This window comes from Tauraco erythrolophus, chromosome 30 (genome assembly GCF_009769465.1).
Source record: "Tauraco erythrolophus isolate bTauEry1 chromosome 30, bTauEry1.pri, whole genome shotgun sequence".
Classification (NCBI taxonomy): domain Eukaryota; kingdom Metazoa; phylum Chordata; class Aves; order Musophagiformes; family Musophagidae; genus Tauraco; species Tauraco erythrolophus.
In genome coordinates this window covers 892002-996500 of record NC_141494.1, presented here as the reverse complement: position 1 = coordinate 996500, position 104499 = coordinate 892002, and the positions used below count along the sequence as shown (strand labels likewise).

The following is a 104499-nucleotide window of genomic DNA, read 5'->3' as shown; positions in this document are numbered from 1 at the left end:
ACCAGACTCGGCGCCTGCTCCGCTCCTCGCGCAGCCGCTCGTCTTCCAAGGAGGAGAAGGGCGAGGACACGCCGCGCACCGTGGGCCACGCGGCGCACCGCGGGTACCGGCGCGGAGGGCGAAGGGATGCGCTCCGTGCTGCGATCGCACGTTCGTTTCCGTCGGCGTTTCTCCGCCGTCCAGGCGAGACATCACTTTGTAAGCTGCTGCTTAACGGCGCGCGGTGGACACCGGCTGCCAGGGCGAGCCCGGAGCGGCGCCGGCCCGGCAGGTCCTTCCTGGAGGACAAAGCACCGAAAGCAAAATCCTCAGCTCTTGCCTGGTTCCGGGCGCTCCCAGTGCTCCCAGCAGCTCGCTTAAACCCTGCTGGGATGCTCAGCGCTTGCAACGAGGATGAGAATCGGTGGCGAGGAAGTCGCTCGGGGCAGTTCATCTCCAGAGATTACCCGGGCAGAAAGCCAGGCTGCTCGTGACGGCGTGGCACTGACCACGTTACGGCACGACCGCGCGACGGTCAGGAGCTGCAGCCGCTGAAAATTTTGCGGGAGCGACAGCGCGCACGTGCGCAAGTCCAGCGCACGCGCTACGGATGAGCCTGGAGAAGAGAAAGTCGTCCCCGTGCCGAGCAGGCGGCTAAAGCTACGGAGAAAGGAGGAGGGCTGGCCACGCTCCAACGAGGAACGGGATCGGACAGTCCTTCGCGAAGGTGGTCGGCAGTTTGGGCGGGGAGCAGCAGGAAGGACGAGTGGCAGCGCTGTGGACGGAGAAGGGAGAACCTAACGCAGACAGACGGACATCTGCGGCAGCTTCAGGAGACCAGAAGCATCCAACACCCTTCGAGAAGGGCTGTTTTGTAGGAAGATCAACTCCAACTCTTCCCAAGCGCAGCGTAAGTCCATCCACGTGCACAGACCGCGACAGCCCAACGACGCGCCGGCAGATGAGGATGGGAGAAAAGTACGGAAACATTTCCAGCACCGGGATGGGCTACGTGACACGGTCCAGGAGGGCAGAGCATCTCCTGCTTCCCACACAGGTGAGAACAGTTCTCAGTCGCCGTCGTCAACTAGAAGGACGCCGTCCCTTCAGCCACCAGTAAATCCCAACCGAGTGTTTTTTATTCTTCCAAGCCGAACGGTCGCGGAGCCGCCTTTCCACCTCCTGAGTGCCAGACCCAGCCTAAATCCACGGCTCAGCGTTGCGTCCAGCTTCAGCCTGGACTTCCAACCAGATTTTGCCCCAGCAGGAATAAGCCTCAGCGGGACAAGGGATTCGGAAGTGACACAGGTACCTCCCACCCACCCCATGAAACAAAACCCGAGGGGAACTGGGCACCCACGGGAGCAATTCGGAAACGTTCGGGGCCGCGTTAGTCCGAAAAAACCAAAGGACTGGATTACCCAAACAAACGTGTCTCCAACACACGGGGCTGCGCGGAAGAGACTCGACAACTCAGGTGCCCGCACCGGCATCCGGCAGCATCCCAACCCCAATGTTCCCGCGTTATCCGTAACGTTTGCCGGGACTGAACGCCCGCCCGACGTGTCCGTCCCCGCGTGCCACGGCCAGGTTGGAGCGAAGATGCTCCGTGCAGCTCTGCCACCATCCCGGTCCCCCTCCAAACAACAGGAATTCCATTCCTGGTGGAATAAAAGCTGCTCAGAGCCCCGTTCCGCTGAGCTCCGGGAGCGTTACGAGGAGGGAAGCTCCAACTCACCTGCACGTGCTCCGCTCCCCCCGCTCAAACGCCCCCGAATCGCACGATTCCCCTCGCACGCCCCAAAAAACCCGCCGGCGAACCGCGGGGTGTCACCCGGTTTGGCTCCTGGTCCGGAACGCGCCGGCTTTCGCCGCGGGATGAACGCGCGTGTCCGAGGGGCCGCGGCGAGCCCGGCGCGCGCAGCGCTCCGCCGTCTTCGCTTCCATCTGGGTTGAACGCAACCCAACCTCGCCGTCGGAAAGCGCGTTTCGAGGCGGCACACACAAAATGGCTGGCTCCCAAGACGAGCATTTCCATACAATACTATAAAAAGGATAATAACCTAAAAAGGTAATTATGACTTAACGGCTCGGCAGGCTGAGGAGAGATCTGCAAGAAGACGGAGGGGGGAAAAAAAAAAAAAAAAACAAACCCAACACAAACCACAAAACCAACCCGCTATCGAATAAAAACGTGCCGCTCTCCGAATCCCGATGCTACGGATCGTAAGTTGTCAAGGAATGCTACGCCGGGCTCGGCTGCTCGTGCGAGCCGCCAGGAGAAACACTACGCCACGGCGGCGGGGAGGAATTTTTCTGCAGGTAAGGAGGAAAATCCGCGGAGGTTTGATGGAGAGCAGGACGTGCGTGAGGCTTTAAAGAAACACCCAGCCCCAACAAAGGGGAAAGAGCCCAGAGAGGCTTTAAAAAAAAAAATAAAATAATTCACCGAGCGGATAAGGAGCATCATTCATAAACCGGGGGGGTGAGCGAGGCTTCTCCCCGCTCTTCGGATGCGCGAGAGAGGGGGGAAAAAAGGGAAAGAAAACACGGCGAAGCCAACGTTGGAGAAGACAAACCGTGCGGGGAGTTTTCGGCAGGACCGGGAGCTCGGTTGCAGCAGACCGTAAATTCTTACGGCCGTCTCGGCGCAAACTCCTTCCCCAGTTCTGCTCCTTCCCCTTCCCATCCCCGGCTCCGAGCGACGCCGCGGTCCCATCCGACAGCCCCCACTCCCCCCCCGGGCGGCCTTCACCTTCCCCCCAACACGCCAACCCCCCCCGGTGAGAAAGCAAATTCATAAACCATCGGATAAAATATTTCTCTACAGGTTTGAAGAGCGTCCCGGCCAGTCCTGAGACACGGCAACTTCCCAGTCGGCTCCGTCTCGCGGGGGAAAATGCTGCAGCGGGGCCGGGGGGGGCCGGCGCGGCTCATGAAACACAACCCTGACCCCCCCAGAGACCCCGAATCGCCGCTGGCCGGCTCGGAGCACCCCAAGGTTTGCAGCGCCGGGGTGAGATTTGTACGGATACACCGGGCAGGAAAAGTCCATCTTTCCCTCCCCCTTCTTCTCCCCCCCTCCAAAGTTGGCATTTTTGGCAAAGTTCATCTTTTAGGTGCCACGGACGGGACACCTTACCCCATAAAAGCATTTTCAGGTTGTGGCAGATGGGGAGAAGGAAGGGGGGGGGGTGGGGGGGAAGGAAAAAAAGCTGCTTTTTGCCCCGCAAAAGGGGGAAATAAATAAATATAGAAACGCTCGTCGTGCTGCAGGGGGAATTTGGGTGGGATCGCACGGTTTGGGGAAAAACAGCGGGCGAGCGCTCCCCACCCTGCGCGAAGCGGCCGGTTGGGCGAAACGAAAAAATACAAATAGAATAATAAAAAGATTTAACAGCGAGTAAGGGAGGAGGGGAAAGGGGGGAGCGCTCAGCCTCCATCCTCCTCCTCCTCCTCCTCTTCCTCCTCCTCCTCTCCGCGCCACGCGCCGGGCCGAGCGAGCCGGGATGACGCAGGCTCCCTTATATAACGCGCGGCGATTTCCTCGACTGCGGGCGCTGCCTTTGTGCGCGCCGCGCGCTGGCGGCGGGCCACGGGCACCCGGCGGGCTCCGCGTGTGCCAGGGTTGAGAGAAGATGGGGTGAGGGGGGGGAAAAACCATAAAAAAATTAAAATATCGTGAAGGGGCGGCGGGATGCTGTGACATCGAACCGTCGGCGCTAGGAAAAAAATGGGGGAAAAAAAAAGATGTTTATTATTTTTTAAGAGCCTTCCCCGTTCTGTCGCTGCAAGGGAGGGTTGGATTTAGTAATTCCGGCAGAATAGCGATGGTAGGAGCCTGGAGAGAGGTGGGTTTGGTTGGTTTTGGGGTTTTTTTTTTTTGGAGGTGGGGGGGGAAAGGGGGAAGGGAAGCACTCCGCCAGCGAATCCGAGCAACAGTGCTAGTTTTCTCCTTAAAATATTCTGTAAAGGCATTACCTTCAGCTGCCAAACTCATGGTAAAAAAAGAAAAAATAAATCAAAAGAGGAAAAGCAGATCTGATAATCCATAAAGAGCCTTTTGTCTGTTAAAAAAAACCAAAATTAAATCAAATGTTTAAAAAAAAAAAAAAAAAAAAAAAAAAGAAATACTTACAGGTACAATATTCCTGCTGCCTCCTCTAGTTGTCAAGAAAATTAGGGAGAAAAGAAGGGGGGGACGGGAAAGCCGGGGCCGCCGGAGCGGGAAGGGGGAGAGGAGGAAGAGGAGGGTGAGGAGAGCCAAGGATTTTTTGCGAGCGTGGGCGGCCCGCCGTGCCATCCCCCTCCAGGGACTGCAGGATCCCTGTCTCCGAGCGGGCACTTCCCTGCCAATCATGCGCCGTACTGGTATTAAACAAAAGAAAAAGGGGGGATGCTTACTTTTACCCATGATGCCTCGCGGGCAGGGAAAAAGAAGGGGAAAAAAAAAAAAAAGGAAGAAGAAAAAAAAAAAAAAAACCAGTTGCAGCCGGTTTTGTAACCTCAGGACATGGAATTATCTCTTATTTTTTTTTTTTTTTTTTTTTAAAGTGGGTTGTGGTATAGGAGTCAGTTGGCTGCTGCCCTCCCCCCCTTCCTCCCAGTTCCCCCCCCCTCCCACCAGCAGCCCCTGGCCCCCCGCCAAACTTGTCTTCATTCATGAGAGCTCCCTTCCTCTGATGGTATTTTAACCGTTTCCTCCCGAAAACGACGGGTCGGGGGCTCTCGACGCTCCGGATGCCGAAGTCGGCGCACATGGGGCTTTGCTCGACCCCCTTCCCCCCCAAAAAACAACCCACCCCCCCAGCCCAAGGTAGGGTCAAAGCATCTTCTCCATCGCCAACGGCACGTTGGTCCTGGCAAAGATGCCGAGGGATGGCGGCGGAGCCGAGCGCGGCGCGAGGGTGGATCGGTGGCACCGGGTAACCGCGTGTCTTGCCCGCTGGAGGAGGCATCTCCGCACCCTCGGGACAGCGGAGCCGGGTCCGGAGCTCCCACCGTGCTTTCAAAGACATGGATGGTCTCGAAGACGCCGGCTACGGATTTGGCATTTCGTCTTCACTTCCTTCGTCTGAGAGGAAGGAGTTGGTGGGTACCGCGGCACCAGAGACCAGACTCCAGCAGAGAACGGCTCTACCAAACCTCAAACTGAGCTGTTTTCCCCCCAAATTTCCAATTCCAGCTCCTCTCCCAGTCCCTACGGCAAAGAAAGTCCGGCGGTGGAAGCAAGCGGGTGAAGATGAAACCGGGGAGGAACCAGCAGTGAAGAGTGACGGTGACGAGCTTGAGGCCTCGTTAGGAATTAACGTGTTTTGAGTGCCCACCACACCCAGCAGCTCTTCCGAAAGCCAGGAGGACACAAACGATTCACGTTTGCCCATCAGCTTTTTATAAAACCAGAATTAGCCAATTTGGCTTCTTCGCGCTGAAAGCAGAAATAAAACCGATATTCCGTCGTCTTTGCCAGCCACGACGGAGAACTTGGGAGATGAAGAGCGTGACACGAAGCAAAGCTGGGCTAACCATCGCTCACCCGACCCAAACATCTACTGGTGTATGGCCAGAAATGGGTGAAAAAGGGCTTAGAAAAGATTTTTTTTTGAACAACTGTATCCTTTCCACGAGGGATTTTCAATATATTTTGCCGTTTCAAGTCCATTCCCAAAGGGAAAGACCCGAGCTCGCCCACCTCCCCAAACCGCAGACCTTTATTGGGACCGGTCTGGTTAACGAGTGGTCCAAGTGTTTTCCAGAGGCGGTGAAGGGCCAAGATTATCCCAAAACCCAACACAAATCCAGCTTTGCCAACCCCAGAACAGGAACCGGCGTCTCAACGGTTCGGTGAAAACGAGGCGAGACAACCGGCGAAAGGGGAACCTTCCATTTTGGTGGCCAAAAAAAGAACGATCATCACAAAACAGGCGCTGATGGAAGGTTAAACGAGCGGCCAGCGTCGATCCGGAGACACTCCCCGCGCGTAACCGGTGCCGGTGCTCCACGTCGTTTCTTTACGGAGCGAGCCGACGCGACCGACCCACCACCGCCACCTTTTCCGAGATCGCCCACGCGGGTTTCACCGCATCTCCGCGCCGAAAGCGTTACGGAATCGTCTCCTGGAAACAAAGCTCTGACGCAGCGCACGGATCACCGTGAAATCCGTTAACACCCGGTGACTACCGTGGGTCTGGGCAACCCACGGGCTGCGGAGAATCCGGTAATTAAGCGGAGTTTCGACGCCACTCCAAGCGCTGGGGACTACCCGGGTTTGCCTTTACCGAGATAAAATGGAACAATTTCGTTACAAAGGGGGGAAATAACTAATTAGGCTTTAATTACATGGTAGTTACCATAGATTTAGAGACTAATGAGGTGGTGGTTTGGGCCCCGGGAAGATTTATTTCCAGGCCTGCATCACCAAAAACGTGCAGACCGAGAGCAGGTGACGGGAGAAGGGAGAACGGCGGGATAAGAAATTGGTATTTTTTAAGAGAAAACCCAAGCGTATTACGGCTGAGAAGTCTGAAATCCCGAGGTTCTGCTTGAAGAAATGACGTGTTTTGAGGTCTTTGGGGCAAAAAAAGAAGGTGTTACGTTAGGAAATATCTTTTCCCTACGGCGTGAAGAAGCCCACAGCCTGCGACGCGCCGCGGCTAGTGGTGGTCACCGGTGGGTATGGCCCCTCCACGTGGAGATAGAATCATGGAACCATCTGGTTGGAAGAGACCCTCAGGATCATCGAGTCCAACCGTTCCCCCTGCGCTGTCAGGGTCCCTCAACCGTGTTCCTCAACTCCAAATCCACACGGTTTTTAAACACCTCCAGGGATGGGGACTCCACCACCTCCCTGGGCAGCCTGTTCCAATACTTCACAACCCTCTCTGGAAAGAAATTTTTCCTCAGATCCAACCTAAATTTCCCCTGGTGCAACTTGAGGCCGTTCCCTCTCGTCCTGTCATTCCTAACGTGGGAGAAGAGACCGACCCCCATCTCCCTACGACTTCCTTCCAGGTAATTGCAGAGAGCGAGAAGGTCCCCCGAGCCTCCTCAAGATGGGCAAGCGTGGCTTCCAGGGAGCAAGCGCTCGTCTTTCACGGTATTTGTTCAATCCCAGGAAAAAAAACCTGCATGGAAATACCTGGGAAAACGTTTCTCAAGTCCAGCCAGGGCTGGAACCAGCCGTCCCACCGCCATCCCGGCACTGGTTTTCCTTTCCCTCCGCAGGTTGCCGTTATCTTAACGTAACGCTGCTCGGGTCCGGTTACGACGTTGACCCCTCTTCACTCAAAGCCTGGAATCGCGATGTTTTTTCCGACCATCCCTCACCACTCGTGCCTAAGCAACGCGTCCGAAATTCAGTTCTCCAACGCTCGGACCACGTCCGATGCCCAGCACAGCCCCAGCCCATACACTGGTACTCACTGGTATTCACCCACCCCGGGCACCGCAGGGAGACTCTGCCCAGCCTCGCAGCTGGAATTTCTTCCCCACGTCATGGAGCAGCGAGGAGGAGACAGCGCTACCTCAAATGGCTCCTTCCAGGGAAATCTCCATCCTACATTTTTTTATCTCACCTCTTCATCGACACCAGCCCACCGCGGCAAAAGTTTTCCAGCGTTTTTCTCCATCCTCAGCCGTTCCCGTTCTCTGAGGTTTTCAGGACCATTTCATGCTTTTCCATCCTCCCCATCTTCCTCCAGACCTTTCATCCTTGTTTTAAGGCGTGCGGAGACTCGGCAGAGATGAAACCGTTTCCGACAAACGAGGGGTGGTTGAAGGTGCCTCACATCTCTCCTCCTGCCCCGTCCTTTATCCCGCCACCGCCAGGCTTCCGAAAGATCTTCACGGCCAGGATGGGGAAAGGAATTGGTAAAACATCATTTAATTGAATTTTAGGGTTTTTTCATAAGGACCCATCCTCTGGCTGCTTCTATTTCCAGTATGAAAAGGCCTTTCCAGTATGAAAAGTGCTAACAATAGCTGCTTTTATGCGGCTCCGCTTCCCGAAGCCGATTCATCCTCCGCAGGTGATCCATCGCCGAGAAATCTCTCCCCGCTCTCGGCGGCTCCGCTGGGTGATTAGCCAAGTCCTCGTCTTCTCTTCGTTTGCGCTTTCACAGCAGTTGTTATAAATCCCACACAAAGGACGGGTGGCAAGGGTCTCCGGGGTGGCAAACCTCCGAGCTTTCCCGGGGAACTAATGAGGGAGGGAAGAAAGACGGCAGCCAACCGAAAAGTGGGATGCGATCACCTAAAGTTAATTTATTGGGAGAAAATATTTGGAAAGTTTCAGTTATAAAGTCACCACTTGACGTGGTACCCGCGTCACGGCAGGGTGAGGTTTGGCCCACGAGCTGACCAGCGCGCACCGGCCCAGGAAACGCCGCCGGTGCCACAATCCCAAAATGAGCCATAAAAATCGAGTAACGCTCCCGCCACCGGGGAGAACTGGTGGATCCATCGTGCTCAACCAGGCGGGAGAAGGGTGCAAGAGATGAAGAGCAGAGGGTGGGTTTGAAGGCACAGGCTGGTCACGAGGTTGAGCCCAGAAGAATCCCAACACCTGGTGTGAAGATGGCAGGAATGCCAACTCCGTACAGAAACCCGCTCTAAGAAGTCAGGACAAGAAGAAAGTCCATGATCCAAAGAGTGGGGAACGTCACGACGGTCATCGGGAGGAGAACCAAAGATTTAATCACAACACTTCTACCAAATTTTGAAGTCAATCAGAACTAAGCATCCAACGGCAGATGGTTGGTGGTGGTGAAAACATGGGAATAGTGATAAAGTCAGCGATTCCAAGCGGTGACATCCCTGTAGCACTGAAGGATTGCTTTCCACGGTGCCGGGGAGCACCGGGAAGTCTGCGACACAGCAACGGGACAGCCTTCTGCGGCAAAGCGAGGGATGGGAACAGGGTGGGATTCACCAGGACTCATCTCTCCCCTCGTTGCTTATTTCCCACCTGCGCTGCCCTTCGCTTACACGTCCGCCATCCGAGCTGCCTCGGCTCCTCCGAAACAGAAAGTTCCTGGAGCAAATCCCCCCCTCCTCACGTTTTTGGGGCTTGCTTTCCCATCTTCTTACTTTCCTTTCCTTCTTCCCCGTTAGCTAACAGCAGGCAGGTGATCATCAGCATCATAATAGAGCTTCAGACTAACAAGCACTTTGAAAAATATTTCGGTATTACCGGAAGACGATTACACGAGGAAAGGAAGGAATTTTATTTATTTTTTTTTTAAAAAACTAGAGACCTAAATTCAATACAACTTCAAAGCTCGCTCACCTCAAGGCGAAGGAACCTTGAGGTTTCACCAGCAAACTCACGTGAAGCAGAACAACGTTCACCAGGACAGAACCTCCACGTTAATTCCCAGCGATTTCATTTTCTGCGGGTTAGTCCCAACCGGCACAACCCCGTCACGGAACCACACAATCCTGGAATGGGTTGGGTTGGAAGGGACCTCAAAGACCATCCAGTTCCAACCCCCTGCCATGGGCAGGGACACCCTCCACTACACCAGGTTGCTCCAAGCCTCATCCAACCTGGCCTGGAACACTGCCAGGGATGGGCTGAGTGCGGGTCTGGGGTCAACCTCTCCGAAACGACCGATTCTCTCTAAAACACAACACAACCAAGGCTTGGATCTGTCCTTCCGACTGATCTCCCTCGAGTTTTTCAGGACGGTGCCGAGTTCAGCTCCCCCCACTCCATTTTAACAGATTTGAACATCACCATCCACGACACCGCCGACCAGCCGCAACGCCATACCGGCCTCACGGCGCTGTCCCACCGGAAAAGCCAACGGATGGCAGTCCTGTTTCCATCCTCACCACGAAGCGTGGGAAGTGAACCATGTCCAGCAGCTGCTGCCTTCCCAGTCCAGTCCTTTTCGGCGCCGAGACGTTAAAAACCAGCGAGCGGTACTTCGGCTCCACGTGTTTCGGGCTAAACGAGAGTGAAACACGTACAACGAGCGCTAAAACGCCGGCGCAAGAGCGAAACAACCCAAAATCCGTACGGGAAAGAGAAACCAAGGAGACCAGGGGATGCTGGTGGTCCAAGCAAACCCCATTTGCAAAAGCCTTCGAGAGAACAGGCACACTGAGAGAAACACCTGACACTGCACCCTAAGACACCCTCGGCGGCTTGCGGCAAGCCTCCCGATCCGTCGTTCCTTCCATTTATCCCAGTTTCAGCCAAACACGCTGACTGGACAGAGCTGAGCCCAGAAGGGAGGTTATTCTAAAACGGTATTGCTGAAAAAATTCAGGATTTGATCTTCCATTAAAGTTGTTCCCTTAAAAACAAGTCTATGAGCATCTTTCTCCCATCCCGGCGCCGTTGTTCCGGCGCTAGGGAACACGCAGCGTTCCGTTAAACCGGTGCCTCCGCGTCGAGAGCGGAGACTCCAAAGCGCCGCGTTCCTCCGCGCGGCCGCCGGCTTGTCGGAATCATCGCAGGGACTAAAACAACGAGCTACTGAAACGCCAAAAACGGGACTCGCGCCGCACCGGTAGGTGTTTCAAATTGTCAGGTCTCCAAGATTAAATTGGAATCCGGGATTTTCGTAAGCGGCGAGTTAAGGAGTGATTCCGAGAAGAGGCAAACGCAGAAGGTTGGGACTTATTCGACAACGAGGGACTATCACCATTTTGCAACTCTGCGAGTCTGCGTCTGCCTGATCCACTTCCTTTCACTCCAAATCCCCTTTGAAAAAAACAAACCCAAAAAAATCCATCAGAGCATCATCTCCTGGTGGTGCCAGGTACGCCAGGCCGCGCGGGGCGATACCAGACGTGTTTGCGGAGCGGGCAGCTCCGTTCCAGATCCGACACCAGCCGCCCGCTCCGCGTAATCGCCCCAAACCATCGCCTAAAAGGTGGTTTTAAACTGGGAGCAGCTCAGTTGATGCTCAGATTTCCAGTTACTCCCCAGTCCAAACCTCGGTCTCAACCCCCTGAGACCACGACCCAACTTTAAGGAACGCTTTACAGCACAAATTCTAAAATTCCCTACGATTACGCAGCGAGTCCCGCAGCGTCAAGGACGAGCAGGTTTTTTTTCCGGTCACCATCCCAGTCCCTCACCAAACGCGGGCGGTCGCCGGAGCGCGGCCGGAGAAACGCCACCTGTAGCTGTCGGCGAAGCCGCCGCGAAGTTTCCATAACTTTAGGAAGTTGGTTTCCGGATACGCGCGTAGCTCTCAGCCACAGACCAGGAAAACAAGGAAAAAAATTCCATCTATAGGAAAGAAGCACTTTGAAACACAAAGTGTTTAAATTTCAAACTCCAGCTTACAAAAAATATCCCCCGAAACATGAGGATTGGCAAAGCACATGGATGGGGCCTTGGAGATCAGGTCCTGCCCCCTCCCTCCGCTCCTCCCGGCAGCGCAGAGTTCCAGCTCTTTTGTCTTTCCAGGGACTGAGTTGATTTTATTCCATTCAAACGGTGACTCTGCTGCAAACCGTTAAATCCGGAACTTGACGGCAGCAAACACTTCGTGGGCAGGAGGATTCCAGGTTTTCCATCTCCCTCCCGGCTCCTCCGCTCCCCGAAAGGGCGGATGCGACACAGAGCGCATCCCGCACCTTCGCTTTGCGAGTCTCCGTGCCGGGATGCTGCTGGGAATGCTCCCGGCACAGCCCGGAGCGCCGGAGCCGATTACACCCAAAGCACCTCGCCGGGACGGACGGTTTGGGGGAAAAGAGGGAGATTTTGTCTCCGACAAGATGCATTTCCAGAGGATGCATCCTCCTTCCTCGCGGTGAGCTTGAAGGAACGCGCTTACATCCGCTTCCTCGCTGGGAGAGACGCGAGCAAAAGGTGTTTGGGGTTGATTTTTCCTCCAAAATCCCATTTCTGCAGCTTGTTTCTTGGGATCCCTCTGCCTTGGGAAAGGAGGGATGCTCCCACGGGAAGCCCGGCCACCCGAGTCCGCAGCATCAGGCCCGGAAAGACTTGGATGGGGAAAGGCGACGCTTTGAGCCACCACACGCGGAAGGGTTTCCATCCCCAGAAAACATTTATCTTTCTGCAGTTGGGTGATAAAAATCCTGTTTCCACGTCCCAGTACGGAACCAGAGCACGAACTGGAATGAAAAGTACTGAAATGGTTTTGTCTTCACGTATCGAGGCGCACGGACGCGGGAGCCGCAGGTCCAGGAGGTGGGAAAGGGGCTGCACGCCGCGGCGGCCTCTTCCCGAGGCGACGGATGGATTTGGGGCAGGGCTAATCCCAAGGAAACGGGACTCTCGCGCTCGTTTTCCGAGATCCAAGGCAAATGAGACCTAAATCCAGGATGCTCTGGAAAAACTCGGCCGCGCAGCCGCCGCCGAGCTGCTGTTTCCACGCAAGCGCCCACACAGCACCGACGCGCCGTTCCGGCAGCCGGCGCTGTCGGCAGCAGCCGGCCCGGCACGGCGGCGGATTCGACGGCAGGCAGGTTTCGCCTTTGAGGACCAGACAGGATAAATTCACGTGGGAAAAGGACCCGAGAAAAGCCAATTGCTGCAAGGAAAACCGACAAGCAGGAGGAAACACGCGGCTTGGAGTAGATCCTCCGGTGACTCCGAGCACGATGGGACACCTTTCCGCTTTCTTGGCTACAGGACTGGAGGAAAACCAGGAATTTCAGCCCAAAATGAGAATTTCTCCGGCTTTTGCTTTCCATCACAACCTTAACTGTCCTTTAATGCCTCTCTCGTCCCTCTCGCAACTCCTTCCATCATCCAAGACGCTCCTCCGACCTCGAGGAATCAGGCCAGGCTGCCTCTAATCCACCATCAGGACTTTGAAACTGGACAATTTCAGGATTCAGCCCCAAAATACACACCCAAACCTGAGCAGCAGCATCTTCCATCCAGGGAAAGCCTGTGAAGCCATCCCGGTGCGTGCCCGGCTCCGGTACCACCTACCTGGAAACACCTCCCGCTGCTGCCGCGAAGCCGGAAGACTTTGATTAGGGATGAACAAAATGGATGCGGCTTCGTGGGACCGACGTGCAACGGTCGCGTCGAGGCTCCGCGGAAAAAAAAAAGGAAAAAAGCCCCCGAGGCTCTTTATAGACTCCTCCGCGCCGGTTTTTGGTCTAATTTTAGAGAGGAGGCTTGGAAGCGCCGCTCCTCACACCCTCCAAATTCCAAACGCTGGTGCTGGTCTTCAGAAGGATTTCGGGCATATTCTGGATACCGGTGTCACAAAGAAGCGGATAATATTCCGCGTCCGAGGGGTAGAGTCGGGAAACCAACGGCGACCCGAGGTCGAGCGTTATCCCCCTTTCCTCAACACATCCTAAAGAATCCCGTCTTCGCGGGGGCCGAGAGCGAGCGTTTACAAGGGATATCCCGAATTTCTATGGAAATCAGGGAGAATAAATAAAGAATAAATCTCAGCACTGCAGCCTCTTCCCTGACCCACTTCCCACAGATGGGAATGAGCTTCCTAAGGTCCGTGTATGCCATGAGATGCTTGATAAACCTAAAAACATCCGAGCTGGGATAATCACCCGCTCCGGTTTTGCGGGAGACGAGAGGGTACGGAGACAGGAGGGACGGGATTAGCCACAACACGGACGCCCCCGCACATGAGGGCGGCGATATCGGCCAACGGGCCAGAGCTCTGCCGGAAAACGCGGCTTTGTTTCCCTAAAAGTGGCACCTGGAGTTGTTAAAACACGCGGAGCGAGAACCTCGCTCCTGTATTCGGCTCACCGCCCCCGTTACTGTGGGTCGCAGCGGGGAAAAAAATTTAAAAAAACCCAAAACTACTTCGGTTTTCCTTGATTCCATGAAAAACAAAAACCCTAACGACGCTCTTTGGGGCATCCGAAGGGGAGAGAGCAACAGGCAAGGAATCCCTCCAGGGAAACACGTAGGAGATGGAAAAGCTGCTCGGCTCAGACGGAGCCCAGCGATGCCCAAAGGACACCCCCCCCCCCCCCCCCCGCTGCCCGGGGGTGCCCGGCTCCCGCTCCGCTCCCCGGCCCCAGGGGTTCTCTCCGGAGCCCCGCGGAAGTCGTGGCTGGACCCAGGTCCCGCTGGGACAGCCTCCATCCCCCGCCCAGCTAACCTGGGAAATAATTTCTGGGAAAATAATAACCTGGGAAATAACCTGGAAAATAATAACCTGGAAATAATAACCTGGGAAAGCAAACCATGCTCGGCGCACGATCCCAGCAGTGTCCGGAGGCAGTTTCCAGTTTAGCTGGAGCTCTGGGAAAAAGCAGGAGAGTTTGGGACGCTGCGCTCGGCCGGCGATGCTCAGGGAAGGGGGAAAGTCACCACCAGCCTCAACTGCTCCGTAGAGAACCGGAAAGCAGCCGGACAACCGCGGGGTACGGAGCTCCGTTTTAAGGTGGGCTAAACTTTACATTCACTCATTCCCAGCTTGAAGAAAACCAAAAAAAAAAAAAAAAAGCAGGAAAACGAGAGGCACTGCACATCCCCGGGCCACCGGCATCCCTCCGGCCACGAGGCTTGGATGTCATCCCGACGTGAGAGCACGGCTGAGCCTCTGGAAGCCGGATCCCGACCGTGGCACCGGGCGGGCTGACGTGGTCGCCAGCGCCCCGATTTCCACGCTCTTTACGGGGAAGGAAGAACAAATAATTACAAAAAAAAATAAAATTTCTTTTTCCAGTGACCCAGATAAGCGTTTCAACTCCAGGACGCGCCACGGCAAAACGAGCCTCTCCCTGGGCTCCCCGCTGGGAGCACGGCTCCTGGCTTCTCCGTCGCCTTCCTCGGAAAGCTCCCGAAGGATGCGCAGCCAAGGTGGAGAACAGTTGTGATTTTTGGTTTGGTTTGGTTTTAAAATTACCTGAAATAACCAAAACCGATCGAGAAAAACGACTGGAAATCCATTATCCGAAGTCACACGGGCTCGTGGCAACGTCTCACTTCCCAGGACCCGTCGCTCCGCAAAAAAGTTCCGGAGCAGCGATACATCATCCCCTGGGTTTAAAAAAACCTGCAGGATAACCTACAGCCAACGACGACCAAAAAAAATCCCGGCAAACACAACCCCAGCCATCCGCAACCGCGCTCCTCCCAACCACGGAGCCGAAATCCGGCTTTTCCGGGCGAAACCCAAACCGCCGGCATTCCATAGGGAATCGTTCGCGGCACCGCAAACAAACGCACCCCCAAACCCCGGCGAAGTTTCTTCTCCATCTTCCGGCGGTCGATCCGTCGCTGGAAAACGGCGGCGGCGCTGCCGGAGAGGCCGAATTCCTGCGCGCGGGCGGACGGCGGAACGTGGGGATCGGATTTACAGCCCATCTCTCCCTTTTTTTTTTTTTTTTTCCCTTTTTTTTAAAAAAACAGAAACATTTCGCCACCGTGGGCCTCAGCACAACTCCATGCAGGAATTTTTTAATTTTCCTTTTTTTCCACATCCCTAGTCCTTGTTATTGTCCCAACATCTCAAAACTCAGCGATTCTGACGACCAAGTGGATCAATCAGACTCATTCCGAGCCGGAATGAGCCGGGGGCCGCTCACCGAAGGCTCCCCCCAGCCAGCTCCCAAAAAAGGGGGGAGTTATCCCACATTCGGGATTCCCAGACCAGGATCCGGCGAGCGGGGAAGAACCAAGCGCAGAGAACTGCCACTGAATGGGGAAATTTATTTTTGTTTTAAATAAAAACTAAATAAAAAGCCTCAGCGATCTCCTTGGACACTGAAGGGAGCAGCGGGCGATGGAAGCGGCTCCGCCAACGGAGCCGGGACGCTCCTCTCGTTTAACCCCCCCCTGCATCTCGCCGGCGGCGGATCACGAGCCCGGCGCCGCTCCCTCGGGAAAAAACCTTGGAAAAAAAGACACTTTCAAGAGCATCTGAAGTTTAATTCACTCCGCCGAGCGGATATTTCTGCTCCCTCCCTCTCCCAGAAACATTTAGGAGGCAGGAATCCCCCACGCCGCGCCGGAGCAGCCGGGATGGGGATGCTGGGAGCGGAGCGGGGCTCCGTGGCCGCCGGGAAGCCGTCGGAAGAGGAAGCCGTGCCGCGCTCGGCGCTGCAAAGATGGATGCTCCCCGGCAGCCGCGCGTCACGTTCGGTCTCACGCCGCCGCGTGATCGGGAAAAGCGCCAAAGCGGAGCTCGCACCTCGCGCCGAGGATCCCAACGGTTCGGAAAGCAGGTCGCCGGCACCGAGAGCGGGGATTTTTGGGATTTATCCCCCTCCCCGGTGACGGGTGGCGAGCGGCTCCGATGCGCCCAGGGATGCAACGAACACTCCGGAATGGCGGCGAGGTGGGGGGATCCCTCCCCCCCCCCAGACACCCATCCCGGGGGGCGCGAACCGCGTTTCGGATACGGCGGCGTTTCACCCCGGCGGCACCGCGTTCCCTCGGCACCCACGTGAGCCGAAACCGCGCTCGCCGACGGCAGCACCACGGGCCGGTTAAAATCCAGAGCACTGAGGTTTCGAGGGGTCGGGGGGGGGACTCTCCGAACGCGCCCGGTGCCCCGGCGAGACGGCACGCGGTGCTCTGCCGGTGGCCAACCCCGCACGATCCGTAAAAACCGTCCTCCCGTTGCCATCCTCCCCCAGCCCCCACCCAAGAACACGGAGAAATCGGAGTCAAAACCTCCCACACCTTCTTCCAGAAGGACGCCGCTCCCCCCGGGCTCGTGCCCCCCCCCCCCCTCCTCTTCCTCCTCCAGCCTGTCAGCAGCCGAGGAAGGCTCAGGAAAAAAAAATAAATTTCACAAAAAAAAAAAAAAAAAGCCTTTTTTGGGGTGATTTCAGCAAACAGAAGGCGAGGAAGGCAAGGCAGCTACAGCGAATCGATCCGATCGCATCCATATGCTGTCGCTCTTCCTCCTTGCTGTCAGCTACCCTCCGCTTGCCCAAACCACCTCCTCCTCCTCTTCCTCCTCCCTTCCTGGCAGAGCAACCCCCCGCCATCAAAGGGACCCTTCTTTCGAGGCGTGGAAGGGAAGAAAAAGGGTTTTAAATGCCTCAAAACGCTCTTATTTTGGGAAACGGAGCGAAGGGGAGAGGAACTGGCCACCCCGCTTCCCAAAGCCGAGGGAGGAAGAGCGGGGGCCTCCCCAGGAGCAGCATTCCCGTCTCCCCCCCTCTTCCCCATCCCATCCCCAAGGAAAAAGGGGAAGGGGCGCGGGCAGGGCTGCCCATGCTGCCCACGCTGGAGGAGGGGGCACGTGCCAGACTCGCTTGCTCCGCGTTAAAGTGGAGATGGGAAAGTTTTCCTGGCTGCCCCCCTCCTGGTTTTGGCGTGGGGAAAAAGCGTTGGGAAGTTGGGGGGGTGGGGGCGAGTGAAGAAAGGAGGCAAAATCCTGCAGGGCGGAAAAATCTGGTTTCCCAACCGGCGGCACAACGAGGCGCGGAGTCGGTCATCCCGTTCCCTAACGAAGGAGCGGGGAAACGGCACGATGGCAACGGGGGAGACGGGAATGGCAGAAGGAAGTGGGAATGGCAGGGGCAGACGGGAATGGCGGAAGGAAGGAAGCGGGAATGGCGGAAGGAAGGAAGCGGGAATGGCAGGGGGAGACAGGAATGGCAGAAAGAAGTGGGAATGGCAGGAGGAAGCAAATGGGAATGGCAGGAGGAAGGAAACGGGAATGGCAGGAGGAAGGAAACGGGAATGGCAGGAGGAAGGAAGCGGGAATGGCAGGAGGAAGGAAGCGGGAATGGCAGGAGGAAGGAAGCGGGAATGGCAGGAGGAAGGAAACGGGAATGGCAGGAGGAAGGAAACGGGAATGGCAGGAGGAAGGAAACGGGAATGGCAGGAGGAAGCGGGAATGGCAGGAGGAAGGAAACGGGAATGGCAGGAGGAAGGAAACGGGAATGGCTCCCGAAACCTGGCCGAAGCCGAAGGAACAAAGGGGGTGCCCCTCTGGCTGACGGGGCGCAGCCAGCCCCCACCCCCCGTTTCGGAGGGCCGCTCCATCGCGGCATCACCCACTGGTGCTCCCCGCGGCACTCGGCACCGACCCACCGGGAGAGGACGGGGGGGACCCCCCGCTCCCCATCTCACCGAGACTCTCCCAGTGCACGGAGCGGCGGCCGCTCCCCCGTGCCCGGGGACCCCCCCGCACCCCCCTTGCCCACCGCCCCCGGCACGGCCGGGCAGAGACCGGCCCCCCAGCCCCGAGGAAGGGCCGACACCCCGTTTTCCCCACGGGGGATCCCACCCTCACCCTCCTCGCCCGCTCCCGGGGGCTGCGCCCGCCCCTGCCCCCCCCAACCGTGAGCTCTGCACCCCCCGCACCCCCCCGGGCCCTGTGCCCCGACCCCCCCAATCCCCGAGCGCCAGCCCCAGGAGCGCGGGGCTCTGCCCCCCCCAAACCCCTCGGCTCTGCCCCCCCAAATCCCCCCCGCTCAATCTCTGCCCCCCCAAACCCCTCGGCTCTGTCCTCGCCCCCCATCCCCGAGCTCTGCCCCCCCAAATCCGCCCCCTCCACCATCCCTGCTCTCCCAAACCCCTTCGCTCGCCCCCCCCAAACCCCCGCGCCCCGCGGGCGCTGCCCCCCAAAATCCAGACACCCCCTCCCCCCCCCTCAGCCCCCCGGCGCTGCCCCGCCCCCCCCACGCTGGGCCCTGCCCCCCCCCCCCCCGCCACTTCCACCCCCGCCGGGCCCGGCCCCCCCCGCCCCCGCGGCCCTCACCTGGCACGGGGGGCGCCGCCCTGGGGGCCGGGGGCGCCGGTGGGGGCGGCGGGGCCGAGCCGGGGCCGGGCCGGGGCCGGGCCGGGCCGGGCGGGCGGAGCAGACGCGGCGCCGCAGCCACCAGCCGCCGCGGAGCGCAGCCGGCACCACCACAAACAATGCCGCTGATTGGGTAGCGGCTCCGCCGCTCTCGCCCCGCCTCCCGACCCCAGGCGCGACGCCCATTGGCGCGGCGCGGCGACGGACGTGGCTTTCCACCACTAGAACCCTCCGGCTTCCCCGCGGGGACCCGCCTCCCGTTCCTTACTGGCGGGCGGGCGCGAAGATTGGCGCGCCGCTCCGCCAATGGCAAACCGCCGAGCTTCCCCGCGGGGCGCCTTTAATGGGTCCCCGAGCCCAGACATCCGGGTATCGCCGGCCGCGCGCGGTGGCGGCGCGCAAACCAACCCCCCCCTCCCCCCCCCCGCGTTCCGCTCGCGGGGGAATTCGGGCCCGAAGCGGCCGCCGTAGCCGCCCCGCGCCCGGCCCGGCCCACGTGGCGCGCGGCCCGGCGGTGCACGTGGTCCGGCGCGACGCCGCGGCAGGACGGAGCGGGCCCGGGAGCGCGCGCGGCCGCCGTTCCCCCCGTCCCGCCCCCTCCCCGGGGCCGCCGCAGCGGGCAGGGCCCGGCCCGGGGCGGGGAGGTGGCGGGGGTGGGGGGTCTCTGCGGCCTCTGCCCGGCTTCAAGATGGCCGCCGCGGCCGCAAGCCGCCGCTCTGGCACCCCTGTCCGCCCTCTCGGTGGTCCCGCCCCCCCTCCTCCCCCCCCTCGGTGCCCCCCCAGGAAAGCAGCGGGGGAGGCAGCGGGGAAAATACCGCAGCGGCGTTTATTTACAGACCCCCGGGGCGGGGGGGGCTCCTATTGCACAGTGCGAGGGGAGGGGGGGGGGCCCAACCCCCCCCGGGGCGCGGGCAGGTGGGGGGGGTGTGGAATTTGGGGGGGAGGGGGGGAGATGTGCAGAGGTTTCCCCCCCCCCCCCCGTCTGGCAGCACGAGCGAGAAGGGGGTGCTGGGAGGGGGGGGCAGGGAATAAATAAATAAAAATATATTAACACTGACATATAAAACCCTTTGTGAGCCAGGGGCTGGGGCGGGCCCCCCCAGGGGCTGAGGACCCCCCCCCCGCGGGGGCGGCACCTCTAGCACTCGAGGGTGGCCCCGAAGCTCTTGCGGCAGTCGATGGCTTTGGAGCTGGGGGGCTGCGCCCGCCGCCGCCGCAGCTCCTCCTTGCCCAGGCTGCCCGCCAGCTTGGCGTACGCCGACTTGTACTTCTTGTCGAAGGCAGCTGTGGGGTGAGGAGATGGGGGGGGGGACACACACGGGACGGCCATCAGCATCGCCCCCCCCACCCAGCGTCCCCCACCGCCGCCGCTCCCCGAGCCCCCCTGTACCAATGTCCATGTGGTCCCTGCCCAGCGCCGCTAGCGTGAGGAAGAGGATCTCCCGGTAGATGCTCCTGGGGAGGAAGAGTGGTGAAGGGGCAGGTGGGGATGGCAGCAGTGGGGAGGGGGGGGCTGGGGTGGAGGGGGGGGGGGGGGGTCCCAGCCCCACCTCTGCAGGTGCCGGGGGCCGCCGGGGGCCGCGGTGGTCTCGAGGAAGAGCGCGATGGCTTTGTGCACTTCGCTCAGCCCCACGTGGCTCAGCACTGCTTCGAGGAAGGCCGGTGAGAAGGGGTGGCCGTGGGGCCGCCAGGACCTCAGCCGAGTGGGGACGTTACCTGGGGGGGGGACACAGAGCCGGGTGGGGGGGTCAGCACCACCCCAGTGCCCTGTTTCCCCCCTCCCCACCATGCCCCGACTCACTGTGAAGCCTCCAGAGGACGTAGAGCGGGGGGCAGCTGTCGGGCTCGGGGGTCAGGACGTCCCAGAGCAGCCGCACGCGCACGGACGGGGAGTCGGGGGGTTGCGGCTGCCGGACAGACAGGTGGGTGCCAGGCTGGCGACCCCCCTAGAACCCCCCCATAGCCCCCCTGGCCTTACCTGTGGGGCCGGGGTGACGTGCTGGGAGCCCAGCAGCAGGCGGGGGAGGTTGCTGGGCAGCCCCAGGCGCTGGAAATACCAGACGAGGTTCCAGTAGATGATGGGGTGACTGTCCACCAGCTCCGGCTGCGCCAGGAACTCGCCGCCTTCGTTCTCCACCAAACTTTCCAGCTCTTTCCGTAACACCAGCGGGCTCAGGTAAGCGAAAGCCACCCGCTCCGACCGCCGCGGCGCCTGCGGAAGAGATGGGGACACACCGCTGGGATGTTTGGTCCCCTTGTTCCGCGGTCATCTCCCCTCCCCGTGCCCCGGCACCGTACCACCGCGTCCGGGAAGCCGTTGCAGAGCTCCGGCTCGCCCTCGTCCAGCGCCAGGCAGCGGCGGCGGTCGCTGAGCACCGGTCCCTGCGCCGCAGGAGGAGGGAGGGAGCCGTCCTCGGCGGCGCTGCGCGGCAAAGAAGGGGTGGGTTATGGAAACGGAGGGGGCACCAGGGAGGAGAGGGGACACTGGGTGCCACCAGGCTCAGGGGTCCCACCTGGGGGGCTGCTGGAAGTCCTGGATCTCGATGGTGAGGAAGGGGACGAAGGAGCGGCCGCAGAAGGGGCAGGTGGTGTTGAGGTTGGAGTCGTCGGAGGTCCAGCCAGCCATCACCTCCTCGTCGTACACCAGCGCGCCGCAGCCCTGGCACCGCGAGCAGCTGGACAGCAGGACCTGGCGGCGGCACCGTCAGCCCCCGCAGCGCCGGCGGAGGGTGCAGGGGGCTGCGGTGGGACGGGCCCCCCCGACTCACCTCTACGGCGGGCGGCTCCTGCCCGGCCACCCCATCAGCCGGCGGCTCGGCGGATTTGGGGACGCCGGCGCTGCCCACCGACGTGTCCGACAGGTCCAACTCGCTGCCCAGCGAGACAGAGCTCTGGGGGGGGGGACACACGCGCCGTCAGGGAGGACGGACGGACAGACAGCCAGCCACGGCGCGCGGGGAGAAGCCGGGTACCTCGGAAGCAGTGGATTCAGGGCGCTCCCGGGGGCGCAGCAGGGTCTCAGCGGGGCTGCGGCGTGGCAGGGGCTCCCCATCCCGCTGCTCGGAGCCCCGGCGCGGGCAGGCGGCGGCGGCGGAGTCCCGGGGGCCGGCGGGGAGTTCGGTGCTGGCGGCCGGCCGGAGCGGGGGCCGCTTGCCGGGGGACAGCAACTGCTGCAGCTTGGCGGCCAGCCCCCGCCGCGGCGTGCCCCCCACCGGCCCCCCGGCACCCGCCGGCCCCTCGTCCGCCCGGTCGCTCTCGTCCGTGGCGAAGCTGACGTCCGACAGGCTCCCGTCGGCGGAGCCGGGGGCACCTCGCAGCCGGGGGGGCAGCGGGTCCGGGGCTGCGGGAAGAGGGGGGGGCTGGGTGATCAGGGGCTCCCCGGGTGCCTCCCGGCCCCCCTCACCGTGGGTGCCGCTGGGGAAGCTGAGGCTGCCGCTCTTCACCAGCCGGGGGGCCGGGGGGGCATCCCGCAGGCTGCGCCCTGCCCAGGTGGTCTGTCGCTGCAGGCTGGGACGCGGCGCCGGAGGGGCTCGGCCACCTGCGGAAGGGGATGAGGGGGCTGTTCAGCGGGGCGATAGCGGCCCCCCCGTGCCCCCATCCCCCCCCTACATCCCCACCTACCTGGGGGGGCAGCAGCGGCGGCGGCCCGGCGTTCCCGCTGCCGCAGGGGCTGCCGAAACTGGGCGGCCCCCAGCACCACATTGCGGAGTTTGGCCCAGCGCAGGCGCCCGCCCTGGGTGCTCGCCGGCCACTTGCTCTCCAGCACCGCCTGCGAGGGGGGGCAGGGGGGGAAATGCCACGCTCAGGCACTGGCAGGGACCCCCCCTGGCCCACCCCCCCCAATGTGCGTGCCCCCTCCCCGTCACCTTGTTGTAGTAGCCATAGGTGACGGTGTTGGGCACGATGCCAGCGCGCTTCATCTCCAGCAGCACCCGCACTGACAGCACCGGCTCGCCGTACTGCCCGCAGAGCTGCATCAGGATGCGGTAACAGACCTGGGGGGGGGGGGGCAACCATGGGCAGTCAGGGGTGGCCAGGGTGTCCCCCCACCCCCACCCCGGCGAGCCCTCCCCCTGCCCCAAATACCACCTACCTCGTCGGGCAGCACCACTTTGTGAGCTTCCATCTTGCGCAGGACATCGTAGGCGAGCTGGAGCGCCCGCAGCTTGGCCGGGGCGGCGCGGACGTGGGTGGGCAGGTAGAGGAACCAGAGCCCGTAGCAGTGGCCCAGCAGGCATTTGGCCCACATGTCGGGCACCGAGGAGTACTTCTGGGCCACGCGCTGGGCCACCTTCATCTCCTGGGGACGAGGGGAGGAAGAGGAGGGGAGCTGGGGGTGGAGGAGGGCGCAGCCGGCACCCTGTGCCCCTCGTTCTCGCTGAGACCCGGCCAACTCGTGGCACCGTTGGCCCCACTGCTCACCTGCTTGGTCCTGCGTGGGGCTGGGCTGCTGGGGGCACTGCTCCTGGCCTGGCACAGCTGGGCCACCAGCGGGTCCCGGGGGGGCTCCAGGAGCTCGGGGCGCAGGGTGGGGAACCCGTCATAGCTTGGGGAGGGGGGTGGAACGGGGAGCAGAGGCTGAGTTGGGGGGCTCTGGGGGGGCAGCGGGTCTGGGGGGGGTCGGGGGGTGTCTCACCGGTACCGCGCAGGCAGCTCGGTGCCGTCGGGACCCGCCGGCTGCTCCGGGGGGGTGATGAAGACGGTGTGTTCACCCCCCCGCGGGTCATCCAGCTCCATCAGCGGAGTGTCCTCCGGCTTCTCCAGCTCCGCCTGCACCTGAGGACGGGGTGTCAGTGGGGGGTAGGGGGGGGCACACCCACAGCGCCGAGCCGGCGGGACCCACCTTATCCACGCAGGTGTCGAAAAACTCGAGGCAGGGGTCCCGGTCGCTGGCGAAGGAGCAGTCCTCGATGAACTGGGTGAAGAGCTGGGTGCGCAGCAGCTGCCCGTAAAAGCGGTGGTACGCCCGCTCCCGCGACTTGAGGAACCCTGCGGGGACGGGACGGGGTTGGTGGGGGGGGTGAAATCCAGCCCACCCCCACCTCGCTCACCCCCTCCCCACCCACCCACCCACCCTGTAGGGCGAAGAGGCTGCCGGCGTCGCGGCCGGCCGGGGCGGCGGCGGGGGCGATGGGGCGCAGGAAGGAGCGGTACCCCCGCAGGGCGCAGGCCATGAAGCGCAGGAACGCCGCCCGCGCCTCCAGCTCCAGCTGCGCCCGCCGGCCCCTCGCCACCTCCGCGTCGCTCAGCAGCAGCTCCAGCGACGCCTCCTCCCCTGGCCCGCTGTACACTGCGAAAGGAGGAGGAGGGGGGGGGGGGGGTAAGGAATTCGGGTGGGGGGCACGCAGGCCTCCCAGGTGCCCCCCCGGGACCCCCCACTCACTCTCATCCAGCTGCTGGGAGAGGCTGTGCAGCGATGCCAGCAGCACCTTGCAGGGGCGGCGGGGCAGGGAGCGGGGGGACAGCAGCTTGCGTTCCTCGCTCCTGGAGGTGGGGGGGGGCACAGAGAGATGAGGGGAGGGCGGCCGGTGGACCCCTGGCATCCCCCCGGGCAGCGGCTGGCTGGTGAAGCCCACCCCCCTCCATGGTCAAGAGCGAGAGGCCACTCACTGGAAGATGGTGTTGGTGTCCAGATCGACGAAGATGACGTCCCTGGGGGGCTCGTAGAGGTCGAAGTAGCTGGAGTGGATGCCTACAATGAAGGGCACGGGGGCACACAGCACGTCAGCCAGCGCCAGCGGGCACAGCGGGATGTAGGGGCACTGCCAGCGCAGGGGGAAGATCATCTGGGGACAGGACAAGGACGGTCAGCGCCGCGGGCCGGAGGGGGACCCCCCTCCAGCGCCACGGCGTTTCGTCCCCCCGCGGTGTTTCGTCCCCTCCCCTGCCCTCCCTGGCACTCACCGCTACCAGGGCTTCGCCCACGCTGGTCAGGACGTCGGGGCGCAGCGAGTGGATGAGAAGCTTCTGCTCGGTCAGCACGGCCACCAGTAACGCCACCGCGTTGTCGGGGCCCAGGTTCTGCAGCAGCGTCAGGAAGCTGGCGCCGCTGCGGGTGGCAGCGGGGTGGGGGGGGACACGGCGTCACTCGGCCGCCCCGCGGCCCCCTCCCCGTGTCTGTGTGTCCCCCTCCCACCTCCAGCGCCCCGCAGCCGTCCCTACCTGAGCGGCAGCGGGGAGGACACGGGCCGGCACAGCAGCAGGTTGTCGTAGGGGGACATCTGAGGGGACACGGGGACACGGTGGGCTGGGGGGGGGCAGGCAGCACGGGGCCGGGGATGGCGGGGGGGACACGGACACACGCATGACGACTCACCTGGACCAGGATGCGCGGCCGCTGCGGGGACGGGAAGGGGACGTTGTGCATGAAGTGCGAGATGTGCCTGCAGGGAGAGGGGCCCGTCGGCGAGCGGAGGTGACGGGGGCCACCCCCTCGTCCCCAGTACCCCCCCCAACAAGCCCGTCCCATCGCTCACGTCTCCAGGGGCAGCACGTGGGGCCCCGAGATGGAGTAGCGGTAGATAAACATGAGGAACTTGCGGAAGACGTCGAAGAAAGGCCAGTGGGAGAGGACGCAGATGCTCTTGCGGGTCTGCAGCGAGCGGCCGCCCACGGGCCGCCGGTCCACCACGCTCAGCAGCCCCAGGCGCAGGCTCTGCTTCTCCGACAGCCGCTCCCGGGGAAACGCCTCGTGGAACTGGATGGCCGCCCCGTAAACCTGCGCGGGGCGGGTGGGCACGGCTGGTGTAGCGGAGGGTGTCCCTGCCCATGGCAGGGGGGTTGGGACTGGGTGGTCTTTGAGGTCCCTTCCAACCCAAACCATTCCAGGATTCCGTGATTCTATGACTCCCCCACCGCTGACACCACCTCTCCCCCTCCTCGACACCCTGGACCACCCCCCCCAGCCCCGTCCTGCCTTGTCGCCCGAGGCGCCGGTCAGCACGAAGGTGGAGAAGACGGGCAGCGGGTACTTGGTGTCGGCCGGCCAGCTCTCGATGGTGGCCCCCATGGGCAGGCAGAAGACGGGCACCGATTCGGGCAGAGGGAAGGACTCGCTGTCCTGCTCGGGGTAACGTCCCAGCAGCCCTGGACAGACAGACGGACAGAAGGATGAGCCTCACCTGATCCTTTCCCCCATCCAGCTGAGGAGGGGGAGGGAGGGAGCGGCTGGGTGGGCACCCAGCAGCCTCCCAAGGTGAACCCACAGCGGGGGGGTGTCCCCCTCTCCCCAGTCGCCACGAGAGACCCCACCTGCTTCGTAGACCAGCGTGTTGGCCTTGGCCATGGCGATCTTGTAGCACAGGAACAGCGCGGGGCCCCACTGCAAGAGGGGAGCAGAGTTGGGGGGGGTCAGCATGGGCCAGACGGCGGCGGGGGCATCCCGGCGGCGGTGAGATGAGGGACCCCGGCACCCACCATGCTGGTGTTGAGGTTCTTGTCCACCCGGCAGAAAGTGTGGGGGGTGCTCTCGCCCTTGCTGGGCATGACGAGGCAGATGTCGGTGACCCCCAGCGTGTTGTGGCCGTGGGGCTCGGCCGCCCGCCGGTACGTCAGGAAGGTGCGTTGGTGTCCCGGCCCCCCCGAATTGAGGTTGGCCGAGCGGCTGTAGGGTGTCGTGTCCAGGATCTTATAGCCCGGCTTCGGGCGGTCCTTGCCCTCGTAGTGCACCCTGGGTGGGGAGGAGGGGTGAGGGGGACCCCCAGGGAGCTCCTGCCCCCCCCCCAGCACCTCCAGGACTCACCCCAGCTCGATGAGGGGGGGCTTGTCCCGGCTCCGCTTGTAGCATATGAACATCTGAGGGTTGTTGAGCAACCCAGCGTTGAGGTCGACGGGGTGGCCCGAGGTGGTGGTCTCGATGCAGGTGAAGCCGTGGGGCACCTCCTCGCCCTGCGAGCGGATGATGACGGCCACGTCGGTGATGGGCTCGCTGGGGCGGGCCAGGCGGTGCTGCTGGTTCTCCTCCTCCAGCAGCCGCGACGTGTCCGTCAGTCCGGCCACCACGAAGTAGTCCACCAGCTGCGGGGGCTTCTCGTCCGACATGGCTCACGGCATCTGGCGGGGGGAGGAAAGAGTGGGATTGGTGACACGACGGCCCCACAGCCCACCCGGCCCAGCTGTCCCAGGGCCAGGAAAGCTCCTCCACCCTGGCAGGCTGGCAGCACAGGGTGCCCCACGGCTGGAAAGCCGCGCTGGGGCACGGCGGAGCTGACGAGGCGAAAGCGCCGGGGACGGGAAGGGAGGAGGCTTCCGGTCACACCGCGGAGCGCGGGGCGACGTGACGGGGACCCCCACGGTCTGCGGGGCGGGGGGCAGCACCCCGCGCCGAGCACAGCGGCTGCAGGAGGACACCCCTCAAGCAGCACCTCTGAGACGGGACCCCCACCCTGTGGCGTGGCCCCCCCCGGCTCGGTGGCTGCACCCCTGGCCCGCAGCCGGCCCCTCTCCCCTCCGCACACCCCCTCCCTGTGCCCAGCACCCCCAGCTTGCCCGGGCACCGCAGCAGGGGTCCGTGGGGGCCACCGGAGAGCGGAGCGGGGCGAGCTGGAAAGGGGAAGGAAGCGGGTGCCGAGGCTGCCAGCACCCACGTCACAGCCCCGCGGGCCGTCGCCCCCCGCCATGGGGCACCGGGGCGCGACGCCGGCTGTGCCCCAGTTGCGCCATGGGGCACTGGGGCACGACACCAGCTCTGCGCCTCTTCCCGGGGGGGGGAAAAACTCATCCCGAGTTTTCCTGGAGTTCAGGAGACCCCAGGCAGGGCCACCGCGGTGGCCCCACGACCCCAGGAGGAAGCCCCCTTAGGCGGGGGGTGGTCGCGCCGCCCCGGGGCCGTGCCAGCACCCCCCGTGCCGGCACACGGGTCACGGCAGCGGCCGGAGCGTGTGTCCCGCCCCCCCCGCCGGGGACCCCCCCGGGGGTATTTTGAGCCCAGCGCCGCCGAGACGCAGCCGGCTCCGGGTTTAGCTCCGGGCCCCCCGCCCCGGGCGCGGAGGAACCAACGAGGGGGGGTCCCCCAGCCGGCCTGTGCCCCCCCCATCCCCCCCCTCCTTCCAGCCGGGCCCCCGCAGCGGGGCACCCCCCCAGACCCCCCCCGGGGGACAGGCCGCGGTTCGGCCCCGCCGTGGAGCCGGAGGGGAAGTAGCGGCTGCGGGGGGGCGGGACAGGCCCCTCCGCCCCACGGCCCCCCCAGCCCCCCAGGCCCTACAACCAGCTCCCCCCCCCCGCCGGGCCCGGCCGCCCCCGGGCCGCCCCCGCCGGTACCTGCGGGCCGGGCCGGGCCGGGCCGCGCCGCTGCGCTCCGCCGGGCCGCTCCCGCCGGGCCCCGCCGCCGCCGACAGCGGCCCCTGGCGGCCGGGAGGGCTCTCGGCACCCCAGGGGGCCACCAGGACCCCCCGGACCGCCAGAAGCTACCAGGACCCCCCAGCACCCCCCAGGGACCCCTCCCAGAGCCCCCAAGAGCTTCAAGGACCCCCCCCGAGCTCCCCATGGCCACCAGCCCCCTCCAGCTCCCCCCCCCGAAATCACAGTGACCCCATTGCCCCCCACCCGCCCCCCCCAGCAACCACAGGGACCCCATTGCCCCCCTCAGAAACCACAGGGATCCCATTGCCCCCCACCCCTCCGCCAGACCCCCCAGAAACCACAGGGACCCCCCATTGCCCCCCCCCAGAAACCACAGGGACCCCCCACTGCCCCCCCCAGCACCCACAGGGCCCCATTGCCCCCCACCCCCCCCCAAGGGATCCCAGATCTAAATGGGGGGGGGGGGCGCGCTGGAGCAGCTGACCTCCCCCCCGTGCCCCCTAAATTCCCCCCCCAAGGAGGTCCAGGAGCCCCCCCAGCCTCACCAGGGGGGTGTCGTCACCCCCCCCTCCCCCCGAAATCAGGCACGCACCATCACAGCGGGTATTTAATTAACATATAATATATTTTAAAAAATAATAATAATAATAAATCACTCTGGCTCCCTCCCGGGCACGGGGGGGGGGGGAACATGGGTCCTGGGGCCCCAGGTCCCCCCACCCGCGGACGGGGGCCCCGCGCTCCCCCGGGGGTGGCGGGGGGGGGGGGGGGTTTGGGGAGGGGGCAAAGTTACAAGTGCTTTCTACACGTCCCGCGGGGTCCCCGGCAGCTGGGTAAATTGGAGGGGGGGGCTGGGGGTACATACGGGGCGCAGCTGGGGGGGGCAGCAGGATTTCTCCTTAAACATGATGATTAGCCGGAAAAAAATAAAATAAAAACAGAAGCGGCCCCCCTACACCCCCCCCCAGGGTCTCTACCTACGGGGTTATATACAGCCGCCCCCGGGGGGGGCACGGGAGCCCCCTCTCCACCGGGGTTTGGGGGGGGGCCGAGAGCGCCTGGCTCACAGCCCCCCACCCTCCACACCGGCTCCGGCATCCCCCGGCCCCGTTCTCCGGGGAAGGAGCCAGCGGTGGCCCCACCGTTTTACCGGCCAAAAAAAGTGAAAAAACAGGGTTGGGGACAGGGATATGGCGGAGTTGGGGGGGGGGGGGGGGGGGGTCCGAGGTGGGGGGGGTCACCGCGGGCCCCTCACTGGAGGCGGTCGGTGCGGAAGGAGTCCTCGACGGCCGGGTCGGTGAGCAGCGCGTAGGGATCGCTCAGCATGTTGAGTCCGTCCAGCGTGAGCGGCTCGATCTTCAGCTCGTCCTCCAGCCCCAGCGCCGCCGCGTCCACCTCGAAGCCCGGCACGCCGGCCAGCGCCGTCGCGATCTCCTTGGAGATGCCGGGGGGAGAATCTCCTGGAAGGGGGGGGGGGGGGGAGGAATAAAAACCACAAAGCAGGGGGTTCAACACCCGCACGCCCCACCGGAAGCCCCCCCTGGCGCCCCCCCCCTGCGCACCCACCTGTGAGGATGATGTTGGGGATGGGGCCGTGGCGGCTGCAGTTGCTCAGGTTTTGCCGGTTGAGGACGGGGGGGTCGTAGGTGCCCTCGGCTGGGGGGTAGCTCAGGCCCCCCAGCTCCTCGGCAAAGCCGCCACTGGTGCCAGTGGGGCTCTCCCCCATCCCGAACTGCTCGAACTGCGGGGAGAGGCGGGTTATGGGGATGCGTATCCCTATTGTGTGTGTCCCCCCCCCAAAAAAAAACCACACACACACCCCCCCGGCAACACTCACGCTGCCCAAACCGAAGTCGCCCAGGGGTTGTCCCAGCTGCGGCGGCTGCTGCTGCAGGGAGGCGTTAGGCTGGTACTGGGGGGCGTACGGTCGCTGCGCGGCCCCGCTCGGCGGCACCGGCGGCGGTGGGGGTCGCGCCGGTGGGGCAGGGGGCAGTGCCGGCTGCGGGGGGGACTGCACGGGCTGGTGCAGGACTTTCTGGCTCGGCTGGGATGGCAGGAGCAGCCCGGGCTGGTTGTAGGAGTACGGTGGGAGCCGCTGGTCGGCCGGAAGCTTGCTGGTGTCCAGGGGCACCCCCTGCGGAGAGAGCGGAGAAAGGGCGGGGGGGGGGGGGTCAGCCTGCACCCACCCAGCACCCGCCAGGATCCGGCCCCTCTGCTCGGTGCCCCGGTGCCCCGTCTCTTTTGGGATGGGGACCGTCTCCGCCAGCCCCCCCACCCCCCCCGGTGCATCCCCCAGCACCGGTAGCAGGTTGGGGAGACGGCGGCGGTCCGGGAGATCCCGAATTTCAGCCTCACCGGCAACACCGGGCACCGGAACCCTGCACCCAGCACCCACTGCGGGCCGGGTTCCCCCTTTCTGGAGCAGCACCCCGGGGTGGGGGAGTCCCGTCTGGGACGTGCCGCATCCCCCTCCCCAGTCCCTGACCGCACGGAGCTCCCTCCCGGCGGGGAGGGGGTCCCCGGGGCTGGGACAGGGAGGGCGAGGGGCTTCCCTGGCACGTGGCGGAGATGAGGATGGAAACGAGACAAGAGAGAAGCGGAGGGCGGAAGGAGACGGAAGGCGAGCGCGCGGCGCGGGGGCCGGCGCGGGCGATGGACCATGCATACCTGGGTGATGGAGGACAATGTGGGTGACATTGTTGGTGAGAACTGTTTGGGGTGCTGCCTCCTGGAGTCGCCACCCATGGGGAGGGTGAGGGGGCTGAGCGGGACCCGTCGGCGGGGCGAGGTGTTTATGGACGCCTGCACCATGGCGGGGTAGGAAGCGCCGCTCAAGCCGGAGGGCAAGCTGGGGTTGCTGGGGGAGGACTGCATGGGCTGGCTGCGGGGGGACGTGGGGAGGGAGGGGTTGCTGAGCGAAGAGGAGAGGGAGGACGGCAGGGACTGGTTGGAGAGCGAGGAAGGGATGGAGGAACTGCTCTGGGAGGACTGGAGCGAGGGGTTGCTGAGGGAGGACTGGAGCGAGGGGCTTCGCAGGGAGGCCTGGAGGTTGGGATTGCTAAGCGAGGACTGCAGGGACGGGTTACTCAGGGAGCTCTGCATAGGTGAGGTAAGTCCTGTGGGGACAAAAAAGAAGAGACACCACCGTTATCCACGGAATCGGCCCGCGCCACGGGCTCTGCTCCCCGGGCCGGGCCAGGCTGGGGCTCCCCGTCTGCCCCGGGTGGGATGGAAGGTGACGGAGGCGACCAAAACGATGGAGACAGAGACAGAAACACACACACACACACACACATCACCCGGGAACGGTGGCGGTGCGGGATGCTCCGGCTCGGCGAGAGGAGGGCGCCAGGGCGGGAGTGGGATGGGCGGTGGGTTCCCCGTCGGGGCCACCATCGGGACCCCCTGATGCCGTCGGACCCCGCAGCTCTCCCCACCCCGCTCCCGGGCTGTGGCGTCTCCATCCCAGGCCGGGATCACCCGGTCTCTACCGCAGCCGGTGCCGGGACACCGGCCGGGGGGTTCCCGGCTCCCCCAGCCCTGCCAAGCTCTCGCTGCGGGCGGTTCCCCGCACCGGAGACCAGTTGCTCGGCTCCCCACACCAGCCCCGTGCGCCTCAGTGGCTGGTCCAGCCACCCCCGGACATCGGCTCCGGCATCTCCATGCCCACTGGTGGCAGCAGGACAAGGCCAACCCTCACCTGGCGAGTCGTAGCCCGTGCCCAGTCCCATGCCACCGCTGATGCCCAGGTGCGTCATGGTGGTGGCCAGGTTGCCGGTGCTGTTGCCCCCGCTCAGGCTGGGGTAGGCGGTCTCGTCCGGGTCGAGGGGGGTGGGCAGCGGCGAGGGGAAGTGCAAGTTGGTGAGATCGGGAAGGGAACCGCCCGTGTTGAGGGCCGAGGGCATGAGGGGCACGTTGGCAGGCTGATCCGGGGATGGAAATACGCTGGGGGAAAGAGAGAGGCACGCTCAGTGCCGGAACGCCGCTGCCTCCTCCGGCATCCCCCTCCCCAGCAATCCCAGCTCCAACCCCTGTTCCGGAGCCATCCACGGGTTCGTGCCCCCGAGCTCAGCCCAGGACTTACTGGATCCCAGGGACTTCGCAGGAGCGCGGACGGGCCGAGGACGAGGAGAGCTGCGAAATCAGAGGAAGAGGAGGAGTGAAGCGAGGCCGGGATGCCGAACCTGCGCTTTCCCTCCCAAAAAAAAACCCCGGGCCAGCCGCGGTTTGAGGGCAGGAAGGAGGCAGAGCCACCCCGGTGTCACAACGCCCGGCGGGCAGGAAGCAGGTGGCGCGGGCGCGGGGGCGATTTCCTCGCCGTCCTTCCCTCTGCACCCACCTTCTTGGTGTCCCAGGGCTTCAGCGAATGTTTGGTGTCGTCGAAGGTCTCTTCGATGGGAGGCACTTGGAAAAGAAACACTGGCAAGGGGGGGGGGAGCGGAGGGTCAGAGCGGGGAGAACGGCACAGCCCACCCACCCCCACCCCGGGGGGCACCCACCGGTCAGGAGTGGGGTGTTACGGACCCACTCGCCGCAGAGGGGGCCCCAGTCACACCAGCGCCCCGCGTCCCACCCGCTGCCCCGATTCTTGGCAGACTGGGAGGGGGGGGAATGGGGCCGTGCCAGGCTCGGTGCCACGCTGCCGGCGCTCACCTTTACTGTCCGCGTCCCCGTCCAGGAAACCTGCAGGAGAGCAGGGGGCCGTTAGCGGCGGCACACGGGGGACATTGGCAGGGGGGACGGGGCTCCAGAGTCCTCGAGGGGCGGAAGGGGGTCCCAGGGCAGCCGGGGGGCGGTGGGGAAGGCGGGGTGTGGAGGGAGGGGACGCTCACCGCTGCGGCGGCCGGGCGGCGGGGCGCCCTGCGCGGGGCCCAGGTACGTGTCCTGGGGGGTGGGGTTCATCACGCTCGTGTGAAGCGCCGAGTCGGAATTTGTTCTAATCGGAAAAGGAAAAGTGAGAGTAGGAGGGGTCCAGACTCAGCCCTTGGCACCCCCAACCCATTTACAACCTGCTGCTGTGATAGCCCCCCCATGGTTGGCACAGCCCCGGGGCGGTGGGTGAGAGCAGGGCCAGGGCACCGGCAAAAAAAGGGGAAGAGCAGGGGGAGGAAGGGAAGGAGAGCACGGAGCGGGTTCCGCTGGGGGAACAACCATCTCCTTCCAAGCCCTCCGTGCCCGACACTCGTCGTGCCCAGGGTGAGCCCTGGAGGCAGAGGCCGAGGGGCTCTGCGGGGACCCCACCCCCTTCTGCCAGCCCTCCCCAGTGGGGTCCCTGGCCCGGCGCTTCCCGACACGTTGGCGCTCGTTCCGGCCCCGTCTCCTCCGAGGGATGGCTCTGCCACCGCAGCGAAGGCTCCAAAGCCCTCGCCACCCCCAGCACGGGGCACAACGGGCTCTCTCGGGGTCCCTTGGTTTCTCCAGGGGCCCTGGGGGGTCGGGGGGCAGAGGACCCAAGGATTTTACACCCATTGTGCTCCCAATTAGTCGGTCTGAAGCGGCCGGGCGCGGGGAGGAGCTGGGAAAAGGCTGCCGGAGCTCATGACGCGTCCTGGGACCGCACAAGGGGGATATTGTTCAGCTGCGGCGCAGCTGGGAGGCAGGAAACTCCCCCCTGCCGCCCATGGGACGCAGCCCCCCCCCGGCGCGGGGCCCAGCCGGGGAGCGATGGGCGCCCGCTGCCGGCACCGAGCGCCGGGCGGTGCCGGCGCTGCTCCTGGCACGGCCCAGGGGAGACAAGAGCGGCGGCTGCCGCGAGCACCGGCTGCGATGAGCCAGTCCCAAGCCCCAGCTGTGCCCCGGCGGCTCTGCAGGGCTGGCAGGGGCTGTGCCCGAGCCCGGCCGTGGGCTCAAACCCCACAGGGAACCCGCTGCTCTGCCACCCCGCCGGGCTCCCAAGAGGTGGCCCGATCCCCCAGGGCTGCGCCGACTCCCGCTCCTTGTGCCATGCCAGGGGCAACCAAGCAGCCATGGCAGCCGGCACAGCCAGGTCCTTGCCCCAGGAGCCAGCACTGCGGCAGGGCAGCCCTGGGGGACACGCTGCCTGGCATCCAGCAGCCCCGTGCCCCCAAAGGAAGCTCCTCGGGAGCTCAGAGTGGCTGCGGGACCAGGCGACCGCGGAGGCACAGGGGCTGCACCAAGCCCAGGGTGCCCAGGGCCACCTCCGCCCCGTTCAGCAGCCGGGGCAGCCTGGAGACCCCTTCCCTTCTCCTGGGAGACCAGGGCTGTGCCCACCCTGGGGGTCCTGGGGAAGGGCTGGAGCCCGGCTGAGAGACAGAGGGAGAGAGAAAATGGATCCAAAAAATCGTTCACCTGTTGAGAGCCGATGGCAGCCTGAACAAGTGCCCCTTCTCCATCGGAAAGTTACTCCAGGGCATGGTCCTGCGAAGGAGAAGCAGCAGGGTTACGTGGGGGGGCAAGGGAGGGGGCACAAGGTGGCACTGCCCCGTGGAGGGAGGCAGGCAGCTCGCTGCCTTGTGTGGACAAGCTGGGATTTCTCCGTCGATCCCGGGAGACATCCCTGGGCAGCGGGTCAGGGCTGATCTGTGACATCCTCACCCTATTCTCTGCCTCAGCCCCCTGCCCGCAGCCCAGACACCGCGCTGATGGGCAGCTCGGCCTCGGGGAGCCAAAAACCACGGCCACCAGCCCGCGCTGGTGTCGATGCCATGATGGCTGAGGTGTGCTGCGGCAACACCGGAGGGTCTCCGTGCCCCAGAGCAGGGGGACCACAGGCAGAGACCACTCTCCGCTCCAGCAGCGCCCGGAAAAGGATCACGGAGAAAGAACCAAGCGCAGACAGCCGTTTGGGAGACAGATGAAAGCCCCCCCTGAACGTGGAGCGAGGAATTTGCAGCAGGATTTGCAGTGAGACGCTCCTGGCGACGGCTCCCCGGAGCCCCACGGCAGGGAGGATGGCAGGGAGGGCACGCGACGGCCGGGCTCGGACACGGTGCGATGGGCGAAGACGTGCCGGAGGACGAAGCCACGGTCGTCGCACTCTGGACCGAGCGACGCCGCGGCTCATGGCGGGGGACAAAGTGCAAGACACAACACGAGTCTCCGGCAGAGCCCCGGCGCGGCATGGCACAACCGCTCGGCACCCGCCGTCACCGGTGACCCCACCGCGGTGAGGAGAAGCGGCACACGCGGCCCCTCAGGCTCCCGGTGCACCGAGACAGCGGCCGAGCTGCCCTGGGTGCCAAGGCACGGACGCGGCAGGAGCATCGGAAGCGAGGTGCCCAGGGAGAGATAGTCCTGGGGCCAGGGAAGGGGAGCTGTGCCAGGCATGGCACTGCAAGGGCAGGAGCCCTGAGCGACCGCGCTGAGCCGAGCCCGCGCGGCTCACCGGGATCCTCCGAGGGATGGAGCCGACGCTCCGGGCACAGGCAGCCAGCCAGCCCCATCCTCGCCGGTCACCGGAGCACACGGGTTTGTGTGCCCAGGGATTCACCTCGAGCAGGACCCCTCTTCCCACTAGGGCAGCGGGTGGATGCCGCCCCGCGTGCTGGCATCTTTCGGGCACGATGAAATCATTCCTCCTTAAAAATCCCCCCGGCTCGGCGGGACGGTGCGGGCAGCAGCCAAAATCAGAGAGGTGGGCCACCTCCCAGCCCCACTCCGGCATCTCAGAGTTTCTCTCTGCCCCTTCAGATCCGGTCTCTCCCCCACGGACCGGCGAGGGAAGCCGGGTAAATCCTCCTGGGGGGGTTGCCCGTTGAGAAGGGGGCTCCTGCCAGCCCACTTGTTTCCAAACCTCTGGGTGCTCTTTGACACGGAGCAAGATCCCGGGCTCCGCGGACACGGAGAGGCACCAGGGTGGAAACTGGCACCTGGAAAACAAGCTCCGGGAGCCAGGAAAACGCGGGGTCTTTACCTCCTCCAGCTGGGCTCGGGGGGAGGCGACAGGTAGGTCGGTCCGTAGGGAGAGCTGTCGATGTGGGGGGCACGTTAAGGGCCAAACGGAGAGCGAGGGGCTGAGCAGCCGCGCTCAATATTTGGGAAGTGCCCACTAATCCCAAAGAGACGAAGAGCGGGGGCGCCGGGATCGGGGCAGGAGCCGCAGCGGTGGGAGAACAGGCTGCCTGCCCGCCGCCGCCGGGGATAAAGGATATCTGTCGGACGTATCGGCGAAGCGGGGACATCATCCGGCGCGGGTCCCGCTGCACTCGCTCCACGAGGCCGTGGTGCCGGGTGCTGCGCGTGGAGTCCAGCGGCGAGTGCAAAGGGCCCTGCGGGGCGGAGACACCGGGGTGAGCCCACTGCCCGGCGGCGAGGGAAGGGGTGGGGGTCTCAGGATCATAGAATCATACAATCATAGAATGGTTAGGGCTGGAAGGGACCTTCAAAGGTCATCTAGTCCAACCCCCCTGCAAGGAACAGGGATATCTCCAACTAGATCAGGTTGCTCAGGGCCTTGTCCAACCTGGCCTTGAACGTCTCCAGGGATGGAGCATCCACCACCTCTCTGGGCAACCTGTTCCAGTGTTCTACCACTCTCATAGTAAAAAATTTTTTCCTAATATCCAACCTGAACCTACCTCCCTCTATTTTAAAACCATTACCCCTTGTCCTATCATAACTGGCCCTCCTGAACAGCCTCTCCCCATCTTTCCTGTAGGCCCCCTTGATCCCCCCGTCGACCGCCGCAGCGCTGCCGGGGCGACGGAGCTGGGGTCAGGCACGAGGATTAGCGGAGAACTTCCCCTCGGCATCCTGAACATCCTGATCAGGAACATCCTGATGCCCCTTCCCAAGGCGCTGAGGGAGGCAGCTGGCCGTGCCACGGTGGGCAGCCCCCCCCCAGCCCCACCGCGGGGCAACCCGCAGCCGGCGGAGCGGGCGCTGCTCACCTGGAAGTCGGAGACGCCGCTGCCGATCTGGTTGACGTTGGGCAGGGAGCCGCTGTAGTAGGGTCCCCGGCTGTGTGCCAGCCTCAGCTTCTGTGCCTGCAGCTGGGCGAGGGGGGCAAAATGCAGGTCAGGGGGGGCCAGCGGGCACCACGGGGCGCTGGGCCTCTGCCAAATTGCCCCGTTACACCCTCGACATGCCCACCCCTCCCCCCTGCAGCAGAGCCCCACGCGTGGTACCGAGCCCCAGGGGTGTCCCGCGGGAGGAGGCAGCCCCTGAGCAAGGCACATCCGACCCCGTCAGCCTCAGGAACAGCGTGGGAGTGTGCCAGGAGGGCTCTAGGTGCCTGGCACCTCTCTGCTTCGAAGCCACCGAGCACGGAGGAGGCCTCGCCAGGGACTTTCCTCCCTCCGTGGGTGCTCCGGTGCAGGAAGGATGCTGAGCCCCCGCCGAGTTCGGCAGCCCGGAGTGGGGAAAGCCACATCTCTGCCCCAGGCTGCAACACCCATCGCCCAACCTGCTCCCCCCCAAACAGCCAAAGCCCCCCGTGCCCACCAAAGAGGGCTCTGGGCTCCCCAGGCACCGGCATTCGGTGCGTCAGCCCGGCTCTTTCGAACCAGAGGTGCTGGGTTTTCCACCAAGCACCTCGTCCACACCAAAGACAGTCCTGGAGCTGTCGGCAACGCCGGTGCCGCAGCCGAAAAACCGGAGGAGATTCCAGCCTGCGGCCGGGGCTCCGGCAGGGCGAGCACGAAGGGCTGGCTGCTCGGCACGGCGCGGCAGCCCGCCGGCTCCCGGCGCTGCTCAAGGCCGAGGGAAGGAGTCATGGCAAACCGCAGGCGGGAGATAACCGAGTCTGGGTGCCCACCGCCGGCGCTCGGCGGCGAAGGAAAACCCCACAGCAGAGGAGAGCTGGTGTCCTGGGGCAGTGCCAGCACCAGGCCTGGCACAGGGGGATGTCCCATTCCCCACTTTCCGGCATCCCACCGGGAAAGGAAGGTTTCTCCAGTCCCAACTCACAGAGCCAAGGCCAAGCACATAGGAATCCACCTTCCCTTTTGGACCTGGGGGGTCTTCAAGGACCCCCATGCACCAGCCAGCACCAGCGCTCGCCAGTCCCGGATAAACTCCGGGGAAAGAGAAGACGAAGCAGAAAAAGCAGCTCGGAAACGGGCTGCAGTCGGGAAACCTGCGGCAGCAAATTCCCAAGCTTGAGACCAGCGAAATCCAGATCCAGGGGAAAAAAAAAAAGAAAAGAAAAAAGAAAAACAACTAAAAAAACAGGAGATTTAGTCAACAGCTGGCTGCGCTGGCACTGCAGGATTAGTGCGAGGAGCTGCGCTGCGGCTTAAGGTCTTGGGATCCTGCTCCGTTCTCCGAGCCAGGGTCCCTGCGGGAGCCGACGGAGCCAGGCGAGGCCGAAGTCAGGCAGCAGCTCACAAGAAGCCAGAAAAAAAAAACTCCAGGAAAGCTGGAGGGGCACGAGGGGGGCACCCCAGAGGTGGGCAGCAGCCCTGCTGCTGCCTCTTCCTCCGGCGAGGAGCCAGAACGGAGGCTCCCGTGTGGGGCGCACGCTGTCGGCACTGCCAGCTCCACACTTCCAGCCCTGTGGGCAACGATGGAGGGGACGCCCAGGGCCGGGACCCCCCGCCTCGGGACCAGCTCCTGCCCCAGGCTGCGCTGCTCCGCGCCTCTCCGGGGCTGTCGGTGCCACACATGGGGAAACCACTCCCGGAGGAAGCGTTTCAGGACAGGGATAACTCCGGAGGAAGCGTTTCGGGACAGGGATGAGCAGGGAGGACAGTCCTGCTGCCCCCCCCCCCCCCCCCCCAGCTTTGCTGCACATTAACCAGCTGTTTGCTGTGCAAACACGGGGCGGGAGGCTCCAGCCCACTCCCAAACTCACCGGCGATTCCTGCCGTCCCGGCACGAGAGGAGACAAAACCTCCGGAGAAGTGTCCACGCTCTGCCAGGGCCGGGGCCGCTCTCGGCTCGGCGGGGAGAGCCGCTCCCTCGGGGTCGGCAGGACCCCATCACCCTCCCGGCTCCGTGGATATCGGGTCACCGCTGCCTCGTTGGACTCGGGGTGCCAGAGGGATCTCTGAGCCAAACATCCCCTTTTTTAGAGATCTGATGGATTTTGCTCCACTTTTCTCCCGGTGCTGCCGACCCTGGGCGTGGGGTGACACCGGAGCCTCCCTGGCTGCCGTCCCCACCACCTGGAAGAGCCTCTCCGCGTCTCCGGCTCCCTCAGCACCGCGCTCCTCTCCCCTCGCTCGTCCATCCCGTTTCTCCGCCGGGAAGGACGGCGCTGGCTGCCGGACCCCGCGGCTGCCGGCACAGCGACCCGTGGCACCGCAAAGCCCCGTCGCCGGGGTTGGCACGACCCGCCTCTCCGGGAGCTGAAATCCGGCCAAACCCTGATCCTGGCACGATCCCCGCAGACTCCTCCGAAACACAAACCGGAGCTGACCGTCTCCTCTCAACAGCCACCCCCATCCCGGGAAACCGCATTCCCGGAGATGCGCCGCAGCGTTCCCGGCCTCCTCGCTCCACCGCCAGCCCCCGGCACCCCGGAGCAGCCATCCCACTGCCAAGGTCCCGCTGAGAAGCCTTTGGACCACAGAGAACAATGACTCCCCTTCCCCAGGAGCCACGGAGCGGCGCGGTTTTGCCGGCTCGGATCCGGCACGCTCATCCGTGCTCCCAGCGCTGTGTTTCCTCAGGCTCCGGCCAAGCCAAATTTAAGCATCTCCAGGGAAGAAGCATCCGGCGCTTCCCCCGGGAGCCGGCCGCATCGTCGGGAAGGACCAACCCGACCCAACCGAGGGTCCCGGCGCTCCAGGACGGACCCTCCGAGCGCCGCGGTCGGTGGCGGCTCATCCGGCAGAGGCGACGCCAGGTTGCGCCATGGCAGGAGCGCGCCCGTAAGCCGTGGACACGGAGATGCCCGTCTCGCCCCGGCGAACCCGCAGGTGCCACCGGTGCCAAGTGGCTTTTTCCACCCGCTCGGAAGCGACGGAGACGCGTCGGGACCCACGCGCGGCGGAGCGAGCCACGTGCGATCCCTTTGCCAAGAAACCCGCGGCCGGAAAAAACTAAATGGGAATAAACCGGCGGGAAGGAGGAGCGGGGTGCGGGTGGGCAACCGCAGAAGAGGCCTTTTTGGGTGGGGGGGCCCTTCCTGGCCCCTTTACGCCCCAAACCAGACCCACCTCCGCGCCGGGGCGTGATGCCCCGTCCAGTCCCCCCTCCTCTGCACCCCCCAACCCCCCCCCCCGCCCCTTTGGGCACCCACTGGGTGCCTCCCGCCCCCTTCTGACACCCCCCCCCCCCCCAGCAGAACCCCCACCCCCCAGCACAGCCCCCCCCCCTCCTGCACTCCCTAACACCCTCCCCCGCCCCCATCCCTCCCACAGCCCCCCGCCCCGCTCACAGCCCCCGGCCCCCCCCCGGGGCCCGTCGCGCATCCGGCGGGGGGAGGCCGCGGCGGCGCCGCTCACCCGGGTGGAGCAGATCTCCATCATCACCTCCTCGAAGGCCGCCGTCTCCTCCGCCTGCCGCTGCTTCTGCAGCGCGATCTTCTCGCTGAACTTCCGCGGGTTGGAGGCACCGGCACCGGCGGACGGACCCGCACCGGGCCCGGGCCCGGCCCCCGCGCCCGCCGCCGCCATCTTCCCTGTTCGGGCCGCTCCGGCCACCGCCGCCGCCGCCGCCGCCCGCGCGGGGCACGCTGGGGCGGGGAGTCCGCGGGGCGCGCGGGGCCGCTGGGCCGCGGCGGCGCGGGGACTACAACTCCCATCAGCCCCCGCGGCGCCTCCGCAGGGGCCGCGGGGAAATGGAGTCCCCTGGCTCTTACCCCCCTCCCGCAGGGGGGCGCTGGGGAGGGCGGGCCCGACTACAGCTCCCGGCGTGCACCGCGCGGCCTCCGCTCCTCCTCCCGGGGGGGCGGGCTGGGGGTTCCTGGGGGGGCGCAGCGGGGCGGGGGGTAACGCTGCGCAGCGGGGGGGGGGAGCCAATATGGAGGGGTACAGCAGGGCCACACACCCCCCCCCCAATGGCTGGGGACAGAGCACACCCCCCCCCCCCCCCCCAAATTGGGGGGGGCCGGACCCCCCCGCCCATATAGGCCCGGGGAGGGGGGGTCGTGGCCCCTCCTGGGCCCCGTGACCCCCCCCCCCCCGAGGCGCTGTGGTCCCCCTCCCCAATATTGCAGCCCCCCCTCCAGGCAGAGACACCGCCATTCTGTTCAGTCCTTTATTTGTGTCATCCAACACCTCCCCCCACGCCGGGGGGGGGTCTGGGGGGGGAGCCGGGGGCGCCCACCCCCTGTAAGGGCACTTGTGGGTGTGGGGGGGACACACACATGCTCACACCCCCACCCTGGGGGTCCCGCGGGGGGGCGGCAGCACCGTTCTCCCTGTGCTGATGGGGAAACTGAGGCACAGGAGCTGCCCTGGAGGGCTGGGGGGGGGGGGGGGGGAGGGTCCCTGCAGGCAGACACCCCCCCCCCCGGTTTCACAGGGAGACACCGTGGGCAGACACCCCCCCGGGGTGTGCAGGGGGGGGTCCTGTGGGCAGACACCCCCCCAGGGTGCACAGGGGACACCTCCGGAGTGGCACTTTGGCACTTGCACGGAGAAGGGGGCGCAGAGGGGAACCCCCTTCCCTGGGGTCCTGCGGGGGGGGACAGGGACGGGGACCCCCCCCACCTTGAGGAGGCGGCGTTTCAGATCTTGATGAAGAGGATGGCGGTGACGAGGGCGAAGCCGGCGAGGAGCAGGATGACTTTGGGGACGCGATGCCGGGGGACCCCCAGTTCCTGCGGCAAAATCTCCAAGAACGTGATGTAGAGGAAGGTCCCGGCGGCCAACCCCTCCAACACCGCCCGGCACAACCGCTGCCGCAGCCCCGCGCCGGCCGCCACCGCTGTCCCCAACCCCACTCCCAAGGGCGACATCATGGCGAAGAGCGCCAACGCCGCCGCCACCGCCGGCGGCCGCAGCCCGCCCCGCAGCAGCTTCAGCGCCAGGCTGAAGGCCACCGCGCACTTGTGCAGCAGCAGCGCCAGGCAGACGCGCAGCACCGCGCCCTCGCCCTCCTGCAGCCCCAGCGCCAGCCCCTCCAGCACCGCGTGCAGCGCCAGCGCCAGCACCAGTAAGCCCGCCCGGATGGCACCGCGGGCGCCGCCGCCGGGCTGCGGCGAAGGGGTTTGGATGGAAGCGGTGGTGGGGAGCAAAGCTCGAGTCTCCTCCGCGGCGGGCGCCGGGTCCCGCTGCGCCAACGCGACCTGCTCCAGCACCAGCACCAGGAAGAAGCCCATGGCCAGGATGAATTCCGGCAAAGGGAACTGGAGCTGCGGGCAAGGGGGGGGTCAGGGGGAAGGAAGCCGGAGGCGGCGGCTGCCGGGAAGCCACGGGCAGAGGGAGGATCTTTCCATGAGTCCCGGCGGGACACGGAGGCCTCTCCACTGGTCCGGCGACTCCGCCGCTGCCGTCCCAGTGCCACCAGCTCCCTTCCCGCTGCCCTTATCCTCACTGTCCCATTCCTGCCGTCGTCCCCCCACGCTATCCCATCCCCACTATCCCATCCCCACCATCCCATCCCCTTCCCTCCCCACCATCTTGTCCCATCCCCACCATCTTGTCCCAACTGTCCTCCTCCCCGCCGTGTCACCCGGGCTGGCCCCCTCCCCACCATCCCACCCCCTCCCTCTTGTCCCTTCCCCACCATCTTGTCCCAACTGTCCTCCCCCCCACCGTGTTGTCCCCCTGGCCCCCTCCCCATGCTGTCCTGTCCCCACCACTTTGTCCCAGCTGTCCTCCTCCCCACCGTGTTGTCCCCACTGCCCCCTCCCCACACTGTCCCATTCCCACTGTCCCCCTCCCCACCATCCCACCCCACTGTCCCCTTCCCCGCCGTCCTGTCCCCATTGTTCCCTCCCTGCCATCCCCCTCCCCACAGACATTCCCACCTCTGTCCCCGTCCCCCTCCCCACCACCCAGTCCCCACCATCCCCTCCCCACTGTCCCAGCACAGCTGAACCCCCCCCCTTTCCCCCCCATGCCCAGTTGGAGCTGCTGACCCCAATCTCAGGGACGAGGACACCGGGAAAGCCCCGGGGCAGAGCCAGGGTGCCCAGGGCAGGGGTGCCCGGCAGGGATGGGCCCCCGGGGGGGTCCCGGGTGCTCACCGTGATCCGCAGCTCCTGCAGCGCCGCGCCGATGCTGTCCAGGTAGTCGGGCAGGAGGTCGAGCAGGCAGGTGGCGAGGAAGACTCCGCCAGCAAAGCAGCTCACCAGGCTGAGCACGGGGCTGCGGGACTCTGCAGGGGGCGGGGGGCTGAAACCCCCCCCCATGGCCCCACCCCCCACGAGACCCACCGGAACCCTCAAACCTCTGGACTCCCCGAGACCCCCTGGACATCCTCAAGCCTCCTGGGACCCCCCAAATCCCTTAGACCTCCCAGAACCCTCTGGACCCCCGAGACCCCCAGACTCCCCGGACAAGCCCAGGACCCTGCAAACCCCCCAGCCCCTGAGATCCCCCCCCAGACTCCCCAGGACCCCTTCAGGCCACCTGGGATCCCCCACCCAGACTCCACAGGACACCCTGGACCAGCAAAGGCCCTCCGGGACCCCCCACCCAGCCTCCCTAAGACACCCTGGCCACTCCCAACCACTCCAGGACCCCCCGCCCATACTCCCTGGGACACTCTAAACACCCCCAGGGCCCCCAAATCCCCAGGACCTTCCAAGCCGCTGAGACCCCCCCAGAATGCCCAGGACTCCCTGAACACTCCCAGGCCTCCCAGCCCCCCTGAACCCCTGGGACCTCCTGGACTCCCGGGACCTCCCGGACCCCCTGAACCCCTGGGACCCCCCCCAGCCCCCCCGTACCGGCGGAGCTCGGGGGCTGTCGGAAGCAGCAGAGCGGAGCGAGGCCGCAGGCGAGGGGCAGCAGCAGCAGCAGCACCAGTGAGCCCAGTTTGGCCTCCAGGCCGGGCGGGGGGCGCGGGGCCGTCCCGGGGCTCCAGGCCAACTCCTCCGCTCCGACCCCGGGCCCGGTTTCCGCCTCCATCCCACCGGGGCTCCGGTTCAACAGCTCAACACCCGCCGCGGGGGAATGTCCGACCCGCCGTCGCTTCCACCGCGCTTCTCATCCCCGGGACGAACCGGAGCTGCGGCGGGACGGGACGGGACGGTCAGAGCTGCCGGTGCCGCCTCTCCGCCCCGGTGACTCATCCCCCCCTCGCCTCACCTCCCGCGGGACCGGTCTCTCCCGTCCCGGGGCCTTCGGTGCCCGGAGCACCGCGGCGGGTTGGGAGGGGGATCCCCGGGGGGCTACCGGTGGGCCGGGGATGGGGGGCAGCGCTCCGGTAACGGCACAAGAGGTCGACGGACCGGGACCAGGACCGGGATCAGGGACCGGGATCAGTATCAAGGTCCCGGTCCAACGGTCCTGGTCCCCGTCCCGGTCCAAGGGTCCCGGTCGCGGTGTCCTGATCCCGGTCCCAGTCCCCGTCCCGGTCCAGGGGTCCGGGTCCCGGGGTCCCAGTCCCGGCCCAACGGTCCCGGTCCCGGGGTCCCGGTTCCAATCCCGGCCCAGGGGTCCCGGTCCCCGTCCCGGTCCCGGTCCCGGTCCCCGTCCAAGGGTCCCGATCCCGGTATCGTCCCCCCCCCCACCACTCACCGCTCGCTACATGTATCTCTGCGTCCCCGGTGTCCTGGGGGGCGGAGCCATCACGGCGCGTCGCAGCCAATAGCGAGGCGGAAAACCCCGACGTCGCCTCTGAGTGACGGGTGGCTCAGCCAGTAGGAAACGAGAGAAGCGGGCGCGGTTCCTTCTCCACCGGGAACGCGCAACACGTGTCCGGTTCCGCCGGGGCGGGTCGGTGTCGGGTCCCCCCCGCCGGGGCGGGTCGGTGTCGGGTCCCCCCCGCCCTCCCCGGGGTCCCGTTACCGGGAGGGCACCGGCCCGGGCCTGGAGCCACCGTCGGCTGCGGCGAACCGGCCCCGGACCCCCCGCGGAACCGCTCGCTGCTGCTCCCCGGTACCTCCGGGACGCGGCACCGGGGTAGCCTCAGCCCCTAGCCCGGTAGCCCGGCTCTCCCCGGTGGCCCGGCGGTGGAGGCGGGGGGAAGCCTCGGGCCACGCCGGGGGCGGGGAAGCCCGGCCCTTCTGCCGGTACAAGGCTCCGGGGGCGGGACTTGGCCGGGTTTGCCCCGGATCCCGGAGATCCTGGTGCCCAGCCCCGCGACCGGGAAGGAGACGGCTGCAGAACTGGGGACCAAGGAGGTGTTGGGGGGTGGGGGGGAACTGGGGGCCCATCCCCGCTGCGTCGGGGCACGGAGCGAGCGGAGGGTCCCACCGCCCCTCGGTGGGATCTGACGGGAGCAGCACCCACCGCGCTGGGGCCGGGAGGGTCCCCAGACACCCACCCGGGGGGTCCCCGGCGGCCCCCGCTCACCCTTCGGCCCAGGCGATGGAGCCGGAGGCACCGGAGCTCCTGGAGCCGCAGGACGGGCACTTCCCGGGCAGCGTCTTCCCCGATGCCCCCTTCTCCGGCCCGGAGTTGGCGTTCGAGGGCTGGGCGCTCCCCAAGGATGGCGTGAGTCGGGCTCGGAGGGAGAGCGGGCACGGGGGAGCCCCCCCGAGGGACACCGGGGCCTGGGGGAGGGCAGGGGGGTGACCCTGGGGGTGCCCATCTGCTGTGCCAGCGTCTCTCCGGCCGCAGGGGAGCGAAGCTGAGGAGCTGCTACAGCTGACAGTGAACCCCAATGTTGCCTGCGGCCTGGGTGGCCACCTCGCCTGCCCAGGTGGCCACAGCTCCCAGGACACCAGCTCAGAGCCCCCTGCTGCTGCCACCGCTACCCTCTACGAGGTGGTCTGCGACCTCAGCACCCCCCTGCCCGGCAGCGTCGTCTCCATCCAGTTGGGTCAGTGGGGTCCGGCTGCCAGTGGGGCTCAGCCCCGGGGTGCCGCATCCCGCCGGCAAGGCACAGGACAGAGAGCAGAGCGGCTCCCCGTGCCGGAGCGGGCAGGACACGGCTGCCTCTTCCCCTTCCAGATGACTGGCTGTGCCCGGCGCTGCTCCCCAGCTCCTGCATCATCAATGAGCTGCCCACCGTGCCCCTGCCCGCCCCTACTGTGAGTACCCGCAGCTCCCCCCCACTGTGTTCCCCACCCCGCCAGCCCATCCCCAGTTTATCCCATCTCTTGACAGCTGCGCCTGACGGAGGAGGAGAAGAGGCTGCTGGCACAGGAAGGGGTGACGCTGCCCAGCACCCTGCCTCTCACCCAGGTGCGTGGCATGGGGGGAAACGACCAGGGGGGTGGCACGGGGCAGGGCTCACCCCTTCACCTGCCCCAGGCCGAGGAGCGGATCCTGAAGAAGGTGAGGAGAAAGATCCGGAACAAGCAGTCGGCCCAGGACAGCCGGCGGAGGAAGAAGGAATACCTGGATGGGCTGGAGAGCAGGTGGGCACCAGTGGCACCATGGGCTGCCATGTCCCCTGCCATGTGTCCCCTCACCCATCCCCGTCTCCACCTGGGCAGGGCGGCCGCGTGCTCCGCCCAGAACCAGGAGCTGCGGAAGAAAATCCAGGAGCTGGAGAAGTGCAACGGGTGAGCCTGGCACGGGGACAGTGCCAGAATGGGCGAGGGAGGGGGGTGCGCGGTGCCAGGAGGAGGGGGGCACCGGGCCGGGCGCTTGCCAACCCCTCGTCCCGCAGGTCCCTGCTGCTGCAGCTGCAGGCACTCCTCAAGCGGACATCCGACAAGGCCGCCCAGACCGGCACCTGCGCCCTGGTACGGCATGCTCACCGCGGCGCGCCGCGCACGCCGGCGATCCCGGCACCGCTCTGGGACACTCAGCTCTTGTCCCTTCCCCGGCAGATCCTGCTCCTCTCCCTGGGACTCATCCTCTTCCCCAGCTACAGCCCCTTCCGCTGGGGCCCGCGGGGCAGCCGGGACGGCGACAGGCCCACCGGAGGTAACCAGGAGGTGGCAGGAGCCTCGCGGGGGCCGGCTGCGGCTCCCCCCACCTCCAGCACTGCCCACTCCAGCATTTCCCCTTCCCACAGTGATTTCCAGGAACATCCTGACCCGGGGGGAGCCACTGGGACCAGCCATGGAAGCCCAGTTCCCAGCACCGGGCTGGCCAGGGGTAGAAGAGCCAGGACCTGTGGCTGCAGATGGAGCTGAGGGGGGGCACGGTGATGGGAGGCTCCCCTCTGGCAGGGAGCCGGGCACCAACTCCTCCGGCTGGGCCTCCCCGGGAGACGCGGCGGCGGTGGTGGAGGCGGCGAAACGGGGCCACGGGGACGAGATGTGACGGGCAGCGAAGAGCAGCCCCTGCTTTGGGCGCCCTGGGGGACATCCCGGGGTGGGGGACACCCTGCCCAGCCCGGGCAGGGGGTGCTGGTGGTGTCCCCCACCTCCCCTGCGCACCGGTGAATAAACTCCCGCTTGGTTTGCGCCCAGCGTGTTTCAGAGGATGGGTGCTGAGCCCATGGCGCTGCTGTAGGGAACAGGGAATCTCCCCGCTCTGAGCTCCAACGGAGGAGCAGAGCCGGTGGCACAACTGGGACAAACGCCAGCGTCGCTCTGGTAACACCAATCAGGATTTATTACTCCCCCTGTGCGGGCACGGCGCCCCTCAGCAGCTCCCACGAGATGCCCCGGTGGCAGTGGAGGGCAGCACCCGGCAGGACTCCATGTTGTCAGGGCAGGGCCTGCCCAGGGCACCCATCCCTGCTCCCACCCAGTTGTCCTGTGCTCCAGTCTCGGCTAAATGGACTCGATCTGCTTGCGGACCTTCTCCAGGGCCTTCCTGTCCAGCACGCGCTGGCGGCACACCACCAGCACCGCGAAGACGGCGGCGACGCACATCATGGTGCCCACGAACCTCCAGAAGACGTGCGCTTCCATCACTGCGGAGCGACAGCTGCGCCCGCGGGGGAGAGTCGGGAATTCCAGAGGGAACAAATCCCGCCCCAGATCTCACCCCTGAGACCCGCCCCCCCCCCCGGGAGTCCCCCCTCACCCAGCCCTGTGCCCACCTCTTGAACTCATCCCTCTTGGAGGTGGCACAGCTGATCTTCTCGATGAAGCCCGTGGGGCCGCACTCCGCCACCGTCTTCTATAAGTGAGAGGGGCCGGTCAGCGGCCATACTGGGGCAGGACGTGCCCCCCCAGCCCCCGCCAGCCCGCCCCGGGGCACGACGTGCCCCCCTCCCGGCCAGCCCCGGGGCAGGACGTGCCCCCTGGCCCCCACCAGCCCACCCCGGGGCAGGACGTGCCCCCGGCCCCCCCCCCCCGCCCGCTCACCGCCTGGAAGCCGGAGCAGCGGGCACACTCCTGCGCCACCACGAAGTCCTCCACCCGCCAGCACGGCGTGGCCGCCACCGGGCTCGCTGCGGAGAGAGCGCGGCCGCTGAGCGGGGGGCTCAACCGGGAACCCCCGGGCTCCCGGCTCCCCGCCGGGCCCGGCCCCGCACCTACCCGAGCGCCTCTCGTCGTTCACCGCCATCGCCGCCGCCGGCCTGTGGAGAGAACGGAGCCGCCGTGAAGGCCGGGCCGGGCCGCACCGGGCCGCCAACCCCCCGCGGCCCCGCCGCTCACCGCAGGCCGCACACCAGCGCGCCCAGGGCGGCGAGGAGGGCGCCGCGAGGCAGCCCGGTGGGGCCCCGGGGCCCCATCGGCACCGCGGAACTACCGGGCCGAGCCCGCCGCCTGGGGAACAGCCTCCATCTTGAGGCGCGGGGGCCGCTGGGAGGAGCGGGGGACGACGGGAAGGGCGGGGGCACCGGGGGGCGGGGCCTGGGGGGAGGCGGGGGCGGGGTGGGCGGGGTTTGGTGCGGGGTGGGGCTTGGGGCGGGGCTTAACGGAAAGGGGCGTGGCTTCCTGTGAAGGGGCGTGGCTCTAAGGGAAGGGGCGTGGTTTTCAGTGAATGGGCGCGGTTCTGAACGGAGGGGCGTGGCTTTAAGTGAGAGGGCGTGGCTCCGAGAGAAAGGGCGTGGCTTGTCAATGAATGGGCGTGGCTCTGAGTGAATGGGCGTGGATCTGGGCGAAGGGGCGTGGCTCCGAGGGAATGGGCGTGGTTTAAAACAAAGGGGCGTGGCTTTTAATGAATAGGCGTGGACCTGAGCGAATGGGCGTGGTTTTGGCGAAGGGGCGTGGCTCTGGGCGAAGGGGCGTGGTTTCGCGCGACACGCCCCGCGCTCTCCCCCTCCCCGGTTCCCCCCCCCTCCACCGCCCCCCCCCCGGTCCCCCAACACAGACACCGGAGACGGGGCAAGGCACGAGCTGGGCTTTATGGCACGAGGGGCGCACCGGGGGGGTCAGCCCTTCCCCCCCCCCCCGCCCGGGAGCCCCCCGGGGGTGTGTGCCCCCCCCGGAGGTGTGTGCCCCCCCCGGGGGTGTGTGCCCCCCCCGGGCAGGCGACGGGAGCACGGCGGTGCGGGGGGGGGCACGGCGGCGCTATGCCAGGGAGCATTTACCCCCCGCCTTCCTGGGGGGGCCGGGCTCCAGCAGGGGCCTGCTGCTGCCGGGGGCCTGGAAAAGGGAGGGGAGGGCGTCGGGGGGGGGGCCAGAGCAGGGGGGGGGTCCATCACCCGGTCCCCCGGCCCCCCCCAGCCCCACTCACCGCTTTCCGGGAGGATTTCTGCAGGATGTCCCGTGCCAGCGTGCTGAAGGCCTGGAGAGAGGGGGCGGTCAGCGGGGGCAGCTCACAGGGACCCCTCCCCCGGGGATGGGGACCCCCCCCCCCCACTGCGCCACTCTCATTGAGGGGCGCGTGCCCCCCCCGTGCAGCTGGGTCCCCCCCCTCACCTCCTCCACGTTCACGCTGGACTTGGCGCTGGTCTCGAAGAAGCGGATCCCGTGCTCCTTCGCCAGCTGCCGGACAAAGGGACCCCTCCCCGGCATTGACTGGGGTGCCGGAGGATTGGGCCCCCCCCCCAGCCCCATGGTGCCCCCCCCCTACCTTCTCAGCCTGGTCCCGCTGCACTTTGCGCTTGCCCTCCATGTCGCACTTGTTGCCGATGAGGAGCCGCTCGACGCCGGCAGAGGCGTTCTGTGGGTGGGGGGTAGACGGGCAGGGCACCCCCCCTCCGCAACGACCCCCCCGACCCCCCCCCTGCATCCCCACCCTCGACTCCCGCTCACCTCTTTGATGCTTTTCATCCAGTTCTGGATATTCTCGAAGGATTTCTCATCGGTGATGTCGTACACCAGGATGATGCCCTGCCAGGACGGTGCGGTCAGTGGGACCCGTTGCCCCAGTTTGGGGTGGGGGGGGGACCCAGAGGTGCCCCAGCACTTTTGGGGGCTACTGGCACCCCCCCCCCATACCACAGCTCCGCGGTAATAGGCTGTCGTGATGGTTTTGAAGCGCTCTTGCCCTGCCGTGTCCCTGCGGGAGAGGCAGAGGAGGGGGGTCAGGGGGGGTGAGGGGGGATGGGGGGGGGGGGCATCCCCAGTTCCACCACCATCCTCCCACCAACTTACCAGACCTGCAGCTTGATCTTCTTCCCGTCGATATCCACCGTCCGGATTTTGAAATCAATCCCTGGAATGTGAGGAGAGAGATGGGAGCCGGTGATGCCGGGCTTGCGCCGGGATGTCCAGGGAGGAGAGGCCATAAACAGCTCCACTCCCAGTCCCAGCCTCCATTTTCCCAGTAACCATCTGGCAGCCCGGGAAAGGAGTGGGTGGGGAGACAAAGTCCAGCCCTGGCACCGGCTTCGGCTGTTGGGAGCGGGTCACCGGTGTGCCATGAGCCCACCGGATACCACGGTGTGCCTGCTGGACACCGGTGTGCCGTGAACCCACCAGACACCGCGGTGTGCCCACCGGACACCGGCATCCCATGAACCCACCGGACACCGCAGTGTGCCCACCAGACATCGGTGTGCCATGAGCCCACCGGATACCACGGTGTGCCCGCTGGACACCAGTGTGCCATGAGCCCACCCAACATCGCGGTGTGCCCGCTGGACACCGGCATTCCGCGAGCCCACCGGACATGGTCCGGCATGGACACACCGGCTTTACCGCGCTCGGGAAACGGCTTTACCGGCGCGATGGGGACTCGGGGCAGGCGGACGGGGCAGGACCGGCACCGGCACCGGCACCGTCCCGTTCACCGGCCGGGCCGAGGCGTCGAGCTGACCGCCGGTGCGGCCGGTGCCCCATCCGCCCCGACTCTCGTCCGGCCGCCCCGGGGCGAGCGGTGGCGACCAGGGGGGAGGAGAGGGGCGGAACGGGGGCCCGGTGGGTCCCGGGGGGGGGGTCCTTGAGGGGATGGGGGTCCCGGGGGGAGGGGGGTCACCGGGAGGAGGGGTCCCCGGAGGGAGGGGTCCCGGGGGGAGGTGGGTCACCGAGGGGAGGTGGGTCCCCGGGGGGAGGGGTCCCGGGGAGAGGGGTCTCGGGGGGACGTGGGTCCCCGGGGGGAGGTGGGTCCCCGGGGGGAGGGGTGCCGGGGGGAGGGGGGTCCCAGCCGGAGGGGGGTCCGCACCGATGGTGGAGATGTAGGTGCCGGTGAAGCTGCCCTCGGCGAAGCGGATGACGAGGCAGGTCTTGCCCACGCCGCTGTCGCCGATCAGCAGCAGCTTGAAGAGGTGGTCGTACGCTTTGGCCATGGCCCCCCGCCCGCCGCCGGGCCGCTCTGCCCCAGCGCCGCCACCGCCACCCGGCCCGCCCCGGGCGGGGACTCGCCGGGAGCCCGGCCCCTCCTCCACAACGTCACCGCCGTGACGCCACCGCAGGCGAGCAACGTCACGCTCGCCGTGCCCACACGGCAAGGCGGGTGACCTTCCCAACATGGCCGCCCCTCCCGCGCCCTTCCCAACATGGCGCCGCCAGCCTCCCTGTAGCGCCCTTCCCAACATGGCCGCCGCCAGTTCTCCCCACGCAGCGCCCTTCCCAACATGGCGCCGCCCCACTTCCGCCCGCGCGGGGAACCCCGTAGCGGATATAGCGGGTCCCGCTTCCGGTTCGGCCCCTTTTCGGTCGCGGCTGCCTCCACGCCGCCATGCCTGTGAGTGCGGCCGCGGCGCCGCGCCGCCCCCCGGGCCTAACCGGGGCACGGGAGGGAGGATGGAGGGTGGGCGGGGGGTGGGGGAGCGAGGCGGGTCCGGTTGTGGCCGCCGCCATCTCCGCTGAGGGGGGGCCCCAAGATGGCTCCGCCATCTTGGGGCCCCCCTCAGCGGAGATGGCGGCGGGCGAGCCCGTGGCTAACGGCGCTGCCCCCGCAGCTCGCCAAGGACTTGCTGCACCCTTCCCCTGAGGAGGAGAAGAGGAAGCACAAGAAGAAGCGGCTGGTGCAGAGCCCCAATTCCTACTTCATGGACGTCAAGTGCCCGGGTATGGCGGCGGGCGGGCCCGAGAGGGGGGAACAGGGGTTGAGGGGGGACCATCCCGCCCCGCTCAACGCTCTCCCGTTCCCCGCAGGTTGCTACAAGATCACGACGGTGTTTAGTCACGCTCAGACCGTCGTGTTGTGCGTGGGCTGCTCGACCGTGCTGTGCCAGCCCACGGGGGGCAAGGCGCGGCTGACAGAAGGTGGGTACCGGCACCGGGGCGCTCCCGGGTTGCGCCCCGAACGCGAGGGCATTTGTAAAAACATCAAATTTTTGAGCTGGAACATCATAAAAGCCTCTCAGTTACGGGCATTTCTTAAAACGAGGCAAAATCTGCTGGATTTGGGCTGGCGAGGCGCAAAAATCCCTGCCCAGAGGGCAGCAGCGCTCCTGAGCGCTCTGCGGATTACTTTCCATTGATTTTTTTTTTTTCCCCTTTTTTCCTCCCTTTCCTTAGGCTGCTCCTTCAGAAGAAAGCAGCACTGAGCGCAGGGAGCGGGGGGATGGATGGGTCTACTCGCACGGACGGCCGCGGAGCGCGCGGCCACGGAGCACCGGCCGCAGACGGGACTTTTCCTGCTGTCCCCGTAGCCCCACCCATCTGCTGTCAATAAATTTTGGATAAAACACCTACCAATCAGGTGGCTTCGCCCGCTCTGGTCCTTCGCTGCGAGAGGAGGAGGGGGCTTTTGTCTCCCGAGGGTGGGTTGAGTGATGAAGTCGACAGGTTTGAACCTTTAGGATGGAACAAAATGGTTCCTTTTATTCCAGCTGGAACAAACCCGTCCCCGCCGGCAGCGTGGGATCTCGCGCTTCCGTAACGTCGCGTTCGGATTTATTTCCAGAGCCGTTTCACGTTGGGAACGCGCAGCAGGGTAGAAATACCCTGCGAGGAGGGAAATCCAGGGAGGTCGCTCTCAGTATCCGAGTATTCCCGGATTTTAGGAGCGGAACATTCTGTTCTGGTCACCCCTTTTCCGCGAAGCCATCGCCGTTCGGTCCGGTCTTTCCATTTGTTTATCCGGCTTGGGAAATGCGGAAAGCCGCCGTGGCTGAGCGCGCTTACCAGCTTATGGCAGGGGGGAAATTCCCCATTCCCGCTCTCCGTGGGTTTTAATTCCTGATACAAACCTCTCCTTTCGCTCGCTGAGGGACGGGATGCCGGCAGCTGCTAGACCAGCCGAGCACGGAGCAGGAGCTGGTGAGGGATTCCAGATTCCCGCTTCCTGGACCAAGCTGCTGGGCGCAGGTAGTTTCCCATCGCCATTATTCCGGAGAAAAACTGTCCCTGAAGTGCCCTCGGATCGGAATGTTTCCTGGCTCCGTTTTCCCGGTTTATTAAATACGGAGAGGCTGACCCCGAGCTCTCCCTGGAGCTTCCTCTGCTCCGGGCTGAGTCACCCCAACTTTTCCGTGCTGGGACAGACGGACAGACGGAGTGTATCTGGGTGGGGGGGGAGTGGCTCTAGAGAAGGGTTGACGGACAGACAGGAGCTCTGGGAAGGGAGGGATGGACGGACTGGGGATGGCTGGAGTGTTCTGGGAAGGGGGGAGGGGGAGGGGATGGGTGGGTGGTCTGCTGAGACCCCCCCCCCGCCTCAAATCCTTTCCCAGGGACCCCCAAACCGCCCCCACCCCCACCTCAGGCAGCAGCATCCTTGGTCAGGGACAATCGACTGCACAGGGAACGGCTGGAGGGGAAACTGAGGCACGGGGGGAAATGGAGTGACCCTGCATCCTGCTGCTGCCTGGGGGGGGGGGGGGGGTAGACAATGCAGAATGGGGGGGCTGTGAAATAGGGGTTAAAAATTGGAGTGTAAAAGGGGGGGGTAAAAATAGGGGGGCCAAAGGAGGGGTGAGGAGGGGAGGCTGCAAAAGGGGGGGTAAAACCAGGGGTGCGAAAAGGGGGGGGGGGAAGCTGTGAGACCAGGGCAGCCCCCCCTGCACCTCAGTTTCCCCACTCGTGATCGTGGGGGACCCCATGGGGGGCACAGGGACATGGGGGGGTGTAGGGACCCCCCTGGGGGGGATACAGGGACCTCATGGGGGATGTAGGGGCACCTCGGGGGGGGGGCACAGGGACCCCATGGGGGATGTAGGGACATGGGGGATGTAGGGACACCCTGGGGGGGGGCACAGGGCAATGTGGGGACACGCATGACAGTGACATTCTGGGCACATGAAGGTGTAGGGGATATGGGGAGGGTCCTGGGGACACAGGGACACTCCGGGGATCCTGGGTGCCCACTTGGCTCCCCCAGTCCTGGACATGAGTCCCCTTTGTGGCCCTGCGGTGAGGGGGGCTCAGTGCTGGGCAGGGTCTGTCCCCGCGGTGACTGGGGCGCACCCCGAAACACAACCACACCCCGGCACACCCCGACACCACAACCACCCTGACACACCCCGACACCTGTGGGGGGGTGGCCGGGAAATGGAGTCCTGTGGGGAAAGGAGCAGGGGAGGACCCCAACACTATGGGGAAACTGAGGCACAAGGGTGGCCCCAAAAAACTTAAGGGGTGACCGAGGCACAGAGGGGCAAAAACTAAAGGGAAACTGAGGCATGAGGTCCCCTACACACTCACCGTGGGGACACTGAGACACAAGAGTCCCTCCACCCACCCCCACGCACACTGGGGAAACTGAGGCACGGCCCCCTCACACACAACACGGACACTGGGAGGTGACAGCACCTTTATTGCCCCCCCCCCCATTGCCCGGGGGGGGTTGTGGGAGGTGGGGGGAGTGTTACTCGTCGTAGTCGGGGGGCGGGGGGGGCACTGCGGCCCCCAGGGTCACCTGGGCGAGGTACGTGGTGTCGAAGCAGTGGCGCCGCTCGGGGTCCCCCCGCGAGCAGCAGCGCTCGGGGTCGCGCCAGGCGTCCCGCGGGGTGGCACAGAGGGTGGCAATGCCCTGGGATAGCTGTGGATAACGAGGGGGGGGGGGGGGTCAGGGTGGCTGGGGGGGTCCCAGAGTCCCTGGTTCCCCCCACCACCACCACCACACTCACCTGCTCCTGGGCACAGTCGCTTTGCTCCTCGGGGGGCAGTGGGCAGCACGCGCCCGTCACGGCCCCCAGCAGCTCCGGCACTGGCCGCCTGCCGGACACGGACACGGGGGGGGGGTGTCACGGGGTGGGGGGGCTTGGGCTCCTGGGTCCCCTCTGAGATGAGGGGAGGGGGTCCCGGGGGAGGGAGGGGAGAGCCCAGACACCTGAGTTGGGGGGTTCTGGGGAATGGGGGGGGGTCCTGGACACCTGAGTGTCCTCTGAGATGTGGAGGGAGGGGAGAGCCCAGACACCTGAGTTGGGGGGTTCTGGGGAATGGGGGGGGGTCCTGGACACCTGAGTGTCCTCTGAGATGTGGAGGGGGGGCCCAGACACCTGAGTTGGGGGTTCTTGGGGAATGGGGGGGGGTCCTGGATGCCTGGGTCCCCTCTGAGATGGGGGGTCCTGGGGAATGGGGGGGTCCTAGTCACCTGGATCCCCTCCCTGATGGGGGGGTCCCAGGGGAGGGAGGGGGTCCTGTACCCCAAGTCCCCTCTGAGTTGGGGGGTCCTGGGGAATGGGGAGGGTCCCCTCTAAGATGGGGAGTCCGGGGGACTTGGGGGTGCCGGATGAACCTTTTTTGGGGGGGGGGGCACCCACCTCTTGGTGAGGAGGCGCGTGGGGGCGCAGAGGGAGCGCAGCAGCGCGGGGCCGGGCCGTGCCAGGCTGACGTTGTGCAGCTCCCGGTCGTACGCGGGGTGGGGGGCAGCGGCGGCGAAGCAGCGGCCCCGCGCCCGGCCCCCCCCGCGCTGGCAGCACCGGTGCTGCCGCGTCTTCACCGCCGATTCCTCCCGGCAGAACCGCTCCAGCCCCTTCTGCCACTGCGGGGGGGCCGGGAGCAGTTGGGTTCCCCCCAAATAACTGGGTGTCCCCCACCCTGGATACCTGGGGCCCCCCAAACAGCTGGGTCCTCCCCTTCCCTGAGCACCTGGGTCACTCCCCGGGTCATTCCTGGGACATCTGGGTGCCCCCCACCCCGGACACCCGGGTCCCCTTCCTGGGTCATTCCTGGGCCACTTGGGTCCCCTCCCTTGTTTCCAAATGCCGGGAACCCTTCCTGGATGCCTGGGCCCCTCCCTGTCACCTGGGTGTCATCTCCTGTCCCTCACCCCGCCCTGGATGTCTGGGTCACTCCCGAACACCCGGGACTCCTCCCCGGACACGGGGGTGCCAGCCTGGACACCTGGGGCACCTTCCTGGGCACCTGGGTGCCAGCCTGGACATCTGGGCCACCTTCCCCAGACACCCAGAGCCACCTTCCTGGACACCTGGGCCACCTTCCTGGACACTTGGGTGCCCCCCAGCCCACCTGGGTCCCTCCTTGCCCCCCGTGACCCCCCCCCGGTGCCCCCCGCCCTGGCACTCACGGCATCGCGGGCACACTCGAGGCTCCCGTTGCGGCAGCAGCGGCCGTAGTCGCGCTCCAGGCGCAGGCGCATGCGGACGCGGGGCCCGGAGGGGCCGGGGGTACCAGGGGGGCCGGAGCGCAGCCCCCGCAACCCGCAGATGTTGCCCATGTTGGCGGCGGTGGGTTCACCGGGCGGGAAGGGCGGTTCGGTGTCCCGGGTGGCACCGGCGGTGACTTCGGCGACGGCGTCGGCGCCCTGGGCGAAGCAGTGGCGCCGTGCCGCGCCGTGCCGCCGGCAGCAGTGGAACTGCCGCGTCTTCACCCCGAACTCGTCGGTGCAGAATCCGTCCAGCACGTCCGTCCACTGCGGGACAGCGGGGTCAGACCCCCCCCATGTGTGCCCCCCACCCCCCCCCCCAACCCCAGCCGAGGACTCACGGCGCGGCGGGCGCAGGGCAGCGGTGCGTGGTGGCGGCAGCAGGCGTCGAGGCGCGGCCGGAGGGCATCAAGCGCGGCCGCCTGGCGTCGAAGGTGGCCGAAGGCGGTGGGGGGCAGCTGGGGGGTCGTGGGGGGCCCGGGGGGCTCTTGGCAGTGGCGGGTGATGGTGGCGGCCATGGGCCATGCCGGGGGGAAACCGGCCAGGGCGTTGGGCCAGGCTGGCGGGGGGCGCGGGGGGGACGTGGGACCCGCCGCTGGCACCAGGATGTCGGGGGGCAGCGGGGGGTCCTGCTCCTCCTGCAATACTGGAAAGGGGGGGGGTTGTGTGGGGACACGCTGGGGGGGTCCCCACAGCCCCAGGTGACACTGGTCCCTAGGTGGGCCCCCGCCCCAGCCCCTGCCCTTGCTGTCCCCATGTCCCCGTCCCCCCCGCCATGTCTCCCCATCCCTGTCCCCCCTGACCCCCATCCCCATGTCCCCCCCCATCCATGTCCCCCCCCATCCCTGTCCCCCTTGACCCCCCCATCCCCATGTCCCCCCCCCCATCCGTGTCCCCCCCATCCGTGTCCCCCAATCTACGTCCCCACGCCCGGATGTCCTCCTGTCCCCAACCCTGGCTGTTCCCATGTCCCCCCATCCCTGGGGGTCCCCCCCGTATCCCCCCGTTCCCCCCCCCAGGCTGCCCCCCCGTCCCTGCCCTCACGCTGCTCGATGTAGGGGTTCTGGGCGACCAGGTTCTCCTGTGCCACGTGCTGGGGTCGCGTCGGTGCCACCACTGTCACCGGCGGGGGGGGTGACAACACATGGACAGGGGGGTCAGCAAGGGGACCCCCCACCCATCCTCCTGCCCAGGGAGGGCACGTAGGGACCCCCCAGTCCCACGGGTGTGGAGCCCCACAACGGAGAGGGGACCCAGGTGTCTGGGATGGGACCCAGGTGTCGGGGATGGGGACCCAGGTGTCTGGGATGGGACTCAGGTGTCCCGGGAGGGGATCCAGGTGCGTGGGTGGGCACCCAGGCATGCGGGAAGGGGGACGCCGGCATCCGGGGAGTGGAACCCGGCATGCGGGTGGTGTCCGGGGAGGTGGCCCGAATGTGTGGGCAGGGAGCCGGGTGTCCCCGGGAGTTTGGGAAAGGGACCCGGGTGCCCCGGAGAGGACTCAGGTGTCCGAGGAGGGAACACAAGTGTCCTAGAGGGGACCCAGGCATTCGGGGAGGGGGGACCCAGGAATCTGGGGAGGAGGGACCCAGATGTTTGGGAAGGGCACCCAGGCACCCAGGGAAGTGGCCCGAATGTGTGGGCGGGCACCCCGGTGTCCCGGAGGGGACCCAGATGTCCGGGCCCCAGGTGTCCCAGGCAGGAGGGACCCAGATGTTCGGGAAAGGGACCCAGGAGGTCGGGAATGGCACCCAGGGAGGTGCCCCGCAGGGGCCCCAGGTGCCCGGGCAGGGGGCACCCAGGAGTTCGGGGAGGGGGCCCGGGTACCCGGGGGGGGGCTGCAGCCGCACCGGGGGTGACCGCGCTGGGTCGGGACTCACCGGCGGCCCCGAGGAGGAGGAAGAAGAGGCGGCCGAGCGCGGCCATGGCGTCGGGAGCTGCGGGGCCGCGACGGCTCCGCCGCCTTATGAAGGGACGGGGCGGGCGGGGGCTGAGTCACGGGCCGGCGGGGGGGGGGCCCGAGGGGGGGCCGCGCCGCATCCCGCACCCCCGGCCCGCCCCGCGGGCACGACCCTCACCCCAACCGCCCCGGGGGGGTCGGGGGCACCGCGGTGATCCCATTGCCACCCCCTACCCTCGGTGGCCCGTTGTGCCCCGAATGGCCCCAGACCCCACCCCCGGTGGCCCCGGACCCCCGCCCGGTGGCCCTGAACTCCCCCAGTGGTCCCAGATGCCCCCCCTGGTGGCTCTGGCCCCCCCCTCGGTGGCCCCGGACCCCCCCCCAGCCCCCTGAGTCACAGCAGGATTTTTGCGGTTTTTGCCCCGTTTCGGTGCCAGCCCCACCCCGTGAGTCACCCCCGGTGCTGGGGGGGGGGCACCCATGGAGGAACCCCCCCGGAATGGGGAGGTGGGGGCTCAGTTCACTTGCCCCCCACCCCACACTGGGTGATCCCCCCCCCGTACAGCCTCGTTCACCTCCCAGGACATGGTGGGGGGTCCCTGGCGGGGGGGGGGGGGGGGGGCTGCCTCTCCCACTGCCCCCCCAGCACGGCCACATCCTGCCCAGGATTTGGGCAGGTGCCCGGGCCGGGGGGGGGGGGGGAGGGGAGGGGGGAGAAAGTGACTCCCCCCCGCCCCCCCCCCCCGGATTGCTCAATGCCCGCAGCGACGTGACGAGGGTTTGCGCAAAACCCCCCCACCCACGCCCACGGGGGGGGGGCACACTCGAAAGTGTCGGGGTGGGGGAAATCCCAGGCAGGAAGGACCCAGGCGCCCGTGGGGGGGGGGACACACACACACTCGGGGGGGGGACCAGCACCGGGACGTGCACCAAGTTGCCCCAGTCTCAGCTCCTGCTGCAACCGGGCAGCACTTTAATGGGGTGTCGTGGGGGGGGCACAACCCCAGAGACTTGGGGGGCACGTGGACTCGGGGGGGACACACGGACTCAAGGGGGGACGCACGGACATGGGGGGGACACATGGACTCGGGGGGGGCACGCGGACACTGGCGGGGGGACACACGGACTCGGGGATGCACAGACTTGGGGGGGGACACACAGACTCGGGGGGGGGGGGGCACAAGGACTCAGGGGGACACATGGACTCGGGGGGGGCATGTGGACACGGGGGACACACAAGGACACGGGGGGAACATGTGGACACGAGGGGGACACACAAGGACTCGGGGGGAACATGTGGACACGAGGGGGACACACAGACACGGGGGGGCCACGCGGCCCCGGGGGGGTCAGAAGCGCTCCTCGGCGTCGGGCACGCGGGCATCGCGCAGCTGGCGCAGCCGCTGCAGCACGTGGCGCAGGTCGCGCTCCCCCAGCTGCCGGTTGTCCCGCGTCCGCACGTTGACGGTGCCGCGCGCCCGCTCGCGCCGGCCGACCACTGCGGGGGGGGCACGGGGGGGTGGGGGGGGGGGCACCAGCCCCCCCAGCCACCCTGCGGATGCACCCCCCCTCTGCTGAGCACCCACTTGTGTTGGGCACACCCACCCACTCACCCATGGGTGCTCCCCCCCTAGATGTGACCACGAGTAGGGTGGGGTTTTTTTTTTGGGGGGGGTCCCCAATGATGGGGGGTGGCAGGAGGGTCTACAGAGGAGTTCCGGGGGGGGCTGGGGGGGCCCAGGGGGTTGAAGGGGATGGTGGGGAGCAGGGGGTTCCATGGGGGGGTCTACAGAGTGGTCCTGGGGGAATTCCCAAGGTGGGGGGGGGGTCTCACAGGGTCCCGGGGGGGCTCTCAGAAGGGGTCCCAAGGCGGGGGGGTGGTCCAAGGGGGTCTCCAGGGGGTCCCAAGGGAGACTCTCAGGAGGGGGGGGAACTCAGGATCACGGGGTGGGGGGGGGCTCGCAGGAGGGGTCCCAAAGAGGAGGCCCGGGGGGGATTCCAGGGGGGATGCCAAGGTGGGAGGGGGACAGAAGGAGCCCAGGGGGGTCCCAGTGCTCCCACCCCACCCCAGCAGGTCACGGTTTTGGTGGGGGGTGGTTGGGGGTCCAGGGGGGTGTGATGTGTGTTCCCCCCCCCTCCTTACCCAGCTGGAAGTTGTAGTGGGCGAGCTGGGCCCGGCGGATCTTCCTGGCCAGGGTGGCCCCCGTGTCCCCGTCCAGGTCGGCCACCACGTCCCCCCCCCGCAGCACGGCCTGCACCTGCCCCACGGCGTCAGCGGGGGGGGGCCACGGGGGGGGGGGGCACGGGGGGAATATCAGGGACACGGGGAGATGGGGGGACACAGAGGGACAAGGAAAGATGGGGGGGACAGGAGGAATAGGGATGGGGGGACACAGGGAATGGGGGGGGGGGATGTGAAGGGCCATGGGGGGCCACGGGGAGGTGGGGGGGGGGCACGGGGGGGGGCACACTCACCTCCCGGGCATAGTCCTCGACTTCGGGTGTCTGGGGGATGACGATCGCCTGCAGCGGGGACAGCCAGAGCGGCCTGGGGGGGGGGACATGGGGGCGTCACTGGGAGCAGGGTGACATGGGGGGTCACCAGGAGGGGGGTGACCCAGGGAAGGGGTGACCCAAGGACTGGGGGGGCTGCTCCTGGGGATTGGGGGGGTGTCAACAGGATGGGGGGGCCCTCAGAATGGGGAGTCATCTCTGGGCATTGAGGGGGGGTCCCAAGAAGTGAGGGGGGGTCCCCAAGACTGAGGGGAGTCCCAGGATGGGGGTGTCCCAGGGATGAGGGGGGTGCCCTGGGGATTGGGGGGGGTCCCCAGGATCGGGAGGGGTCCCTTTTGCAGCCCCAAGGTAAGAGATTTGACTTTTTTTGGGGGGGCATCCCCAAACGGTGTCCCCCCCCCCTCACCATCGGCCGCCGCAGCTCTCGGCCAGCACGGCCACCATGCGCTCCACGGAGCCCAGCACCGCGCGGTGGATCAGCACCGGCCGCGCCGGCCCCCCAGCCGCGCTGGGGGGGGGGACAGGACCAGGGGTCAGGGGGGTGCAGAGGGACCCCCACCCTCCCCAGCTCCGTCGTGTCCCCCCCCAGCCCAATCCTAACACCCCCCTAAGCCCCAATCTGTTGGCGCCCCCCTGCCCTAAACCCTAAATTCTCATCCCCTGCCCCAATCCTGCCCCCCCTAGCCCCAAATTCTCACCCACAAACCCCAATCCTGCCCCCCCACCATAATCCTACCACCTCCCCCCCCAATCCCTAATCCCACCGCCTCACCTAATCCTGCCCTCCCATCAAGCCCCAATCCTGCCCCCCCAACCCCAATCCTCACCCCCTGCCCCAATCCTGACCGCCCCCCAGCCCAAATCCTGCCCCCCCTGCCCCAATCCTGCCCCCCCAGCCCCAAATTCTCACCCCCAAACCCCAATCCTGCCCCCCCACCATAATCCTACCACCTCCCCCCCCAATCCCTAATCCCACTGCCTCACCTAATCCTGCCCTCCCATCAAGTCCCAATCCTGCCCCCCCAGCCCCAATCCTGCCCCCCCAACCCCAATCCTCACCCCCTGCCCCAATCCTGCCCCCCCCCAGCCCAAATCCTGCCCCCCTGCCCCAATCCTGCCCCCCCAGCTCCAATCCTGACCCCCCCCCCCCAATACCTGGCGTACTCCAGCCCGAACCTCTCCGGCATCTGGAAATCCAACTGGATGGTCCCGCATTGATGTTGCCGTCCCAGTGCATCCCGGATCCGGATATCGATCTGTCGGGAATCATTGGGGTGGGGGGGGTCAACGAAGGGTCCCGGTTTGCCTTTGGCAAACCGGGACCCTTCGTTGACCCCCCCCACCCCTAAAAAATCTCACCTTGGGACCGTAAAAGGCGCCGTCTTCCGGACTCAGCTCCCAGGGTTGGCCGAAGGTGCGGAGGCTCCGCTCCAGCTGCTGCGGGGGGAGACGGGGGGGTGGGGAGGGGACAAGGGGGGGGGTGACACAGGGGACACGATGGAGGGGACACAACGGAAGGGGACATGATGGGAGGGGACATGATGGGAGGGGACACGATGGGAGGGGACATGATGGAGGGGGACACGATGGAGGGGGACACGATGGAAGGGGACACGATGGAGGGGACACGATGGGAGGGACACGATGGGAGGGGACATGATGGGAGGGGACATGATGGAAGGGGACACGATGGAGGGGACACGATGGAGGGGGACACGATGGAGGGGACACGATGGAAGGGGACATGATGGGAGGGGACATGATGGGAGGGGACATGATGGAAGGGGACACGATGGAAGAGGACACGATGGAGGGGGACACGATGGAGGGGACACGATGGAGGGGGACACGATGGAGGGGGACACGATGGAGGGGACACGATGGAGGGGACACGATGGAGGGGGACACGATGGAGGGGGACACGATGGAGGGGACACGATGGAAGGGGGACACGATGGAGGGGGACACGATGGAGGGGGACACGATGGAGGGGGACACGATGGAGGGGGACACGATGGGAGGGACATGATGGGAGGGGACACGATGGAGGGGGACATGATGGAGGGGGACACGATGGAGGGGACACGATGGAGGGGGACACGATGGGAGGGACATGATGGGAGGGGACACGATGGAGGGGGACATGATGGAGGGGGACACGATGGAGGGGACACGATGGAGGGGGACACGATGGAAAGGGGACACGATGGAAGAGATGTGACGCAGGACGATGGAGGGCACCCCACACTGGGGGGACAGTGCCCCATGGGGACATTATGGGACATGAGGACAAAGCTGGGACACAGTGCAGGGGACACGACGGCCAAACTGGTGCAGGGGACACGGGGGCACCGCGGGGGACACGGTGGCAAAGCAGGAGGCGACACCCAGGGCACACCGGAGGGAGACACAGGGGCAAAGCTGGGGACAGCGCCCATGGCAGGGCCACGCTGTGCCCCTGCGTCCCCCGTCCCACCTGCTCCGCGCGGTCCCAGGTCTCGGGGTCCCCCAGGAAGCCGGGGGGGCGGGTGGCCAGTGCCAGGCGGAAGGAGAAGCCCAGGACGGCGTAGACCGTCCGCACGAAGTCCAGGCAGGCGTCGATCTCGCTCTCCAGCTGGGGAGGGGAAGGTGACACGGTGCCAGTGAGGTGACACAGTGCCAGGGGGGGCACACGGTGCCAGGGAGGTGACACAGTGCCAGGGGGGGCACATGGTGCCAGGGAGGTGACACAGTTCCAGGGGGGGCACACAGTGCCAGGGAGGTGACACGGTGCTGAGGGGGGGTGACATGGTGCCAGTGAGGTGATATGGTGGCAGGGGGGTGACACAGTGCCAGCGGGGGGACATGGTGCTAGGGGGGTGACATAGTGCCGGGGGGGTGACATGGTGCTGGGGGGGTGACACGGTGCCGGCGGGGTGACACGGTGCCGGGGGGGTGACACGGTGCTGGGGGGTGTGACACGGTGCTGGGGGGTGTGACACGGTGCCAGTGGGGTGACATGGTGCTAGGGGGGTGACACGGTGCCGGGGGGGGTGACACGGTGCTGGGGGGGGGGTGACACGGTGCTGGGGGCCACAGGGGGGGCCACTCACCTGCTCCAAGGTGCAGAAGATGTGAGCGTCGTCCTGCTGGAAGCGCCGCACCCGCGTCAGCCCCGTCAGGGTGCCGGGGGGTTCGTTGCGGTGCAGGACCCCGAAATCAGCCAACCGCAACGGCAGCTCCCGCCACGACCGCGGCCGGTGGGCGAACATCAGGCTGCGGGCGGACAGACGGACGGGTGGCCGCGGTGTCAGCCCCCCCGCCAGCCCCTTTCCCCCCCCCTTCCCATCCCACTGCTCACCAGTGGGCCGGGCAGTTCATGGGTTTGAGGGAGAGGGTCTCGGTGCCAGCGGTGAAGGAGAACATGTTGGCACCGTAGTGCTGCCAGTGCCCCGAGAGCTCCCAGAGCCGCGGGCTGAACACGTTGGGGGTCACCACCTCGCTGAAGCCCCTCGCCCGGTACTCGCTCTGCGGGGACGCCAACGTCAGCCCCCCGCCCCCACCACGGCGCCCACCCCGTGGAGGGGGGGTGTGGGTGCGCCAGAGAGACAGGGGGGTGGTCATGGGTGCTGCGAGGATGGGGGCTGGCAGGGAGGGGGTCGAGGTGCAGGAGGGGGTGGTTGGGGTGGGGGCAGAGTGGGGTTGGGGGGCAGCAGGGGATGGGTGCGATGGGGATGGGGTGCAGAGCGGGGCTGGGGTGCACTGGGAACTGGGTGCAATGGGGCTGGGGATGCACTGGGAACTGGGTGCAATGGGGCTGGGTTGCAGTGGGGTGCAGAGTGGGGCTGGGGGGCACTGGGAACTGGGTGCAATGGGGCTGGGGTGCAGTGGGGTGCAGAGTGGGGCTGGGGGGCACTGGGAACTGGGTGCAATGGGGCTGGGGTGCAGTGGGGTGCAGAGTGGGGCTGGGGGGCACTGGGAACTGGGTGCAATGGGGCTGGGGTGCAGTGGGGTGCCCGGTGGGGCTGAGGTGTGGGTGCACTGGCATCGGGGTGCACCAGGATGGGGGGGGTTCGGTGGGGCACACACACGGGGCCACGGCAGACCCCGCTTTCTCCCCCCACCCGCGGCACAGGTGACGGTGACCCCCCCTGGCACGGGGTGGGGGGGCCGCACCCTGATAAATTCCACGAGGGTGTTGTAGACGTGGGCACCGCGGGGCAGGAAGAAGCAGCTGCCAGGGCTGAGGTTGTGGAAGAAGAAAAGCTCCTGCTCCTGGGGGCGGGGGGGGTGGTGGGCGTTACTGGGGGGTCGCCGGCGGCTGCCGGCGACCCCCCAGTAACGCCCACCGCCCCCCCTCTCCTCTTACCTGCCCGATGCGGCGATGATCCCGCAGGGCGGCCTCATCCTGTGCCCGCTGCCAGTCGGCCAGACCCTGGGCGCTGGGGAAGGCGACGGCGGTGACGCGCTGCAGCGCCGGGCGCTCGTCGGACCTTCGCCAAAACGCGGCCGAGCTCTGCCACAGGGGGGGCAGAAATAAATCGGGGGGGGGGTCTCAACACCCGAGGAGTCTTTCCCCACCCCCCCGGACAACGGAACGCACCGTCAGGACGCGGAGGGCGGCGATCAGCCCCGTGTGCTGGAGGAGGGGGCCGTGGCAGAGCTGGAGGTGGGGGCCGCACCTGTGAGGGCAGCGGGGGGCACCCCACAGTGATGGGGGGCATCCCCTGGCCCAGTTCCACACCCCCCCCCCCCCCTCCAGTTTCGGTGCTCACCGGTAGACAGTGGCCGTAGGGGACGTCACCTCCTCCGTGATCCGCTGCAGCTGGAAGGTGTTGTGCTGGGGGGGGACATGGAGGTGGGTGATGGTGGCACAGGTGGCACCGCAGGGGGGGTCGTGGGACACCGCAGGGGGGTGGCATTGCAGGGGGGAGGCACTGCAGGGGGGGACACACTGCAGGGGGGGTGGCACCACAGGGAGGGGTGGCAAAACTGCAGGGGGGGTGGCACCACAGGGAGGGGTGGCAAAACTGCAGGGGGGGTGGCACCACAGGGAGGGTGGCAGTGCAGGGAGGGTGGCCCCTGTCCCCGTTGGCACCACCCCGGCACATAACCCCAACCAGGGGGGTCGCCCATGTCCCCAAGCCGGGCTGCCATGCCCCATCTTGGGCTGGGGAGGGGACGCACTGGGGGGGCACACATGCCAGGGGCGGGGGGTGCCTCACCTTGAAGAGCTCGGCCAGCTGCTGGTGCGTGGCCTCGAGGCGCTCGAAGCGGTGCCTGGCGCGGGCAAACGCCGCGCAAGCCTCCTCCAGCGCCGGCAGCTCGTCGCGCCGCACTGTCCTGCGGGCGCGGGGACGGGCTGGGGACACCGTGCGCCCCGCGGGGGGGCGGTGGGTGGGTGTCCGTCCCCCCCCGCCAGAAAAACTCCTCACCTGTCGCCCATGTGGACGTCGCAGAAGAAGCCGTCCTCAGTGACCTGGGCGCTGCAGAGCGTGGCACCGAAAAACTGCTCCGCCACCGCCGCCAGGACGCAGGCACTGGATTGCCAGAACGCCTGGGGGGGGCACGGAGTGAGGGGGGGGCACGGCGGGGGCACGGGGCCGGCACGGAGTGAGGGGGGACACGGAGTGAGGGACATGGGGGAAACACAGAGTGAGGGGGGACACAAGGGGGACACGGAGTGAGGGACACGGGGGGGGGACATGGAGTGAGTTGGGGGGGACACGGGGGGGGACATGGGGCAGGACATGGGGGGACACGCCGTGAGGGGCGCGGGCCCAGCCCCTCCGTGTCCCGCGGGACGCACCGTCCGTCCCTCCGGCGCGGAGAAGCCCAGCAGCTCCAGGTCGGTGTCGCTCTCCAGGGGCCGGTCCAGGTCCTGGAGGGTCCCGTTCACCCGGGCCACCAGCGCCGCCTCCGGCAGCCCGTCCCTGCGGGGACACGGTGGGCACGTGGGGACACAGGGGGGCACCGGGGGGGGACACTGAGGGGCACCAGGGGGACACCAGGAGACACCGAGGACCTCATGGGGACACTGGGGACCCCAGGGACAGTGCGGGGACCCCACAGGTACCCTGGGAACACCAGGCGGACCCGGTGAGGGCATCTCGGGGGCTTCACGGGGACCACAGGGACAGTGTGGGGACACCTTGATGACTATAGAGACCCCCTGGGGGCTATAGGGACCCCTGGGGACACCATGCGGGCATTGTGGGGACCCCCTGAGAGCTATAGGGACCTCCTGGGGCCTACAGGGACCTCGTGGAGGCACCAGGGGAACCCTGTGAGAGCATCTCGGGGACCACAGGGACAGTGGGACCCCGGTGGGGACCCCTCGAGAGCTATAGGGACCCCCTGGGGGCCCTGGGACACCATGGGGGCCCCGTGCGGACCCCCTGAGGACTACAGGGACCCCCCAGGGACACCATGGGGGCACTGTGGGGACCCCCTGAGGACTATAGGCACCGCTCGGGGGCTATACGGACCCCGTGGGAACCCCGTGGGGACTATAAGGACCCCCTGGGGGCTACAGGGACCCCCCGGGGGCACCTCGACCCCCGCGGCGGGCCGGGCCTACACGCACCCCAGCTGCGCGGCCACCTGGGACGGGGTGGTCTGCAGGGCCCGGCCGGGCAGGCGGCGCCCCCCGGGCAGGGCGATGCGGATGGGGGTGCCCGGGGGGGCGCGGCCGGTGCCGGTGTCGGTGCCGGTCCCGGTGCCGGTTCCATCCCGCTGCTCCTGCGCCGCCCGCAGCTCCCGGAAGAGGCGGAGGCGCTCGGGGAGGGGCGGGTCCGGCCCGGAGACCTGGGGGGGGGGGGGTCAAGGGTCAGCGCGGGGTCAGCGCGGGGTCAGGACGCCCCTTCGGAGCGCGGGGGTGGCGGTGGGCAGAGGGGGAGGGGCGGGAATGGGGGGTGGGGGAGGGGTGGGAAGCGGGAGGGGGGGCGGGGGGAGGGGGGACGGGCGCGAGCGCACCCGGTGCCGGCGCGAGGCTCCCGCGAAGAGCAGCCGCCCGCCGGCGCGCGCGAACGGCATGACGGGAAGCTCCGCCCCTTCCGCCGCCGGCCGGACGCCGGGAGGTCGTCGTCGTCCCCCCCCCCCACCGAGGGGGCGGGGCCAAAGGCGGGAATCCCCGCCCAGGGGCGGGGCCGAATTGACAAGCCCCTCCCAGGGGGGGCGTGGCCTGACGGCGGGGCCCCGCCCCTCGCCGTGTGGCGGGAGCGGCGCGCGCGGCCTCCGCCAACCCCCCCCGCGGAGCGGCGTTGGACGCGCCCCCCCCGTCAGGAAGCGGCGGCGGGACGGAACCACGGACAGACCGGGGGGGGGAACGGGAGGGACCGACCCCCGCCCCGGGCCCCCTCCCGCCGGGGGAGGCGGAGGACACCGAGGGACCCCCCCAGCGCGGAGGGGACGGGACCCCCCGACCCGCCCCCCCGGGGGCCACGGGGAACCGGGACCCCCCGAATCCCCCGGGAATCCCTCAGCGCCGAGGGAACCGGGACCCCCCCGACCCCCCCGCGGGCTGCGGAGAACCGCGCCCCCCCCCCCCCGCCCCCGATAAAAAAAACAGGATCCGCCACCGTCTCGTTTTTGTAATTTTTATGTAGATATTTCACCCTACACCTTTATCAAACATACATGATGGATTCTAGCAACTAAAAAAAACAAAAAAAAAACCAAAACAAAACAAAAAAGAAAATAAAATCAAGTAAAACTCCAACTTCATATAAAAGCCGCCGGCGCGGCTGCGGGGCGGCCCTGGGCGAGGGGGGGCAGCGCCCCGAGCCCCCCCGCGGGCTCCGTCTGCGCGTGGTGAACGGTCCGAGGGATGGAATTAAAAAGTGATTATTATATACACACACGTAGAAAGTCGACAGTGTTCCCGGGGGAAAGGAAAAACCAAAAAAAAAAAGAAAAAAAAAAGGAAAAAAAAAAAAGGAAAAAAACCAAACACAACCCCCCCTCCCCGTCCCAAAATAAACCAAAAATCCACCCAACGGACAAGAGGATTTTCCCGAGGCGGGAGCTGGAGTGGGGGGACACAGGGCGGGGGATCCCAAACAGTCCGGCCGGCGGCCGCGGAGATCCGCGTCGGGTGAGGAAATTCTATTTTTTCTCTTTTTGCCCCTTTTTTGGTGGGTTTTTCCGGCCGGGGGTGTCAGACCCTTCGCTCCTCCCCGCGGCAGCGATTTGGTAATCGACTAAAAAACATCATCCCCTCATCTTTCCTTTCCTTTTTTTTTTTTAGCGTTTTTTTTTTTTTTTTTCCTTTTTTTTCCATTTTTTGGTGTGTGTTGCTTTTTCTTTTTTTTCAACTTTTTCGACTACTACTGGAAGTTTTTATTTCAACAGCAACGCTTCTTTCCGTTAAAACAATTAATTATTTTTTTTTTTCTCCTAGTCTCGCATCAACTGGGTGGGCTTGGGAAATAAACACCCCCCTCCCGCCCCACCCCCACCCCACCACCCCACCCCCCCAAAAAACCAAAATCCAACCCAGAACATTTAATTTAGGAGCAGGTTACGGGGCTCTCGAGGGAAAGAAAAGAAAATACGGAAAATCCAAGTGGAAGCGCTACTCCGCAGCGTCCGGATGCCCTGGCGCGGGAGCCGGGCGCCCGCTTCAGTACCGGGGGGGGAAGAAGGGGCGTTTTGGGGCGAAGAAAGGGGACCCCCTCCCGAAGGGCGGCCGGGGCCTTTTCAGGCTCTGGAAGGGGTCTCTGCCGCCGAAGGGCTCCCGCGGCCGGAATTCCGCCCGGGGGGTCCTGAGCAGCACCCCGCCGCGGCTCCCACCGTCCCTGTGGGCGGGGGGGCCCATGCCGCGGGCGGCCCCCAGTTGCTCCCTGGAGAGAGGGGTGATGGCGACGGCGTCGCGGGCGCGGGAGAGGGGGGCGGCGGCGGCGGCGGCGTGGTCCCGCTGCTGGGGCTGGGCCGCCGGCTCGCGGGGCGCGGCGTGCACGGAGAAATGCTCCTTCATCGTCCCTTGGTGGATCGTACCGTGCTCCTTGGGGAAGGCGCCGGCGCCGTGCTCCACCGCCATGGGGGGCGGCGCGGGGAAGGGGACGCCGCCGTGTTCCCCGGCCGGAGGCGGCTGGGCGGGGAAGGGGACGCCGGCGTGCTCCCCCGGGACGGGGGGCGGCGGGGGCGTGGGGAAGGGGACCCCGGCGTGCTCCACGGAGGGAGGCGGGGGGACGCCGTGGGGCAGCGAGAGCGGAGCGGAGGTTTCCTTGGAGAAGGGGTTGGCGTGATCCACCGCCGGCATGCGGGGAGGGACCGAGTGATCCCTCGGGAACAGGCTGCTGCCGTGGTCCTTGGGGGGCGCGGCGGGGGGCCTGGCGGGCGGACCCACCGGGTCCCGCTGGAAGGGAGTCCCGTGCTCCATGGGAGGCGGCGCCAGGGGCGGCGGCGGCGGCGGAGGCGGCATGTGGTGCTCGAAAGCGGGGCTGAAGTTATTCGTTCGGAAGTTGTTGACGCTCTCCTGGAAGGGCGGCACGTGCTCCTTGTACGGCGCCGGGAAGCCGCCCATGCCGGGCAGCTCCGCCGTGCCCGAGGGCCCGTTATCGAAGGCGCTCCCGCCGCTGCTCATCTCGAACCACCCCGCCGCCCGGCTCGCCTCTCGCCCGTGTCCTCTGTTCCCCTTGCCCAGCACCCGGATGGATTCCACCGTCTGGATGGGCTCTCCCGACATCCCCCGGCTCGAGGCGTTGTGGTAACCCAGCGTCTCGATGGGGGCCCCTTTCTCCTCGGTGCTGTCGGGCAAGTCCAAGCAGGACGAGGAGACCCTGGTCTCGATGCGGTAGTGCTCCTCCGGCGGCTGCGGCTCGCCCTTGGCAGCGCCGGCCGGACCGTGGCCGGGCAAGCTCACCCCGTCGCCGGAGCTACTTTTGGAAATCTGGCCAAAATGCTTCTCCTCGGAGGGTTTCCGGGAGGCGTTTTTCAGCATGTTCTTGAACTCGATGGTGGACGTGGCGGAGATGGAAGAACTCAGCGATTTCTCCACGCTCGGCGCCGGCGCTCTGCCCGTGGGGCTGGAGAGGGCGTTGGGAGAAAAGAGCGAGCGGTGGGGAAGCGAGTGGGGCGAGTCCGGGAATTGCTTCTGGGAGAGGCCGGCGTGCACCGCCGCCTTCGGCACGTTGTTGTGGTTGGAGTCCGGCGCGAAAAACACCTCGCTCTTGCTGGGGGACGGGGAGCCCTCCGAGGCGGAGTCGCTCCCCCGGAGGCCGTAGCTCCCGTACATCCCCGGAGACGCCGCCAACGGGTCGCAGCTCTCGCTCTGGTCGAGAAGGGACCTCATGGACTGCGGGAAGGACGACTTCACGCCGAACTCCTGCGATCTCGGACCGTAGCTGGGCAGGACCGGTTGGTATTCCGCAGCTTCAGAGAGTTTGCTCGATTTCAAGATGGACTTGGCGGGTTTCTTCTCCAGGTTTAGCATTGCCGACGGCGGCGGGCCGGAGTAATCGAAGTCACGGTAGTCTTCATCTTCTTGGAAAGAAGTGTCCGGGTAAAACTTCTCCTGGGAGGAGTCCATTAAAGAGGAGGGTATCTCCATGCTGTCCGCAGGCGGCTTGTAGAGGCCGGCTGGAGACTCTCTGCCAAGGCCGAAGGGCCGGTAGGTGTGCACGGAATTGGAGAGTTCTTGGGAATATCCGTCATCCCGGCTCTGGAGAGGCGACCTCGTGCTGCTGGGAGTAGAAGAACCGGGGCTCATGATTTTTGACAGCAGGGAGATAGTGTCGACGTTGCTCGACGTCGGCTTATCCATCATCTCGTCCTGGGTGGGCGTCCCGCTTCGCTCATCGCGGACCGGTGTTCCGTCCACGTTGTCCATGGAAGTGCTGGTAGGACCACGCTGGAAGTCGGATGCGTGACTTTCCGTCGCGATGCTGGACCCCAAGCTGCTGAGAATCGGGATATTCAAGTTGAGACCGCTGAAGCCGGGGTTTCCCTTCAAGAAATTGTGTATCTTCATCTCCAGGCTCGGAGAAGGGGGCTCCGATTCCAGCTTCGCTTTTGAAATTTCGGAGGACTGACCCAGCGAGGTTTCTGTTGGCAAAAGGGATGAAGGACTGGGAGGGTGGGAACTGGAAAATCCCAGGGAATTGGTTGGCGGCTTAAAACCGGAGCTTGACAGCCCTGGGGTATGTCCGACGGGAGCCTTATTAACCGAAGTCGAGGAAACCTCAGCAGTAGACGAGTTTGGAGAATAGCCAAAACTTTTGGCTACGAAGGATTGAGTGTTGGAAGGAATATTCCTCCCCTTCAAGCAAGGAACAGTCGTGTTGGCCGGCGACGCCGAGGTGCTCTGCGACGCGGCTTCGCTTGACTGAACGCTATTTCCGGCAACGCTCTGCAGCAAGGATGACAAACCTGGAAAAAAATATGGAGCGTTCAGAAATTTGGGCAAGAAAAGTCAACCCGAGCCACCGGCACGGCGAAAGGTCTCAACGTTCACGCCGCGGATGTCGCTCCTTAAAACAACTCCGTGTTTTAGCCAGGAAAACGCCCGGATTTTGCTGTGTTAATGCTGATGTTGGCACGCACCGAGGTGCAGATTTTTGCCGGATCGATCTATAAATTACAACGTACATCTGGTGACGTCGGGCAATAAATAACTCATCCGGGTGTAACCAACACCGCGCTGCTGAAAGGGGTTACCCTCCCTGGGTTTAATGCTCCCTGAGAAAAGCTATCTGCCTTTGCCAAAGATGGAACACATTCCAAGGAAGTTTTTCTCCCCTCATTTTGGCTTTAGGATAAGCACAGCGGCACGTTTCAGCCACCGAACCCGCAGCCGGCCGTTCCCTCAACACCCGCTCCGGTACCTTGCAACGCCGGCGCGGTCTGAGTCTGGGTTTTGGAGAGAGCGGACAAAATGCTTTCCGGAGTTATTTCCACTTTGGAGAGAATGTTTGCCAACGGATTCGACGGAGCAGACGGGGTCCCCACGACAGGAGGCTTCAGGCCGCCGGTGAGGGCTGTGGGGCTCGTCGGCGTGCCCGGAGAAGGTCTCGAGGCGGGGCTGACGCCTAGATGGAAGCACACGGCACTCACACGTCGCTCCGCTCACGGAAGCTTTTTTGGCTCATGTTTTCCGCGGACACGAGCGAGGAGAGGCTCGGGAAGCCGACAGCATCAGAGAGACCGAGCCAGAACTTCTGAGCAGGAACTCATCCGCTCAAAATTTTGTGTCTCAAACAGTAACTCAAAATTTTGGGATACAAAATTTTGTATCTTTTACAAAACTACAACCCAAAACTCCAAAAATTTTGGATGTCAAATAGTAACTCAAAATTTTGAGATCCAAAATTTTGTATCTTTTACAAGATCACAAACCACAACTCCAAAAATTTGGGATCTCAAACAGTAACCCAAAATTTTGAGATCCAAAATTTTGTTATCTTTTACAAGATTACAACCCAAACCTGCGTCGCTGGCGCCGCTCGCAGCTCCAGCACTCACCTGTGTTTTTCATGACAGACGTCAAACTGCTGAGGATGGAGCTGATCTTCGCCAGGTCCACGTTGGCCAGGTTGGGCAACGCCAGCGCCGGGGACGGAGGGATGGGCGCCGCGCTCACCACCTTCGGAGCCGGGGGAGTCGGAGGAGTCTGGGCAGGCGCCGTCACCGTCACCGCAGTCGTGCTCGCCGCAGCGGTAGACGGCACCGTTTTGGGGACGCTTTCGGTCTTCGCAGGTGCCGGAGCCGGAGCAGCCTGCTTCTCCTTCCTCTCTTCCACTGCATCACGGAGAGGGAGAACAAGACCAGAATCGTCACTCTGAGCAACCTCATCTGGTTGAAGATGGCCCTGCTTGTTGCAGGGGGTTGGACCAGGTGACATTTAAAGGTCCCTTCCAACCCAGACCCTGCTTGTGGTTCTCTGGCCCCAAAGGATGACTCAGGGTACAGGATTTGCAACGGGATCCTCATCCTTAGGTCTCATCCCTGCAGGCTACGCAAAAATGTGTTCCACAAGTGGGTTGGGAGATGGGAACAACCACGGTTAGATGGGGACTTCCCTGCTTGGGGCAGGAGATGGAGACCCAACAGCACCGATCCGCAGCCCAGCAGCCACGACCTCCCACACGAGGCTGGAAAGGGCTGTTTTCCCCTCCATGAAATTTCCACCCAATTACTCTGCCGCTCCCGCAAAACGTACCAATAATTTTAGACGTATCATCCTCCACGTCAGAGAGCTCCATGTCTTCCACATCCCGATTATCCGTCACGGGCTCCGGCGTTACCATCTTGCGACTTCCGACCACCGGAGACCGGGAGTTATCCTCCTCCCCCATGCCCTGAAAAGGGGACTCGGAGCCCGTCGGAGACGGGGCGTCCATACTTGGAGAAGGGACAGGAGACTCCTCTGGATCAGGAAGCGTTGCTTTCAACTGGTCCAGCTTCTTCTTGAGGTTGCTCACTCGATTAGCAAATGTTTTGTAGGCCTAAGAAAGACAGGACACGGGGATGAGTATCCTTTATGGGAAGAGAGCACGCCGCACTCAATTCCCTAACGAAGGAGCACATGGCCCAACAAAACCACTTCCAATTGGCTGCACCCCGCAGTGAGCACTCTGCGGTGAGAACTCAGCTTCCCGGTGGGACCTGCAGAGCAAGGACCACAAAAAAAGCGGAAGGGAAAACCTTTCTCAGTGACTTAAAACAATTTCCATGAAAAAAATACTTTTTCCGATGCACACGCTGCCGGTTTGGGTGGTTTTTTGGTAGGGCTGGTTGTTTTTACACTTTACTGAATTTTCTTTGTTTATTTTAATCTACTTTGCACACTGATCACAACTTGTGCGGTTTCTACAATTCAGGATTTGTTAAGACTAATTTTGTCCCCATTTCAAAATCCAGAGGGGCTACAAAATCCCAGCAACGTACAAGAACGGAGCTCCCGACCCACGGGTTTTCGTAGCGTCTCCTTTTCCAGCCCGACACCTCCACCCTCCTCTTTTTGAGACCTTCTGGACAACAACCACGCCATTCTTCTTCGTCCGAGAACAGAGAGATGATGCATTTTCCATTTTCCACAAACACAGGCAGGCATTGTTCCACCTGTGGAGGATCCAGAAAAAAATGTACTTACATTTGCCACCACCTTGACTTCCTTATACTGCGCTTCGTAAAATATCCCGGCGTTCTCCAGGGCTTCGGTGAGAGAAGGACCATTTTTCACTTGCTTGTCTAAGCCATTTACGAACTCTTCCAGCTTTGAACTCGCTTCTTCAAACTCCTTGGAGAACTTCTTTCCTCCTGTTTTGTCTGCAAGGAGATGAACACCACGTAAAACAAGCTGCCACCTGCCGATCGGGGAATCGGCTCTCGGAAGCACATCCTCGACAGCAGCAACCGGGACGTTCCGACAGCGGACGCTGTGTCATGCCGCGCGCTCCCCGGACCGCCCCGCTCACCCGTCCGTATCCGTTACAAAACAGTCCGTGTTGGTTTTCAACTAGTTGTTAGTGGCAAGTAAGTTCAAGGCAGAGAAGGGTAAAATTTGACTCTTTTGACTACCCAGAGAGTGTACTTTTGTTTTGGAAGGAGAGGCAAAAATCTTGAGTTTCACTTTTTTCCTCCGTTACCATATTCCAAGGGTTCCTAACGTCATCGGGGCTCACAACACCTACGAGTTCCCACGACTGCCATCGTTTTCCAAGACCGCAGTCGCGGATTACCAAGCCCAGCCAGAGCTATCTGTGGTTTTACAATTAAATTTCCTGGTAATTTGGCTCGACGTAACTCAGCTCATTTAGCCCCACATGCTCCGCTTGCTGTCGGACTCGCGGTCGGCATCTCGAACTGTAGCCACGGACAGACGCCTCAGCGAACTGAAATCTGAAATTATTTAAGGATTTCTGAACATGGTGGGAACGACGCGCGTCTGAACGACGTAGGAGGGCACGTCTGAACAGCACAAACCACGTTTCACCACCTCAGCTCTGTCTGAGCTCTGTCTGCGGGTTTCTACCAACACATTTGAACCAGCAAAGGTTCTGGGCTCCTGATGGGTGGTTCTGAACTGCACTTTGCCATTTTGGCATTTTACAGACACGGTCCGAGTTCTGGTCTGAGGCTCAATAGGACTAAGGAGCTCCTACACCGTTGGGATACACATTTGTGCCTCTTTCGATTAGAATCCTGGAATGGTTTGGGTTGGAAGGGACCTCAAAGATCATCCAGTTCCAATCCCCTGCCATGGGCAGGGACACCCTCCACTACACCAGGTTGCTCCAAGCCTCATCCAGCCTGGCCTGGAACACTGCCAGGGATGGGGCAGCCACAGCTTCTCTGGGCAACCTGTGTCAGTGCCTCACCACCCTCAGAAGGAAATTTTTTTTTACGTTGGGGTTGATATGTGACGCACTGTCTTCACCTTTCAAGCATTTCAGTGTCTCAGTGCTGCACACGTCCACTCTCATGGTGGAAAGCTGCTTCTCCTTCAGCTCTATCTGGTCTTCCGAGCGCTTATATAACAGCAGTTCGTCAATGAGAGACTGTGGCTGGAAAAAAAAAAAACACAAAGAAAAGCCTCCTCATCACATTCCACGGAAGAGAAGCCCTGCGGCACAGAGCCAACGGCACAGACCCGCCTCGGCAACAAACAACTCGCCGGCTCGAGGTCGCTTCCCAGCGAGAGCTAACACAGAAACCAGCGGTGCCAATCTTTGGATTTTTAACCTCAAATCACACAGAATAACGGCGTCGGGCTCAGGCAGGGGCTGGAATTCTACAAGTCTCCTGGCTATGGTGGTCAAGGGTAGGGACAGGCCGTTTTCCTTTTCTCTTCCTCGCTCTACTCGTGCCCGTGCGTTTCATTAACGCCGCATTCCTCTGGGGGGGACCTAATTTGGAAAAATTTCTCGCCGCCAACTCCTTGGCCATCCTCAACTCCTCCTTCACGCCTCGCTCAGCGCCACCCGTAACGGCCAGCGTAGGACCCATGGATCTCTGGCAGCTCCCAAGAAGGCAAATGGCTCTCTTGGATGAGGTTACCCCAAATGAAAACCAGCATTTCCACAGCACCGCTCCGAGTGCTTCCCAGTTGCCTCGTGCCCCCTAAGAGCGCGTGGAAGGGGCGGCAGCCCTACCAAAACTCACGACTGAAACATCTGGCAGGCATTACGCGCTTCCCACGGAGCGCAAGGATGGAGGTTAGTGCAACAGGACATTTCCCCTTGTGGACTTACTCTGAATTCGGCAACAATCTTGGACTTCAAAGCAGCTTTCGGGTTCGTGGATGCTGTTGGAATAAAGAAAAAAGTATAAAGAAACCAAGGAGCTACACCCCGACTGAAAACAAGTCAAAAAAGGTAGTTTTAATAAAAATATACTTTCACATAAATTTCCTGTGCAGACCTCGTGGTCTACCGTTGGGAAGACAAGTCCCTGCAAGGGCTGATCCAACAGCCTCACCCGCCGAGGTCACACCTCTCCAGGAGGGAGGGAATGGGATTTCCCAAGTGCCAAGACTCGGAGCTGGCACGCGCAGCCCGGTGTTTCCTGCAGATGGGGTCTCCCCTCGGTACCTTCCGAGGCCTAACCATGCTCTTAAACTTGGAAATTCTCACACCTCTAGAGTCCTTCTCACTCTAGAAGGAGTCCCACCATCAGAGGGACACTAAATCCATTGGTTTCTGGGCAAAATAGGAGAAATCTGGCAAAAAGGAGATCACTAAACCCTTCGTCCATGCTGAAAATAGCATGATTTTGTTTGGGAAAGCAGCTCGTGACATCAAGCCAAGCCCTAAACGCTTCCAAACTTTTGTTCACCTGATCTCAGCCCTCGTAGGAGCGGGCACGCCGCACCTCCCACCTCACTGGTGTTCCACCATCTGGTTTTACGGATCGCTCGAGGCTTTAGCACACAGTGAGACCAGTGAAACTGGTCTGTTACACACGCACTTCCCGCTAGACTGCACTCCCAGTACTGCTGCACGGAAAAGGTCACTGGAAGCACTGCCAGCTTCCAGTTCTCTTTATCCCAGCACCTAGTTTTGCTGGTGAAGGTGTGTTCCCGAGCATGAAGGTACTGTCCACCTCCTGCTGCCCAAGCCCACGCTTCTGGCTGTCTTCTCTCCACCTCTGAATAGTCTAACACCACTTTCCGAGAGGTTCCACCAGCTCCTTCCTCTACTGTTCACAACCTCCACTCTCAGATTTTATTTTTTTTCTTCTGCTCCTCAAGAAGGCAATTTCTAGATTATCTCAGAGAGTTCACATCGTTTCCTTACTTTGCGATTTCTTCCACGGCTTATTCGGCTGTTTGTTCAGAGTTTCTTTCAGCTGCTTCTGAGTTTTGAAAGTGGTACCTGGAAAACATTTCATTTTTTGCAGTCTGGCATTATGGGATTCCTTTTAAGAATCTGGTTTTGGTGCTGTACAGTTGCACGGTGAAAGAGTGAACAGAAATTTGTTTTAAAACACCTCGACCAACTTCCTCGGATGAGCTGCTGGATGCCCAAGAGAACCCAAGTTTACTCAGGAATACAGCGAGCTGCAGGATGGTCTTCCATTTTTAAATCAAGTTTCTGTTTGCCCTTGCACTAAGACAGTTCCAAAATCACAGTAACGACCGGAGGAAAAAGGGAAAAAAAGAAGAAAAAAAAAGGCATCTGAAAATAAAACCGCACCGCTCGGCTGCTTCCGTAAAATCAGCATTCAACGGGCAAGTCGGGAAAACAGCCACAACGCCCGATCTACACGTGACCCGAAATATTTCTGTTTTCAAGTGACAAAAACTGGGGATTTCGGAACGTTCGCACAAACTTCGCTTCTCAACACGCCGCGCCCAACTAAAGCCTTTTCGGGCGCCGCAGCCGACCCCGGCACGCCGTGTTTCTCCTGCCACGACGACGACCGGCTCCCAAAACCGCACCGGAGGGTTTCCCCAAGCACCTTTAGCTCGTACCGACGTCACCGAGCACAGCGGGAACGGGGACTAATCTCCTGCAAATATTTGAGTATCGGCTCATTCTGGCTTTAACCGACCACACGTGTTCCCAGTTCGGCTTTTAGCGGAGTTCTTCCCTAAGGAGAGGGCACTTCACCCTCCGGCTTTGCTCCCAGCCTCTTTCCTACACCACAAATGTTGTGAGTAAAACCAACTCGTTGCTACAACAGGCTCCAAGGTAGAGCCAGGGACACGGAGCAGAGCCAGGGCACCGTGGAGGACCACTCTGCCTGCGGGTTCTGCGGGCTCCCAGCTGGAACGACTCCAGTTTACGCGCAAGGATTCGGAGCCGTCCTTAGAAAGGTACAAAACCAACGCGAAGCAGACGACTTCGGCGCTGCTCGCGTGCAACACCTCGCTACGTCAAGGTGCAAACGCCGAAGGAACAGGTAACGTGCAACAAACTCGTTTCACTCGGCAATTCCAGACCTTTTCTCTCACCTCAGCCAGCTCAGGTGTTAGGAAGGTAAGAGATGCAAAGGGTGAGTAACTTACTCAGAGCTTCTTTCAGAGCCAAAATGGTTTCCTCGGGGTACACGTTTCTGTCCTCCCAGATTTTGAAGATTCTCTCAATAGATTTGGAGACGGATGGATCCCTGGAAAAGAAGAGCGTAGTGGGTTTTCTTCCCGTAATTTCTCACGATTCCAGAATGGATAACAACGTAAATAATTATCTGGTTCAATCAAAACCTTAAAAGACCCTTCAGACCACGAAGTTCTCTGTCCAGGTGATGGCTTTAGTCCCACTCCAAGGGAACTCCTCCTCACCGCTGGCATCTCTTAAGGGTATTTTCAACTTTCTCTTCCAGCATAAGCTAAGGAGCAGTCCAGCTTTAACCTCTTCCCCGCCTCGTGCTACATTCAACCCTCTGCCGCTCCAAACTCTGTCCCAGAGACACACAAATCAGCAACGCCACGTTACTACCAGGGAGCTGCTTTGCATTTTTACTAGATCATAGAATCCTGGAATGGTTTGGGTTGGAAGGGACCTCAGAGACCATCCCATTCCAGCCCCCTGCCATGGGCAGGGACACCCTCCACTACACCAGGTTGCTCCAAGCCTCATCCAACCTGGCCTGGAACACTTCCAGGGATGGGGCAGCCACAGCTTCTCTGGGCAACCTGGTCCAGTGCCTCACCACCCTCAGAGGGAAGAATTTCTTCCTTAGATCCCATCGAAATCTCCCCTCTCTCAGTTTAAAGCCATTGCCCCTTGTCTTGTCACTCCACACCCATGTCCAAAGCCCCTCTCCAGCTTTCCTGTAGCCCCTTTAGGTACTGGGAGGTGCTGGAAGGTCTCCCCAGAGCCTTCTCTTCTCCAGGCTGAACAGCCCCAACTCTCCCAGCCTGTCTCCAGAGCAGAGGTGCTCCAGCCCTTGGAGCATCTCCGTGGCCTCCTCTGGCCCCGCTCCAGCAGCTCCATGTCCTTCTTGTGTGCCCCTTAAGGACCATCCGGTCTGAGGAAGATTCGGAGACCAAACCGGAGGGCACCCCATGGTCACGACGGGATGGGGCTCACCCCACCCGGACACACGCAAGATCTTTTCGTCCCATCTTTATTCGTTACTCGAATAAATTAAAACAGTCTCCCATTTCCAGCAGAGCACAAAGCCACCTCGGAGAACACCGCGTTGCCTCCAAAGAACATTTCTGCAGCCAGGTAGGGCAGCGCCAGAGCCAGACAGAAGCTCACAGAAACCAGGCTGGGATTAAACTGGCATCTGCGACACTCATTTCTCGTGGTGGTCGACCACGGGCAGGTCTCTGGAGACCTCCTCCTCCTCCTCTTCCTCCCTGTCCTGTCACAGCCCTCCTCGCACTCCCTTGCATGCACCACCGTCGCCCCCAGCAGTGGCACAAGCGCCCGCTGCCTGCACGCCAGGGGAGGGCAGAACCACACCACACACACACACGTACTGGTGCCAGACTCACCCCTCGCTCCGCTTCACGTGCTGATTTTACCCAACCGAGACCCTCACGCCAACTAAAAGCCAACTCCAAACCCACGTTCCCTGTAACGAACCTCAAACCCACACAGCCATTTCAACAAAATCCTTGAAATTTTGCTGACCTTTCCAGAGAGTTTGAGGTGTTAGAAGAAAAATCCACTTTTTGGGTTTTTTTGAGACATTCAACCTTCCGACACATCGTTACTTACTTCACTAACGACGCGGCTTCCGGCAGCACTTCGGCAAACGTATCGCGGAAGACGATGGCGTTTTTTCTCTTGCAGTTCTGTATGACGTCATTGGCCAAGTAAAACAGGTTGAGGCGATGCGGAAAGGCAGCTGAGAAAAAGAAAATTCGGATTAATCAGCGAGAAGAAGAAGAAGTCATGTCAGCCACGTTTAGATAATAACATTTAAGTGGCTGCTTTGGGGGGATTTTTCAGCGTTTCCACCAAGGGCAAGTCCAACAGTCAAAACTGGGGAATCTCCAACTTGAGGAAATCTCCAACCTACAAGTCATGTCCAGACCTTCCGAAAAACTCAGTGTTTGGTAAGGCCAAGCCTCGGCCACGATTCAGGCTTAGAAAGGACGGAAAAAGGACGCTGTGATGGCTTAAAAGGGTCTCCAGGATTGGCAGCCTTATCGTAGATTCATAGAATCCTGGAACGGGTTGGGTTGGAAGGGACCTCAAAGATCATCCAGTTCCAACCCCCCTGCCATGGGCAGGGACACCCTCCACTACACCAGGTTGCTCCAAGCCTCATCCAGCCTGGCCTGGAACACTGCCAGGGATGGGGCAGCCACAGCTTGGCTGGGCAACCTGTGCCAGTGCCTCATCACCCCCAGACGGAAGAATTTCTTCCTCAAATTCCATCAAAATCTCCCCTCTTCCAGTTTAAAGCCATTGCCCCGTGTCCTGTCACTCCACACCCGTGTCCAAAGCCCCTCTCCAGCTTTCCTGCAGCCCCTTTAGGCACTGGGAGGTGCTGGAAGGTCTCCCCGGAGCCTTCTCTTCTCCAGGCTGAACAGCCCCAACTCTCCCAGCCTGTCTCCATAGCAGAGGTGCTCCAGCCCTCGGAGCATCTTATCAAGGAGCTTTCACCTGGCACGTGCCTATATCCACAGCTGTCCAGAGGGCACTTACACCAACCGGGAGAGACCTTCTCCACATCCCTTGAAACGTCTCCTGCTAACAAACCAGTTATTAACGTGTTTAATAAGCACTGCCGGTTCCTGGGACGCAGCTGCCGGGACGACCCTTTCCGACGTGCGATTTAACGCACCAGCTTTCGTGTGGAACACCACAGACCCCGGATCCCCATCCCATCTCCTCCAAAAACACATCCCTGTCCCTGCCGAGCCGGCACCGAGCTTCGCGCCCAGCCCTCCCGCCCACAGTCCTGCTCCGAACAACGCGCCTCCGACCCTATATCCAGCTCCAAATTTAACTATTCCACCAGACCTTCTCTTCAGTGGGCACCTGGAGCACAGCACGCTCATCTACATGCTAATTAGCTGCTTCACTTAATTGGACGACGCAATATGAGGATTTAAATATAGGAACGACGACAATAGATGGGTTTGTTTCGCGTGCCTGCGCGCTCTGCCCGGCTCCCACCTGCTGCCACGGCTGCGTTAGTAACCGGAGTTTTTATTTACAAATCCCTTCATTCTCCATCCCGCTTCGTTTCCCAGTTGTCTCGACCTCAGCAGAGCCTCTTCCCACGGTGAGGCTGTACCTCACCGGTCTCCAGGTTTCCCGTCGGGAAGCTCTTGGCTTCATCCCTGGTCTGGAGCCCTCGGTGGGAGCTCACCCTTACTGAAGAAAAACCCCAAACCACCTGCCGTGGCGACTCCGTCTCCGGCAGCTCCACGATGCTCAAAGCCAACCAGAAACAAAGCTGAGATTTTCACAAAACTCATCAGCACTGAAGGAAAAGCCGCTACATGAGGATTTTCCAGCCCTCGACACACGTGTTTTTATCGGAAACTAAAATGTTAAATATCGCCTCCCTCTCTTCTGATGAAGAAGATGAAGGTCTTTCCCGGCAGGCAGCCCCTTGGAGAACGCGAAGCTGAGGATACCTGCACAGGCTTCGTTCAGTTTGATCGCCAAACCCTCAACAGGTCAATGCCGGGATGCCTCCGAGAGCCCCTGCAAGCAGCACCAATTCTTCTCGCCCGTTGCTCAAGTGCCACCACAGAGCACCAAGGCTCAGCCCCAGACCCGGGGCAGAAGCAGCACAGGGGGGGCGAAGGGGACAGCCAGCCCCCAGGACGCCCCTGCTCCCACGGCCCCAGCCCCTCTGCCGTCCCCGTCCGCAGCGGCCACCGGGATACGCAGCCAAAGGGGCGAGAGCAGAGCCTCCGGCAGCTCCTCACGTCTTTTTCAGCACTTTTTTGCTGAAGGTGTTCATCATCCTCCTCACCAGGCTCCTCCAGCACCACCCCAGTCCCGGAGCCTCAACTCCCGTGTCCCAGAAGCAGCTTTTACACCAGACGAGCCTGAGGATTCGTTAACAGAAACTGTTATTTACACCCGTGGCCCCAAAGGCGCTTACTCAGCACGCTGGGGGCTGTTTGTCGGAGCGAGGAGCGCCCTGCTCTGCCCGGAGGGCTGGAAATCCAGGCGGAGCGGTGCTGAGCTCGCCTGGTTTCCTGGAACGACGCGGAGGCAGCTTTCCCCGGAACCCCAGATCATCATCATCCCACCAAAACGGGTTTTCTAATTTAATTAAAACGCAGCACTCCACCGCTAACTCACCCGCCGGACGCTCTTCCGATGTCGGCGATGTTATTCATCGGCACAGGCAGTGCTGATTTCAGATCTGATGACACGACCCAAACCAGATCTTAAATCTTTGATTTAAATGATTTAGCGTTTAAACGGAAACACAGAGCCAAGGTCAAGGTGAAAGCACGGAGCACTTGACCGTCACCTCCACCACATCCCACGAGGGCGGACGCGGAGCTCGGCCACGGCAGGATTAATTCGGCGCCTGGATTCAGAGCTAACAGCTACAAAACGAGATCCACCCCAACTGCACAGCGGGAAGAATCCATGCCGGACCAATTCCCACGCTACGGACGAGCCACGTGAAGAAAACGAGGCGCTTTTGGGCCCAAAATGCACTTTGTACAAGGGGTTTCGACCTCGTTACACAACTGGTCTCGCACCGGACGGGCGAAAAGCTTCTTCATTAAGACTGTCTCGTCTCAAACCGGAGAGGAAACATCGACAACAAACAGGAAATTTTACACCAGCCCATCCCAGCTTTTCGCTGGGAATGAGTAGCATTTGGCGAGCTACTTGAGGCGTTTTGCTGGGAGAAGCCCGTGCCAACATTTAAATACCAGTGATATTTAATTTTTTTTTCCTGAAAGGACCAAATTCTTTGTCCAAATAGCCACATCTTTGGTTAAACTGGATGTTTCACATCAGCTGAGACAAATACCTGCGCAGAATAAAACGCATCGAGACAGGGAAAAACGCCGATGCTGGGAAACACCCGCAGCAAAACGCAGCTGTCTCCGCTCAAGATCGTGCAGGGGGAAAGGGAGTGACCAGAGCAACCACCCCCCCAGGGCAGGAGCACCCACGACACTCCAAAATCCCGCCACAGCCCGAGGCAGGGGCACCAAGCGCCCCGCAGGCCGGCCCAACGCCTACTGACTCTGATTTAGAGAAAATAAAGAATAAAAAGGTCAATTTTTTTGCCCCCACACTTGGTATTTTCCACAAGCCTCCTGCAAGAAATGCCTTCAGCCCAAGGCCAGCATCGCCGGCGGGAGACCACGGAGGAACTGCCCTACTCAGGGGTTCCACACCCCATGGAGATACGTGGCTAAGAGGAACGAAGGCCCTTCTCCTCCCGAATAACGGCAGGCACCTCCATCTTCACCAGAGCGGAGCGCCAAGGTACAGCCCCCGATCCTGCCACATCCATCCTTGGCAAGGAGCTCCCTGGAAAAAGCAGCTTTTACACGTTCTTAGAAGCTGGAAAAAGAACCCAAAAGCAAGCTGTACTCAACGTTGTTATTATCACTGAACTCTCCTGGTCAGGACCGCGACTTCCCGCTGCGTGAGAGTGCAGAGACAGTGTGAAGTCCTTGGGGCAGAGAACAAAGCGTGCCACGAAGGGAAAGGCCGGATAAAAAACCCACATAAGTGGGAAGCCACCAAATAATCAGGGGTCAGGGCACAGCAGCGTCATGGCCACTGCCAAGGGCTGGTTTAACTGGTACCCAGATAAGATGCTTGAGGAGGAACTCGGACAGACACAAGGGGTGTTGAGGGGAGATCCTCACGAGGGCGGCACAAGGAAAGGCTTGAAAGCGCTCGGACCAAAATAAACCAAAAAGTCCTGCCCGGTACCACGGGCTCAGGGGCAGGAGCCGATGGCCCAGCGGTGGATCTGAGCCAGCCAGGCAGGAACGGAGCATCAAGGAGCAAGTGGGAACAATTAAATCACTTTTGCTGAGCTCAGGAAGGAGGAGTGGAAGGGAGAAGGAAGGGGCAGCACTTGGGAAGCTCAGCTGCCTTGGTCAGGAGCTAAACACCAATGTCAGCCCCAGAGAAGCGGCAGGAATCCAAGGAAGAGTCTCTGCTCCACAAGCCAACGGGACGGGAGCTGTGGGATGATGACCACAGCGGAGTTGCGCTGGCGCGAAGCTGCCGCTCTCCTGGGCAAAGAGAGGACCTGTCCCCAGGCAACAGTTTGCCGTGTCGTGCAGAGCCCGACCTACAGCGAGACGTCAGCTGAGGTTCTAGAGAGGAGCCAGGATGGTGGCTGGACAAGAGACGCCAAGTCCAGAGGACTCCACGCATTCCAAGGAGAGAGGGGAGCTGGATTTTGTTCAGAGTGGGGAGTGCTTGGAGCGAGAGGGACTTCCACAGGACCCCCCTGGTGACGAGCGCTGTCAGAGGGAAGAGGATTTCCAAGCGAGGTGGGCAACGACAGCACGGCAGGAGGGACCAGGGCCAGCTTCTCCTCCCCAGCAGGTCGGTACGGAGCAGGGAACAGCCCTCGGGCTCTTACCTCACTCCTCCAACCCCGCAGCGCACAGACACGAGAAAAGACAAATCAAAACTCGGGGGAAAAAGGCCCTTTGCGTTTTGCAGGAGGGCCTCGCCGGAGAAAACAAACTATCCCAAACTTTCCGAAAGGTCTGGCGCAAACCGGAGCGGCGCTTCGGGATGGGAACATTATCTTCGCGTCACCGCAAAGCTTCCTCTGACCCCTGCGACAACGGGCAAAGCCTCCGCGCCGCAGAGATAACGCCGCCTGGTTTGGACCCGTGAAAACACCAACTTTCCCACTCCAGGCTCGCGTTGGCAACCCCAGCGTTGGCACCCAGTCCTTACTGGTGTCCACACAGCGGGAGGGCACAGCGCTGGTCCCTCGCCCCCGCGATGCTGAAGGCATCTCTCCCCTCAAAATGACGTTTTTGGAAGATGCCAGCAGGCACACGGAGCGCTCGGCAGGCTGGAGGTGCCACCGGTGAGGCGCAGCCCCGATCCGTGTTTTTCTAACCGTGGCGCGGTGATGCCAGGCACGACCCCTGCCCAAGGTGCAGGCGCGATGCCGACGGATTTCCCAGCGAGCGGAAAAACCTCAGATTTTCACTCCGCTGCCCGATGTCGGGTCCGAAACCTCCGGAACCCGCACCCCGGCTCCGTGCTCCCCCGCCCCGCGGAACCCCAACCGCAGCCGGCAGCCTCCTGCCCCCCGCACGGGCCTCACCCCGACGGGCACCGAGCCGGACGCGGCTTCGGGCGGGCAGAGCGCGAGTGACGGTCCCGTTCCCCCCCGCGCCGGTCCCGGTCGCTGTCCCGGTGCCCCCCCCCCGCCGCCGCCGCCCCGCACTCACAGCGGCGCAGCCACTTCATCCAGTGGTAGACGATGGTGCTGTGGTGCCGCTTGTTCTCCAGGCACCAGGAGGAGAGGCCCTGGATGGACTCCATCGTGTTGGTCACCGCCTGCAGCTTCCTGTCGAGCGAGGCCTCCAGCGCGCCGGCCGACGAGGAGGCGGCGGCGGCCGAGGAGGAGGAGGAGGAGGAGGAGGCCCGGCCGCCGCCTCCGCCGCCCGCCGCCATCTTCCCGCCCTGCTCGCCCAGCCGGGCCGCGCAGACGGCGGCGGCGGCGCTGCGCGCTCCGCTCTGGGCCCGCCGAGACCCGGGCGGCGGCGCCTCAGGAGGAGGCGGCGGGGCCGAGAAGGCGGCGGCGGCGGGGGCCCGCTACGCCGGGCCGAGGAGTAGGCGACGGGGCGGGCGGCGGCGCCGCCCCGAGGCCCGATCGTTGGGCCGCGGCCCGTCGGGCCCGTCGCGCTGCCGCAGGCGGCGGCTGGGAGCGGCGGCGGCGGTCACCGGCCGGCCCCCCCCGCGCGCAGCGCCCGCCCCCCCGCCGCCATTTTGTGCCGGGCTCCCTCACACTGCCCGCCGCGGCGCTCCCCCCCCCCCGCCCGCCCCCGACTCCCACCGCGCATGCGCCGCCACCTCCCCGCGCATGCGCGTGTCGCCTCTGCCCGCCGCGCCTGCGCAGTGGGCCCCGCCCCTTCGCGTGCCTGTTCCCCCTCCCCCCCGCCCCGCGCAAGATGGCGGCTGCCCCCGACGGGGCGGCGTCGGCTTTAAAAAACAAACATTTATGGTGTAAATAAAGGAGAGGGAGGCGGCTCCTGCCCCCGCCGGGCCCTTACGGGCGGGCTGCACCTACAGAGACCCCCGTGACCCCCCACAGACAGCGGAGCCCCCACTGCGTGTGTGTCCCACACCCCGAGCCCGCCATTTATCCAAGAAATAACCATCGCGGTGCTTTGTTTTAAAAAATATGTCTTTAATCGGTGCGCTGAGGAGAGCAAAGGGAGGAGAGGGCCGTCCGAGGGCCGGTGGGGGGCCAAGGGGGGGCCGGGGCGCTGGGAGGGGGCGGCGGCGGCCCCTCGGCCTCAGTCGGTGGATTCGAGCACGGACTCGCTGAGGGCCAGGTCCCAGTAGTGCTCGGCGCCGTGCTTCTTGAAGTGCTCGCGGGCCATGTTCTCCGTGGGGCACTGCTTAAATTTCATCTCACCGAAGCTGCGGTCCTTCGCCGTGCCCTGCCGGGGGGGAAAAGGGACGTTTTCCCACCCGTCTCCGGGAAAAAGTCAAGGGAAACGCGGCTCCGAGTGAGCCGGAGCACCCAGGAATAAACATTTTTTGTCATGGGGTGAGGGCTACGAGAGCGGACGCTCCCGGTGCTGCTACAGGAAGAGCCAGAGCAGCCGGCATGCGTGCGATCCGAAGCCTCGGAACATCAGGATGGGGTTTGCTCCCCTCCAGCCTGAGCGCCCCTGTGGTGAACTACCCCTGCGACTCACCTCCCAAACCAGAGAGCATTTGTTTGTCTTCTTCACGGACTCCTCGTCGGACTCATCATCATCTGAAAAAAAAAAAAAAGAAACAAAAATACTGGAATATTACGTTCAGCTCTGGAATCCCCAACACAAGGACATGGAGCTGCTGGAGCAGGGCCAGAGGAGGCCACGGAGATGCTCCAAGGGCTGGAGCACCTCTGCTCTGGAGACAGGCTGGGAGAGTTGGGGCTGTTCAGCCTGGAGAAGAGAAGGCTCTGGGGAGACCTTCCAGCACCTCCCAGTGCCTAAAGGGGCTACAGGAAAGCTGGAGAGGGGCTTTGGACACGGGTGTGGAGTGACAGGACACGGGGCAATGGCTTTAAACTGGAAGAAGGGAAATTTAGATTGGATCTAAGGAAGAAATTCTTCCCTCTGAGGGTGATGAGGCACTGGGACAGGTTGCCCAGAGAAGCTGTGGCTGCCCCATCCCTGGCAGTGTCCAAGGCCAGGTTGGATGGGGCTTTGGGCAGCCTGGTGTAGTGGAGGGTGTCCCTGCCCATGTCAGGGGGCTGGAATGGGATGGTCTCTGAGGTCCTTTCCAACCCAACCCATTCCAGGATTCCATAAAAACAACCAATAAAGCTGATTTTAGTCCCAAAGCCGGAGGAGGAGCCGCTTCGCCGCCTCTCCGCAGTTTTACACTTACCCTCTCCCTTTGTGTTCGACGTTTGCTCGTCCCACTTTATTCGATGAAGCATAAGCCGTTTGAATTTCTTCTGTGCTTTCGGGCCTGGGGAACAATCGACATTCCAGGGTCACTAAAGTCCTTCAACCTTCAGTTTTGAAAAGGTTCTAAAAAACAGCAGGAGCCAAACGCCCCCCACAAACACCCCCCGGCCGACCAGGCACAGCAAGTAAACGCAGCCGGGCTGAGCCGGCGCGAACGCCCGTGGGGTGGCCGAGCCTTTCCCGCGCCCTTCGGCACAGCGCCGTAATTAAGAGAGTTTTCAATGGCCTCCTTACTTCCTCATCCTTCCGTAACCCTCAGTCAACAATTTCCACGGTTAATTTTTGCCAGAGGAAAGCTTTTGGACCATCCCCGTGCCCGAAAGCCTGCCTCGGAAGTCCTCACCTCCTTCTACCACCACCACGTTGACATCTTTGTGTAGAACCACCACGCCTGTTAAGTACAGCTGGCCGGCGTTCGCCTCGATTTTGAATTTTTTTGCTGGATTGCTCAAGTTTCTGACCCTGAGGATAAAAAGGAAAAACCAGAACTATCATCACCAGCCCTAAGAGCTCCCCAACTGCCTCCACTGGGTCCAGTGCTTCCTCCTCCAGCTCCTCAGGGGCTTCACTGACACCTCGTTGTTACCGGGCCGGCACCCACGTGCCCGGCGCGGCACGCACCTGTACACGGCTATGTGAACTCCCTGCGAAACGTCTTCTTTCAGCTTTTTAACCTTTTTGGCTTTTCGCTGTTCCGCCGTGAGCTTTCTCGCAGCGTTTGCTTCTTCGTGAGCTCTGGATGCAAAGAGAGAGGGCAGCAATAAGGAAAAACACAGCCTTGGGGTGTCCGCCCCGGCAGCAAAACGCATCCTCCTCTTCCCGAGCACGCAATACGTTCCGCAGATCCCGGATTTCTGCCTGAACTAAAAGCACGTTTGGCTTTTTAAATCCAGTCACTGGTCAAACTCATCCTCAGCCTCTTCCCTGAAAACGTTCATGATCACAACTGGGATGGCCATCATCATCATCATGGCAGGAAACTCGTTTAATACAGGGCACGAGGCCACGATCCAGCGGAAAGAGCGGATCACCGAGACCCCGCTCCCCCCGGGCCTCGGCGAGGGGCCACTCAAGGCAGCTGCAACAGGCTACGAGAGCGACACGTGGGAAATCCCACTGCTTCTGCCTCGCTGCGTCCGTTCAGGGGTTTGTTCTCTCCGAACGAACGCGGCGCCAGCGCTAAATCCACCTAAAACCGACCCAAAATTAAAAGCAAAGGTGCAACGTGCCACCTACTTCTGCCTCTTCGCCATCTGCGCTCTAACGTGAGCTTCGACTTTCGTCGGGTCCTGAACAGCTTCTGTGCCCAGCACTCGCATCAAGTTGGAAATCCTTACTGCAAAGGGAATGGGAGAGGAGCTGTGAGGCTCTGGTCGGACACCAGTTTGCCGGAACGGTGATGCCCAGAACCACTGGGCACACTGGTAGGCTCCTGAACCGACCGCACGGGTGGAGATCGGATCACGCCAAGGCAGATCCGGGCTATCCCGGAGAGGCTGTGCTGCCGGTGGCATTCCCAACCACGTCTGGGCCACTGGTTTGATGGCTTGTGGCCCGTGTTAGCCCAGAGCTCCGCGTGCCGTAGCCGGCGTTTACCTTTGGGCTCCGGTGGTGGCATCAGGCCCAGCCTGACCTTCTCCTGCAGCTCCTTCTGGGCTTCTCTCCGAGTCTGCCGCCGTAATTTCTTCTGCTCTTTCTTGGTTAAATAAACACCCAGGGTCACCGGTGTGTCGCTGTCCACTGGGGAGAGAAACGAGGCGGAATAAACAGGAATCTGCTTTTCAAAAAAGCAAGAGAAACCGCTGCCTGCGACCGCGGCACCCGCACCACGTCCCGCTGCGCCCATGCTTTGCCGACAAACCCGCCCTCGGCAGCGCCGCGGGCTGTTCGTGCCAAACATGGAACCAGGAAAACACAGTTTGGCTATTTTTCTTTTTTTTTTTTTTTTTATTTTACTGAAAAGTAAAATGCTCTGAGGTTATTTTCTGTCCTTTCCTCAGGGCGAGAAGGTCAAACACCAACCTGCTGGAGACGAGGAGCTCGTGTCTGCACGAGCACCGAGCCATCGATAGCGGAGCGAGCTACTGGGAACTGCTACTGGTTTTATATCGAGTTTCCAAAACCAGGGCAGAGACTCCCTCCCAATTTCAGCTCGCTCCGCAGAGCTTTCAGGCTTATCTTTGGATGGTTTTGTCTCCTCGGAGGGACAGGAGACACTGGGCTGCCCAGTGCTACATGGGGTTCATCCCGCTCGGAGTATTTTGTGTCCAACAGCAAATTCGACCAAAACTGGGCAGTACCTGGCGGGTTGAGCTGCGCCGGGTGCTCCACGAGGTTTGTGATCCCAAAGTACTCGTCTCTCTTTGAAGATGTTCCACCTTTTCTAGAAAGGAGAGAGTTGGGCGTCATTGCAAACCTCCCAGCCTGAATTCCTGTGTTCCCTTAAACGCAAGTCATGGGAAAAAAATAAAAATAACAACGCTTCCCTCGGGCCAGTCGTGGCGGGTACGCAACACACACAAATCATGGAATCCTGGAATGGTTTGGGTTGGAAGGGACCTCTAAGACCATCCAGCTCCAACCCCCTGCCATGGGCAGGGACACCCTCCACTACACCAGGTTGCCCAAAGCCTCATCCAACCTGGCCTGGAACACTGCCAGGGATGGGGCAGCCACAGCTTCCCTGGGCACCCTGTGCCAGTGCCTCAGCACCCTCAGAGGGAAGAATTTCTTCCTTAGATCTAATCGAAATCCCTACCCAAAGCATAGATCAGAGCCAAACACACCACCAACTTTGGGCCAAAAAGGGTAAATCCCTCTCGCTCCACCGTGGTCACCTTCTCAGTGGCTGGAGGAATGCTGCCTCCAACGAGGGAGAAGGGGCAGCTGCTACCACCATTCCCTCAAGAGAGACTTTGGGAGCAAACTCAACGGATACCCCCTGCCCCGAGGAGCTCCTCGAGGTTCCTCCCGCAGGAGAACGACCAGAACCTGGCAAGTCCAACACTTACAAGTCAAGGCCGTTCGGGATGATGTAGGAGTCCCACCACTCGATCTCCGGGATCTCCCCCTCCTTCAGCTCCTTTTTCGGGGTGATAAGAGCCAACTTGGTGGAAGTGTGTATCCCTGTCTTCCTGGCAGCCTGAGAGATCTCTGCCTGCAGTTTTTCTAGTTGAGCCTGAGGAGGAGGAGAGGAAAACGGCACGCAAAGGTCATTCCGAAACAGCACAACCTTCAGGAGAAGCACAACACGTAGGGACCTGCTGATTTTTGTGTTATTTTTAAACCAACCCGAAGCAGCAGAAACCACACAGCACATGATGGTGCAGTGCTTTTGCAGAAGGTCACAAACCTGCCCGAAATCTGGTCTCATTCCTGAGCCTTCTAGGAGCACGGAACGATCCCAAAGGAACATCTCCCCAGGCATCGTATCCCTGCACTTTTCTAGTCTAATGAAGCTCTTCCCTCCTCTTCTCCCCAAAAACCCGGGCATTTCACCAAGATCCCTTTCAATCTCCACCTCTAGGGTGCTCGCTCCAGTGGAAAGAACGCTCGGCCAGAAAGTGATCTATTCTCTTTGGAAATTTTCAATCTTTTATCCAAAAAAAAAAAAACCTCAACGAATTTTGCCTTTCATCAAGTGAAGCCAGCTGTCTGAAAACTCTTTCCATACGCGTGTTCGAACTGGGATGCCTGCCTTCCCAACAGGAATCGTGTTGACACCAAAGTTCCAGGTGACTTTACTGAAAAGCTCCGTGGTCGAAGCCAAGGCAGATTCCCTTCGCATCCCGGGAGAGGAGAATCGACTCCCACCCCAAACCAACCCCTCGTGTCTGTGCTGCCAGCCAGCATGGCACGGCCTCGAGTACCTTCGTTCGCAACCTCTGGGCAATTTTCTCAAATTTGCCTTTTTCGTGGAACTTGAAGGTGCGTTTCTGACGCTGGGCTGGCGTAATGGAGACCCGGGGGTCAAAGTACGTGTTGGACTCCATATCTTCCGAGGGCTTTTCCTTGAGCTGCTGCTTGAACTGCTCCCTCTTCACGGCTCTGATGTTCGCTTTGAGCGTCGGCATGCGGTGAGTCAACTCGATCTCTTTACCGGTCGCGTCAACGGTTCGGCCTTGCTCATCCAGGATCAGCGGCGTAGGCTTCGTCTGATCCTTCAGCTCCACTTTCCTGGTGGCAAGACAAGACACGGGGCATTAAAACGGAGTGTTAATTCCAAGGAAACGCGAGCCTCCTTTCCATGGTAAACCTCGCAGGCGGGAGTCGGGAGTCGTACCCAAGAAGAGAGTAACCTCCATTCCACCTCTTTAATATAAAACAGGACAGGGGGACAAGGGGAAATGGCTTTAAACTGAAAGAGGGGAGATTTCGATGGGATATAATAAAGAAATTCTTCCCTCTGAGGGTGGTGAGGCTCTGGAGCAGGTTGCCCAGAGAAGCTGTGGCTGCCCCATCCCTGGCAGTGTTCCAGGCCAGGTTGCATGAGGCTTGGAGCAACCTGGTGTAGTGGAGGGTGTCCCTGCCCATGGCAGGGGGTTGGAACTGGATGGTCTTAGAGGTTCCTTCCTACCCAAACCATTCCAGGATTCTGTGATTCTATGAAAATTTGTTCCTTCGGCAGCCGCTAAGGCCCCTGCTAGGGAAGCGACAGCGCTGGAGAAACCTCTGCTCAGACCCTCCGTCGGCATTCCGGCGTTACACCCGCCGGGATTCGGCCGCCAAGGGCGGGTACTCACGGCGGTGCGATCCCCATGGCGTGCAGGTTGGCCAGCCCCACCATGTTGGCGTTGCCGATGAGCCCCGGTTTCATGGCCAGCTGAGCCTGGATCCGGGCCTGCAGCTCCGCAGCTTTCCTGGCTTTCTCGATGGCGTCATTCATGAACGTCGCCGCCTGAGAGGGCTGGATCGTGTTGCCGATGGGGAGACGTTCCGATTGGGACGAAGAAGAAATTTTTGGCTGTTGACAGAGAAGGAAGTTTCGTTAGGCGCCTGCTCCAGCGCGCCCAGGTCAACGTGTCGCGGGTGAAGCGAGGACCACGGGATCTGCCCGTTGCTGCCGGGAGGTACCTGTGGTGCTGGAGGACTGATGAAACTCAGCTGTTTCTTCCTCTCTTCGATCTGCCGGGTGGCTGCCTCCATCATCTGTTTGATCTACGGAAAGAAAACCGGACAGTGAGTTTTCCCTCTGTCAGGAGGAGGGAAGGGGTCCTCAGCACTCTCTTACAGCTGCAAACCAGCATAGAATCGTATCAAACCACTCTAACCAGCAGCCTCCAGCTGGAGAAGGAATCTAATGGCCCAGGCACTCTCAACCAAGACCATTTACTCCAGCTTATGTGAAGAGAACATCCAAGTTTTCCTCACCCGAAGGCCCCACGCCACCGCTAGCCTAACGCAGTGAGCCTCGTGACGGGAACGCAACGACCGCAGCAAACGACGGACCGTCCAAAGCGACGTGCCGTTTGCTTGCCCAACTCGTGACACGAATTAAGATGGAGCAGACACCAAACCACACCGGGATTCAAGACCTGGAGCACGGGCAGCTCCGTTCCGGGGCCGAGCGCGTGTAACACGGCCCGGTTAGACTGACCTGTAGCTTGGTCAGCATCCCAGGGCTCTCCGACGGCGGGCCCGGAATGACCTCAGGCTCATCCTCAACCTCCTCGAATCGCGGTATGCGTCGCTTCTTGACGCCGGAGGATTCCTTGGATACCTCAGAGTCGTCACCAAACACATCCTAACGTAAAAGGGGAGAAGGAGAAAACTGTGGTTACACCCAAAGAACCCTCCTCGCAGCCGGTGAAACCACGTGGCTCGGGTCCAGCACGGCACGGTCAGCGCTGCGTTGTGGTTCAGAGTTTCCAGGGTGGCACTTGCAGGCTGACCTACTGGTAATCCCACGTGAATACTGGTAATCCCACGTGAATACTGGTAATCCCACAGGAAACCTGTGTCCTGGTCCCCACCAGAGAAGCATCAGTGACGATCCATGCAAGAGCATGAAGGACAGGAGACATGACAGGGATGTGCCTGTGTGAAACCGTTCTCTCAGGCGGCCGAAGGTTTTTTGGAGACGCAAGGTCTCGCTCAGCTACCCGGAGAGATGGCAAACAGCCTGCCCACGCGCCGACCTGACTCGGCTAAACCAGTTTCCACATCTTCCACCAACTCGAGAGGGTTTGGTGAAGGACGCTGCGCTGTCCTACCACGTCCTCGCCAAACGGAGGACGCAGCCCCGGGTCGGGACACCAGCGGCGTTCCCTCGCGCTCCGACCCGGCCCAACTCCAGCTGGGATCCAAAGACGCCGCGCTCAAACGGAGCCGCTCCGAAGGGCAGCTCCGAGCACAGGCAGAGCAGCGACCGCGCTGCCGGACCCGAGGGTCGCGGAAGAAAAGGCGAGGTGGGCTTTAGGCAGAGCCCTGCCCTCGAGGAGCTGGGAGAGCCTGCCACCAGGGAATTCCTTGAGTTTTGGGTACGGGAAGCTGGATTTGCTCATGCGGCTGCGTTACGGCAGCGTGTGTGTGTCAAGGTGTTATTTGAAAAGAAAATATACACACCGGTTGTAAGCGTTAGTTGCAATCCCTTCTTCACTATAACGGTTCATATTCTACAAGGACACTTCCTCATCCAGACACAGGTACTTCTTGGAAAACCTACAAGTTCAAGAGAAAGGACTTGCCCATAGTATAAAGTGTGTAAACCGTTACGTTTTAGTTCCTGAAACTTCCCAAGCAACGACCTACCCCACGAGAGCTAACCGAGGAGCGAGGCGGCGGGCCGGGCCGCGCGCTGAAGGTGGCCTCCGTGGCCAGTTAAGCAGCGTTCCCAATTAACCGGCTGCTCCTTGGTGCAAGAGCTACGTCTGCGAGTACAAACTCGGCTGGAAAACCTGCGCCGGGGTGAGGAGGGGAAGCCAGTCTGCGAGGATGACCGTGACCTGACGACCTCACTAGACCATCTCGTGTTACAGCAGGGTCAGCACAGCTCCAGATCCCGATGGAGGACGTCCAAGAAAGGGAATTCCGGAGAGAGGTGGTGGCAATTTGGCAGGCGGGACGCCTGTCCCCACGCCAGGAGGCAAGAGAAGCGGATAGGTCCGCTCCGCCGCTTCCCAGCACTGCTGCTGGGTTAGCTGGGAAGCCCAGAACACCGCCGGCCATCCGCGGTCACACGGGACGCCCCGCTGGAGAAGAACCACCAACTCCATGACCAGCCCCATCCCTGCTCCGCTCTGCCAGCACAAGATTCCCTCTGGGACAGAACGCTGCTCCCTCCCCCAGTCCTGCAGCGCACTGGTCCCAGCCACGAGGAAGACGAGAGGATGAGACAGCCCAAAAACGGGCACAACCCGAATTCAATTCCTGAAGAAAGGTGGGATCTACGTGCACCAGCTGCGCCACGGGGCTGTGGGATTCACCCCACCGGGCTGCAGCCGCCGCGAAGCACCGCGGAGCGACGGGACTGACGACGTCCCTATCCCCCCATCATCCTCCCAAAAGGTGGAAAGCCAGAGGCTTGAGGGGAGCAGACAGGACCCACCGGCCCAGCTGGAACCTTGCGGCAGCTTGGCACAGAGCGTGGCTGCACCAGCCCAATCCCCAAATTACAGTGGAACGGCAGCACGGAAACACTTGGAAAGACGCTTACTGGCACCTCTGTTGTGACTGAGAGAGCTGCAGAAGATCCATGTTCTCCCAAGCTACTGCTGGGATGCGTGATCAGACCCTCTCCAGACCAGTAAACTGGGCTGCACCAGCTTCACAGGATGGTTCGTTAACTGGTGGGCATACCCGGACCTGGAGGAGACCCTTCTCTGGCACCAGTTAAAGCCTCAGCCAGGCAGTGGGAGAAAAAGCAAAGTTTCCGACAGAAAACGGGGAGTGGAGGCAGCTGCCTCCAAACACACCCGAAGAGATTCAAATCCTGAGCAGGATTATTGCAGCTCACGGAGGATGAGCGCGGAATAAAACTGTCAGACAGAGCGCCGTGGAACAGGAACCTCGGGAAAAGGGAAAGGAAACTTACTCTGTAATGGGGGAGCAGCACGGAGTGGCCCCTCTGAAACTCGGCACGCGAGCGACGGAAAAAACACAATTCCAGAAGATGGTGAGTAAAGTCAAGAGAAGAAAGGAGGTGAAAAGAGGTTCGGATGCCGGAGACTTCCGCCATCCCAGACAGCGTTAGGTGGGAGAAACACCAGAGAGCAGTTAAATCCCTGCTGGAATTAACCTCGTGCTATGAAGGGGCACTGCCAAAAACCACCCGCTGTTGATTCCGGGTGGAAAAAAGAGCAGGAAAACCCACCAGCTCACCCACCGCGGAGCCCCGCTCGCTCGCTGACGGAGACAATCGCGCAACGCAGCGCGTCCGGGCGAGGAAGAGTTGGAGCCGGGAGCACCTACCCCACGCTCCCAGCGGAAAGAGCTGGGAGCTCTTCCCAACGGGAAGGAGCAGGAAAGGAGGGAGAGATGGAGCCCTGTGAAGTCACTTCGCTGCCACGAGCCCGGCGGAGAGCGTGAAAGGCACGGAAAGCCCGAGCTTCCGCCTCGGCCGGCAGCAAGGAGGACGCGGCGCGACCGCATCCGACGGGAAAGAGAACCGAAAGGTAAAGGCTCACACACTTCATCATGGAGAAGGGTCTTTTCTCTTGAACTTTCGGCATTATGGGATGTACCTCTCTGGAAGAGGAACGTGTGGCAGAGTACCAGTGCTGCCTCCACGGCCACCAAACCACGGAAATCGAGCAATCAATAATCAATAATCACCTTCAGTTCTCGCTTCCGGTTCCGGTCGCTGTTGGATTTGGAGTGTCTGGAGCTTCGGCCTTCCTCCACGGCTTCGAAGAGCTTGTCCACGAATCGCAAGGTGGAATCGTCGAGAAAGGGTTTGAGGTGGTCTGGAAAAAAGAGGAGGAATTGTGTAAATTCCGAATTCAGCGCTCGGGAAGAGCGGGAGAACGGATCATCCGCAGAGGCCTCCGCGAAGCCGTAAAACACCCATTTAAAGGCGGATCCGACCCCGGTAACGCGGCGGGGGATGCGAGCCGTGCTCCGGAGGCCTCCAGGATCTGAAGATCCCGTTATCAGGAGCTTTAAACTCCTGGATCCTCCAGGATCTGCAGATCCTGTTGTCAGGAGCTTTAAACTCCTGGATTAAAGCAGCCCAGGCGTCGACTAGAGAAAAAATCCCGGCTCTAATGGTCAAAACCAAAGTGCTGCAGGTTAAACTGTCGTTTTCGATTCCTTTAGGGAAAGGGGAATTCCTCCTTGAATTCCTCTGTACTTCCTCAGATTTCGCACCACGTTCCTCGGCGTGGATTTGCACGTACTCGCCTCTGAGTCGGAATCACCCCCGTCCGCTCGAGAGCTTCAGGCTTTGGGGGTTCCATAGAATCATGGAACCATCTGGTTGGAAGAGACCCTCAGGATCACCGAATCCAACTGTTCCCCCTGCGCTGTCAGGGTCCCTAAACCATGTTCCTCAACTCCAAATCCACACGGTTTTTAAACATCTCCAGGAATGGGGACTCCACCACCTCCCTGGGCAGCCTGTTCCAATACTTCACAACCCTCTCTGGAAAGAAAGTTTTCCTGAGATCCAACCTAAATTTCCCCTGGTGTAACTTGAGGCCGTTCCGTCTCATCCTGTTGTTCCTAACGTGGGAGAAGAGACCGACCCCCATCTCCCTACGACTTCCTTTTGGGTAATTGTAGAGAGCGAGAAGGTCCCTCCGGAGCCTCCTCTTCTCCAGACTGACCAGTCCGCGCTGGCATCGAGCCACGACCGGCCACGCAGCCTGGCACCACCAGCAGCAGGGCAGACTCCCAGGAATAATCGAGGGAGCGAGTTTCGATTGGATTTGAGGCTATTTCAGAGCCATTTAAGGTCTGTGTGCACCCATTTTCTCCACCAAGGCTCTGCCCACCTCTGCAGGGACGTACCGGCTGCTTTCTTTTTGTCCATGCCCTTTCCGACGCAGTTCAGCGCCGCCGTGACCACGGTGGGTTCCGAGAACCCCAGGACTCGCTTCACCGTCTTCTCGATCCATGGTTTCAGCTCATCCAATTCCCTTTTGGAGAGCGACATCTTTGCCAGGAGCTGAACGGAATTATTTCGGTTTGTACCTGTAAAGAAAACAGACGAGAAAACCACGGATTAGTAAAATAAAACCAAAATGTCGGATTATCATCGCTTCAGAGCCGTGTTTTCCTCCTTCGTGAGGAAGCTGAAATGGCGCTCACGAACCGCTCCGCAGGGAGAATCCTGAACCCCCTGCGTGCCAGCAGCCCTCGCTCGGAGGCGATGGCAGGACGGCGAGCTCCGAACCGGTCCTTCCGAATCAGCCTCCGCCTTCACGCCCAGATCCCCCCCACAAACGGAAGAACGTCTGGTCTCGGGGCGTCCCTTTGCGCTTCGGCTTCTCTCGGAAATTAGAGAATCCTGGAATGGTTTGGGTTGGAAGGGACCTCAGAGACCATCCAGTTCCAACCCCCCTGCCATGGGCAGGGACACCCTCCACTACACCAGGTTGCTCCAAGCCCCATACAACTTGGCCTTGAACACTTCCAGGGATGGGGCAGCCACAGCTTCTCTGGGCAACCTGGCCCAGTGCCTCAGCACTCTCAGAGGGAAGAATTTCTTCCTCAAATCCCATCAAAATCTCCCCTCTTCCAGTTCAAAGCCATTGCCCCATGTCCTGTCACTCCACACCCATGTCCAAAGCCCCTCTCCAGCTTTCCTGTAGCCCCTTTAGGCACTGGGAGGTGCTGGAAGGTCTCCCCGGAGCCTTCTCTTCTCCAGGCTGAACAGCCCCAACTCTCCCAGCCTGTCTCCAGAGCAGAGGTGTTCCAGCCCTCGGATCATCTCCGTGGCCTCCTCCGGCCCTGCTCCAGCAGCTCCATGTCCTTCTGATGTTGGGGATTCCAGAGCTGAACGCAGATTCTCTCAGTTCTTTTCAAATTCTCTCCGTTCTTTTTGTGTTTTTCAGTTCTTCATTAGTCTCCTTCCCATGAGGTTCCCAAACTCCCTTGAATACGCTCCACTTCACCACTCCATAAAAATCCAGCACGTGCTCCGCCACCTCTGTGTTCAAACCCGAAACGAGGGATCTATTTCCAGGTAAATATTTCTCCCCGTTAACCGTGAGGGGTTCTCACCCTGCCAGTCCCGGGCTGCAGGTGCAACAACATTTAATTACACCCAATTAATTCCCTAATCTGCTTTGGAAACCAAGTCTCCTTTATCTGGAAGCAGGAGAAAATCTTCTTACGGAAACATGTCTGACCTCGGCGCTTCTTCCCCACGTGGAAAAACCTTCGGAGCCTCGACGTTAACGCGGGTCCAGTTACAGAGCAAACTGATCAAACACGGTTTTTGTTCCTGAAACTGGAAATTAAGAGCGCAGGCGTCAGTTCTAACAATTAATTCTCCACTCAGGGGCCGGGAAGAGCAGCCAAGAGAAGGAAATCGACGGATCTGAATCAGCAATGAGGGGCTCCGCGCTCCCTCCACAGAGCTCCCGCCTCTCTGCAGCCCGATTTTGAAAATCTCTTCGGCTTCGTCCTTTTCAGAGCGGGTTTCTCGGAGATATATTTAAAAACAGCATCGAAAAAACATTATTACAGAATTTCACCTCCGAGTTCTGACTTCGCAGGACTTTGGGATAAAGCCGGAGGTTCCAGACAAGTGGAATTACTCGTTTATTACTACAATTTATTAGTGCTGCTACTTAATTACTACTACAGATCCCTGCCCTGACACACCCACGGCCCCACGCACGCCACTCACGCAGACCTGGGAAATTCCGTGGTGGGTTTCAACTCCGTCAGCCTCTGGGATCCAGTTCGGAGCAGCGGAGGAGCGTGACGGGTTGAACGGTGTTTCGCTCGGAATAGCGGGAGCGCAAAGGCGCCGCTATCCAGAGGGATACTCCCCGGTATCCATAGGGATAAGCCCTGGTATCCAGAGGGAACGGCGCCACTATCCGGAGGGCTATTCCCTGGTATCCATAGGGATATTCCCCGGTATCCGGAGGGAACAGCTCCAATATCCAGAGGTATATTCCCCAGTATCCAGAGGGAATGGGTCCGATATCCGGAGGGATATTCCCCGGTATCAGGAGGGAACAGCTCCAATATCCAAAGGGATGTTCCCCAGTATCCAGAGGGAACGGCTCCGATATCCGTAGGGATATTCCCCAGTATCTGGAGGGAATGGCTCCGCTATCCGGAGGGATATTCCCAGTATCCAGAGGGATATTCCCCGGTATCCGGAGGGAACGGCTCCGTCAGTGTCAGCGCCCTGAGCGCCCCCGGAGCGCGGGGCTGGGCACGGAGCCCGGGGTGGAAATATCCGGTACGTGAGATTTTTAACAGAAATAACAGATTTTACACAGAAACGTGTTTTGAAAGAGAAACACGAAACGAGGCACTGACCGTCCTCCCGGCGCCACCGCCCGCAGCGGCGGGCACGGCCGGTGCTCCCGCGGCGCTGCTTCCTTCGGGAACGAGGAAAAAACCCCAAAACCGGAGAGTTCAGCTCCGCCGCCCGAAGCCGCGATTCCCGCCGCGGCTCCGGCCCCGCCGCCCCCCCGCCACCCCCGCGGAGCCCCGGCCCCCAACCGCCACCGGCTCCCGCTCGGCCCCGCGGCCTCCCCGGGGCTCCCCCCGCTCCCCCCTCCTCACCGGAGCGCGGCGCGGCCCCGACAGGCCCCGGCCCGGTCCGCGGCGGCCGGTGACGGCGACGGCGCGTCGGGGCGGAAGCGGAAAGGGCCGCGCGGCGCCTGCGCGCGCACTGGCGCGGGGGGTGACGGGAAGGAGGAGGGCGGGGCGTGCCGCGGGGCTTGGCGCCACGGGGCGGGGCGCAAAAGGGGCGGGGGCGTCGCCGAGGCGTGACGCGTCGCAGGAGGGGCGTGGCTTGCCGCGGGAAGGGCGGGGCGTGTCGCGGGAAGGGCGTGGCGCGCCGCGGGAGAGGGCGGGGCGTGATCGCAGCTCCGCCCACATCACGTGACCACAGAGAACGCTCCGCCCCTCTCGTTTTTCCCGCGCTGGAACCGCCACCACGTGCGGGCGGGCAGCGAGGCCGGTCCCCGCCGCGACGAACGACAGAACTGAAACGCCATTAAGGGGCGTGGCCTTTATTGAGGGGGCGTGGCCTCTCCCCCCCACCCCTAGCAGCCCAGCCAGGGGTCCTGGCGGCTGCCCCGCGCCAGGAAGGCGATCTTCCGGCCCATCTCGGCGTTGTAGACGCGCCGGCACGCCTCGTACGCCAGGCGCTGCCGCCGCCGGCACGGCTTCTCGTAGTAGCGGCGCCGACGCACCTCCTCCACCAGCCCGTCCTGCGTCAGGATCCTGCGGGGGGGGGGGGGGGGGCGAGAGCTGGTGAGCAGCACAGCACCCCCCCCTATCCATGGCACACCCCCCCTGCATCCACAGCACCCCCCTCCCATCCACGGCACCCCCCCCCCCATCCACGGCTTCCCCCCCCCCATCCACGGCTTCCCCCCCCCCCATCCACGGCTTCCCCTCCTTTTTCCAGAAATTTGGAAATTTGCCGATGGCACGGCAAAACCCCGTGGGTTTGGCTAAAATTTCCTATTTTCTTCCAGATTTTTTAACGTCGCGGCACCAGTTCCAACTGCTGGTGCCGAAGCGTTTCCGGTGACATTTTTTATTCCCAAAAAGGCACGAAATATTCCATGAGGATGGGGGAGGGAGAGTAACCTTCCCCCCCCCGCCCCCGCGGACACCGGGCGCAACTCGGTGCGCGTCAGGCTCGGCTGCAGCGGTGCCACAGGGATGCCACGCTCCCCCCGCCGGCTCGTTCTCCTCATCCTCGTCACGCTGAGGATGAGGAAGGGGGGACCGAGTGCCCCCGGAGCTTCGTTACGCTGCGCCAAGCGGTGGCGGGTGCCGCAGGGCACGGCACGGCCGTGGCGTCTCCTGCTCCGGTGTTGTGCCCGTTCGTTTTGCGATTTATTTTGATTTAATTAAATCCGTGTCGGGATGGGGAGCGGGTGGAAAAAGCGTGACACCCCCACCCCCCCACACCTGCACTTCAGAAGCATCGAGTGGAAAAATGCCCCAAAAACGCACGTTCCAAACCCAATTCCCAGCGTAACACGGGACGAGGCGCCCACACGGACGCCCCCCCGGGGGGGGGTGTCCCAGTAACTCATTACCCCCCAGTTAATTGGCTCGATCATTAATATCGCCAAGAGCTGACGGTTAACGGGACCCCCCCGAGCTCCAAAGCGCCCCCCGCCGGCCCCCCAGCCCCCTCCCGGGCTTCTTGGACACCTCCTGGTCCCCTCTGGGGAGTCCCCGGAACCCCCCGCCCCCCCAGCCCCCTCCCGAACCCCCAGTCTCCCCCCCGGGCTTCTTGGACCCCTCCTGGTCCCCCCCGGACCCCCAGTCTCCCCCCCGGACCTCCTCCGCGGCTCCTCGGACCCCTGCCGAGCCCCCTCGGGGGGTCCCCAGATCCCTCCAGCCCCCTCCCCGGACCCCCAGTCCCCCACCCAACCCCCTCCAGCCCCCCCCCGGACCCCGAGTCGCCCCCCCCGACCCCCCCCACCTGTTGAGCGCGCCGTACGCCGCCTCCACGTTGCCGCTCTGCACCATGACGGTGCGGCCCACGAAGCGCAGGTGGTTCGCCATGGCGGCCGCCGCGCTGCAGCGGGACGGGGCACGGCGGGGGACGCCGCTGGGACCGGCGCTTCCCCCCCCCGCTCCGGGAACGCGACGAAAAACGCCCCCTCCCCCCCCCACGGCCCCCCCGGAGCGATCCGATCCGGCCCGGCCCGCCCCCCCCGAGCCCGGACGCGTCCCGGGACCCCCGGGCGGAACCGCGGCCGCTGCACTCACCGCGCCGGAAGCGGAAGTGGCTGGAGGGGGCGGGGCTGGGGGCGGGGCTTGCTCGGGGAGGGCCGGGCCGGGGTGGGGCGGGGCTTAGAGAGCGGAGGGGCGGGGCCGGGAGGGGGAAAGGGGCGGGGCCTGAGCTGTGGGTGGATGTGGGCGGGGCTTAGAGCGGAGGGGCGGGGCTGGGAGGGGCAGGGGGCGGAGCCTGAGATGGGGCCGGGGTCAGGGTGCGGGTCACAGGGGTCAGGGGTCAGAGCCAGGATGTGGGGCGGGGCTTAGAGAGAGAAGGGGCGGGGCTGGGGCAGGGGGCGGGGCCTGGGGTGGGATGGGGGGGCACAGGGCCCGGGGGGGGGGGGCAGGGGAGATGTGGGGCCTGCTGGGGGCACTGGGCCCTGTGGGGCCGGGCTGGGGGGCACTGGGCCTCGCCCCACAGCAGAGGGGCACAAGGCACCGGGGGGGGGGTTGGGGGGGGCACCGGGCACAGCGTGGGGCAGCTCCGACCCGCCCCCCCCCCCCCCCCCCCCCACTCCAGCCCCCCCCCAGGGCACAGAGGACACTGGCACG

The 104499-nt window shown here is 63.5% G+C and overlaps 13 protein-coding genes across 21 annotated transcripts in view; 3 read left to right on the top strand and 10 right to left on the bottom strand.

Annotated features, from left to right (window-relative positions):
* IQGAP3 (IQ motif containing GTPase activating protein 3) overlaps window positions 1-5248 on the top strand; it is a 14590-nt gene extending 9342 nt beyond the window's left edge. Inside the window, exons 24-27 of the mRNA XM_086628271.1 lie at window positions 6-103; window positions 858-1036; window positions 4931-5070; window positions 5165-5248. Of these exons, the coding sequence (XP_086484397.1) occupies window positions 6-103; window positions 858-1036; window positions 4931-5070; window positions 5165-5248 (501 nt within the window). The remainder of the gene's footprint in view (window positions 1-5; window positions 104-857; window positions 1037-4930; window positions 5071-5164) is intronic.
* A 14549-nt stretch (window positions 5249-19797) lies between these two features.
* Window positions 19798-26699, bottom strand: DENND4B (DENN domain containing 4B). The gene is made up of 26 exons (XM_086628459.1): window positions 26401-26699; window positions 26076-26328; window positions 25911-25980; window positions 25576-25745; window positions 25136-25377; window positions 24976-25042; window positions 24822-24880; window positions 24564-24708; window positions 24270-24445; window positions 24043-24143; window positions 23734-23949; window positions 23503-23648; window positions 23296-23435; window positions 23082-23205; window positions 22753-22959; window positions 22526-22654; window positions 22281-22428; window positions 21632-22197; window positions 21428-21550; window positions 21173-21348; window positions 20958-21081; window positions 20656-20871; window positions 20461-20593; window positions 20210-20375; window positions 20050-20114; window positions 19798-19943 (listed from the first exon to the last, which is right to left on the bottom strand). The coding sequence occupies exons 1-26, from the start codon at window positions 26697-26699 to the stop codon at window positions 19798-19800; spliced, it is 4407 nt and encodes a 1468-aa protein (XP_086484585.1).
* A 2511-nt stretch (window positions 26700-29210) lies between these two features.
* CRTC2 (CREB regulated transcription coactivator 2) lies at window positions 29211-40480 on the bottom strand. 2 transcript variants are annotated; one of them, XM_086628376.1, is made up of 14 exons: window positions 40310-40480; window positions 36809-36910; window positions 36071-36187; window positions 35833-35894; window positions 34269-34337; window positions 32792-32895; window positions 32613-32642; window positions 32299-32378; window positions 32044-32093; window positions 31660-31904; window positions 30627-31075; window positions 29797-30093; window positions 29526-29700; window positions 29211-29419 (listed from the first exon to the last, which is right to left on the bottom strand). In XM_086628376.1, the coding sequence occupies exons 1-14, from the start codon at window positions 40478-40480 to the stop codon at window positions 29211-29213; spliced, it is 2160 nt and encodes a 719-aa protein (XP_086484502.1). The 2 variants fall into 2 exon arrangements, with proteins under 2 accessions (XP_086484502.1, XP_086484503.1); XM_086628377.1 differs by having other exon boundaries at window positions 35833-35887; window positions 36085-36187.
* Window positions 40481-41535: 1055 nt separating this feature from the next.
* On the bottom strand, window positions 41536-43885 carry SLC39A1 (solute carrier family 39 member 1). Its single transcript, XM_086628417.1, has 3 exons — window positions 43705-43885; window positions 43000-43130; window positions 41536-42162 (listed from the first exon to the last, which is right to left on the bottom strand). Exons 1-3 carry the CDS (start codon window positions 43883-43885, stop codon window positions 41536-41538), a joined length of 939 nt encoding a protein of 312 aa, XP_086484543.1.
* A 1404-nt stretch (window positions 43886-45289) lies between these two features.
* On the top strand, window positions 45290-47140 carry CREB3L4 (cAMP responsive element binding protein 3 like 4). Its single transcript, XM_086628270.1, has 10 exons — window positions 45290-45419; window positions 45525-45602; window positions 45654-45743; window positions 45875-45954; window positions 46031-46108; window positions 46178-46284; window positions 46363-46431; window positions 46539-46614; window positions 46702-46798; window positions 46872-47140. The coding sequence occupies exons 1-10, from the start codon at window positions 45290-45292 to the stop codon at window positions 47138-47140; spliced, it is 1074 nt and encodes a 357-aa protein (XP_086484396.1).
* A 341-nt stretch (window positions 47141-47481) lies between these two features.
* Window positions 47482-48506, bottom strand: JTB (jumping translocation breakpoint). Its single transcript, XM_086628442.1, has 5 exons — window positions 48430-48506; window positions 48310-48350; window positions 48136-48221; window positions 47868-47947; window positions 47482-47752 (listed from the first exon to the last, which is right to left on the bottom strand). Exons 1-5 carry the CDS (start codon window positions 48504-48506, stop codon window positions 47596-47598), a joined length of 441 nt encoding a protein of 146 aa, XP_086484568.1. The 3' UTR covers window positions 47482-47595.
* Window positions 48507-49276: 770 nt separating this feature from the next.
* RAB13 (RAB13, member RAS oncogene family) lies at window positions 49277-51458 on the bottom strand. Its single transcript, XM_086628440.1, has 8 exons — window positions 51326-51458; window positions 50317-50377; window positions 50161-50221; window positions 49975-50052; window positions 49793-49882; window positions 49639-49704; window positions 49454-49504; window positions 49277-49362 (listed from the first exon to the last, which is right to left on the bottom strand). Exons 1-8 carry the CDS (start codon window positions 51447-51449, stop codon window positions 49288-49290), a joined length of 606 nt encoding a protein of 201 aa, XP_086484566.1. The 5' UTR covers window positions 51450-51458; the 3' UTR covers window positions 49277-49287.
* Window positions 51459-51798: 340 nt separating this feature from the next.
* On the top strand, window positions 51799-52806 carry RPS27 (ribosomal protein S27). The gene is made up of 4 exons (XM_086628375.1): window positions 51799-51847; window positions 52065-52173; window positions 52261-52371; window positions 52627-52806. Exons 1-4 carry the CDS (start codon window positions 51842-51844, stop codon window positions 52653-52655), a joined length of 255 nt encoding a protein of 84 aa, XP_086484501.1. The 5' UTR covers window positions 51799-51841; the 3' UTR covers window positions 52656-52806.
* Window positions 52807-54916: 2110 nt separating this feature from the next.
* Window positions 54917-58585, bottom strand: ECM1 (extracellular matrix protein 1). Its single transcript, XM_086628447.1, has 7 exons — window positions 58540-58585; window positions 57704-57775; window positions 57001-57305; window positions 56582-56926; window positions 55815-56035; window positions 55179-55266; window positions 54917-55090 (listed from the first exon to the last, which is right to left on the bottom strand). Exons 1-7 carry the CDS (start codon window positions 58583-58585, stop codon window positions 54917-54919), a joined length of 1251 nt encoding a protein of 416 aa, XP_086484573.1.
* A 1323-nt stretch (window positions 58586-59908) lies between these two features.
* TARS2 (threonyl-tRNA synthetase 2, mitochondrial) lies at window positions 59909-68087 on the bottom strand. The gene is made up of 18 exons (XM_086628332.1): window positions 68028-68087; window positions 67639-67859; window positions 66862-66985; window positions 66488-66609; window positions 66278-66395; window positions 65828-65892; window positions 65656-65734; window positions 65422-65568; window positions 65229-65327; window positions 64414-64580; window positions 64166-64328; window positions 63550-63687; window positions 62433-62510; window positions 62229-62329; window positions 61480-61581; window positions 61035-61107; window positions 60703-60817; window positions 59909-60057 (listed from the first exon to the last, which is right to left on the bottom strand). The coding sequence occupies exons 1-18, from the start codon at window positions 68085-68087 to the stop codon at window positions 59909-59911; spliced, it is 2121 nt and encodes a 706-aa protein (XP_086484458.1).
* Window positions 68088-69641: 1554 nt separating this feature from the next.
* RPRD2 (regulation of nuclear pre-mRNA domain containing 2) lies at window positions 69642-87055 on the bottom strand. Of its 5 annotated transcripts, XM_086628246.1 has the most exons (12): window positions 86830-87055; window positions 81167-81296; window positions 79504-79604; window positions 78290-78367; window positions 77246-77298; window positions 76432-76558; window positions 75145-75320; window positions 74212-74497; window positions 73515-73790; window positions 72878-73081; window positions 70090-72422; window positions 69642-70053 (listed from the first exon to the last, which is right to left on the bottom strand). In XM_086628246.1, the coding sequence occupies exons 1-12, from the start codon at window positions 87053-87055 to the stop codon at window positions 69676-69678; spliced, it is 4368 nt and encodes a 1455-aa protein (XP_086484372.1). In that variant the 3' UTR covers window positions 69642-69675. The 5 variants fall into 5 exon arrangements, with proteins under 5 accessions (XP_086484372.1, XP_086484371.1, XP_086484374.1 ...); XM_086628245.1 differs by having other exon boundaries at window positions 69642-72422; XM_086628248.1 differs by lacking the exon at window positions 72878-73081 and having other exon boundaries at window positions 69642-72422.
* Window positions 87056-87864: 809 nt separating this feature from the next.
* On the bottom strand, window positions 87865-101786 carry PRPF3 (pre-mRNA processing factor 3). 4 transcript variants are annotated; one of them, XM_086628285.1, is made up of 16 exons: window positions 101764-101786; window positions 99022-99204; window positions 97846-97976; window positions 94670-94816; window positions 94147-94230; window positions 93816-94036; window positions 92943-93249; window positions 92085-92251; window positions 91374-91456; window positions 90670-90813; window positions 90310-90409; window positions 89695-89808; window positions 89417-89535; window positions 88991-89074; window positions 88309-88370; window positions 87865-88047 (listed from the first exon to the last, which is right to left on the bottom strand). In XM_086628285.1, exons 2-16 carry the CDS (start codon window positions 99164-99166, stop codon window positions 87901-87903), a joined length of 2055 nt encoding a protein of 684 aa, XP_086484411.1. In that variant the 5' UTR covers window positions 99167-99204; window positions 101764-101786; the 3' UTR covers window positions 87865-87900. The 4 variants fall into 4 exon arrangements, with proteins under 4 accessions (XP_086484411.1, XP_086484410.1, XP_086484413.1 ...); XM_086628284.1 differs by lacking the exon at window positions 101764-101786 and adding an exon at window positions 101515-101561; XM_086628287.1 differs by lacking the exon at window positions 101764-101786 and adding an exon at window positions 100874-101098.
* A 462-nt stretch (window positions 101787-102248) lies between these two features.
* On the bottom strand, window positions 102249-103734 carry MRPS21 (mitochondrial ribosomal protein S21). The gene is made up of 2 exons (XM_086628443.1): window positions 103652-103734; window positions 102249-102429 (listed from the first exon to the last, which is right to left on the bottom strand). The coding sequence occupies exons 1-2, from the start codon at window positions 103732-103734 to the stop codon at window positions 102249-102251; spliced, it is 264 nt and encodes an 87-aa protein (XP_086484569.1).
* Between the last annotated feature and the right edge of the window lie 765 nt (window positions 103735-104499).

Excerpts from the sequence above, each read along its gene's own strand:
- RPRD2 (XM_086628245.1), bottom strand. The coding sequence starts at position 87,055 with ATGGCGGCGGGCGGCGGAGGCGGCGGCCGGGCCTCCTCCTCCTCCTCC. Across the intron at positions 78,368-79,503 it reads GGCTCTGAAAGAAGCTCTGA|GTACCACTTTCAAAACTCAG; the intron begins GTAAGTTACTCA and ends AATGTTTTCCAG. Across the intron at positions 72,423-72,877 it reads GACCGCGCCGGCGTTGCAAG|GTTTGTCATCCTTGCTGCAG; the intron begins GTACCGGAGCGG and ends ATTTTTTTCCAG.
- CRTC2 (XM_086628376.1), bottom strand. The coding sequence starts at position 40,480 with ATGGCGGCGGCGGGCGCGGGGGCCGGGCCCGGGCCCGGTGCGGGTCCG. Across the intron at positions 31,905-32,043 it reads TGCGAAGTCCCTGGGATCCA|CGTATTTCCATCCCCGGATC; the intron begins GTAAGTCCTGGG and ends TCTTTCCCCCAG. Across the intron at positions 30,094-30,626 it reads CATTGTCCTCCATCACCCAG|GGGGTGCCCCTGGACACCAG; the intron begins GTATGCATGGTC and ends CTCTCTCCGCAG.
- DENND4B (XM_086628459.1), bottom strand. The coding sequence starts at position 26,699 with ATGTCGGACGAGAAGCCCCCGCAGCTGGTGGACTACTTCGTGGTGGCC. Across the intron at positions 24,446-24,563 it reads TGGGCGAAGCCCTGGTAGCG|ATGATCTTCCCCCTGCGCTG; the intron begins GTGAGTGCCAGG and ends TCCTGTCCCCAG. Across the intron at positions 20,115-20,209 it reads GGCCCCCGGCACCTGCAGAG|GAGCATCTACCGGGAGATCC; the intron begins GTGGGGCTGGGA and ends CTTCCTCCCCAG.
- TARS2 (XM_086628332.1), bottom strand. The coding sequence starts at position 68,087 with ATGCCGTTCGCGCGCGCCGGCGGGCGGCTGCTCTTCGCGGGAGCCTCG. Across the intron at positions 66,610-66,861 it reads CCGCGCCGGAGGGACGGACG|GCGTTCTGGCAATCCAGTGC; the intron begins GTGCGTCCCGCG and ends TGCCCCCCCCAG. Across the intron at positions 65,735-65,827 it reads CCTACGGCCACTGTCTACCG|GTGCGGCCCCCACCTCCAGC; the intron begins GTGAGCACCGAA and ends CTGCCCTCACAG.
- JTB (XM_086628442.1), bottom strand. The coding sequence starts at position 48,506 with ATGGGGCCCCGGGGCCCCACCGGGCTGCCTCGCGGCGCCCTCCTCGCC. Across the intron at positions 48,351-48,429 it reads GCGCTGGTGTGCGGCCTGCG|GCCGGCGGCGGCGATGGCGG; the intron begins GTGAGCGGCGGG and ends TTCTCTCCACAG. Across the intron at positions 47,948-48,135 it reads GCTGCTCCGGCTTCCAGGCG|AAGACGGTGGCGGAGTGCGG; the intron begins GTGAGCGGGCGG and ends TCTCACTTATAG.
- RAB13 (XM_086628440.1), bottom strand. The coding sequence starts at position 51,449 with ATGGCCAAAGCGTACGACCACCTCTTCAAGCTGCTGCTGATCGGCGAC. Across the intron at positions 50,378-51,325 it reads CACCTACATCTCCACCATCG|GGATTGATTTCAAAATCCGG; the intron begins GTGCGGACCCCC and ends CTCACATTCCAG. Across the intron at positions 49,883-49,974 it reads GGATGAAAAGCATCAAAGAG|AACGCCTCTGCCGGCGTCGA; the intron begins GTGAGCGGGAGT and ends CCCCACCCACAG.
- ECM1 (XM_086628447.1), bottom strand. The coding sequence starts at position 58,585 with ATGGCCGCGCTCGGCCGCCTCTTCTTCCTCCTCCTCGGGGCCGCCG. Across the intron at positions 57,306-57,703 it reads GAACCCCTACATCGAGCAGC|TATTGCAGGAGGAGCAGGAC; the intron begins GTGAGGGCAGGG and ends CCCCCTTTCCAG. Across the intron at positions 55,267-55,814 it reads ACGCGCCTCCTCACCAAGAG|GCGGCCAGTGCCGGAGCTGC; the intron begins GTGGGTGCCCCC and ends CGTGTCCGGCAG.
- SLC39A1 (XM_086628417.1), bottom strand. The coding sequence starts at position 43,885 with ATGGAGGCGGAAACCGGGCCCGGGGTCGGAGCGGAGGAGTTGGCCTGG. Across the intron at positions 43,131-43,704 it reads ACAGCCCCCGAGCTCCGCCG|AGTCCCGCAGCCCCGTGCTC; the intron begins GTACGGGGGGGC and ends CGCCCCCTGCAG. Across the intron at positions 42,163-42,999 it reads TGCAGGAGCTGCGGATCACG|CTCCAGTTCCCTTTGCCGGA; the intron begins GTGAGCACCCGG and ends CCTTGCCCGCAG.
- PRPF3 (XM_086628285.1), bottom strand. The coding sequence starts at position 99,166 with ATGTCGCTCTCCAAAAGGGAATTGGATGAGCTGAAACCATGGATCGAG. Across the intron at positions 94,817-97,845 it reads ACCGGAAGCGAGAACTGAAG|GATGTGTTTGGTGACGACTC; the intron begins GTGATTATTGAT and ends CTTTTACGTTAG. Across the intron at positions 91,457-92,084 it reads ATCCCGAACGGCCTTGACTT|AAAAGGTGGAACATCTTCAA; the intron begins GTAAGTGTTGGA and ends TCTCCTTTCTAG.
- CREB3L4 (XM_086628270.1), top strand. The coding sequence starts at position 45,290 with ATGGAGCCGGAGGCACCGGAGCTCCTGGAGCCGCAGGACGGGCACTTC. Across the intron at positions 45,420-45,524 it reads GCTCCCCAAGGATGGCGTGA|CGTCTCTCCGGCCGCAGGGG; the intron begins GTCGGGCTCGGA and ends CTGCTGTGCCAG. Across the intron at positions 45,744-45,874 it reads CGTCGTCTCCATCCAGTTGG|ATGACTGGCTGTGCCCGGCG; the intron begins GTCAGTGGGGTC and ends TTCCCCTTCCAG.
- MRPS21 (XM_086628443.1), bottom strand. The coding sequence starts at position 103,734 with ATGGCGAACCACCTGCGCTTCGTGGGCCGCACCGTCATGGTGCAGAGC. Across the intron at positions 102,430-103,651 it reads GCGTACGGCGCGCTCAACAG|GATCCTGACGCAGGACGGGC; the intron begins GTGGGGGGGGTC and ends CCCCCCCCGCAG.
- RPS27 (XM_086628375.1), top strand. Across the intron at positions 52,174-52,260 it reads CATGGACGTCAAGTGCCCGG|GTTGCTACAAGATCACGACG; the intron begins GTATGGCGGCGG and ends CGTTCCCCGCAG. Across the intron at positions 52,372-52,626 it reads CAAGGCGCGGCTGACAGAAG|GCTGCTCCTTCAGAAGAAAG; the intron begins GTGGGTACCGGC and ends CCCTTTCCTTAG.